The sequence below is a fragment of the Erpetoichthys calabaricus genome, chromosome 4, assembly GCF_900747795.2.
Source record: "Erpetoichthys calabaricus chromosome 4, fErpCal1.3, whole genome shotgun sequence".
In the NCBI taxonomy this organism is placed as follows: Eukaryota; Metazoa; Chordata; class Cladistia; order Polypteriformes; family Polypteridae; genus Erpetoichthys; species Erpetoichthys calabaricus.
The window spans coordinates 123,500,997-123,645,175 of NC_041397.2; the positions used below are offsets into that span (position 1 = coordinate 123,500,997).

Genomic DNA, 144,179 nt, shown 5'->3' on the forward strand with positions numbered 1-144,179 from the left:
GTCCCTGATAGTAATCCCTCCAGATACCTAGCCCCAGTTGATTAATAAATGCTTCCGTCTGCTGGCCACTACATTTGTATCTCAATTCCTATAGTTTCTAAACCACTAATTATGATGGGAATCATGGATTGATATTGTTAAAATATAATTTTTAATAAGCTTTCAAATTTCCATATGCAGAGCTAAAAATTTTTTTTACTGATTTCAGCAAAGTTTCAGCTCGTCGATCAAATTTTTGTTCTCAATTTCTCTAACATAGTGTTGCATTGAGGTAGAACTTATTCTGAAAATGACGAACACAAGACAAAAACCAAAGGATTTAAATCTATCATAGGACTCAATGATGTACACATATAGCCGAACACTCACTTAACCAGGTCCAAATAGAAATGCCATTCAACCTATCATAGTGTTTGTGGATTGAAGGAGGGAATCAGGCTCCCTGGAGTAAATTAGCATGAGCAGGGGAGAAACTGCCTGACTAACCATCAGGTTGATCTCAGTTAAAAATCTAAGAGGAATACAAGGTTACACGTGTACCTGAGTATGTAGTAAATTTAGCAGTGTTTGACCCAGGGCCTTAGATTGTTATCATAAAAGTGATTTATCTCCTTATAAACATTATGGTTCTATTGTATGTTTGAGGGATGTCCAAAAAGGTCAGCAACACTGTAGTGATAGTAATTTATTACTGAATTATTTGAGCATAATGATAGAATAACTGGCTGTATTTGCCACCCTTCTCATTTTCTGTGTAGCAGAGCTCAAGTGGAATGAGTCCACTACAAACAAGAGACCTGTTCCCAGTTAAAAGCCTGGTTAGTCATTTGAGTAGTTTCCTGCTTTCTGTATTCTATGTGGAGTGCTAAACCGTACTTGTGTCATGGAAAATTAGTGGAGATGCTTTATTAAGGGATTGGAAACTGGTTACATCTAAAGTGGCTCCGTCAACTTCATAAGCATTGTGTACCTGAGAAGCAACAAGATAATTCCCTTTAAATCTTCCACTTGCAGGCTTTTCTTCTTTTCTTCAGCAACCTTGTCATCACTCATTAACCTTCTCCCACATATGGCATCTTTGTAGGCTCCAAAGAGTTGGAAATCTGAGAAGGCAAGATATGGGCAATAGGATAAAAGATGAGCAACAGCTTAGCTGAAGTTCATGATGATTTATGGGGTTTTCAAACTTGTGTGCGGTAGAGTATTGCCATATTGATGGAGGATTTCAGCAACATTTTTGTAAGGCTGTGCTCTCCTTAAATAGTTCTGTAATTTTTTAAGAGTTTGAATGGATAAATATGACCCCTTACCAAATGTTTACCAAAATCACCACTTCCACTCCTAAAAAAAAAGGTGGCCATGATTTTTGCAATGGAAGGGGTAACCTTAAACTTCTACTTCCAAGGTGAAGTTGGATGATATCATTCCATCAACTGTCTTTTGGTCTCAATTCAAACTGACAGATTCATATTTTACCCCCTATTATGATCCATTAAACAAAGCTTTCAGTCACAGCTGTATAATGGGTGATTCAGAACATAAATCGTTGTGCACATTTTTGTGATTGACAGTTAGGCCTTGTGGAACCCAGTCTCCATACACTTTTGACTATACTAAGGCATCAATAGTGTTGTTTCACATTTCCTTGGGTTAATGAAAACTCAATTGCAATGTTTCTAGTCATAACCTATTAGTCCTCTTGGAAGAGTTCATCAGCACATTGAAGCAATGCTTAGTTTTTTCAGAATCAATAATTTGTGAAACCCAACAACTTACAGTATTTTTCTCATCAGCATTTTAACCACCTCTTGTATATTCATGACTCTTTTTTTTACAGAAATTCTATAGTAGTCTATTATACATTGCAGCACAGTGCCATTTTTAAGGGCCAATTGTGCATACACTTGAATATGGATTGTTTTGTGCCACTGCAGTAGCAATAGGACATTTCAAATTAACAAAAGAATAAATTGTAGATAGTTCTGAAGGAAGTATAGAAAGTGCTGCTAAATGTTTTCTTTGATTCTCTTTTTAATTACAGAGCCAAGGATTCCTTATTTATTTCAATTACTTTTTTCCATAGTGAACTGACATCACTGGACTCCATTTCTATGCTGTTTACTAAAATGAGACTCATTACAACCTTACAATCCTTTTCTGAAAAATAAGTACAGGCTACTTGACCCTATCATCTCTTTTGTGTTCAATAACTTACCTTCTTATATTTAATCTGCACTTTTTAAAGTAACTGATTTCCTCCATCTTTGGTGTTATGTATTGTTCAAGTTAATTAGTGTATCCTACACTGGACTAGTGTTTCAGTGCTCATACTACAAAGGTGGATTACTCATCCATCTATCTACTATCGCCTGGAAAAAGAGATTCAGAAAATAATTGGTTGATAAAAAAAAATTTTACTAAGAGCAGGCGCCATATATAATACTAGCCATCGGAGTAGTGAAACAGGACAGTGAGGAGGGCCCCACTCAGCTCTCTATTCCTGATGTCACTCTTCCCCTTCCTCTAGGCCTGCAGCTTCAGTCTCGGATTACTGTGAATATATCACTCCTGCAAGCAAACTATGATTTTTAGTGCAATGAGAGAAGTGGCAAAATTAACCAAAATGTTCAAGCAAATTATAGAAAAACAAAGATCTAAATCCGTTAAGTAATTCTCTCGTTCACTAACTAAGTGGAGTTAAGGTTACGCCTCGAGGCAGACACGTGAGTGAGGAGGGCCCTGTCCCTCTCCCCGCAGCCCGATGAGTCTCTCTCAGATTTGCGCTAATAAATCGGTACCGCAAGCAAACTATGATACTTAGCGCGATGAGAAAGTCACAAAATCAGCGGAATGTTCAAGCAAATTATAGAAAAAAACCCGATCTAAATTCGTTAAGTAGATCTCTCGTGAAAAGCGGAAAGACATACAAACAGGTCTAAAAAACTATAAGAAATTTCGCGCTTGGACCACGAAAGTTTTAAAACTATTTCTTAGCAAGCACCTATGGGCCAAGGGTAACCTGCATTCCAAATTTCAAGTCTCAAGTCCTCATAGTTCGGGAGATTTCGTGATGAGTGAGTCAATGGTATTTAGCTTTTACTGTATATATATATAGATAAAGAAAGTATAGTTCACAGAAGCATCTTGTCCCTTATGTTTGGAGTGAATAACCTCTTTGTGTTTGGGGGGGGGGGGGGGGGGGGTAATATAACCTTAACTATAACTGGTAGTTTTGGATAATCAGTCATTTAATACAGAAAACAGAATAGTGAAGGAATTAATCGCAGCCTCTGAAGTTTTTGCAGTACCTTCTGGTTATAAATGATCTCACACCACATTATATATGGTAGCTCCCACAGAATATTTAAGACCATAGAGGTAAGATATGTTAGTCAATAACTGACTGTTTAGAAATAGTTTGACTAGCTTTGCAAAGAGAGCTTTGTTTTATGATTTGATGTATAAATTGGCAAAGAAACATATATGTATGAACATTGTATTTATTTATTGATAAGGTCCAAAAAAGATTATTAGAACATTATTTTATCATTTTTTATTATTTGTTATATATTAGTGAAAAACCACTTTGTTCCATGTCAAGATTAATTAATTGTGCCTTTAATAAGAAGTGTTTAAAAGAAAATGTTACCTTAACTTTTATTTATTGTCTGGACCTTTGCCTACATATGATAGTTGCTATACTTAAGTAACTAATATACAGTAACTAATAACTAATAGTGCTTACTAACAATAGCAGCAGTTTATTAAGTTTAGAAGGTAGTCATTTTCTAGTGCTTTGCTTATACATAACTTCCATTAATATTTCTTCACTTCTTATATCAAGTAAAAAAATATAGCTGTAAAAATAAAAGCTGACACAAACCACTGATATTTTATAGATAAACAGTGGGGAACATTAATTTATTAAGGGTGTAATTTACCATGCATTGATATACTGAAAGTTCATCATGTAATTCACAAGAATTAGGTACTTCTAAAGTAATTCCTGGTAAGAGCGTATAAGTTAAAATTAACTCAACATTCAGTGAGTAATTGTTACAGGAAATGGCAAAAATATCAAGAATTTTTTATGTCCAGTTCTATTTACAAGAAATAAATATTCTTTTAGCCTGGACTGTGGAGGACAAAGTACTGATAAGGGAAAAAATTTTAAAAGTATTTTTAGATTTAGATTCTTATTTTTTAAGATTTACTTGTATTATTTCAAACAAAAACTGAAACATTATGCCAATCATTGTCTTCTATGTGCCTCCTCAAGCTCCATTTCAGATCTTTGCCTGACTTCTAGGGGGTTTCTTTGAAAGTTGTTCCTGTGCATCCTTACATGTCCAAGGATATAGACAGGTTAGGTTGACTGACTGATTGATTGATTGATTGACTGATTGGTTGCCTCATTGTAAATGAGTGCCTCCTGAAATTAATGGCAGTTCATCCTGGTCTTGCACCCACTTAGACTGTGGCTACCTGATGGTCTGAATGAATGAGGAAAATGAAAGGGCAGATGGATGGATGTTACAGTTTAGATTTTATAAAGGAAAACCAAAATGCATTAGTACAATTTAAATGTTAGCCTGCTAATTTGTCAAAGAAAGGATTACAAAATAAAACTAATACAAATCATCTGTTTTGTCAGTGTTAGCAAAAACACAATACATCTACATTTTTGAAAAACTATTTTTTCACATTCTGGAAATTTCTGCAGATATAAAGAAGTCACACCCACTAACTTACTTTTTCCTCCAATTTCCCAACAATTACACTTCATGTCTCATCTGAGATAAACTCAGTAAAAGCATTCACATCAAGACTGTTGCTTAGGTAAACTCCAGTGGTAATCATTTCCTGCCATTGACTTTAAAGTGGTGAAACCCCAAGAACTACTGTAAAATTCACCATGCTATGTCTTCACATATTTTGATGTGTTTTGTTTTTCCCCTAAGTATAGAAATATTTGTATTAATAAATATTGAAATGATAGAAATGAGTCACTTTTTTAATTCATATATTCACAATTCCAGGTACTAGAGAGGAGGCTAAAGCTGAATGTCTGACACTTTTTCTCAGATGTCTCTTAAACCAAATGCATGAAAGGAGGTCATATCTAGTGTACAGTATTCCAGATTTTGCATCCTTAAGGTAAGATGTTCATAAATTAACACCTTTAGTGATAAAAATAATATGCTTTTGTTTACATTTTTGATATGTTTAATATTGTTTCAAATATAAAATATATGCATAATATAAAACATTATTTTTCCTCTGTCTCAATCAAATCATATCACATTCTTTGATAACACAAAGTTTATCTTATATGTTAACAGCAAATACATCTATACCTGGCTGTAGATTTTAGGAATTTGTGCAGAAAAAAATAATGTTGCTTTTTCTGTTATGTAAGTAATGTAGAATATGGCCTAAAAAACTGAATGCCTAGGCACACTAAAAAGAAGAGCAGAACATTTTTTTTCATCTAGTCTTTATATTACACATTACCTTTTAGAGTTTATAGAACTCACTTTAAAATCAATTTATATTACAAAGCTACAAGAAACAATGACATGCAGAGCATACCTAACTGAAAGCATGCCTGTGTAGGTAAGCTAGTACAATTATTTACATTAGGGTTCAGTAATTTGTCTTTTTGTTACTATTACAATTACCACTGCATCAACTGTAAGTATAACAGGAACACTTTAAACCTAAAATAAAATATTACTATTCAAAATGTTTTCATGGCTAGATAAAACATGTTACTTTGCCATATGTACCTGTCTATCAACACATCATTAGCAGTTGAATAAAACACATCATTAGAGTACCTGAATAAAACTTTCTTAAGAACAAACCTCTGAATGTCAGCTTAGCCTGACTAAGCATTGTTTGCCAAAAATTAACCCCCTCAAATATTGTCTGAAGTTTATTATATTTTGTTTTAAAGTAGGCTTTAATACTTTATCTAGTGTGCAATACAGTATAGTTTTGTAAAACTGCATTAATTTCAGTTTATATACTTAGCCATTTAGAAAAGGTCACTCTATCTATCTATCTATCTATCTATCTATCTATCTATCTATCTATCTATCTATCTATCTATCTATCTATCTATCTATCTATCTTTAAATGTTAATTATTATTTTAATGATGTATTAAAAACAAATTTTTACTCTAATAAAGGACGAAACCTAAATATAATCCCTTAGCTAACCAGTCTCAAAATCCAGGGTAAATAAAAAGCAATGTTGTAATCAGCAATGAAGTGTCATGCAGTTTTAAATAATGTTCTTTCATTGTGGAGGAAGTAATTTCAACAATGTCAAAATGTGTTTCCTTTAACATTTTAAACATCAGTTCATCAGTCTCCTACAGTTATTACCTGACATACTGAGAAGGTAAAGCAGTGAATGATGGCCTTGACAAATTTTAATAATATCACAGGGTGAACAATTTAGAAAAATCATGACCAAGGATACAGGTAAAAATATGCAAGCCTATTGTAGGAATCCTAAAGAATAGTTTAAGTATGTATAAAGTTTGTACTTCCACAAATAGAATTGCCATGCTGACCATAAAATATGAAACAAGGACATTTTGATAAGTCAGGATAACACCATCTATCTATCTATCTATCTATCTATCTATCTATCTATCTATCTATCTATCTATCTATCTATCTATCTATCTATCTATCTATCTATCTATCTATCTATCTATCTATCTATCCTGTGTATATAAAGGTGTGAATGTGGGAGGGGCTTAATTAACCTAAGAACTACTGGATGTAACTATAATTTGTCAAAGTCATGCAGAAAAGGAAACATTATGTTTCCTTTATCCCAACTATAGACACACAATTACATTTTGGTAAAGCAGGTTCCAATCATTATAATCCATTCATTTATGATCAGGGTGCAACATAAATAAATTCAGAAAAAAATTAAAAGGGATTTTAATGTCTCATTTTTCTCACACTGTAAAACTTCCACTAACACGCCTTGCTATTATCCACTGTGCCTTATATTATAATTAACTGAGACCCTGACATTACTATTGTTAACCTGATGCTTTCATCGACCCTCTCGTGGTCTGCAAAGAGTAACCCTGTTTTCCTTTCTGGTGCTTGTTTTATTGTATTCATGTTTTTCTTTTTCTGTGTTGTACTAAATTACACTTCATTTCTGCTATATGTGACACAACTAGACTCAGTACTGTGTCTTTCTAAAGGTGGAATTTCACATCATAATTTAAAGTCGGCACCTAGTTCCCATACTGTGAAGACATCACCCCCTTTTTTTATGTCTCTGCATCATATTACCAGTTCTACGACATCACCATTGTGAAGCTGATTTTAATACTAGAGTTTCTCTGCTCTTTGCCTTAGCATCCAGATCTAACTAATACAAAATACTTATGTAGAACACCACTGCTAAAATACTACAGTAATCTTAGATAGATAGATAGATAGATAGATAGATAGATAGATAGATAGATAGATAGATAGATAGATAGATAGATAGATAGATAGATAGATAGGTAATTTTTCTGTTGTGTCTTTGGCAAACAATTACAATGAAACTGGCAGAAAGTAGCCAGGGTGGTATTTAAACATGTACATTTTAAGAGGTACATAACATTACAACATTTTCTGAGTGTTTGAAATTAATAGCTATGATACACAGAATACACTCTGAAATGTGAAAGTGAAAATGCTTAATAAGACAATGTTAATAAAAGTACCTGAAAGTCAGCAAAGTGCCTGGATCCACATGTGCTCCAAACCACCCATAACCTCATTCACTGCCCTGATCAACAAATACAAAACAATTGCCTAATGTAGTAATACTTTGTACTACCCACTGGTCAGTGAGATATCAGATGAGAGATTAGAAAGTGAAACACAACCTAAACATCAACTGCAGCAACCAAAAAATATATGCCTAATACAAATTATGAAATTAAAATAAAATATTCACAATCCCTACCAAGCATGGTTAGATGCTTGTAGTTATGAAATTTTAGCAAACACACAGTATAATGGGCTCAAACAGATCTCGGAAATAGGCATTTAAGAATGAACTGCCAAGTAAAAAACATTTGCAATATAAAGAATATTTGGCTTACTGTACTGGCAGTAGAGGAGTACTGTAAATCACAAATTGACAGAAGCAGTGTCAGCCTCTGGTGGATTTGTGTAATTACAGCATATGGCCAGGACAGTGCAGGCTCTTTGAGGGCTGTTTACTCTCAACAAGTGTGGTAGAGTCACAATATAAAAAGCTGCACTCAATAACCACAGAAAATATAGTGAACTGGAAATATTTCAAGGTATTTTAATTTAAGAAAAGAAAAAAAAACAGATATAATATGTTTGCCTAATGATATAGGTTGATAGGATAATTATTGTCACAGAGTAAAGTGAAATTCTTACTTGCATGTGCCAATCAACATGCAACACTTTGCCACACTCTGGTGCCATGATTAATGAGTAGGACAACCTTGCCTTGAAACTTCTGTCTATAAGATGCATAGATTGAGAAAACAATAATCAGTCAATCAGTATTTACCACTGACAGCACCTTCCACAGAGCATTATCATAACATACCATATTAATGCTTTATAATAATGCTTTATAATAATGCTTTATAATACAAACGTAAAAGCAAATAAGAATGAATTCAGACTGAAACCCAAATCAAAGTGAGGAAGTCTTGCTGTAACTTGTAAATTTTAGGAGACTATGAGGGTTTGTCTGCAGAATTAAAAAACTTAACAGCGTTGGATCACATCCCACTTTTGTCACACTATAGGCTTTATCTATTGTCGTTTTTCCACTTCCACTGTAACTATTACACAAAGAGGAGAAAATCAATAAAGCAGAGTATTATAGTATTTTCATCATGATGTGTCATTGATACTCTGATGACAGGTATTAGGATTTTTTTTTCACTTATGGGAATTTAGAAGCCTTGTATTCTGTTTATACATAACAAACCATTTTTCTGGTTTGTTTGCTTGTGAAGTGTAAATCTGCTAGTATTTTAGAACAAAGCAGTTTCAACACATGTTTATGTAAGAAATTTTAATATATAATTTAGTAATAACCTATAATAAATATAAACTAATACTATGTACCACATTTAGAAATGTACATGTATTCAGCCCTCAGAATTTGAAGTGTATACTGTATAGTATATTTATTTAAATTATATATTTTAAACAAGAAAACATTATATTGCCAATTATTGCCTGACAACCCTTCCACAAGCTTGAGGGTTCATCTCACAAAGAATCACCCAGAGCTAAGGCTAGACAATAGACTGATATGTGTTGTGTACCATGACTGATTGCTCACTGATCTTAACATGGAGACAGCTAAAATGTTTCAAATACATCTCCAGAATTAAAAAAATAAATAACTGGGATGAATTGAGTCAAGGGTTTATCTTATTAGCTGAAACGTGTTTACCTATAAGGATTTGATTTCACCTTCATTCCAGACAAATCACAATATTACTGTACAGTGGCCAAAGCACATTATATCATGATAATATCATATTGAGGTGTCCTTGGAAATTCCCATACCTCGTATGCACTCAGAAGGGAGCATCTCTGTTTTTTTTATATTTTCTTGGGTAGATCAACACACTTTTTTGCAATTGCTGGCTTCAACCGGTAGCATACGTGAGGTGAGGCAAGTTGATAAATGGAGATTTGTACTCCCATTGTAGCATTGGTAACTTGTGTTCATAACTTGAACCTATTTAATTTAAATTTCACTTTTCATTTATATGGTATCTTATTTATTTCTGCAATTAAAACCTGTTCTGTTCAGAAGCTGGTAAAGAACTAGCAACCATTATGGGCTTAATGAATTTATTACTACACTGTTAATGCTGTGACTAAAGAGGACAATGAGTAGAAGTAACTATTAAAGTGATTTTGAATTATAAATCTTCTTACAGGGCTCCTTTAAAGGCAAACATCTTAGTAAAACACTTGGAATGTGCATTGATTCTGTACAAGTGTCTACTTAGACAGTGTACAGTTCATTCTGCAGCATAGCAGAAGGCTGTACACCTGCAATTATTGTGGTTTCCAGATCCCCATCATTGCCTACTGCTATCAGTACTCAAACAGTTCATCAGGTGGTGCTTAGATTAAACTATATAGTCTAAAGAGGATGTCTAACAAGATGTCAAAGGTCTAAGCTAGTCATCTGTAAAGAGCATTATATAAAAATAATTTGTTGTTGCTGTGCTACTTCTGTACGGCTTCAGAAAAATGTACTATATAAAGCGTGCTCTTGGTATGTTAACTGCATCTTTAAATGTTAAGGAGGCATGACAAAAGAAAATAAATTGTTCCCTTTATGATTATCATTGTCTTGAAATAAAATAGCTTCTTGTCATATTTAACTTAATTGGAAATTTGACAGCATTGTGGTTTCTTTTGTATTGATAAAATTACTTAGCAATTATATAATCAGATGACATATTTCTGTAGACAGCCATTATGATAATAGCCAAGCAAATAATGATCAGAGCCTGGAAGTCAATCTCCTTGTCCCATATACTTTTAACACTTGAATTAATATGATGGTGGTTTTCATCTCTTACTTTGCCACAGTAATCACTGCAATAAAAAGATAAAATATTTCATTATTTATTTAAAATATGCTAAAATAACAGCTGCAGGCAAAAATTATACATACTGAGAAACTGGAATATTGGTTAAGGTTTGCTTGAATGCCTGCCTGCTCAAAAAAGAGACACCAATCTCCCTTTTTCTTCTCAAAACAGTTACAAAGGTGATAATTTGGGGTTGCAATGGGGGGACAAAATGATAAGCTGCTCATCAGTTTATGCAGAGGCTTGCGTGTGTGTAGGATATTTTTTGTTCTTAAAAAATCCCCTTTAGGTTTATAGACACATTTATTACACTGTTAATGCTGTGATTAGAAAAAAAAAAGAAAGTTCCGGTGCAGCTGTGCAGAGAACTTACAGCATCCTTGCGTCCACCCAGATGATCTGTTATTGAAAGTTTGAGTCTGAATGCTAAAAGCTGGATATCCTAATACCAAGTGCGGAGGTTTGATTATTGATTGTAATGTACAGTTTGGCTCAGATCCACTGCAATGATAGACACACTTATCCTTTCAGATCAGAATGAAACCCATTGATAGGTCATTACCATTACTTAGCACATTAGGAATGGGAATAAAATACTTTATATCTTCCAGAGAAGCTGACAATTGTCAGTAAACCTTGCGTCACTAAAGGGGCTAACTTAATTTTTGCATAATGTTCTTGGCCAGTCAATTCGTTACAAATGCTATAATGATCTTATGCTAAAATAATGGCCAATATCCTATCACAGTGAATAGATCATTAAATTGAAATTAAGCACATTCTTTTCAAAATAACTTGGGGTTTTAGTTCCAGGGACTTGTGGCTTCCTAGTAAGGACACACTGTGGGGTCGTTCTGTAAATTCCTTTAGTTTGCTTATACCCTGTTTTTGGGTTGGTGTGTTACATACAACTGATTCCTTGGAGTATTTGTTGCTGGGATAAGGTCTAGCTGAAGACAATCCAGGAAAATTAGAAGACAGATGATGACCAAAAATATTTCACTACTATTGATATGATAATGCTCAATTTTCTCGCAATTATTAAACACAACTGCATTTCTGGTGGAATTCTTTTTTCAGCACACAATTGATACAGATTTTTCAGCTACATTATAATGTATTGACTTTGTACCTCTTCATAATTTGAGCATTTATTTCAGTCTCTAAGTACCTATTAGCATTAAAATGATGCCTTAATGTTCAGTTGCTTGTTTTTCACCTAACTGAGGTAACTGCTAAGATGTATTTTAATGGATATGCTGTTTACTGTTCATATTTGATGAAGATGTGTTTACTGCAGTGCTGAAACCAAGAAGGTGCATCTGATGGGAACAAATGACACACAGCTGTGGCATTTAGCTATTTATGGAGATCATATTAAACATGTACTGAAAAACATTCTCCACACGCCAAGAATGGAAACCAGGCCTGAGAAACAGCATTACTGGATAACAGAAAGTTATAGGATATGTACTAGAAGCGCGCATTTATTGTATTGGTGGCAAAGGAAGCTTCATTAAAGTCCTTTCTGAAATATCCGTTTTCTTCAGCATCCCTTACTCAGACTTCCTAGAATACCCCTGGAATTTCAAGCCCTCATCCTTCCCACTACCCCCTGAAATAAATCCTTGACAGACAAATGAACAGCCATGATAGCGTATTATATATAAAAATATGCCAAAATATCTGTACAGTGGTCTACCATTTCATCTTAGAAAAAGTGTATCTAATCTATAAGAGATGTTCAGACCAAATGCATCCACATATCACTGCACCCTTACCACTTTATTCATGACTAGACTTTTCTGACATAGTATATTATTTTTATTTCAGGTTCCTAGAAATATTTGACATGTCAACCATAATAAATGTTTGTTTTGAAGCTGAAGGGAATTTTTGCAGGATTTGGAATTCCAGATTAGGTTATCACAGAATGGGGTGGTTTTGATTATGTTTCATTTGGAATTTTTTTCTATCTTATTCTTTACTCTTTTTTGTCTTTGTTGTGCATTCCATGTGGGGTTTTCATATTATAAAATTAATTCTGTCAATTATTTTCACTTTCTGTCTAATTTTAAACAAGGTTTTCTTTTTTTCACATCTTAACCCCGTACCATTGTGTTTTCTATCAGTGCTGTGGTTCTGAAATTTGATTGTTCGTGTTTGCTACCACGATGTCACTGTGTAAAGGTATAAACGTCATTGCTGTGCACTTCCTGGTTTTCCAAACCTTCTTACATGCTTTTTGTGATTTTGAGTTCAAGTTCTCGATTTATCTGTTTTTGACTGTTCACAATAATTTAGTTTAGTGTTTTAGACTTGGTGTCTTGATCAATTGATTTCCTGTTTATACTGTTGTCTCATTTCTTATTTTTCATCTCCTGGTTCCTTATTCTTTAATTGTGCCATGTTACCCTGATTTGGCAGAATAGCAGTCAACAACTTACAAGATCAGAGTTACAAAAGTTTGTGATTCCATATGACTTTAAACATAATACTTGAAAACCTTACAGTGTATGGAAAAAGTGCATGAAAATGAATTATGGCTCAAGCTAACAATGAGCAGACACAGTCAAACAGTCATCAGAATGAAAGAAGTTCATTTTGGCTCAGTTGGGTAAGAGGGTTGATTTTTGCTTTTGGTTGTTTATGTCAAGGAAGTGAAGCAAATCCTGGATGAAGCCATATCAAATGACCCCGATACAAAGAAAAATAAGTCCAAAGGGCAAAGAGAATCTAAAAACAAAAAGATTCAATATCTTGCTCTAATTTGTTTCAAATGAAAGCAAGTCTCAACTTCTAATGGAACCCAAAATCAATCCAACGGTTTCAACAAGTATTCATTTCTCATTCTTCAGCCTGGAATCTGAAAGTAATCACATGAAACAATGGAGTAAAGTTATGGTTCATATCATAAACAAGTTAAAGTTGCTTTAGCTTTCCAAAGCAAACAACTTTGAAAGCGGTAGATACTGGGATAGATGTACGTAGATACTCCTTATTCGCTTGGTCTTATAGCATGCTGATGAAGGAAGATCGATATGTATGTCAAGTTCTACAGTGTGTCCAAAGTTTGGTTTTGGCCTCAGTCCAGGAGAGGAAACAGATGAAATTTCAGGGGACGAGAATGGCCACTACAAAATACAGGTAATGTGATCTTTATGAATTTAGAGTGAGCAATAAATTTTATTAAAAAATATGACTAAATTATTTTGTTTATTATGGAAGATAAGAGCATCATTTTAAAAATCAAATGAAGTCCTTAGGAAAAAGTTGTTTTTGTGATCTCCAAAATTAGAAAGCTCATTCATATTTTATCCTGCTCTTCTTTTCTACTTTTCCAGTAGTTTATTCAGACCTCTGTAAGCATAAATTGTCTGAGGTACCTCATGGCTTCTGCCAAATGCGGCATTGTTATTGACTTTACTTTTGTATTAATTTGGTTGAATTCGACAGGTGATCTCACTTCTCAATTACCATCTAAAGTCCCTTCTACAATATCCCACTTGATCAACTAATGTACAAGGGGCATTCAAATATAAACAGGAATTTATGAGCTACACTTTATTTATTTAATACAATGAAATAACCTACACGCTATTTTTCTGTGTAGTCTCCTGCAATACACTTGTCCCAGTGCTCAGGAAGCTTCTTAATCCCAGAAGAGTAGAAGTTTTTTGACAGCCTGTTGACCCATTCTTGCACAGTGTCAATAACCTCCTCATTCGACTTGAATTTCTTCCCTCCTAAAAATTCCTTAAGTGGACCGAGGAGATGATAGCCCCTCTCTGAATGACTTGCATCAATCATACACTCTAGATTGAGAGAGACACTCATCCCCAAACTGATTTTTAAGTCTTGAATAAATCTGGGATGGAATGACTTCATTTGTCAAAAATTTAATAATAATTTTCTGAGCAACACTACTGTGTACCTCCTGCTCTGACATGTTGATTACAACTGACACTACTAATGACAAATTCAAACATGCATGTGTTTGTCCAAAGAGTCATGTATACCTTGCACTCTATATAAGAATATTGTATGAAAATTCCCGTTTATAACTGAACGGCCTTCGTAATTCAATTTGACTTTTATGGAAGAATCCAAAAGGGTATGACACCATTATTTCGGGTTGCCATAAAATTATTTTACAAAGAACAGTCTTTCACATTTTATTTAATGGCATTGATGTTCTGCTTTTTGTCAAGATTGGAGTTCTTTTAGGGAAGAAAATAGTAAATGTCAGTATTCTAAAATTATGGCTTTATTGCATGGTAAGTAAGGGGAAAAAAAACATGGTTTTAGATAACAGCACGTTTACTTGTGCTTCAATAACCTGATTATTCAGAAAACTGATTTCTAAAGTGCCATGTAAACCCTTATACACAATAATTGTTGAAAAATTGGGTTATTGGCCTTTGAAATTCCTCATTAACAGAGATAGATTTCTCAGTGAATGATCTGATTATGTGGCCATGTAAACCAATAACCGAATACTCTTTTTTTAAACATTTTATTAATTTTATTAAAATCAAATAACATTCCATACAAGCAAGTCAAGTTTAACAAAACTAGGTTCTAAACAAATCAACCCACCCATGAGAAAGAGAGCTAGGCCAGCAGAGTAAAACTTTAATAATAGTAAAAATATATAAATAAATAAATGAATCAAAATAAATAGAATAAAAAAGAGAGGAGAGAATCTGCTTCCTCAATTTAAATGCTTAATCCAAGATGTTATTGATTAGATCCTGCCAAGTTATGAAAACATTTTGTACAGATCCTATAAGTGAAATTTTGATTTTTTTCAATTTTAGATAATATATAACGTCAGTTACCCATTGACTTAAAAGAGGTGAGTTAGGATTCTTCCAGATGACCAAGATAAGTCTCTGTGCCAATATTGTAGTAAAGGCAATTACAGTTTGTTTGTCTTTCTCCACTTTAAGCCCATCTGGAAGTACATCAAACACAGCTTTTAATAGATTAGGAGGGATCGTGACACCAAGGCTGTCTGAAAGGCATTTAAAGATTTTGGTCCAGAATGATGTTAATTTGGTGCAGTCCCAAAACATGTGGTCCAATGAGGCTGGAACTTGATTGCAACGTTCACAGGTTGGATCTTGCCCTGGAAACATTCTGGAGAATTTTAAACTGGAGGGAGATGTGCTCGATAAATAATTTTAAGTTGAATAATTATAAGCTTTTCGCATATGGAGCTCGAGTAAATTCTGTGCATTGCTACCTTCCACTCCTTTTCTGAGATGTTGAGTGAGAGATCCTTTTCCCACTGTACTCTTGGATCTTTGAAAGGGAGGGACTGTAAAATGTTTTTATATATTATGAATATGCTCTCTGAGTCCTCAAGACGGATCAATATTTTTTTCCAAATAGAGGTAGTTGGGAGGTGAGGAAAACTGGGCAGATTTTGTTTTACAAAGTTTCTAATTTGAAGGTAGTGAAAGAAATGTGTTGCTGGAAAGTTAAGTTTAGAGTGTAATTATTCCCACAATGCAAAGATGTTGTCTATGTAAAGATTTCTAAGTGATTTAATCCCAAATGTTTTCCAGGCATTAAAAACTGCATACGTTTGAGAGGGCAGAAAAAGGTGTGTAGTTTGATCACTAACATATTTGGATTTCATTTTTAAATACATGATATTGCAAAAGCCATTAAAAATATACATTTTATATTCTCTGCTAATACATATAATGGCATTCTGTTATCTCTATTATTGCTAAATATGACTTATTGATAACATAATTGAATACACAAAAATGTGTTGTCTTTGTCTCAGATGACGTAAATAAACAAAAATGAAAAGGCTCCATATTTCAAAACAGTTAACCATGCACTTGAATGTTATACCATGTGTATATCTTCTAACTTGTCTAAATATTGTGATGTTAGTATTACCTCTGTGTTGAGAAACTGTATGTCTGTAAGCTGCATGGAGATGTGTGATATGTTTGATGGCTGTTCTGAGTTAAAATTTGCTAAAATTCTGCATGTTAGTTTAACTGCAGATCATAAATTTGAACATAAAACTTTGAAATTTCTAATACAATATACCATTTATGAGCTTTTTATTTCTTCACCTTTTGGAGTAAACTGGGAATGAAGACTATTTAGTAGCTTTAGCTTTGATTTCAGGCATTTGCTATGTTTTTGTTTTGGGGAGTATGCACTTTTAATTTTTTTGGGTCCATTTCCTGTTTCAGACAAATATTAAAAAGTAGCTGTGCTAACTATCTAAGATGGGTTGAAATTTAAGCAACCAGTGTTAATGTTTGCAGTGCACCATCAATTGGAATATATTTTGTAATGTGTGTAGTTATTATATATATTATTGTGACTCTTCAATTCCACCGGGGATGGGGGGGTAAAAGGTAACATTATACAATGTTATTGACTGTTATACCTACCTCGCACTCTCCACCTTGCACTTTTTAACTTGCACTGCGTTTTTATCACTCTTTAATTAATATTGTTTTTATTAGTATGCTGCTGCCGGAGTATGTGAATTTCCCCTTGGGGATTAATAAAGTATCTATCTATCTATCTATCTATCTATCTATCTATCTATCTATCTATCTATCTATCTATCTAGTAATAAAATACATTACTACAAATGTTTGTGATGCACCATCTGTTAGAATGACAAATGCAATACATTTTATTACTGAAAATGTTTGTGATGCACCATCTTTTGGAATGACAGAGACTTTGCAGCTGGAGAGACATTTAGAAAGACATACAGACACTTATTCTTTTATTAAGGTGAATGGGTATCAGTCAGTCTGTAGTTTTTACCAAATTATTTTTCTAACAAGTTTCTTGTGTCCCTTATTTTTCTCCTTGCACACACCAGAAATTAACTACATGCTTTTATTGTGCTGTTCACAAAATGATGTTTCATAAAATCATCTTAAACAAAATTTACATGCCAGACACTGCAATGATAATTATACCTGCAGTTATTGTTGGAAAACCTTTATTGACCAGCTGTGAGATTGCAACATAAGACAATCATATATAACTTGATATACAGTATAAATAACTATCCATTTACACATATGGATGGCAACATTACTCTAAAGAAATTATGTTAGATCAGTTGTGCCTCTAAATTGCCTAAATGGAAATATGAATGTATTATGCACAGTACTAGGATGGCTGTTGCTCCAGCCCCAGCTTATGACCATGAACTGGAAGAAGCATTCAAAAAATGTATGGATGACGACTAGATGGCTGCACATATATGGCTCCCAAAATCCTAATGAGCTGAAATATTGCAAAGACTTGGGTGGATAATTATATTTGCATATCTCCAGTTAAAAATGTCAATATGTGAGCTAATGACTGTTTAGTTACATAACAATATTTTAGCTAACTATGCCACAGTAATCTACAAACTCATTTCATAAAACTCATAAAACATAATATATGTCAATACTTAGACCTCTATTCTATTAACAATATGTAAACATTACAGCAATCATTAAAAATGTGGCATATATCAATTGTATGAATATTGAAATTAAATACCTTAGATATTTAACTCCTTTCTCTGATAACAACTTTAGCCTTAGTATGGGGAGTTACAAACACCAGAGATCATCAGGGTAATATTGTTAGGAGCCTCATGCTCCTGAGAAGCTTACAATAGTCATTTCTTTTTAATGGGTGAGGGCAAGAAATTGTTCAAACAGCAATCTAAAGAATCACTCAAATGGTGGTTCAGCAAAACATCACGAGTATGCAGGGATCAGGGATATTGCGACCCACTCTTAAATGCAAATCAAGTAGTGTTCTCCAGCAAACCCCTTTAGACAAGATGACATTTCAGACCAACCCAAGCTCAGTATGAAGAAACTGAATGGAGCAGAAGCCTAATGCATTACACAAGTTGATTATAATAATTGATTATTTTACGGAGGCAACGATCTCAGTCTCGGTCAATATGACAGTCTTATGATAGTCTTATGAAAATTTTACTTTACTCAACGTATTCAATCTGATGTTTTGTTATAATTTTGAACAATATATAAAATGGTTTGTAATTGTATACAGTATGTTGCAAATAACAATATATGTTATTTATCTTATCTAAAATGTTTGGTAAGAAAGAATGGGTCACATTATACAAGCTATTTTTCAGCAAAAAAAAATTAAATGACTATTATGTAGCTAACCTTTCCAGGACAAAAAAAAAAGGGTATAGATCTGTGTGTACAGGTGCTCTGCGATGGGCTGGTGTGATGTTGATGATGGTTGCTTCCTGCCTTATGTACTGAGGTTGCCAGGGCAGGTACTGGCTCCTATGTTCGAAAAAGCATTTTTGATAATAGATGGATGGATGGTAATTACTGATTTGACACATATCCTTATTTGCCGTACAAAGTGCCTTATGATGTTGTATTCTATGAATGGCACAATTAAACACTTGATGTTAATTTTGTAGTCTTCAATTCGTAGATGGATGGGCATGATTCTTGAAGTTACTTGCAAGAAGTACTGTAAACGCTTAGGTGGACAACTGATACTGTACCCTGAGAACTGCACAAGAGAATAAGGAAACTGCTGTATAGATAGATAGATAGATAGATAGATAGATAGATAGATAGATAGATAGATAGATAGATAGATAGATTAGTTATTGGCATGTGATGTAACTCCTGAGTCTCCCGTTTTTTTTAAAAAAAACCCGACCCTTCACCTCTGTGAAGAAAGGGTATCTGCGTTCCTGCATAGACACGCCTGGTGTCCGGCTGTGAAACTCAAACTCCAGATCTACCGCTCCATCTCCAGGTGACAGTGGAAATTGACTTCAACGAATCAACAATACATTACTGAAACAATACACGCGTTGCCGAATGTGGATATATTTTAAACGTTATATCGACGCGATTGCACACATCTTCATTGTATTCTTTAAAGAGGATGCAACTGCAGCATCTGAACCAGTCTCCGACATGAACCACATCCCGCTAAAGTCGAGCGCAGAGTTCGGACTTCATTCAAAGGCGCTGCTGCTTCGCTGCTACAGACGGTTGTGACCAGATGCACAATTGTGGTTAAACTGAACAAACCGGTAGGCTTGTTGAAACCGCAAATCACACAGAATTTGGTTTTACTTTAATGCAGGCATTTGTCTTTGTTCACTGTTTTAATAAGCTTTTCCATAAAGGTTTTATTTAGTTGTATTTTCCTGCCTTGAATGTTAGTATACAGCTTTCTTTCTTTTCTGCCTGCCTGTCTAGTTCCTATGCTTTGTGTCGCACGCTGCACGCACGTCGCTCTTTTGCTATCTGAATCAGTAGGGACGGTCCCCAAGCTAGTGGGGATTTCAGCGGCTCGGGGGCTGAGCTTCGCTCGTTTTGAATGGACAGCAGTGAGCTGAGGCTTTCTCAGAGAGCATTAAAAAGAGTGGCATTTCCTACTGAGATGGTATGCGCACCGTGTAAATGCCTTGAGGCAGCAGATAAGGGGAAAGGGAAATGACAAGCAGATGAATGAATGATGAGATCATTAAGATTAAGCGCCTATGCAATTGATTTTTTTTCTTCTTCTTCCACTTTCCCTTCGTGAACAACTTGTTCACTGCGGCTTTTTTGTACACTTTTTGCTCTTCTTTGCTGATCCTGAAAGAAATTGCACATGGGAAATGAAAAGTGTGAAGAATACCGGAGTCCTGTTGCTTCTGTAGCGATAGAAGAGCGAGAGCACAAGGTTAGCGGTGGTCTTCATGGGACATTCAGAAGAGTAGCGCTGTTCTTGAAGCGGTAATTCAGGGTGGGGTATTAAATACAGTTCCGATTTGGCTAACATACGTTGTCGCATTTGTTCCACTTTAATTAGGGATGGTTCTGTTAACATTGATGGTTTTAATTGCACGAGCATCTGCATGGTGTTTTCCTTTCTATTTTTACTGTTAATGAAAACTTCGATGTGCTTCGCAGAGGGTCTCTCACCGGGTGACCTGAACCATTCCGAATCGCGTCTCCCAGGGAAGTGTCCTCGCGCCGCGAAGTGTGTGGTCTAGAGCTCGCCTGCTGGAAATGTCTCATAGGCTGGCAAAGTTGTATGAAACCTGTGGAATGCGGTGCCTTCTTCTTTGCATTCCCTTTAGACAGAGGCAAAAAAGGATCGGAAATGGAATAGTGGGGCGAAGGTCCGCAATTATGATCTAGCGTGTTTAGCAATCGGTACGATCTGGCTGCCGTTGTCGCACCACCGAGCTGCATTTTTCATTATATCCCCTTCCCCCCTCTTTTCGGCTTCCCCCTCTCCCTCTCTCTTTCTCAACTCGAAAAATTCAGCGCAAGGGGAGGAAATTCTTGTGTGTTTTGGAATGCGATTACCCCTCGGAGACCTCAGCAGTCTGGCAGACAGGGGAAGAATGGGCGAGGGGAAAGCACGGCGTAGGGGCCCGTTTCCCTTCTTTTTTTCTTTCTTTCTTTCTTTCTTCTTTTTTTTTGACTTTTTTTAATGACAGCTGGTGCTATCCTGACTCACATGAAACAGCGCTATGGAAACAAGCTGTTTAGCTGAAGCCAGCCAAGGAGGCAGGTCAGCTGATAGTTGAGGCATTTAGTCAGGTGATCAGCTGATGTTGACTAATTACACACACACACACACATACATACATACATACAGATGGGCAAGTAAGCCAGGGTACTGCTACTTCACATCTACAGGTAGGAGGCGTTAATCATTATCTAGCATGGCTCTCTGCACGTTCTAACACGTATTCCGTGCACTGTGTCATAAACCTGCCGTTCATGTGTCGAGCGTACGTGCATACAGGCTATTGATCGCTCACCAGCTGCGTGGAATCTGACGATTGCTGCTGGATTACTCGTACCTCAGTCTCTTCTGTAACGCAAGTGATGCGCTGCATTTCAAATCGCCGAAGCTTTGGCGCATCCCCGCGGAATTCCCCGTGTCAAGTTACCAGCTTTTCATGCAGAGCCGCCAGCTTCTCGCAAAGCTCAGGGCGTGATGACAATCAAACTGCGACCACGGTGTTCTCCCTTGCAAATTAAAATTCTCCCGAAGTGGACAGTCGACCCCAAAACCTTTTCCACCGCAAACATTTAAAGTAATCCCCAAACAGGTGTCAGGAACTCCAGATGCAATTTTTGCTTAGAGATTCCAGAAGGCAGCGCAGCGCCGGCTTCGTTTTAAGACAGATTTGAGATTTTCACGCGTTACACGTCGCTGATTGCCTTTCAGCACATTTTCTCCGGGGTTTTATTGGTATGCTTGGCATCAGACGCGATTAAATAAAAAAAAATCTTTAGTAAATTTCAAATTAAAAAATGTAATGGCAGCGGTACGATTGCAAGACTTGGGTGTTGCAACATTGTACCAAAAGTTTAAAAACAGGAGAGATCATTAATTCAACTTTGAACGTTACCCATTAACCGGCGTGGCTGCCCGCAAGCCTTTCTTGACAGGACCAGAAACTAAATAACCCTAAAGCACAATAAGTTTGGCTACGCAAACTATTTCGCTCGCTTACGCTAATATGCAATTTCATAATGTACCCATTTTGGGGCACTTTTCCAAATGCACTAAAAACGAACAGGCTTGTCTGTTTGCGAGGGTGGCTTTGGGGCTCTCTTGTGATGGTGTGAATCAGCCATCTCATTTCACTTTTACATGCTGAAGAGCGCAATCTGCTAATAAGGTGACTCACTGAAATATGTAATGCACTGAGTCATTGTTCTTGTGGAGTGTGCCCGAGCTGCTCATGGAGCTTAACCTCGGTAGTTCTGACCCAGAAAGCACTGGCATAGCTTCCGGCTACACCTGCAGTGTCTGTTACTGTCAAGGCTCCCCTTTCTGGACATCTGATGTGTAAGTAATCTCTTCTCCAACTGTATTTTCATCCCTGTTGCATTTTAACTGGCATTCATCATTGTTTTCAGTATAAGCAAACTTTATTTTCTGTAGTTTTGTTTGAAGTAACTTTGTTCTTTTTTATCTATTGACATGTTTTATTAATGAAAAAATCAAGTAAGCAACGTACTTTTAAAATTCTGCACAATACAATTTTAAATATTATGTAAGATGGCAATGGTAAAGCATACCCAGAGTTTCAGCAGCGTTCAGGTATTACAATTTTAATCAGAATAATTTAAAAGCTGATACCAGTTTATCATGGATTATCACTGTAGAAACGAAGTGTCTCTTCCTTGTACCTAAAGTGGCACAAATACTCCCAGCTGGCATTAAATCCACTGTTTTAGGTATGCACACGTGTGCCATCTGTGAAATTCTGCAGAGATGTTCATTTTGCATTTTTTTGGAGTTTCCCAGACTCCTTTTTAACCCGTGGTATTAACTTGGCACATGCTTATCGAAGAGAATTTGGCTCGGCATGCTGACTAAATTGTTGCGTGTGTGTGCTGCTTTCATTTTGATTTTGAGAAAAAAAAAAACTTGATTTAGCTTATTATTTTAAACACTTTCACCAACCTGCTTGTTTTATTTTCTGCTGCTGGAAAATTAATACAGCATCAAAGTTACCTGCAATATGCTGTCTGTGTTACTAGTTGGTTTGATAGTGCCAGTCACAACTGGAAAAAAGGCACACATACCTCACATTTTTAAAATTAAAACTAAAATAAGTGAGGAATACTTCCCAGTATTATGGAAATATTTAAGAATAAATACAGATTGTCTCTGTATATTATTGTATTATTTATGGATATATGAATGCAATTCTTGATTTTCATTCATGTATCCACCTTACAGTATACGTATACCAATTCAATGTATATTCTTGCCAGTTTCCCATACTGAAGATTTTTCTTACACATATAAAAATGAAAACTGTCATACAATACATTTTCTATCATTAGGCTGCAAAGCCATTCAAGATGTTTTAAATTTACTGTATTCATTTTAATTAATACATTTAGGTGGTGTAACCCAAAAGATTGTGCTCCATAATGTGTACGATAAAGTCAAGCACAACTAACCTTGTTTTGTATATTCTCACACAAATTAGTGTGAAAGATGAAACAATTCTTGGTTTAGCTTCTGAAATTATTTACAGATATTGCTGGTAACATTTTTCTGTAAAAGGCAAGCATATACAGTAGAACAGAAATGACAGATTTCACAGTTTGGCCTTTCCTTCGAAAGAATCTAAAACAATTCGGCAGTTTTAAATACATCTTTTTGTTTATTTTAAATATAAATGAGAATTTATTATATTTTGACATAGTTGTAAAATAGGAGTGAATTTCCCCAGTGAGGTTACATTTCCTAAAATTGTAGTTTGTTGTAATTCCCCTCTTGTAGTGAAACGGAAAGTCAACAATTAAAACATCTTGTATTTAAGAAACTGCAAGTACTGTGCATTGATTTGTCATTTTTATTTAGCTTGTATTTGGGATGAGCAAATCCATCCATAACTTTTCTAAACCAGTTTTAATGGAATCATGGTGTTTGAGAGCCAGAAGCTGTGAATCTGATCCCAAGCTCCAGTCCATTATTGAAAACACTCAATTTAAAGACGCCAGCTAGCCTAACAGCCCTTGGGGGCTATGAGAGAAAACCAGTAAGACGTGCTAACATAACACAAGAGTGATGAATCCAGCAAGACTGAAGTGTGTGAGGCAGCAGTGCACCACCATGCTGCTGCTTGAATTAGAAGGAGTGACTCAAAAATGGCAAGACAGTAGGTAGTCTCCAGGACCAGAAGAGTGTTACTCCCACAGGATTTCTGTTCCAGAAGAGAATTCATTTTGCTTACATTTCTATTGTATTTAGGAAAGTTGCATATTTTATACATCCATTAATTCAATTACACCAATTAAAACTGTAAAGAATACTTTCAACATTTTAAGTTCTAGTCAAAAGTGCTAAATAAATGTAGCCGATCCAGAAGCAAAACAATAAAGATGACAAAATATTCTGAGAAAATATACTGAGAAATATTTTAAATTTTTCAGGTGCAGTATTGATAAAAGCACCATAGCTAGTAGAGGCAAGTCATCCTAACTGTCAAAAGGTGAGGGGTCATACATGCTCAGGGAATATTCACTACTCTTTTTGTAACAAGTTCTAGATCATGTCACTAAAAATGGAGCAAAAAGATTGAGTGCTTTATATGTTCTAGATTAAAACAAAATTGCAAATACTTGGCTAGCATCATCATTGGATATATCCACAAACAAGCAATCAACTGTATTTTATATAAGCTGGATTGATCCACTATTAGTCTAAATGCAAAAGCATCAGGTAAACTTTCTTTAATTGTAACCAAGTTACTTTCACTCAGATACAAGTTTTGTTTAATTTTAGCCACGGGACAGACAGAAATCATCTTATATTCTATAGAGAGTGACTTTCGATAGTGAAAGACCATCCTTTTACAAATACAGAGGCAGAGTACAGTTGTTTACATCTAGCAAGTGGGTTTTAACTCTTATGTTCATGGCCATGCAGTGAGGAGAAAGACAGAACTGACCCTGCAATCCTGGTCTTTAAAGTTCAATGCCCTAGACCATCCTGCTTAACCTCGACCCACCCATTTAATCCAATTTCAGTGTTCAGTATCAGCTGAAACTACTACTGGATGCGACACTAGTATTGCTGTATATAAGAACTGTTAATTTCACTCATATGTGAAGTGTACACGTATGTTTAGTGTGTATCGGCCGCAATACTGAATACTTCAGAGCATAGAAAAGGGCTGAATGTAAAAACTGCTAATGGCATTTCAGTTCTTTAAAATAATGTAAATTTGGTTACACGGTACATACAATGTGGTTCAAGGACAAAATTCAAAAGAGATGACTTCTGCTTATTCCAGTAGGCTGATGCCATTCATCACAGTTATGTAAACTCCTCCTAATTTTAAATCCCACACTCTTAAAAATTATGGTTCTTTAATGGCACTACAAGAATCTCTACTGGGTTTTGTGGTCCCTCATAGAACTATTGCTTGTCAAAGCACTATTTAATTCTGGGAATGGTTTTTTGTGCTTTCAAAAAACTCCTAATATGTTGAAAAAAACAAAATGGTAGGCCAACTTGCTGGACAGTACAGATTAAGAAAAGCTGTAGCCTGTGTAACTGTATATATGAAGCCAGAGCAGTTTTCAAATCATGACCCATTGGTATTTCACAAATCTGTTACCATTTATTCATGGTCATTTACTGCGTGGAGCCTGCTACAGATCTCAATATGCAATGGTTCTTTCTGGAACCTTCATTTGGATGGGTCTTTTGGGGACCAAACATTGTTCTCTTGTGGCATTGCTCTGAAGAACCACTCTGACACCTTTATTTTTAAGAGTGGTGCACTCACTCCATTATCAACTTCAAGGACTGGACTGATAGTCTTGTTTTACTTTATTTTATCCATTTTGGGGACATCCCCTAATTTTAGACTTTAAAATGTATACCATACATAAAACTTCAAAGTTGTCTGTTCTGTAGTTTTTGAGATTAATTACACTGAAAGTAAAGAGGTTTTCTGCAATCTGAATGTACAATGAGAAACTGCTTACTGCATTCTGTTTCTTTCAATTACTATCTTGGAAATGACCCACAGTAAAATCATCCAGCTTTCTCACTAACTCATCTCTTACAGTCCTTTGCGATTTCCTCCAAACATTCATGTGGTCATAACACCCATCCATCTACCCATTCTTCCATTCATTTTGTAGAACAGGTATCCAGTCAGATTGAGCTGGAGTCTATAGAGGCAGCAAAGGGAACCAGGCTTGGATAAAGTACCAGCCCATCACAAAAGTGTAATGGACATGCTTAGTCATTTGCATATCTAGGCTTGCTGATCTCACATGTTGCTTTTCATGCAATGGGGACAAATATTCCTGGTTGCAATCATTTTTTGTTACAGTGTTTATATTTACCTTTTGCTGATACAAGCTAAGGCATGAGAAGTTTGTTCTGATATGTATTAAATGGGCATAATGTACCCTTTCTGACCTGAAAATAGGCTTTCTTGAAAAATTAAGAATACTGTGTAGTTTTAAAAATCAAGAAAAAATAAATTCTGCAGCACTTTTAGTTTGCACACTGCAACAGCCTGGAATCCCTTCAGGTATGGGCCAAGGTTTGCACCAATACAGCACTGGTTCCTAGCATTCTTAACACTGCATTGAGGGAGTTCAGTGAGTGAATGAATGGATTGTAATTGGCAGAGTTGCACAGAATCCTAGCAGGAACTGATTATACGGTCGATAAGTGTTGCAGTCAGACATGCTTTATTTATTGAGTTTCTGTTTAATTCTGTTGTATTGCTGACCTTATTATATTGCTTCAAAGTTCCTGAAGTGTAGATGCAAAATTCAGTCCAGTCACCGTCTGTGTCGGATTTCTCTGAGTACTCTAGTTTTCATTTACACTCAAATGTGCTGTAGATTATTATTATTAACCAGCCACATTACCTATGAAAGACACATGATAGAATAAATGCAAAAATGTTTGATATCTTTTATCCTATGTGTACCTTCAGTGCACTCTGTATCCTTGTGTGTGTAAACCTCTCTTTGACCAGGGTTCCCTCTCTTAAGCTCATTCCTGTCTACTTCTCAGACTCTGTCATTTAATGGCATCATTCTTGCCCTCTGTCTGCTTTTATACTTTCCATTTTGATGGTGACTCTCAGCATTACTCTTACACATTTACTACACTCTCATCTTCTCTGTTTTAATTGCGTCACCAAAGCCAAACTGACTAATGACCCCAAAGCCAGATTTACCAATCGGATGGCTTGGAGAGACTGGACAGAGACCTTAGCGTTTTATTTTATAGTAGATTGTTACTCTTATTATTTAGCAGACACGTTTATCCAAGATTACTTACAAAATCCAGCCATAATACTTACAAGTTAAATAATGAATCTAAATCGAGAGTGCCTAATGATGGATCATGTCCTCAAAAAAGGATTATCTGGAAATATCTCAATGTGCTCGTGGGTCTATAGTGTATACTGATTATACAATTGCACGTATCTATCTATCTATCTATCTATCTATCTATCTATCTATCTATCTATCTATCTATCTATCTATCTATCTATCTGAGTATTTTTGTGTCTTTATGTATATTTAAACACTGTACGTGTCAATAGATGTATACTAGAGGGTTATGTAGAGGTGCCCAACTGTGATTCTGGAGGGCCACTGTGGCTGCAGGTTTTCCTTCCTGTGATTTTTTTTTATCAGTGACCAGTTTCTGCTGTTACTTAAATTTTATTTCCGTTCATTTTAATCAACATGGTTTTTAAGTCTCAATCCTCTGAATTATTTCTTTTTTCCTTAAATGGCAGCCAATGAAAAATGAGATGTGAAGTGAGCCAACAGGTAACCAGATAATGTGAGGCTTTAAACTCCAACCAATTCCACTTAGTCAGAAGCCAATTCTTGTTGTTAATTAAACCTGTTATTTAATTCCATTGCTTGCATGTTGGTGCTCTCATTCAACCACACCAGACATTTCCAGAACTGTTGGTTTTCTGGACCACTGTCAGGGTGGTTTGTGGGAATGAACAGATCAGCATTACTGAGCCCTTCACCTTTCTTTATTTTAAAATATTGTATGATGGACAGTGGTTAGCTGGTCACATGTTGGCTTATTTTGTATCTCATTATTGCTGGCTGCTAATCAAGGAAAAAATAAATAATTAAGGAGTCTAAGTTTTAAATAGCAAGTCAATTAAACAAAGGCAAGAGAGTTAGCTGTCAAAACTGTCCACTGTTTAAGAAAAGGGTTAGAATGAAAACCTACAACCACTTAGCCCTCAAGGATTAAAGTTGGACACCCGTAGTTTGTAGGTTGTTATTGATATGCTGTATGTACAGGGAATGTGTGTATAAAAAAATAAAGGTTTAAGTCAGGTTATTCTTATAATTTATACATCTTCTTAGAAGGGCACAGAACACCCTGCATATTTATAAAACACTTAGTTATACATTTTAAAATACATCTGTTTAAACTGACTATGTAAACAGAGATGGTTTATTTTAAGTTTTGCAGTCTTTCTGGTTTTTACGCCCCTCGTGGTGGTAATGTCAGTAAATGGCAATGTAAAGGAAAATAAATTAAGGTAAGCAAAGCTAAAGCCATTTGGTGGAGACAGAGGCAGAGCGAAACTCTAGCTGATTAAAAAAAAAGCTGGAGGAAATGAACATTTAGGAGCCCACTGTCCATAGGAAAAAGTTGACGTCTTCTTGCTCTTGATCAAGTGGCCATCCATTTATATATACATATATATATATATATATATATATAATATATATATATAATGTGTGTGTGTGTGCTCTCTTAGCACTGCTGATTTTATGTCATTCATGTACTGCTGCATATCTGCTATGCCAACAATGTTCACATGACAAGGGAATTTAATGGAAGTAAATGGTGTATAAAATCCATTAGGAAAAGGGTTGCCTTTGTAAAGAATTTGTCTTAATTGTGGGCATTATCACATGAGAGATTCAACAGAACAAAAGTGCCTGCTTTAATGCTTCCAATTTCCCTGACATAAAAGATGATTGTATGATTTTATCTTACAGTAAATGTGTAGAGAACTAAATTGTGTTCCTTGATGCCAAGGCTGCCATGGGCTGTTGTGTAGAACAAGAGATTTTAACTGTTACCAGTAAAAATGATAGAATATAGAAATGTCAAGTATTAGAAGTGTAGAGAAACATATCATCTGAAACATCAGAAGGTGGATTTCTTTAGTAGTCCTTATCATTTTATACTTGCTACTTTTGCTTGTTAAAAGATAAGGGAATAATAGCAAAATAGGAGCTTGCTTATTCTTTAGTACTTTTAAGCATAATGCTTTTTATTTTCTGTTCATCTTAATATAATAAATGATATAATACTCCATTGTACTGTATGAAGACTGGTGCCCAGCCCGGGGTTTGCTCCTGTTTTGCGTCCATTACTGTCCAGAGAGGCTCCCACCCCCTTCCCATACTCTACAGTTGGATTATGTCGGTTCTAATAGTAAATGTCAAGGTGGTATGATGCATTATTTAACAGGGACACCAGCCTCCACAGTTCAGCTGCTTAGAGTGTTAGCTTGCAAATCGACATTATTTTTCCATTCTAAATTTGTGTTAACCACTATAAAGCTTTATTATAGCATAAACATGTAAATGTGTGACACATGAAAAGTGACTAAATTAATTAGTCTTTTATTATCATATTTGAAACTGAAAGGTTTTTCCCCTTCTTTCCACTTTTCTGCTTTATTGGCATTTCTGGTGAAAATCGACATACTTTTAGAATCAGTGCCCTCTAGAGCAAGATCAATGTAATTACATCTAGTTTAAGCGCAGGATCAACTTCTTTATTTTCTAAGTTTGATGTGAGGTAGTAGGTCAGCAATGAATGCTGCAAAAAAATAAATAGTTGGCATTTTAACATTTCCGAAGTAACACACAGAGTTACTTTAATGTCAAATCACTTAAGCAATTTAGTTATTTAATGTCAAATTACTTTTTCTAAGAACATAGTGGGAATGTCTTTAGTAAGCAATTTGATCTAGGCATCCATTGTTAATGTTCCCCAGTCTATTTACTGAATTTGATCATCCAATTTAAGATCACAGGGAGGCACAGCTTATGAGGGCATCACTGCTTGCACAGGGCACTCTCAGGCACACATTCACGCTCTTTTATATCAAATCCATAGAGCAAAATAATATGGTCCCTTTGTAGGAAGGGACTGAAAAAGTTTGAGAAGATAGTTGAACACTTTTTAAGCAGTTAAAATAGTTGTTGCATTGTCACGTGTACAGAGTACAGCGAAATTCTTACTTGCGTGTATGACCAGTGTGCATTAGGTTGCAACTTTCATTCATCCTCACTAGAACGCAATCATGGCAATTCCACTTCTAGCAAAGGAATATAAATAAATGCGACTATTCACTAGGAAGCATCCCTCTAATTGTAAATAAACAAAGGCTAAGTGCACACACATGTCAGCCATTGCTTCTTCCAGTCAATGTCTTTCTGATCAGTGGCTGCAGAATGCCTTTTAGAAATTGAATGGAAGCATTTCTCTGCTCCAGTTATGTCTGCACCCAGGGAGCCCCTGCATATAAGTATTAATTTGCAGTAGGGATGTCAAATTCAGTGATACATATTATGAGAAAGGAAAAAAAGAATCTCTTTATAAAATGCCATAGCCTGTACTCCGTGGGCTGTCAGCCAGCGGCTCATGAGAGGAAGCTGTATACATTTTTTCTTTCAAATTACTCTTGATTACATGCTTACCATTTGTAAAGTCAGAAATCTTTTCATCTTTCCCAGTGAAGCTTTAAAAGGCTTACAATTTGTCTTCAGTGAAATACAGAGTATTAAGTGGCCTTGATTTAATTCCAGGTCATAACATTTTTTGCATGTATGTATGTGATTGTCCACATGAAAGCTTGTGGTCTTCACCTTTATACCTTCAGCAGGCAATAATATCACAGACCCTTCTATTTCAGAGATATCATATATGCTATATTTTTGCACCTAAACCAAAATAGAGTACATTATGCAAAAAGGTGCAGATAATTCAGTTTGCATAATGCTCTTTCCTTGGTGTTTATTTAATTGGAATGTCTAGGTCCCAGTGCCTGGGCTTCAGGGTTAATCTTGAGCAGGGGTGGTGTACTTGTAGAGCCTGTCTTCATGTGTGAACTTAGGAAACCTCTGGAGAATCCAATTTCCTCCTGCTGGGGAGGAATTAGTTCACTTTTTTTTTTTTTTTTTTTTTTAGTAAGCTGACATTACAGTAGATGTGTGTGTACGTGTGAGACAGGCTGTGGCTGAATTTACAATACCTGAAAAGGATTTGTACAGCCAATGGTGCTATTAGGCAGTGCATTAATTGGCTGTGAAAATAAACTGAGTTTGCGATGCTTTGGAAATTTCAGCCAGTATCATCCTACAAAATTTCGAGTCACAGAGTGTGTTACATTTAATCTCTGAAGGTTTTGGATCTTGTTGAATTACGGATGTTCAATTATACAACTAAGAGGTGCAGAGAATGATGATTTACCTGACTCCCTCATAACTTTTCAGTACAGTTTCAAATTTTCTACTGTGCCACAAAAGCATTGCAAGCTTACGTTGTTTTGATAACTTCTGATCAAACCTGTTTGTTGTGGCTTATTGCTATGGATATCACACTACACACGTAGCCTTCACAAGAGTGGGTCACAATTGTCCAGAAATTTTTATGACTATCTAAATGAAGCCTACAACTGAAAATCGCCAGAAAAATCATGTAGTGTGACGTCAGCCTTAGCTCTCCATATGAGCAAGATGGGGTGAATTGTCTTCTCTCAACCTTCTGTCAACCTTCTTATGTTCTAAAACGCATCACATCTTTGGTCAGAATTTAATGGAGTATGACTTTATTTCCCACCTTGGAAGCAAATGTCTAGTTAGCTTCACTAAACAAGTTGCTCACCCATATATCCGTTCAATTTCTGCATCTGCGTTTTATTTTGTAGGATCAGATGAAGTTGGGCCTGTTCTGTTCGGCAGACCAGTTCACCGATTGGTGTATTGATGCACTTACAATTACGTGACTGTGCAACAGATTCCATTAAATGACAAAAATCTGCTAAGTTGTTGTTGGCTAGCAGCAGTGTAGCAGTGGCTTGAAGCTGACTAATAGTGGTTTAATTAGAATTGCAAATGATTCATTCACATATTCTAGTCACTCGCTTCCACAGACTTTACATGTTGTATAAATATCTACATATATTCTCATGCCCACTTAATCCAATTCAAGGTAATGGGGAAGCCATATATTATCCAGCAGCATTTAATACAATGCACAAGACAACACTAGATTTGATTGTCAATCATCAGAGCACCCACTCTCATGTTTAATTTTTTTTCCTTTTTATTCTGTATTTATTGTAAAATCAGGCTCAAGAATGCTATTAACTAATGAGTGTCTGTGTAGTCCTCAGGTATAAAACATGTTCAGTTCCAATTCAGTTCTTATAAAAGTGAAGCAAGCTGTGCAGAAAATTACACAATTGAGAGCCTGAGTTCAGAAAGGCAGTAGCTATTAAAATTATTGGCACACATTTGTTTTTAAATTAAAAGAACTACAGCAGTTTCAGAAAGTGTTCAGACCCCTTCACTTTTTTCAGATTTTGTTATCCATCCATTATCCAACCCGCTGAATCCGAACACAGGGTCACGGGGGTCTGCTGGAGCCAATCCCAGCCAACACAGGGCACAAGGCAGGGAACCAATCCTGGGCAGGGTGCCAACCCACCGCAGGACACACACAAACACACCCACACACCAAGCACACACTAGGGCCAATTTAGAATCGCCAATCCACCTAACCTGCATGTCTTTGGACTGTGGGAGGAAACCGGAGCGCCCGGAGGAAACCCACGCAGACACGGGGAGAACATGCAAACTCCACGCAGGGAGGACCCGGGAAGCGAACCCGGGTCCCCAGGTCTCCCAACTGCGAGGCAGCAGCGCTACCCACTGCGCCACCGTGCCGCCCCAGATTTTGTTATGTTGCAGCTTTATGCTAGAATCACTTAAATTATTTTTCCCCCACAATAAAGCAATATTCAATATTATTGAATGACTAAACCAAAACAGGATTTTAGAAATTTTTGCAAGTGTATGAAAAATTAAAAACTGAAATATCATATTGACACAAGCTTTCAGACCCTTTGCTATAATACTTGAAAGCTGGCTCAGGTACATCCCATTGTATTGATTATCATTGAGATGTTTCTACACCTGACCAAACTGAACAATTGTGGAAGATGGGTCATAAGCACTTTCAGCATGGAAAATGTGCTAAATAAATAAAATGTATTAATATTATGGTAAGTGAGGTAATCAAGAACCTAATGGTCACTCTGGCTGACCTCCAGAGAACATGTGTGGAGATTGAAGGACAACCTTCACTGCAACACTACACAAATCTGCCCTTTATTACAGAGTGGCCGGACATAAGTCTCTCCTCAGTAAATGACACCTGAAAGCCCACTTGGAGTTTGTAAAATGGCATCTACAAGACTCTCAAACTCTGAGAATCAAGATTATCTGGACTGATGAAAAAGATTAGCATCATCTCTAGAGGAAATCAGGCACTGCTTATCACCTGCACAATAATATTCCAACAGTGAAGCATGGCATTGGCTTCATCATGTTTGGGGTTGTGTTTCAGTGACAGGGACTGGGAGACTGGACAGGATTGGGGGAAAACTGAACAGAGAGAAGTACAGAGATATCTATAGTGAAAAACAGATCCTTAGCATTCTGTACCTCAGAATGAACTGAAGGTTCACCTTCCTACAGGATGATGACCCTAAACACAAAGCTAAGATAATTCATGAATAGTTAAGGGAAGACTCTGGGAATGTCCTTTAATGTCACAGTTACAGCCCACTGAAACATCTCTGGAAAGACCTAAAAATAGTTGTCCACCAGTGTTCTCTATCCAACCTCACAGAGCTTGAGACGATCTGTAGAGAAGAATGGCCCAAAAATGGCCCAATCTAAGAAGACTGTAGACTATAATCGCTTCTAAAGTATAGAGCAATTTGATATTTCAGTTTTTTTTTTATTTTTAATAAATTTGCAAAAAATTCTTAAATCCTTTTTTGGCTTTGTCATTCTTGTATATTGAGTGTTGCTTTATCAGGGAAAAATTAAAGCAAATGATTTTAGCACAAAGCTGGAACATAACAAAATGTAAAAAAAAAAGTGCATGGGTCTGACTACTTTCTGAACCCATTATAGATGCAATTTCAACAACAACAACATTTATTTACAGTATATAGCACATTTTCATACAAACAATGTAGCTCAAAGTGCTTTACATGATGAAGAAAGAGAAAAAAGACAAAATAAGTAATTAAAATTAGGGAACACTAATTAACTTAGAATAAAAGTAAGGTCCGAAGGCCAGGGAGGACAGAAAAACAACAAAAAAAAAAACTCTAGTCAGCTGGAGAAAAAAATAAAATCTGCAGGGGTTCCAGGCCACGAGACCGCCCAGGCATTCTACCTGACATAAATGATCAGCCATCATTGTATTCAAGGTTCTCATGGAAGAATTTGATAATAATGGTCATGTGTACTTCGAGCCTTTAATCCATCAATGTAAGGACATAACAGTGCTTTGATTAGGTGGTGATGGTGCAGATCACCATCACAGAAAACTAGAAAAAGAACAGAAGAGAAAGTGGGGGTTAGTACGGATTTTGGAGCCACCATGAATAATAATGATAATTAATTGAATATACAGAGCATCAGGATTAAACTAAGACAAAGCTATGAGAAAGCCATGTTAAAGTAATGTGTTTTCAGCAGTGTTTTAAAGTGCTCCACTGTATTAGCCTGGCGAATTCCTATTGGCAAGCTATTCCAGATTTTAGGTGCATAACAGCGGAAGGCCGCCTCACCACTTCTTTTAAGTTTAGCTGTTGGAATTCTAAGTAAGACAATCAATTGAAGATCTAAGGTTACGATTTGGAGTGTAAGGTGTAAGACATTCTGAAATATAAGATGGAGCGAGATTATTTAAGGCTTTGTAAACCATAAGCAGTATTTTAAAGTCAATTCTAAATTACACAGGTAACCAGTGTAGTGACATCAAAACTGGGGTGATGTGCTCGGATTTTCGTTTCCAAGTTAAGATTCTAGCAGCTGCATTCTGCACTAGTTGCAATTGATTGATGTCTTTTTTGGGTAGTCCTTAGAGGAGTGTGTTACAGTAATCTAGCTGACTGAAAACAAAAGCATGAACTAATTTTTCAGCATCTTGCAATGTTATAAGTCTAACTTTTGCTATATTTCTTAAGTGAAAAAATGCTGTCCTAGTAATCTGATTAATATGTGATTTAAAATTCAGGTCAGTCAATAGTTACCCCTAAGTTCTTTACCTCCGTCTTGACTTTTAATCCTAATACATCGTTTATTTCTAATAACCTCATTATATCCATTATTGCCAATCACTAAAATTTCTGTTTTCTCTTTATTTAGTTTGAGAAAATTACTACTCATCCATTCGGAAACACAAGTGAGACATTGTGTCAATGAATCAAGAGTGTCGGGGTCATCAGGTGCTATTGATAAATACAGCTGTGTGTCACTGGCATAGCTGTGGTAGCTCACGTTATGCCCAGTGATAATCTGACCTAATGGAAGCATGTAAATCGAAAAGAGCAACGAACCCAGGATAGAGCCTTGTGGAACACCATCTAGAATATCATGTGTCTTTGAAGTATAATTACCACAGCTGCCAAAGAATTTTCTACCTGTCGAGTAGGATTCAAACCAATTTAAGACACTGCCAGAAAGGTCCACCCATTGACTAAGGCGATTTCTAAGAATATTGTGATCAATGGTGTCAAATGTGGCACTCAGATCTAAGAGGATGAGAACAGATAAATGGCCTCTGTCTGCATTTACCTGCAAGTCATTTACTACTTTAACGAGTACAGTTTCTCATTTCAACAAGCAGAACACAATTTTCTTCTCTGACTGAGTTTAAAATCCATAGTTTCTTGTTAAATTAGTATAAAATTAAGCACAATACTAAAAGCTGTCACCACCCAAAACAATGAGATGGTTTCCTTATAGGTATCTCACAAAGCAGCCATTCAGCCTGGTTCAGGCCTATTCATGCTCAGTGAGGCCATTTGTGTAAGTGTAGTATATAAAAGCTAGAGTGTGCTACACAGGTCTTGAGATTTAGCAGGTTTTGGGAAGTCACATGGTTTGTATGTATGCTGTAATAACTGCTTTCATGTTAGTCTACTTGTTACGTGTCCAGGGTGTAGTACAGATTACTTTAAATTACATTACATTTTTCAGTGGCCTCTATGGTTAAACAGCCGAGAAAGCAAAATTTGAAGTCAGTCAGACAGACACACATCCTGAGTTTTTCTTTATTGTAATTGCTTGCTAGAAGACTCAAGAATCATGAAGCTTGAAATGTGAAAGTGACAGAGAAGCCACATCACCCGCTGCTGTGTTAGAGGGAGGTGGAGCTGGCCATGGTTTATTTCATATATGTACAAGGTGAGACACAAAAAGAACTGGACTGGGCTTGGGGCTTCCTTGGAAAACCGTCTGGAGGTTGGCCGGATGTGAATCATAAAACTATATCCCCTCCTACACGCTCTCTCAAACCGCTGACTGGCTAGGTGTATCCTGTGAATAGCCCAGTCAGTATTTGCACAACAATCACTACATAAGTTGCCGTGACAATGTCGGGTGAAAAAATCGAACAGCGATTCAAAATCAAATTTCTAGTGAATTTTCTCATATTCCGTAAAGCAGTTTTTAACTGACAAAAACATTCCTTGATTATCCTCCCTATTCACCTGATTTAGCTTCCTGTTATTTTTTCTTGTTCCTGAAAATCAAAAGTGACCTGAAGGGAACAGATTTTTCTTCAATGGATGAAGTGAAGACAGAAACGACAAGCCTGTTGAAGCGCCTCAAGCAAGAAGATTTCCAGCACTGTTTCAATCAATGGAAGATACATATGGATCGGTGTAGAGATCGGGAGGGGGATTATATAGAAAATGACAATGTTTAGAATGCTGTAATTCATCAATAAATATTTTTTTTTTACCAATCCGGTTATTTTTGTGTCTCACCTCGTATCTATACTGTACATCTGTGGCAGCTATTAATTCCCCATTATGGAGATAGAGAGAGAGTGATCCAGTGGCAAACCCACACAAAGCAAAGACTGTATACTCTGTTATGAAATCAAATCCTGGATAAAGTAAACCAGCTCATGTTAACTGGATAAGATGAGCAAGCTAACCTGTTCTAGTTAACGGAAAAACAGTTAAGTGCAGAATCTCAAAATGTAAGTTACAACAGAAAAAAAATGAAGGAGAGATCAAGCTGTCTCACAACTGTATTTGTGACTAAAAGCAACACAACAACTAAAGTGAGAGAAGAAGCTTGCCAAAAGATCTCCCCAAGAATAAATATTTAATATATTAGATAGACTTGGATAGACTTGAGGGGTTCCGTGATTCTTTGTTGTACTTTACTGATTAAATAAGGAAACAATCATATTATCAAAGAAGAAACCCATCAATCCACAGAGAATTTTGGATTACGTGAATTGCAGATTAGGAAGTGTGATGAAACGCTTCAACCTAAAATGCTTAATTTTGTTTCAGCATTTTTCAGCACTTGACTCAGAAATGATACTTGAGTAAAAGTCAAAGTACTTTGTCACATTTTTGCTTTCACTGAAGTGAGAAGTATTTCAGTTTAAAAATACTTTAGTAAAAGGAAAAAAGTATCTGCTTCCAAAAGTATTTAAGCACCACAAGTAAAAGTGCATTTTATAATACTGAGAAGGTGCAAGGCTTTCTCCAGAGAACACAATACATTTGTTTTATTTTTAAACAGCACTCATCCAATATTTTTTCTATAGAAATGCACTACAGAATAATGAATCATGCAAATGCAATCATGCCTTTGATCACCACATAACTGCAGTCAGGGTCATGGTGATGACCTGAAGTGTGATGGTAGTGAGTGTGGATAAGACTTACACTGTGCCTCCCCTATTGGGATACTCGGCAGAAGTAGATGAGGCATCCCTACTCCAGACAGAAGAATAATAAAATAAAATGCAAATATAAGAAAAAAAAAAAAGATTTAAGTGAACAACTCATAACCTTTTCATTTTAATAGATAAACAATATAAAAAACTGAGTAAACATCAAGACAAATTGGGTTTATTACACTTCACTGAAGTAAAGATTCATTTTGGAAGGGTAATTATTACATTAAATAGTAATACAACAATTCAGGAGTTATCTTTAACAAGAATTTTCTTAAGAAAGCTGTGGTTTCCTTTGCTCGGTTTTGTACCCATTTTTATCTTTAAATTACTGAGCACTCGTATAACTCAAGGCATACTAATAACTTTCCAACATTACCCAATGTATACCAGTTGGTTGCGTTATAGTGTATATATATATTATTAAATTTTCCCAGATGTATAAGCATTAAACCAATCTGAATTAATATTATACTACAATAACTCAACTTCATGAAATACAGCATAATAAAATGGCAATTACAAATCTGAGAGTCAGTGTTTACTGAAGAATGTTCTGGACTTGAGTCAGTACTGTAAAATTGAACTGCTTTCTTCTGAACTGTGTAAAGGACTATTAAAAGGGACAGCTCAGAGAAAATATAAGTTACATACTTTGCAGTTCAGTGTAAGAGAGAATAACAGATGTGCAGCAATTATCCAATAATTTACCAAGACAAAACATATTGCTCAAAGTTCACCCTTACACACAAAACTAGAATATTCACTTAATAAGCCAACCTTTTTTTCCTTAGTCATTGTGGCTCGGGTAGATTCTAGTTGGTAGGGTAGTGTTCTGTTAGCTTTCCCTAAGGTCAAATACCATAAGGTAGCAACAAAAAATACTTCTCTCTGTTTAAAGGAAAGCTGAAACCCCTTTTATTAGCTCTCACATAACAAGAGACAGCAAGTCCTTGGCATCACTCCATTCATTCCTTGCAGTCCATGAGATCTTGCTTCAACCCCAAGTCTGTCTTCTCAAGTTAACCAGCGACATTACGGCTAGGCTCACTGTAGCATTTCAGAAATTGGGCTCTCTGTCTTTTGCATGCACCATATGGATATTGTTTGGACAATATATAACTTGTGGTCTCAAGATGTTGCTCATGCTCATTAAATCTTGATTGCACAAGATTAAAATGACACTGCTTTTTGGGACTTCAGGGGTTTCAGATAAGATATCTTAAGAAGAAGGAAAAAGTTTCACTTCAACATTAGGGTTAGGGTTCAACAAATTGTTGAAAGCAGAGATTTCTTTAGGTGCTGTTTTCAAATGCGTTCATGAGGAAAGCGCCCATTCAGTTTCCACGTCTCAATAGTGAGTAGGAAGCATGGGAACATTCTACCAAATGAGCAGTGGAAGGCGCTTTATTGCACCATTTTAAATGATGTTCGGCATTCTATCAGCTGTGTCTGAGCAACGCTGAACTATAACCTAAGTTGACAACACACCTCATAGGTCTCTTTTATGAATGTATACTTTGGATCTGTGTAACAAGAGGACTTGCTAGAAAATGTAATGGAGTACAAAGTAATCTATTTGACCTAAAATGTAGTGAGGTAACAGTAAAAGTAGCTATACATGAAATTTACATTGTTATTTTACATCTGTCTTTGGCTTTGACATAAAATGTAAAGATGTACATTTATAAAGTAAAGCAGTCATCTCAACAGGACATCAAAAGGGTAGCTAGGAAGTAGAAGGAAAACACTAAAGACACTATAAAAAAATGAAGCTTGATACATAGTAGTTTGACTAACTATAGTTGTTCAGAATGAATTTAATATATATACAATATGTGTTTATACTCTGATTTACTGGAATTATTTTCTAGCTCCAGTGGGCTTTTAATGATGCTCTGTGTGCAGACCAAAGCAGTTAGACATTAGGAAATTTGGGAGAAACTGTACAACAGAATTCAAAGTTCCCTTTATGGCAATCCATAAAACTAGTTTTAGTGAGTAGAACTACCAACAGGATATTGCCAGTGATGTGTTAACATATTTTCAGAAATTGATCTCTTGGTCCAGATGGAACCAACTAATGGGAGCAGCCGAAAGAAGAAGTAGAAGATCTCTTAATCCAGAAAATTGATGGATGAGTGGACAAAGAGATCTGTAGATGTGCTTCACAATTAATAAAATTAAGGTCGAGGTTACACACCGAAATTTTTTATTGTAGTGTGGGCTTTCACCATTTGGAAAAACAAAGTATGGAAAACATTAGTTTCCCACAAATGCATTTCTACATGCATTTTTTGTGTCTTTGCCATAAAAGAAAATGCCCAGTAGCTGTGAGGTGTAGTAAGTAGTATTCTTAGGCTGTTGCTATAGTCTCGCCATGAACTGTTCACTGATCAGTGTTTCATGTTGATACAATTTAGCATTACAGTGTTCATGTAGGTTTTATTTGAACAGTTTTGTTTTCTTTGTCATTCCAAAATCCTGCACATTAGATTGACTAAGGGCTCTAAATTTCATAGGTGAAGGTGCTCTGTAATGGGCTGACATCTCATTCTAGCCAGGTTCTGATGTTGCCAGGTTAATCACAGGCACTCCTTAACGCTGTATTAAAATCAGTGAGCTTTGAACATGGATAGCTAAATGCACAATGTTTAAATTATAATATGCAAAATAATAGACCAACATTTCACATAACAGCAGCTTCTTTTATATAAACGTCTACGCGTGGAAGTGTTTGTGTGTCTGTCTGGCCTGGAAGTGAGAAGTGGAGTCTGGGTAAGGGCTCCACCTCCAAGGAAACAGAAAACTTGCTTAGCTGCTATAAACACAAGCAAGGCCAGCACGTCAGCAAAATGAAACCTCAGAAGAAAGACAAAGTCGCTTAGCCACTAACATCGGCAAAACGGTATCTCTTTTACTTTTCCTCCCGCTGCTAATACACAAGCGAGGCGATCATGTCTGCAAAATGAAACCTCTGAAGAAAGACAAAGTTGCTTAGCTGCTAACATTGGCAAAAGCGATACGAGCACATAGACAAAATAAATCCTCCTAGGAGAGAAATACCCAGAGTAGTTCCTTTCAATTACCTGACATCTCTACATTTCAATTTTTTTTCTGACGATTTCAACAGTTTCTAGGACCCCGGGATTTTTACAGCACGGGCTTACACAGCTAGTTAGATATATTTTTGAAATGTTCCCACATTCACAAAACTCTGTCTTACTTGTTTAGCCACCATCCCTGCGTTAGTTTTTTGTGGACATGAATATGAATGCACTTTGTGGCTTACTGTAGGTACTGAGAGGCATCACAGGAAGAAACTAGTAGTGTGCAAGTGTACAAAGGACATGTGGGATGTGGTGCATAATGGTGCCATGCTCTGTTCAAAAAAGAATTCAAAACTATAATACCATAATGCAATGTTTATTAAACGTGGCATCAACCTTCCATACAATGCAGCCAAAGAGTGTAAATTAGCAGAAAACTTTCTATTTTTGTTTCTTTCCTCAATTTCCTCAATTTTTTAAAATTTAGATGTAGAAACACTCATGTCAAAGATGTGATGATGAATTTTAAACATACAGTACATCATCAATCCATCCATCCATCCATTTTCCAACCCGCTGAATCCGAACACAGGGTCACGGGGGTCTGCTGGAGCCAATCCCAGCCAACATAGGGCACAAGGCAGGAACCAATCCTGGGCAGGGTGCCAACCCACCGCAGGACACACACACAAACACACCAAGCACACACTAGGGCCAATTTAGAATCGCCAATCCACCTAACCTGCATGTCTTTGGACTGTGGGAGGAAACCGGAGCGCCCGGAGGAAACCCACGCAGACACGGGGAGAACATGCAAACTCCACGCAGGGAGAACCCGGGAATCGAACCCAGGTCCCCAGGTGTCCCAACTGCGAGGCAGCAGTGCTCAGTACATCATCAGTCAGTATATTCAGAGTTAATTTTTTAATGAAAATACTCTCTGTGTAGTAGCTGCCTTGAATCTGTGTTTCCTTAATTTCACTGTTGTGTAGTAGTTGTAGTAGTATTATCATATGCACAGGTTACACCGAAACTCTTACTTGCATATCCAACCAACATGCAACATGTTGCCACATTTACTTTTTCATGTTACTGTAACTGTGGTGGGCTGGCGCCCTGCCCGGAGTTTGTTTCCTGCCTTGTGCCCTGTGTTGGCTGGGATTGGCTCCAGCAGACCCCCGTGACCCTGTAGTTAGGATATAGCGGGTTGGATAATGGATGGATGTTACTGTAATTTACATATTGGTGGAGTAGCGATAGTACTACCACTTTACTACCCATAATTTGCACTGTTTCTTCCCTGAGATGTGATAGGTGACAGGTGATTCTCATCCGTCTCCATATAGGGGAGTGTTCCCTTCTCGTTTGGAAGTCTCAGTCTCAGTACATGGCGACATGTTGCATGTTGGTCAGTCACGCACTTAAGTTAGAATTTCAAGTCTGTATGTATGATAATACTGTACTACAAGAACTAGATCTGCTACTGTCAGAATAGGTTCCAGTCCCCCATAACACTGAATTGCTTGACGTAGTTTCAGGAAATGGATAGATGTATTTACATGACAGAATGACATACATGTTGTGTTTTAGTGTGCTTTAACAGATGCTTAATAAGATAAACTGAAATGTCTGCTGTAGATAAGAATCAGAAGCACAGGCAGTTTTCTTACAATATCTCCATAATCGATTTTTTTTTCTGCAAAATCTCCATATCAACTGATACAAATTTGCCACTGCAAGATCTTTTTTTTTTAAAAATATTCTCTCTTAGTTAACATCCACATCATCTTTCATCTTGTCATCAATGGTTTGTGTTATAACTGTTTCAACACAAGAAAAAGCAAATGAGCTGGGACTGTGAGCGCTGTGCTCCAGGATTGCCCATTTAATTATTTTCTTAAACCTTTCATGTGTTATTTCCTACTGATTGTCCAGTGAACCTGCTCAAAGAACACTGGGAAGTATGTATCTGAATACAGTTCAGTCTTCCGTTCAATTCAATTTATTGTTGTGATGCCCAACACTACACTGAAATGTTCTGTATTTGTTGGTAGTACTGCTGATGCAAACACATAAAATATAAGTGACAATATGCCAAATGGTGCAACAAAATAGTGCATCAGACATAGATCATTAAACAAAGAAATGACAATAAACATTAGCATTGACCGATATACATTAATATCAAGTAAAAATATCAGACATAATCATACAACTTTTACCAGACAGGTCAAGTAACTAATTAGTAAATGATTAGTAGCACTGAATCAGTAGCAGTTTGTTAAAATTAAAATCCTGACTTCTATCATCATGGATATTAACTTATTAAAATGGAGTGTGTTTGCGTTATGATATGGTCTACCTGTAAATGATTTTCAGTCCATTGACTTGTGATCTAGAGAAGTGTTCATGTGGGAAGCTAATATGAAAGGCTTTATTAAGTGTAACATCCGTCCATTCGTTTTCTTAACCACCTTATCCAAGGTAGGGTCGGGGGGGCTGCTGTAGCTTATTCCAGCAGTCATTGGGCATAAGGCAGGATGGTAATATTAATGTACTGTATTTCACAGTCAATCACTTAATCTATATCATTTAGCAAATTAATATTAAAGAAAATGTTTAATAGCACAGAATCTATACTTATATACTTACTTATTAAAATATACTTAGAAGTCCTTAAAATACAACTAACTATGTTAAGAATAGTTTCAAACTCCATGTCGGAAAATGAATGTGTGCATAACTTGGCATGACTAAAATGTTTCATTTCATAAAATGGATACCTGAGCTTTGCGCTGTTAATTCCATGCTGTGTATTTATGTTTTGTCTTCTATAGTCTTCTGTATTACTGTTTCATCATCATTTCATGCATTTGTCACATATTCTTCCATCCACATTCCAATTGCACTAAAAACATGATCTCTGTAATGTGTTCATTGTCTTTATAACGGCTCTTCACTACATCCATATTGAAAGTTTTAATGTAATACTTTTAGGTCCAAAAGTCATCCAACCTCACAAACAGGTGGGAATTATTGTAATTTAGATTATGCACTCAAACATCCCTGAGCATCCATCTACACTGTTCCCTCTGCTTAGACCTGAAGATAAGTGAGACTTTCTAACATTTTTGCCCTCTCATTATGTCACATTGTCTTTTGGCAAATGCTCATTCATCACTGTGACATCTGCTATGTGGAATCCTTTGTGTTTCTTTATGACAGCCCTCCAGATTAAAGGCCTACTTTATCTCTTTTGCTTGCTTTCTAAAGTCTTTGATTTTTATTTCTGGTAATGCCTGCTTTTAGAGGAGCTACATGGTATTGAGAGTGGTTAAATGTATACTGGAATGAATTTAATTTGAGGGTGGTATTGCTAGTAAAAGGCAGTATAAAAAATAAATATTGGTTGACTGGTGACATGCTAGGTGGTTACTTGGCCCAGTCGTGCTGCCTCTCAGCTCCACAACCTTGGGTTTAAATCCTGGTTTGATCACTGTCTTAGTGAAATATACATTTTCTTCCCATCTATGCATGGGTTTTCTCAGTGTGCTCAAGTTTTCCTCTCACATCCTATAAACTTACATGATTGGTTAATTGACAAATTTAAATTGGGTCAATATGTGATTGTGGGTGAATGAATCAGTGAGTGTGGTCTGTGATGGATTGACACCACTCTCAGGTTTGGTTCTGGCCTTGCTACTGTAATAGACCCATCATGCTCCTATATCTGACTGAACAAGATTGAACTGAATTGTATTGAAGGGTGAATGATTGCTTTTTTGGGTGGCAAGGTGGCACAGTTGTGCTAACACTTTAAGAGACAGCTTTTTAATCTGGGCCCAGTCACTATTTGGGCTAAAAATCTTTGTATGTATGTGGTGTTTCTCTGTTTCCATGTTCTAAAGATATGCAAGGTAAATTATTTTGTGACTCAAAATGGAAATAGAATGAGTGAGTGTAGATGTGTGAGTGATCGAGTGTACCTTATAATGGATTTTTGGTATTGAACCTTGCTCAATGCCCCCACAAGCCTGTTCTGGAGTAAGCATACTGATGATGATTTCAAGGTAATGTTAAGTACACCTGATAGAACTTTGGCACAGGGAACTGAGTTTAAACATCTGACTCAGTCACTGTCCATGTATGGTTTGTGGGTTCTGCCTGTTTTTTGATAGGGTTTCTGTAACATGGCCCACTGCTGGTGAGCATGGCTGTGTGTGTATGTGTCCTGTGGTCATTTGGCACCCTAAATAGATGTGTAATGTCTGGTGCTGCCATGCTAGGCTATGGTCCTGACACTGAACTGGATGAAGGAAATCCCATAACAGTTGACTGGAAGAAACGGACTATGAACCAGCAATTATAGCCTGGGAATAAATTACAAAGAATGGAACTGGCACCCTATCCAGGGAATTTTCCTGCCTTGCACCATGAGCCTGCTGGGGTAGGCTTCAAACTTCCCCACTATCCTGCTCTGATTAAAGTGGGTATAGAAGATGGATGGAACTGTGGTGTGCTTCGTAGCTTACTTTTATTTTCAGTCATGGAAAATAAAATGCCGTATAGCAATTTAAAAATTGATGAATGGATTAGGATTTCTGTCTGGTATTGTTATACAGCATCCTGGTTTGAACTCAACTTTGTCACTATGTAGTTCTTGTGGCTTTGTTCAGCATACTCTGGTTTCCTCCCACATCCCAAAGAGGTGCGTGTCCCTAAATCGCCTAAGTATGATGGGTGACAGACGTCACATCCAGGGTTGGTTTCTACCTTGAAACCATTACTGCCAGGATAGACTTCATCTCCCTGTGGCCTTGAAAGAATTATCAAAATATCACTGAAAAGTCCAGATGTTTGATGCCACTTTGCACTTAAATAATCCCATTTTAATTTTCTTCACCTAAAAATGAATCTGAATGTCTCTCCTGTTGACTATACAGCATATTGTATTTGGCATAAAAGAAAAAAGATTTGTATTTGATGAAGAGAAGCCAGAGTTTATTATTGCAGGGTTCAACGGAGTACAAGGATAACCAAACAAATAAAAACAAAGCCTGCAGTGGGTGAATGCGAAACAACTCCATTGGAGAATGATGGCGTAAAATAAAGTGTGGCTTACTGTATGTATTTAGTTTCCTACCTCCAAAGTAGGTGCTAAAATGATTTCTGTGGTTTTGTTTTTTTTTTTTCTTCTAGTGAGCACTGATGGAAACCTTTTAATGACCAAACAAATTAAGAAATGATAGTAACTGTTTCTTTCTCTTCAATATTAGAGGTTTTATTTTTTTGTAGTTGTGTAAATGCTAACAGCAGGCATTTGCAAATGAACCTCTTGAGTAAAACAAAACAGACGGTGATTCACAAAGAAGGCCGGGACTGTGAAGTGGCACCCTCATCCCCAGCCCTCCATAAGAGCAGGACACATGACATCATACAAGAACACTCATTCCGTGTAGGCTGCCCCGCATGTGGGAAGGGAGGGTGCGTGGGCGCTTTCAAATGAGAATGGGCGTCCTCCCATGAGCTTGTGGTTTTAATGTGCAGAACACAGCAGCGGGATGTCAAGTTTCAATGTCTGGCCGCGCCGGCAGAATGAACGGCCCTCCTACCTGATTAGACAGGCGAGTGAATGGGGGCGGAGTGGGGGGCCTGGTTGAGACAGGAGGTCCAAACTGGGGAGGGCTTCTGTAAAATCCTTCAACTAAGGCACAAGTGTTGTATTTCATGTCGCAATACTGTGAAACTGATTTTTTTTTTTTGCTTCTAGCTAGAGGCACTCTTTTTTTTTCTCTGTCTTGTATCATGGACATTACAGGCCATGAGGCAATATGTTGCCTCTTAGAATGTGTTTTTTATTTCACTAAAATGTGATATCTATTATAAATATCCAAATGATGAATTATTTGACTATATGCATGCTGAAACTTGGAGAAAAGGGGAAGTAAAAGACAGATATTTGAAATGCCACGCTAGTCGGTTGACATCTGTATACCCAATAAGTGTAGAACATGCAGTTAATGAGCTAGAGCACCTTCATTTCCATCCTCATCAGAACGACAAAGGCTGCCAGTAAGGTCATTGGTGTGAAGTTTATATTGCCTACCCAGAGATGTCGTATAAGGTCAATACTTCCTTTTTCTGCAATACAGTCACAGGGAGAATGGTTTGCAAAAGTAGACACGCTTGTTAAAGTAAGACACTTTTTCAACTTTTCTAAAATATGGCCATAGTCTCATGGGGTTTTAACACAACTCTCTCTGGAATCCAGGGGAAAACTAAGCGTGCCTACCTCAACGTTCATTTGAGAGTTTGATCTTGCACACTTCCACTTCCTGTTCACCTTTACACATCCTTCTGCTTTTTGCTTACTGCATCCCTGTCAAGTGTTTAGTCATACACTAGAAGCGATATGACCTGAAATGAAAGAATCCCTCTTTGTGCACAACTGTAGCCAATTAGTGGCAGAAAGTGCCTGCTTATTACTACTAAAGGTTAGCTTCTGCCTTTAGAAGATAGAGGGCCCCAAAGCTATGCAGAAGCCTGCTCCTTTAGAGTATTGTGGGTAAAAAACTGAAAAATGTTCAGCAGGAGAACCCTCGCCAATGCCTTTGATTCTTGGACTGGTGTGCCGACCTGGATCTCCCTGAACGTTTTGTGTGCCTTTCCTTTCATCCCCTTCTTTGCTTTGTTATAAAAGCGAGTGCTACTCAGAGCATTACCTGTTCTGCAATTTAATGATATATTTGTCTCCATATCTCACTAGATTTGGACTGCAACTTCAGATATTCCCATTGGGTTCAGCATTTATTCAGTAAAATGTTTAACTGATGCTTATTATATCACTAAAATGGCTACATGTCATGCCATTTTTAATGATGTTAATCATAAATTAACAGGTGTGGATATTCCTATGGCAGCTTAACACACATCATATACAAAATTTATAAATGTGTGCTGTCTATACTCCTAAATGATTTTGATTTTAATAAATAATAAAGTTACTGTTATTATTGTATAATAAACAATATTGTTATTCAAGGACACGTGAAGGCAAACTACAATTGTTTGAATACATTGTTGTACAACTGAAGCACACAGTGACTCACAAGCAGAAAGTGAAAGGACTGGCTTGTGGTTAGAAGCCCAATGAGTTATCCGCAACTACACTGCCTGCTTATGGCTTATCTCTGAACTACTTATTATTGTGGGGTCACGGCACTCTCCATTTTCATGGTGTATGTTATTTACATAGCACATATGACCACAGGGAGGATGCTTATCCAGTCAGAACACAACTTCTTTAGTTTTCCTTCCTCCTGTATAAAATACCTTTATTAAAGGCAATAAAGTAATAATCAACCGTTAAACGCAGGTTTTCAAGCAGCATACACCAAAGTTTCCCATTGCTCCTCCCATTTATCACAGCTGAATTCTTGAGCAGCACAACGGTACACATTGGTCAGACATGCAGGTAAGAATTTCACTATAATGTGTACACTTGACAATACCACAACTACTGCAGTACAAATGCGGTTCCACCCTTATTTGTTATCAGGCTCTAAAGTAGGCTGTGTGCCGGTTGACAGAGTAAGGTTTCTCTTTGCTTCCGTTCATACATTTTGGACTTTTCTCTTACCAATGAGAAGTAAACCATCTTCTCGATTCTCATCATCCTTCTAACCTGACCGGAAGGGTTTAATCTCCAATTCCCGTAGTAGACCTCACTAGGTTGGGTAAACTTTTTTGAAGTCCACAAAACATTCAAGGATGTCTGCCCTTCTCCAAATGTTTCCAGTTATTCCTCGAAAACATGTTAAAACATACTGTGGGGTTTCTGGAGTTCCCCATCTTTTCCCCTTAGGGTTTTCCCAGTGCAGTGTAGAATAGAAATAAATTTAAAAAATGTTCATCTTAACTCTAGTCCACTCCTGGTTTGTGTATTAGTAGGGTCTTTCCAAGCCTAAGGTAGCTAGACATTGTTTACTGACCCTGTCAGACAGCAGAACACCTTTTAATGAAAGGCCTGCCTTTCAAAATCTAGAAGGTGGGATTTGTGTTTTTTATTTTCTGCAGTGTTGCTTTTCCTGCACCACTTACCCTATACTGTATTTAGTGTGCTGACTTTTTAATCCGCTTCTGCAGGTCCCTTTTTAAAGAAAAAGAGGTCAACCCAAACCACTGTGAGTTTTACCCAAGCACATTAAGAATAATTGAAATGATTTAGGCCATTTAAAAAGCTAAGGTGCAGAGTAACCCTTATGTTTCTCATCTCCTGACAGAATATTCAAGGCCGAGTACTTCAAGAGTGAGCCTCACTCTAAATGCCAACCTAAACCTGACTGCTTTCTGTATTTACCATTGCCTGTAACCCTAATAGGGCATCTTTAACAACATTTTACATTTTTCCAGCAACTCACCTGTTTTCTCCCTCTTCTCTTATTTCTCCTCCTCCCCCTATTCTGTTTTTCTTATGCATTCCTCTACTGAAAGATTATCATCATCAGAGTTTTTAAAGGTAATGCCATATTGACATGCTATGGTGGCCACAGGTGCATTTTTTGTAGGTCCTCCAGTCATAAAGTAACCCGTGGCTGTGTAATTCCAATCAAGGACCTGCAGTAAAGTTTGACTTGGTGTTTGCGATGCTGTTTCTTAAGTGTGTCCATAGAGGGTGGAATGACAAAAGTTCTTGTATAAGTAATAGTGTACACATGTATGTCATCTTTCAAAAGTGGGTTATGAAACGTACATTTTACCATGTGCAATTATTGTAAAATCTATTACAAGCTCAATGATATCACAATTTGATGGGAGAATCGGGAAGGATCTAGAAGATCTCAAGGCATAACATTGTGAGAAAACCAGTTGTTTGCACAAGTGTCTTAGAGGATTGTGGCCTAATGCTTCAAACCATGGGCCTTCAACTCACATAGGCGGTACTCCATTCACACCATTGACCACTGACAGCTCGCCCCCAAAAACTGTGTCTGGGCTGATATTGAGCTCCTTGAGGTGTGACTGTCAGTATTCAGTAAGTACTCCCCACTATTCCTATGAGGCAGATGATCTCCAGATTCGAAACATGGAGATGATATGCAATGCAGTTAACATTCCTGAGTAGTACACCAGTAAAGTGGGCATCCTGGTAGTGGCGCCATCTCCTGTTATAACCATATAGCAAGGAGCAGTTTGGCTACGAGATTATATATTGAAAATATCTTTCTTTCATGACATTTTTAAATTAGATGTTATCTAGCCATGCATGACTGACGCTTCCAGGGAATGCCTACATGCCTTTAGTACCCTCTCTCAGTTCTCCAATAGAGCATATGTGTGGCATGTCAGGGATGCTATAACAATCCTTGGTAGAACTGCCAGTCGCATCTTGAGGAGTAATCTAGCAGGTTTTTTTATGCCTCCGAGGACACCATTCAGCACCTATATGATCCCATACCTGAAGATCCAAGTGTTTTTGCCCAATACCTACCACCCCAACATGTAATTCTGGGTTCTTTCTTAACCTTGCATCAAATATTTCTTACCCTGGCTGTCATACAAATGAGATTACTGTTTATGGATTGAAACAAATTTTTTTGCTGCAAACTATGTGAAAGAGCTTGTTATTTTAATGTGCACCTGGGTATGTATGAACTGTTCAGTGTGTTTATTTTATGAAATTTTGTGTAGTGCGGCAGTTTCTTGATATATCTGTCCATGTGTTTAATAATATTAATTCAGTCATTTTTGCAAATTGGCCCTATGTGTGAATATGGGTATGAACGTGAATGGGCACTGCGTTGGACTGGCTTGGATGTCCAGGCCTTGAGTTCAAGCTCCAGTCTTCACGACCCTGGTTTTAAATTAGTGAGTTGTTAGAATGTTATGTCATGTCAATATGTAATTAAGGCCTAAAATGTCATATGTTTCTGACGTATTGTGGTATAATGATAGGTGGGTTGTCAGGACTGCTGGTGGCACAATTCCGCAAATCTCCAGAAGGCTGGCTTGGGCACAACATGAGCAAATATTACATGTTCTCCCCATATTTGTCTTCATGTAGGTTTTGCTAGTTAGTGTCTCTAAAGTGGCCTGCTGCCAGGCCATAACTTTACATCAGTCTCATTTCCTCCGGTTTGATGATTTATTATATTAAGTATATTTTCTGGCTTTACATCTCTAAGTAAAAAAAAAAAAAGCAACAAAAGATTCAATCAGTGTTCTGAACTATGGGGACATTATTTATGAATGTATCAGGGTCAGAGCAGGTTATATCTCATATAACATGGTCCTTTGAGTGTTATACGTAGTGATGGGTTGAGTGTTTATTACTACTAGCTAACAGGAGGGAAATGCTTGGGCTCACCTCTATACACAGAACAATCTTTGGCAACCTGTAAATCTACTGTAGCTCAGTACTTTAGATATTATATAATTCGTGAACCCTTCATTTGCAGTCACTTTTCTTGTCCCTTCTTTGACATCCAGCTTAGAAAACATTTTTTGGATGAATCCTAACAACAACTTTAAATTGCAGTAACTGCAGTTCAGTAAATGAAAGAAAGCATCTGAAACATTATTTTTAAACTGATTTCAGATGATTACAGAATTAGTCTATTATTTTGCTTACTATTTATAGTGCCAAGCTTATGTGTACATTGTGTGTTATAACAGGTCTTCATCTGAATGAGGTCCCGGCATCACTGTGACATTCCTTTTAAATAGCATTCTTTTTAGTGAGAAGATGGGCAACACACTAGTGATGTGGTTAGTGCTGCTTCACCAGGGTATGAGTCCTGTGGCCCATCATTATCTATCTCTGCACATTCCCCCAAGGCTATATGAGTTTTAATAATATAATAATCATGATAATTCCTTACATTTATATAGTGCTTTTCTCACTACTCAAAGCGCTTTACATAGTGAATGGGAAGCTGTTTCAACCACCATCAATGTGATGCATCCGTATGGATGATGTAATGGCAGCCATTTTGCGCCAGTACAGTCACCACACATTAGCTATTAGGTGGTTAAGGGGTGAGAGAGATAGCAAACTAGACACGGGATTATTAGGGGGCCATAATCACTAGGCCTTGTAGGGCAATTTAGCCTGGTCATCGGGATACACCTTACTGTTTACGAAGGATGCCCATGGATCTTTAATGACCACGGAGAGTCAGGCCCTCCATTGACCATTCCATTTTTACAGCTCATTGTCCCTGTCACTGCACTGAGGGGGCATAATGACTAGGCTTTGTACGACAATTTAGCCTGATCATCGGAATACAGCTTATTGTTTACGAAAGATGCCTAGGGATCTTTAATGACCACGGAGAGTCAGGACCTCCGTTGACCATTCCATTTTTACAGCTCAGTGTCCCTGTCATTACACTGAGGCATTGGGATCCACTCATAGAGCATAGGGTAAGTGCCCCCTATTAGTCTATCCAACACTTCTTCCAGCAGCAACCCAATCTTTTCCTAGATGATCTCCTATGCAAGTACTGGCCAGGCCCAGACATGCTTATTAGCTTCAAGTGGATGACCTGTTCTAAAATGTATTCCTCCTAAAGATGTGCAGGATAGGTGAATCGACAACTCCAAATTGGCACCAGTGTAGTTGTGATAATGAGCGGCTTCTGTGATGAACTGACAGCCTCTCCAAGGCTGTTTCCTCTATCCAGTGCTGCTGGGATAGGCTCTGGCATTCTGCAATTCAGTTTTGAGAAGGTTCTGTTTAGTGTAAAAATAACCTTCCAGGGGGTAGCCACACTTGGCGACACAATCAACTGTTATGCGTAAATGCAAATCCAGGGTTTGTCCATTGTGCTGGTGGCATTGCCCTGGGTGTGTAGTTCATCTTCATGTCTTATTAACACAAAACTATTACCATGAATGGAACAGGTAGAGGAAATTTTACATTATTTAGGAAAACTATTGACATAACATTTGTATTCCACCGTTTTTTGTTAACAAGTAAATTAAGTAATCTTTGTTGTAAGAAAAAAAACAAAACAAAAACATTCACTGTTAATTTTAGGAATGGCTTTGGTTATTACATCATAACTTGCTAAAATATTTACCACAAACAGATTAAAACATGTATTAGATGTTACACCTTTGAACTGTTCCACTTGTGCTGTATGAGTAAATGACGACTGCATTGAAATGGCTGTTCAGCAGTCACTTTCACTATCCAGGCTGAGTGCACACTGAGCTCAGCATGTGAGGCAGGACTTTAATAGAGCCACAGTGATGTCATTAGTTTTCATACAAGGGGAAAGTATTTATTTATTTATTTTTTTGGGAGGCCTTATCTCTAGTTGAAAAGCACTCATTCGCAGATATCCAAGATAATGAAAGGTGGTACCCTAGGAAGACTGAAAGAGACCCCTTGTTCAGCAGTGTAGTGGGGTGGGGGGCTGGTGAGGGGTGGAGGGGGATGACGAGGGCCGGGCGTGAACAGGAAACCTTGGTGGTGTTGGAGGAGAATGGAATGTTTAAAAAGAACAGGCTTGGAACTTCCAGGATAAGGGTGGCGGCGGCTGTCGCTGCTGCTGCAGTCAGTCTGGTGGAGCACTGGGAAGCTGTGACTCTAGCAGGCGGCCCACTCACAGGATATGCAAAGGGGAAATATGACCAAGTGGGCAGAGGTCAGAGAATTGCTGCGTGGTAGGATGGTCAGGGGCTTCTCAGGGGCTGGTGTGGTTGTGCATCCCAAGTTTCCGTGCCCAGAAGCGTGTGGGCTGCCGCTGCCGAGGGGAGGGCGGCTCACAGGATGCTGGGTGTGTGTGGAGTGTGTAGGCCAAAGAAGAAAGCTAAACAGCTGTGGGTGGAGATTGCCGCATTTTCATCTGCTTTTCCTCCGACACCTTTTAAAGACACAGCCCACAGGCAGACTAGCTGTCTCTGGCTCTGAAGTAACGCTCCTTTAATAGTATTACAATGCTGATGATTTACTTCTCAGGCTTTTGGGTGGAGGAGCAAACAAAAATGCAGGAGGTACACAAACAGGGCATCTAAATATTTTTTTTATTACAATCGCCTGTGTTATGAAGGTTAAAGCTGTACATAAGCTTATTTGTTTATTATGTTATAGTGCAAAATACTAACTGAAGTAAAAAATAAAAATTTTTATTGTAATCACCTATTAAATGTGATTTTTAAAATAAATTCATTACCAATATCTTCATTTTATTTAAACTAGAGAAGAAATTTGAATTTAATTAAGAAAAAAGACGCAATGCACTGAAATAGAAGAATGTAACAGTCTCAAACCAGTAGAGTTTGGGCTTTTTTTTGGCCAGTACCCATTCTTTCCACATGGATGCAAGACAAGAACCAGCACTGGCTGCGAGGGTGCCCTTCTATTGCAGGACCCACTTACACTGACATATAGAATCAGTTTAGACGTGCATGGCCCAACTGGACTCTGGATCTGCGGGGCAGCACGTTGAGACCCTGTCTGGAAATAATGTAAGGACATTTAGTTATGATCAGTTTAAATCAAGTGTTTCTTGAATAATTATTTAAACCTTCTTTATCTGAAAACAAAGTAATATGGTAAGGCGTTTTCAAAATCAAGTAAAAATGGTGTGGTTTGCACTGTATGTGAATCCTTTAATCTTTAGATTGACAACACCAGTCCTCATTTTTTAGGGTTGTGTCTCATTTTAACTGCCAGATTACAACATCAAGATCCATAACTTGTTTGATTAGTCTTTCTTTAATGACAGCATCTGTCAAGAAGACCAGACATTGTTTGAATATCTAGGCAGCACCATTCACTAACAGTTCCAAGAGGTCTGTCTTGAACTTTGGGCATGTTAGTACCTCTCAGTAAGCATTTTCATATTCCTCAAGTAGGTCTTTGACACTAGTGTCACATGCTCTAGACTATGCTACATCAGCGGGAAATCAACAGACTTTAAGCTTTTGGTTTTCAGTCTAAAAAACTCAATAATAATTTCCTAAGCAGTTCAGATCCTAAGAAAAATCAGTGAGGTTGCAGGTTATTCACTCTATTTCTCTTTGCCTATTGATCAGAACCCTAACCTAACTTTAGATTTCTACAGTTTGTTTGTTAATGTCTTTATATAGACATAGAAATCAACATATAATTCTGTGGCATTTGGGCAAGAGTACACTGAAATGTTGTTTAATCTGTCAGGGAAATTATTGTTAGAGTTAAAAGAAAATGACATGCAGTATACATAGAGCTACACATGCAGTTATGGCTTTTCAAAATGTTACGCCTTGTTAAATAGAAAATGTATACAAAAAGCTTAAAATATAATGCATGCCTAGTTATAGGAGCAAGTTTGTGGCAGAGTAGCTACAGGCGTTGTCCTTAGTTTGAGTTTGCAGTAATTGTCCATGTGATGTTTGAACAGCTTCCCTGTGTCCATGTGGGACTTATTTCAAGGTACGCCTTTTTTTTTTCCCACCTCCCAAAGACCTGGATGTTAGTTAGCCATTCAGTTCTAAACTGACCCCATATATAGTAAATGTGAATGTCTGTGTCAGTAGGCTTACAGTTGGTTAAGCAGATCTGATAATGTTATGTTGTAATATCAAGATTTGGCCATTTGTATCTCTGAAAGCAGTCAACTAAAGCTGCACAATATATCTGTGTGTTAGTGTATGGTAAATATAGGTGTATGTATATGAAGTATATAAACACTATATATACAGTGTATATCGTATTTATATATATATATATATATATATATATATATACATATATATATATTTAGATAGTCATAGATGATGCGGGTTGGCTGGCATCCTGGTCAGAATGGTTGCTGACACCTTTCCTGGTCATGGAGCTTTTATAATGAAAAGATCATGGAAGAAGTCCTCACATGAATTCCACCTATATACTGGGTGGCAGCATCCTTATGGTGCACCTCCTATTTCTACACCCACAGGGCAGCATAAGAACTATAGTTCCAATGGGCAGTCCTGTTGGGTTACTGGGGTGCCACCAAGGGGAGCTGACTAAAGGACACATCGCTATCCAAGAGAGGTTCCCTCTGACCCATTATGTGCTTCTCAGTGGCAATACTGGTGCACCAGAAATACTCCCAGGTCCAGGCTAGTAAGGAGACGCTCCTCCTTCACCAGGGATGTCAGAGTTGGGACAAAACTCACCTGGGAGGAGTGAAGGAAATAGTGTCGAAAGAATTAATAAAGAAGGAGAAATGTGAAAAGGGAAAGCCTGGGAGAAGGTATTTTGATTTTTTGATTAAATTAATTCACTTTGTCTTAACCTGGGATTTGTAAGTATGGTTGTGTCTGGCTGTTTGGGGCTCTGTCATGTCCCCAACAGCTAACACACACACATATGTATATATAATGGAAGGTACTACTGTACTAAAAGAATGACTCTCCTGGCAGTCCAAATTGACCTAGGATGCCTTAGCTGTAAATGCTGAGAACTGTTTACCAAATAATAGTTTAGTGCATACATCTTGAACAAGATGCATGTCACACAGAAAAACACAAACAGTGTGTCAGTAGATGATGGTAAAAACACATTTCATGAAGTAGAATAGCATGACAAATTTAGTAAAACTGTTGTTTTTTTTTAGAACTCTTCTCATAGTCAAGTGATTATCCGTTCATATTTTGCTGTCACAGGTAGCCCTGGGTGCCATGATATACCCCACCACACTTATAGGGCTTACATGCCCCACATGGTTAAAAGTTCCAGTAAAGGCTTTCCAACATTTTGTACAAAAATGAATGTTTACTCCCTTCTCACAGTCTTGCCAATGATCAACTGGCAAATGTGAACCGTGTTCTGTGCATTTTATTTGTGGTGGCATACTAAAATGCTCTTTGGTAAACAATTCAAAACATTTCAACCAGCATCCCACAAGCATTCTCATCGTCACGGTTTGGCTGTGTAATTCGGTTTATTTTTTACTATACCTCATATTTAAACAGCATGTATTGCAGACTTGGCATGGAATGAATATCCGCACATACATGGAGTTTATTCTTACAAAGCACTCATCACGGAGTACAGGCTCAAAGCTACTTATACAGCTTTCCAGATACTAAGCAGTAACACCAACAAGCATCACCATTCAACAGACATAGGATCACCAGTTTATTTAATGAATAGCAATAGAAAGGTCCAGAAACAATGCCCAAAACTTTGGCACAAAGGATTTGGCTTATAGACATATGGCCTGTTATCAATTGAGAATGTTTTACTGAAACTGGAGTGCTTGGATGAAAACTCACATGAACTTAGGAAGAAGCTGACAACAATCTGAGCTAAGATTTGAGTCGCCTGGGACCCTGAAACAGTGGGACAGCTCTGGTGAATGGCAATGTGTTTCATGGCAAGTAAGAAGTTTGCTGTACTCTGTACTGCTACTATTGCTAAAAGAGAGAAAAATGAGAGTTCCAGTTACTGTAATACTAGGGTGTTGTACCGTATTAGCCATTATGAATGTAGAGGAAAGCCAAGCAAAATTACACCTTTTATTGGCTAACTAAAAAGATTACAATTTGCAAGCTTTCAAGGCAACTCAGGCCCCTTCTTCAGGCAAGATGTAGTCAATCAGTTACTGTAATGAAATTTTTTGAAAAAAATCAACCTCTGGGAAGGTTCACAGGTCATGGCTGCTCCAATGCACCAATAAGTGCATCCTATAAAATCATGAGCCACATGCAATCTCTTATTTCTTTTTTTATATTAATATTGTTAACTCACCCCAGTCCTCCTCTGTCCCTCCGCCAGGATCAGGCACCTCAAACAAAATGATCAGATAGTCCTTAGATAAGGGGGTGTAGTGCTTTGCATTTCCATGGTACGGCTCTTGTGTCAAGGTATTGAATCCTTAGTTCGGTTACCGAGTCTGTGGAGGTTGCATGTTTTTCCTGTTGATATGTGGATTTTTCATCTGCATCTCAAATACGTGATAATCATGTTAATTGACCTCTTAAGTATAAATAAATAACAATAAGAAGAAATGTGGCTGTGTGTAAGCTTGCTCTGCAGTGGACTGCCACTCACAACAGGTTTGCTCTAAGATAAGCAAAAGCTTCCTGAAACACTGAACTGGATGATCAGGTTAGAAAATGGTTGGATGAATGGCTGTTTGTTATGTTTTCTTCATTTCACGCCATATTATGAGAAGTTACACCTGGTCTTGACTTTTGAAGGTACACCTCTATCATTGTTTTCTTTGTTTTAACTATTAATGAAGTATAAATTACTGTGACACATAAAGTACATTTATACATATGTGTTATGTCATTTTATTAGTTTCTTATGGATGCCCTAATTTTTCCTACTTGGTGTCCTCATAGATGGAGCTACTTAGCTGGTTGCGACTCAATGCTTTTTCTGGAAGGGTTTACTTTATGGGAGCATAATGAAGAGTTCAAAAGAGCACCGGCCTGCTATTTGCAACCTACTGTGTCTTTAATAGTAGAGGAAGTCAAGCTTTCCCTGTTTGGGAATGCCATTAAAAGGAATGTGAAACAGAGCTATCTTGACAACGCAGGACACTCAGTCATGCATGAGCGACATGACTGTGACATCATGGGTCTCTGTACTGTACTGTACACCCCCCATATATAGCCATTATAATGTCAATTATTTCAGCTCAGCCCAGTTTGCTGCCTCGAGCTTGGCATCTGACTAACGGCACTGACATGTACGGCTGCTTCATGGAAACTGATTTGTGTTAGGTTAGGTACTGGCTCCTGTAAACTGTGACAAATTCATAATGTGTCAGACTCCAGATATATAAACATTTTGTTAGTGTATGTCAACAATTATTTATTTTAATATACAGAGAAAAAGAAACATTTGATCAAATGTAAAATCAAAGGAATGATCATCCCCAAATGTGGATATGTCATAGATCAAATATTAGTTTACCGCATATGTCAGAGGCACATCTGAAAAGAGATGGAAGAATTTTAAGTGTTCCTAGTCATGTGTGTTTCTAGTCATGTGAGTTTCCCTTTATAGCACACAAATTCTGCATCTACTGTTGGTCTTTAAAATTGCATACCCTAGCCTTATGAGATCTGCAAGTATGTGTTACCAGTATTTTCTCCTCTGACCACCCCTTATCAAGTCTACTGAACCAAGACAGCTGGAACCTACCCAGACAGCATCCGCCAAAAGATAAGAATCAACCCAGAACAGTGTAGTTGTTCTTTGTAACTTTCTGATGTCCTGCAAAATCAAGCTGTCTGCTGATTTCTTCCCAGTTAGCTATATAATACTGCATGTAGGGCAGAAATTGACACTAGATGGACTGCAATTTTCCAGTCACACATATTCATACAGGGGCAATACAGAGACACCAGCTAACATATGCATTAGTTTGTGGAATTAATTCAAGAACACCCATGTGAGCACCAGCAGAGCATTCAAATTCTACACAGAAGTCACTGTGGCACAGAATCAGCTTGGGCCCAAAGTGTGACAAGCCAGAGATCCCTATATCATGTCGGATTTTAGTACAAGAGAATGTTGGTTTTGTCTGTCGTTGTTAATTATTTGTCTATCAGTACAGTTTGAATCGTATTTGTGGCCAGTCCTAGAAGCAATTGTTGCAAAACCTCTGTGGAATGTCAACATACAGTATTGTCGGCTTATGGGCCATGTAGAACACATGACAATCCCATTTGGGAGAGGGAATGTAAGTTCTGTGCTGGAAATGTAATGTGTTGCAGGGTATGGGTGTACTTTTTATAAGTAATTTTTACTTCTTTCACAAACAATATAAAAAATAAAATCGACTTGTCAACCTTGCAATGGATGTCTGCATTCCATTCAGAAAGACTTTTCCTGCAGTGATTTACTTGAAATTTTCATAGGGGAAAAAACAGTGAGAGAAAGCTGTGACAATTAAAAAGCAGGAAAATTTGGGCAGGCAGAATATGGACCAAATGCTAATAGATAAAAAATACTGCTTGCTTGATGCAAGGAATTAAATGTTTCTGTGTAGGCGTGCCATTTGTTGGTGTCTCTCACAAAATAAGATCGAAGGCAAGCCACACATCTGTGCATTTCTGCTTTACACACGTTAATTGCCAGACTCATCCCATTGCTGTTAGGATTGATTTAAGAGTTACTATGACCCTGATTTGAATTAAGTAACTGAGGCACGTAAATGATTATGAAAAACGAAGAATTAATCTTAATACAGGATGAGCCTGTAAATGGCCTCTCCTGACTTTAGTTTTATTAGGAATTTCTGCCCTATTTGTTATATGATTCTGTAGCATCAATAAAGGATCAATTTATATTAGAAGATATATCAGTTAATTGGCCAGTTCAAAACTTTTTACTGCCCTAAGCAAAGCTTATTTATTCTCATCTACTCAAAGTAAACCTCAGCATTGCATGTTTGTAAAAATAAATTTAAAAGATTTTGTCCCAATGGTTTCTTTGTGATTATTCTGGTTTTCTTCCCATACCCCAAGGATACGCTTATTTGGTAAATAGGTGACTCTTACTTGGCCAGCCCCGCATCCCTTAACCGGACAAAGCATGTATAATAAGTCAATGAATGTGATTTATTCCAAAATGAAGAAAATGTTTTATTTAATTGGCCCATTCTAAAGCATACAAAAGTTATTTTTTGGTATACTTCTTAAATGACATAATATTCACAGATCTGTTTAATTCAGTTCTGGGTTGTGCAGTGCCAGAGCCTATCCCAGCAGCACAGTGCACATGGCAGGAACCAGCCCTGGACAATATGCCAGTCCATCAAGATGCCCCCTCAAACACATGAACACTGAAGCCATATGGAACTACCAAGTTACTTAATATGCACATCTTTTGGGTATGAAAACCCACATGAAGACACAGGAAAACTGTCCAGACTCTACATGGGATTGGGAAGTGGGTAATGTTCTAGTTGTAAGACTATTTCTTAAATGTTCAGTTTAAATTGCATATATTTTTAGTTCTCCCACAATTTTAGAAAATGGATGGATGAATCAATGTAAGATCAAAGGAAATGCAGTCTGATTTTAGACTCATTATAACACTGCTAAGTATTTGCCTTTAGCTCACATCTAGCATCAAAAGGCATTGTTTGGTATCACTTCTGGGGTTACGGTTAGGCCCTTAATGGCAGCCTTTTGTCATTTTACTCTTGGGCAGCCCAGTTCCAGGCATTTTATCTGTGCTGCCACATGCCAGCCTGGTAATATTTGCCTAGCCTCTTGCTAGTTTCCCATGTGTGCCTTGATCAATAGGTAGCAAAATCCCTGTAACTTCTGTCCAAATTAAGAGACTAAACTACTGGACCAGGCAGGCTTATTTTCAACAGCTCAGATTACAAAGATGCTTGCCTTTTGTTTGTCTTATGTTTATACTTACCAATGTGATTTCTCCAAATCTAGCAAAATTCATTTTTTTACCATTACTTTTCAATCATGCAGCCTTCTGGGTAAATGCTATATTATTTATGTTATTATACTGAAGAAGTGAATCTTTATAATTTCTATAGAATTGGCTTTGTCAAAGTTCATCCCATGAAAGTTATATATAACAGTTATATGTAACATATTGCTTATCAGTAACCCTGTAGAAGTACCTTTTTCTCTGGTGGGGGCAAGTTTGATATCAAATACAATATGAATATGCTGAGATACAACCTCATCTCAGCAACTAGCAACTTGAGTGGCTTAGAGAAACTTAAGTTAAACTAAAAATAAAAGGGGGCTTAGGCTAGACTTTACGTAATGCAAACTGGTGTTTATGTTCAGCATGCTCAAACTGTGATTATCCCTTCAAGTTATCTGTATGTGCGATCAAATGCAAGTGTCCTACCTTGAAGTGGGAGAGCATCCTGAAGAGTGCCGTCATTTGGCTTCTTCGGCATATTCGGTGACAAAATTGTAACCACAAATGTTATGACGGGTCTTGGGAAGCAGAGGGTGAGCAAGTCACACTTACTGTGTACTACCAAGCCCAGGCCTGATAGCAGTAGCAGCAGCTGTAAGACCTGAGGCTGCAATACTACTCCAGTTTGGGCTATTTTGAATTTAAAAATGAAATATTTGAATGCACTGCTGCCTCAGAGATGCATAGTCCTTGTTTTGTTTTCTGGCCTACCCACCTCATATGTGGGGTTTTTACAGAGTCTCCCTGTGTCAATACTTTGCAGATACTTTGATTTTTCTTCTACATTCCAAATACATGCAGGTTAAGTAATCAGTGAAATTGTCTCTGTGGGCACAAGTATAGTAACAGAACCCTGCTTAGAGTTGTTTATCTTCTTGCATCAAGAGTGAGTCCCAGATCTGGATAAGCAAGTGGGAAAGTGGATAGATGGATGGTTCTTGCATAGCACCCACTAATACAAAGCATGGATTAGACAGATAATATACTCTTTACGAAAGCAATGTTATTAGAGCACATGACAATAGATATAGATAATAAAGCTGAAAAAATCAAATGATACGGGTGAAGAGTTAAAACAGTGTCACAAATTAAGTACTTTTAACATTTAGTAGAAAAATGGTGACTCTTTGACCTGAGCTAAACACACTTAATACAGGTGCTGCAGCTGATTGAGGCGTAACTGAGAGCTTTGTTGTAAGACATTACAAGAGAGTGTCGTCTGGTATCCAAAGATCCCATACCCTGTAGGCAGCTACACAATTTTTAACATTAAACCTAAAGAGGGTTAGTAGAAAGATTCTTAACTATTTTTTGCAGATAGAGATATCGCAAATTATATTGACTTATGCTTGTGAGCAAGATTTAATAATAATGATGATAATACACAATTAAAGCAGATTAAACAGAATCACAAAGAAAATAAGATAAAAAAATACTGCAGTTCAAGAGAGTACCTGCTAATAAATGTATAGGGTAGGTTGAATCAAAAGTGGACAAGCATTTCTCATAACATCCTCGACCGGTTCACACCAATTCAGGATCACAGGGGATGATAAGGGTTTCTTCCAGTTTTAAATTTAGTAAGTGCATCAGATTCTCTAAGTGAGGTAGCTCAGTCAGTACTTGATACAGTTACTATTAAATATTCCCAAGCATTAGCATGGTGGGAAAGGGGAAAATCAGTCCGACAAAGACAAAACCATAGATACCCTAAGAAAAAATACAAGCATATTAGATAAAAATTGTGTGATTAGTAAGTGTTTAATATAGTTCTGCCCCTTCATTGCAAGATTCATACCATTGCAGGCTTGCAAAATGGTCAAATGTACAAGATTTCGAAACATCTCATTATCAGCGTGCACATATTTGCTGTACAGAAAGTAAATTTAAGATTCGCTTCGCTAAAATCTTCAGGAGTCACTTGTATAAATGCCCTGGCAACAGTTATAATTACTCGTCACCGGGTGTTGCAGCTTGTTCTAATTTGAGCTTAATTTTAGGCAACACTTTTTTAAACACAACTTAACTCTATGGAATGTGAAGAATGTCCTTGTCTTGTAAGGGAAACCTCTGAATTTTCTGAGGAGGCTCTCTCTGTGTATGTGTGTGTGTGTGTGTGTGTGTGTGTGTGTTGCGGGAACAGACACTACAGCCACCCCCATACACAAACTGTAGCACACTCACACATAGGTAATGAGCACTAAGGGACCTTTTTATGTCACAAAACTGCAGGCTTGTAATTCCTGCATTGAAAAGCCTACCAGCTGCCGTGAAATAGTTAAAAAAAGCAAGCAAGCTGTACGATGCTGACAACTGTTTAGCTTACTATTTCTCACATTTTGGAAAATAAATATTCAAATGAGGCAAGCCTGTTGGAACTGTCTCCACATCACCCACTCCTCCCACTTAGCAAACAAATACTGTTTCCCTTAACTGTGTAATTATATAATGACAGGATGTGCGGCATGGTATTTGACCATATGTCTGACAGATTGATGTTTTTTACTTTATATTGTGCAAGTCTGACATGCATATTAATTTTTAAAATGCAGATTTGGTTTATGTGGATATATTTTCAGGGTCAAGGTATCAATAACTTAACAGTAGGATTTTTTTTCACTTTCCATAAAATTAGAGACCGGTAAAGGTGTCCCTGGTTTTGGTGCCACCATACTTGTGTCGGCTTTGATCGAATGGCTGGTCAGTAATCAGTCCTTTGCTTGACAGGCATGTGAAAGAATCGAGGCAGTCGATGTCTGGCAAGGATGTAATGCTGTTTGCAAAAGTAGGTCTTGTGGAAAAAATGTTAGAAACACTACAGATGGGAAGTACATCAAGACTGCAGACTTGTGCTCTCTTTATCTGATTACATTTTTTTACATTTTTTCCTTTTCTTGTTGTGTAGTTTTGGAATGCTTGAGGGTGTAATTTGACTGTTCTAATATTTTAAATATGTATTTTTTGAAGCATTATTATCTTATGCATTATTCTCATTGATGCCTTGTCCATTCTTAATTGTTGCCTTGCAGCCGGTAGTACTAGCCACCATATACATCAGATTGAGCAGATTCAGCAAATGATGGACCACAGACTTTTAGAGTTCGATATCAATGGACTGCTTTGTGTCTTTTTGTGTCTGAAGTTCACTTAATGTGAATTCTCTATTTTGTTAAAGGCTATCCAAGTACAGCTTGTCTTAAGATTTCAGCACATCCTATAAAGACATTATATGTTTTAAATTTCACTTGTTCAGGATTATATGATGACATAGTGAGTAGGGTCTCGAACATGTGATTCTGCCATTTCAAGACTGCTTTCCTTCTCACTAGGCTTCATCACCTGACTATTGTTTTAAGAAATTAAAGCAAATTACGCAGCAGTTTTGGCTACCTTACTTGCTAAATCAAAACCATAGTTTCTCATTTGCGAATTTCCTGTTGCAAGTTAAATTTTTCATATTGAACAGTGACAGGGCAGTGAACGACTGGTGTCTCACTCAATGCGTCCATTATTGATGACTGAGTTTGGATACCAGCATCACCTTGAGAGTGAGTTAGCACATATTTTAAAAAAATGGACCTATAATGAAGGTTGAGGAGAAGGCGCAGAGTTTGCAGGTTTAGCGAAATGTAATGAGTTTTAAGGAGAGAGGGTGAGAAGAGCAGGTACTGGTGGCATTAAAGGCACAACGCACTTACTATAGTTTTCTTGCATCTGATGTGATTAGACCTTCACAGAGTTACCTGATAGCTAGTCTTTGAACTTGGATGCAGTTAAGTCATTCTTCATTTTAGTGCGGTACACAAATATTTATAAAAACAGACATGTTAGTTTTACTAAATTAAGTACAATCTTGTGTGCATTTTCTTCAATATTCCAACCCTATTTGCGTAAAAAACAAAGATGGTATTTAACTTGGACTGTTGTGAATCATCAGTGTAGCAAACCACATCTTGCTTCTTTTATACACTGGAGGGGGAAAAGAAAATATTCATCCATTAAAAGAACCTCAGAATTGCTCTGTGACACATTCAAAATATGATTCAGCTCCCAGCCCAAATTTATCCACCTCCATCACTTTGTGCTCTGTGTCAGACTTTGTTAAAGTAATGATTCCTAAGTGGCTGGCCAAAAATGTGTGCTTTTTACAGCCGCTAAGAATCGGCAGCAGAGTGGCTGACTATGAAGATCTCATCTAGCTTCTTGTTGTGGTGCTGTTTCCAGCAACAAAAGAAGATGGACAGAAAAATCAAAAATAAAATAATAAAAAGAAATGCAACTGAAGAGATTAACACAGTGTTGCCAGTTCAGGACTCTTCATCTGATTTATGGTCCAGTCACTGTCAATGTGAAGCTTATACGTTGTCCTCAGGTTTTTGGGATAGTCCATCTTCTTCCTGCATCCTAATACAGCAAATATTCATATTACTATACCTACACTTATTTTGAATAATTTTTTTTTCCATCATGTTATGTTGAGTGTTTGCTGTGTATTGATGAAATGTCACAGCCGAACCTATAACATTTATTTGTTTCTACTAAGAATGCTCTATGGAAGTTCTTTAGCCTGCTACAGGTATGATCCTTACAGTAATTTCTCAGTGGTTAGACTCCCAAGCAGACTGCACAGTGTTCTGCCTTTAATAAGCTGTTTGTTAAGGTTCACACACACAATAGTCTTACTTGAGTTGCATGGAAAAATTCAAAGATATCCAAAAGGCAAACCACGAAAAATATAAAGGACAGAAATCAAAGTGTGGAGCCACTGCCACAAAGAACTTACAAGAGGTAGTTCATTGCTAAAGAATAGCAGGTGCACAAACATGCCTCAGAAAACAAATGAAGTCTATGTGCAACAAAAGAGTTTATTTAACAAAATGTTACAAATGTCATGCCAGAGCTGTTGGCACATTCAATAGTGTTTTCTTTTCCTCAATGAACCTAACATATATATCTTTGGAATATGGAGGCTGAATTTGTGGTTTTGGGAATGTTTTGCTGTTTTTTTTTTCAGAAACAGATTCACTGTATCTACCAAATTAATGACTTGTGCAGTATATTACATAACTAATTATTAATGTAAAAACAGGCATAATCTTCATCTATCCATCCATCATCCAACCCACTATATCCCAGGCTACAGGCTCTGCTGGAGCAAATCCCAGCCAACACAAACCCCGGGCAGGGCGCCAGCCCACCACAGGGCACACACACACCAAGCATACACTAGGGACAATTTTAGGATCGCCAGTGCACCTAACCTGTATGCCTTTGGACTATGGGAGGAAACCGGAGTACCCGGAGGAAACCCACGCAGACACGGGGAGAACATGCAAACTCCACACAGGGAGGACCTGGGAAGCGAACCCAGGTCTCCTAAGTGCTACCACCTGCGGCCCACCCGTGCCTGCCCACATAATCTTCATACACAAGAAATTCAATACAGAACAATAGCATTTGAACTACAAGGTTCATTCTTTTTCTACGCTTGATCCAATAGGTGTGCTGCAGTCTTCACCAAAAAGAAAGTAAAGAAAAGCTGTCCAGTTATTCTACTGTATGCTATCAGTTACTTTTTAAATCATTCCGATATTCCCACTCAATGACTGGGTCCCAGCAGTACATTTCAGAGCTTAACAGTCCACAAGTGTTTAAAGACATTTACCTTTTCTTTGCCATAAATGTGTTTTTCCTTCATGCTTATCCCATTACTCTTGGTGCTGCTCCAAGCCTTCTGAAAGACAAACTTTCCTAATGGAATCTACATGCTTCTCTTATGTTTTCCTTCATCTTGTTTTTTCAGGCTGTCCAAATTTAGCATGTCCGTTCATATAGTTCTTTTCTAAAACCTTTTAGGACTATAAGAGGCTGCACCAGTGCATCTATTGCTGTAGGTGACCCTTCTGGTGCATCGCCTTGAGACGGCTTAACATTTAACCATCAAAACATCTGTGATTTTAAAAATTGTCGATATTGTCTGTGGCATGACCCATCTCTGGAGATCATCAGTCTCATTCCTGTATTGTGGTGATCCAAAATGTAACCTGTTATCTTGGGGAAATCTAATGTTAAGTAAAATTAAGTAAAGTGTTAAGTAAAATTTAAAACATGTATTTAGCCCACTAGCACCCTGTCTACCGGAGATAACAATCAGATCACAGTAATTGCTAAGGCATTGTCATATTGTTTATGGAAGATTATCAGCCCTTTGATACCCTGAGAAAATCTTTTATGATGGATGCTTTATATTATGCATATAAATGTCAGATTTAATCAGCCAGTCTCCACAAGTGTATATATACAGTGTCCAAATAACTGGAAATGTAAACAATGCACCCACTAAACCACCAAACGTTGTATCTTCTGTACATGTTAGCATATTTAGTGTAACACTTCAGTATAATATAGAGAACAACAGAGATAGATTAATATTAAGGCAGAAGCAGATAAAGTGTGCAATGACAGGTAACTAGATAAGTAATGATTGTTAGTAGATTAAGGGGAATTGTCTATTAATAGACAGAGATAAAAGAGATCGAGTGATTAATGAGAAAGAGATATATAGGAAGGCGAGTATAAATAGATGAATAGTAGATCTGTAGGAAGATAAGTATTAAATATCTATCTATCTATCTATCTATCTATCTATCTATCTATCTATCTATCTATCTATCTATCTATCTATCTATCTATCTATCTATCTATCTATCTTATCTATCTAAGAGTTAAATTATTAAAAGTGTATTAATAGGTGTTAGTTTAATTCAGCATTTATTGTCCCATGAAGGAAATTAAAATAAGACATAATATGATATAAACTCAGTAATCAAAACACTCTTCCGCATAATAAATAACAGCACATATAGTAGATAGGTGAGCATTAGAGAATACACAGACTACTAGACTTAGCATATTTATAATGTAGAGCCATCGAATATAACATAATTTAACAATCTCGAACACACTTCAGGGTTGTTGCAGCAATAATATGTAACTCACTTTAACCCATTATTTAAGCTGCTTTGAAACCATAAAAATGATCTCCTTGGTTACTTTGAATCATCAGAAGTTTGTGTTTAATTGCGGTGTGAAGTACAATTTCATAATATTAAAAGGAATTACCTGAGTATAGGAGTGAGTGTCTTATTTCCAGCCTAATGTGATGTACTATGAGAACATAAGTAAATTTACAGAAATGAAGAGTCTATTGCGGTTAGATGGCTTATTTGGCTAGCCAGTACCTAATTTGTTCTGGTGTCTTCCCCAGTGCTGTTAACCTCTGAAGTGTAATCTGTTGAACTACACAACTGAGAAGTCTGTTTGTGACCTTCACTACCCACATATATGTAACTTTTCATGATTTTGTTGTTTTAACTCCTGATATAACAGCTACTGCCTTATTCTTTTCAGAGCAAGTAGAATATCGGGTAAAAAAAATTAAAAATTGTGTCTGCCTAGAAAGAAAACACCTGATATAATGGTCAGATGCTTAGCAGTTCAATCACAATATAAACCGTTTATTTTGTAATTAATTGACTGAGTAACTCATGATAGTAGACACTTTATTCTGTGTGCCATTCTCAGGAGAAGAAAGAAATTCTGAGGGGCCCTCCTGTGTTGGAGAAACCCCCATTTAAAATCGTCTCTTTCATTTCCCTTTCGTTTTCTCATTACTCGCCGTAAAGCCTCTAAGACGTAAACCTGTGTTTACTTGTCTGAAATGCCAAGCTGTGCTAATCATGTTTTAACATATCTGTATGGATACCATAAATGCCTAAAAAAAAAAAAAAAAAAAAACAAACTCCTAATTTTCAGAATTTTTTAATTCTGCTCAGTGAAATGTTGTAACTGTGTTATAATAATTTTTTCCATTTTATATTTCACTATTTGTATAGTTTCTTTGTTTTTTACTTTTCAATTAGAAAATATGACAATATTGAAGGGCACATGCTTTACGTGGCTGATGCTTGTTTCCCCTTTCTTTGGAGACACTGTTCGTCAGATTTTAAGGCAGGGGAGTTTCCTGCTTTTAAGGAGACTAAAGGCACGGCCTAGGCGTTTTCATATGTGTTGCATGCTTTTTTTTTTGAATGGATGGCCTTTCTCTAACCTCTCAATTCAGAAGTAATAAGAGCCAGCCCCCCTCATGTGACAAGCAGCGTGCAATTGGCCAGCCCCTTGGCGGGCTCTCTTATAAGAACTCCCGGTATCTGTCTCCTGTGTGACTTGCCTGGAGCTTTTACTCCTTAAGCTGAGCTAGGACCAGTCTCAGTCGAGCACAGCTCACTGGCTTGTGATAACGTTATCTGTGGGCTCGGCCTCCTCTCGCAGAAAGACAATGAATGAGCTGTGAAAAAGAAACTGACTTGGGCATGGACTATTGATTGACTGAACTGCAAACTGGTACTGTAACTGCCACTTTAAGATTGTTTACTGATTAAACAGCGAAGAATGCAGCTCACAGCTCTCTGCCAGAAACTTGTATGGACTGATTTTTCTTGTCTTTGTCTTACAGCACAGGAATGAAATGCTGACAACTGCTCAGATCCTTCTCAGATGGGACTGGTCTATGGATGTGTGGGGGAAAAAGGGGAGGAGGAGCAGGCATGAAAAGAGAGAGACACACAGACAGAGAGCGAGAGAGAGAGAAAGAGAGAGAGAGAGACTTTAATTCCAATTTCTGCTGCAGATAGAAAGAAGGAACTACCAAGTCTCACACTCGGCGGCAAGCATCAGGAAGAACTGCTCAGCTCAGACAGAGTAAGTGAAAAAAGGCCATTGGCTACTAATGGATATCATCTGTTGCATGCTGAAATTGTTTGCAGATTGGCAATAAGTTTAGCGGCAGCACACCTCTATATAGGCTTGCTTCCACGAAAATGATAGAGGCGACCTCTGCTGCTAACGTCATTTTTTTTTTCTTGTGAATGATGAAATGCAAGACACTAATCTGAATGAAATTATAGGGTGTATTTTGTAAGTTTCTATTCTAGCTGCATTGTAAGAGCCTAAGCCAAAAAGTCCAGTATATTATGCACAGTGGACAGGTAACAGGTTTGCCTCACCTCCATTCATTGATTGTGAAAGGCCATTGAGTTGGTGTGCGCAGCTGCAGTCTACTCGATGGTCAGTTTGTATGACGCTCACCCGTCATGCCAATCTCATTGGATGGGCATTGTGAATGGGCCCGCGATTGGCTGAGCCATTGAGTAAATGCACACACGTTGGTTTATCATCCTGTTGAGGCTTGCCAATGTGATGAATCACCAGCATGTGGTTTCACCTACTTTCAGAAGTATAAATGCAGCCACATGTCATTCATTTCCCTGAGTTTAAGCTATGCAGAGTGACTGAATAATGACTCAGGGGCACTCGTAATGTAGATTAGGGGGTATCTGTGTATCTTCTGTTTCCCTTTTTTTTTCCTTTAAACGGTGGCTTAGTCACCAAATATATAAACATCAACATCTTGTAAAGTGAGACCTGCTGGCCAGCTGTTGCCTTTCAGAGAACATCAATAAATAAAATTTCAACAGACATTACGCAGCATTGGCTCTGAGGGAGTGAGTATATATATAACACCTGTATGCCTGATAGAACTGCAGTAGCAGGACACATAAGAAAAGTGAATTATAAAAACTGCAATTATTCCAGCTAGTCCTTAAGAAAGGTTTATAAGTCAGAGTAAGGGAATTTTTACTTAATACCAACAGCATTGTGGGCCATTTTTCCGCACATTCAGGTTTATACCCACAGTGTCCTACCAGGTTTAAAGTCTGGTTTTTCCACAGTCCTGGCTTGAGGCAAAAATGCTTCGTTCAGGATTTGAATAAATTGGGGCTCTGGCATCTCGTCTAGGGGTTCATTCCTTGTGTCCATTGCTGCCAGGATACACAAACATTGCTAGAGCATTTGAAATCTGAGCAATCTCTTTAAGATCCATTAATGGTGGACTACTGGTGACAAACACAGAAAAAGTTTCTAAAGTCAAGTTAAACCAGTGCAGTGTGTTTGCTCACTGTTGGCCAGGTGTGATCATGTGGGTGCAGGGCAAAATATCTGATTCTGAGGCGGTAAGCAGTTCAAACTGTCACATATGCTAACCTAATCATTTTATTGCTGTTTAAATATAGCTTTCGGAAACTTGTCAGAACTCTGACTTCCCTAAAAATAGCTTTCAAGGCTACCTGTCTTTTATCTTTAGTGAATGAACAGGGAAGCAGAGGAAAAAAAAAAACGTGTAAAAAACTGAGCGTGACAGTTGAAAGGGTAGTTTGAGATAAGTCTGTCCCATTGAGGAACTGACTTTCCCGCCAAGCCCAGAGGGACGGAAGCGGGCCTTGGCACGGAAGAAGTTGGCCTTGTTTCACGAAAGGTGTGGCATGTCTCAGCCTCAGGCGAAAAAGGTGATTGTAGCCATTCAAACACGTGCCACTTAGGGGAACTCAAGTGCTCTTGCCACACTAAACAGGAATCTTTCCCCATGTCTGTCTGAGCTGCTAATGTAGAGTACTAACATAAAGTCAAAAAAGAAAATCAGTGGAGTCTGGGGACTCTCAGAAGCAAGTTACAAGTCTGAACAACTTTGTAAGTAGGAACTGAAATAAATGCTATGGGCTCTGGCATATGGCACATGTGGAGAAGAAAACGTCTAGGGAATCATGTTTCAACAAAGCAAATGGTTTCCCCTGACCTCAGCACGTGGTTTTTTAGAACTGAACTGTGACATTTGCACGTTGCTCTTTGCTTTTGAGAAATGTGTGATAATCTTTTCAGTTTGTGTAGAAAATGTGGAAACTTTAGCAATGTTGTTTTCATACATTTTAGCTGTGTAACGTGATTTTCAGTTTGATTTGAAACAGGGGTAGTGTTCAGTTGTACCAGGTTGTTTGGCAAGTGCAACATGTTTCAGAGGAATGCTCATCTTTAAAAAAAAAAATAGGCTCTGCTCATTAGAAAGAGTGCATGTAGAGATATGCATTGAGCAGCAATGACTGGAGGAGAGTGGCCAGCCCATTGTAGTGCTGCACTTATCAGGGTATCAAGAGATAAGTTCTCACTTTTTTTTCCAATCAGTAGGCACTTCAAGGTTTTAAGTATCCAAATTTTCTTCACTTTCAAGATAAAAAAAAGCCTACTAAATGTTTTTGGGTTGAAATTGTCCAATAATGAAAACAGCAAAAAAATCAGGCCTGCTTTATCATTTCAGTTCCTTTCCACCTGCTACAGAAAGCCTTTTTTTCTGCCATTTTGCTGCCATCTGCCACTATCTGCTCTCACGCTGGCACTCCCTTTGCCTTCAACAGTTCCGTTTATGCACTGCCGTACTCTCTCGCTCTTTCCCATTCATCTAGTGCCAAGTCACTGTTAAAGTTTTTAGAGTCGCACATCCCAGCCCTTCACCTTCACGTCTCGTTTACCCAGTTTGGAAGACAGTGGGAGGTGCCACTCCTAACACCCACGTGTACAGTCCAAATGTGTCATCGCTCAGAAACGCTGCTCCCAGACACATTTACTCACTGCTTCACCAACACCCACGCTATAGGCATGCATTTAAACCACATGTTGCCATTTCAGCAGGACAATTGATTATCAGGTGGTATGTGTGGATATGCTTTTGCTCGATAAATACTATGTGCTTGCTGGATAAATATCAGGTTATGTAAAATTTTCAGGTATGGTCTGTAATTTTCTCCTAATAATATGTAACATACATGACACATGTTAAGTGTTTTGTAAGTGCTGAGTAGTGAGGAACGATTGAAGGAGAGCAATCTTTTCACTTAAAGCATAATCTGAATGGAGACGTGAGGGAAAAAATAGTAAACTACAAGGGGAATATGTAAGGTTTAGTAGATGCCAGCTGTTTCTTTAAATAAGTTAATAAACAAGGAGAAAAAGGCAAAGATGGAAGCTGGGCAAAAGTAAATTCCATTCAAAAAGTTTGAACACATTTCTTTAGATCAGTGGCTCTCAAATTCAGATGAAGGTGGATTTGCTTGTTCATTCCAGGCAGTTCCTGATTTTTACTGAATGATATCAGAATTTAACAAGCTTATTTGCCAGTTTTCAACTTTATTGTGTCAGGCAAGACATTTCCAACAGGATTTGTGAACTTCTTAGGGACCTTAACTAGTATTTGTTATTTATACACAACAAGAAATGAATTTCCCCCAATCTTATGAGTTACAGTTTTGCTATCATATTTATTTGTTTCTCCCGTCTTATAAATTTCAATTTCTGTTTCATAATAATGTTTTGGTTATTTAAACATTGCTTGCAAAAGACCACACAGATGGGTGTGACACTCAAACTGTTGCTCCTCATTAGTATTCTTTGTTATAGGGTTTTGTCTTTAATTGTCACAGTTGAAATAGAATTAATAAACCAATAGTGTGACTCAAGTTATTAGAGCTGACAAAAATGCAAATCTTTCTAAGTTTCTTATGAAAGAAATTGCACAGTGTGACATCTTTCCATCTACAAAATACAGTAAGAAGAAAAATGGCTATCTGATTAAACACTTGAAAACCATAATCAACACCAATTATGAAACCTGTTAGGATGAAACCAGTGGCCATTAAGGTCCACCAAGACTGAGCTTGGTGTACATGAAAACAGCTCATCAAGAACCTTCACACCCACATTCTACATTGTAGAAGTATTAGGTAAGCAGGAGTTGATGAGCTACATCCTATTGAATGGTGTGTTCCACCATAACATCTTTTTGGATTTCTATAGTGCAGCATGGTGTACCTAAAATGACTAGTGCAAAATAAAATACTGATTGATTTATTAATAAATGAACTACTTGTTTTTATGATATTACTAAATACAACAATAGTAGCTGTTTAGAAATGTACTGCATTTTGAATTAAATTTTCCACTAGTGAAATATTTAGCATCTGCATGCAGTCATTATGATGCTGCCTTGCAGCTTCAATTGTATCCTGAGCTGATCACTGCACACATTAGTCTTCATATGAAGAAAGCTATAAGAAAAATAATATACTAAGTAAAAATAATCATGACTATCTGTCAGTTAGGGTTGCTTGGTATACTGGTACTGGAAAAAAACAATATTTTAAATAATATGGTATTAGCATTTTGGAATTTTCAGGACTGGAAGGAAATGTCATCTTTCCACTCAAATCCTGTTCCCTGCGACGGGAGGCTTCATGAAACCACATGGTTTTACATGATCTTGACTTCATTGGGTGGCCAATAGCTTTAAAGTAATCAAGAAATGCCTCCTCTACTTTGATGCAATCAAGACTTCACAGGGAACACTACGCTGCCATCCCTATTGCCGACACACACTTCAGGCTGTGCTATCAGGAGGGAAGTAATGTGTAGTGCAGTGCAATAGAGTAAGATGGAGGGTTTGGGATTATCTGTTATTTGCTTCTGAATTATTTTGGTATCAGTACTGAGGTTCAAAAGCTGGCACTGATACGGAAGTTAAAATTTTATTACAAATCCAACACCACTACTAGTAGGTTACAGAATGTACAATGACTGCATGGCTCCATATTAATGGGGCAAAGACGTCTAGAATTGACTCTAGTGTTTATAACATTAAATAAACCACAAGAAAGGGAACAATTGGCTTTTCACAAACCACTCTCACATTACCTGTTTTGTTGAAGGGAAAGTGCTGTTTGTATGACATTCATGCTAATCAGGGTTAAACTTCAACTGACTGCCTGACTGGGTACTCAGAATCATGCAATATGAAGGAACTCATTCCCCAAGTCAGTAAGGGATGTAAGGCGGGTGCACTGATAGTTATGAACTGTACCTCTATGTTTCTAACGCTTCATACTGATTCAATTAAGTGCAGTGTTGTAGATAACTTCTTTGACATAAGCGATAAGTTTTTATCAGAATATCTAGCATTCTTAAATGTTTATCATTGAGACTGTTAAAACTTGGGCAGTACTGTCCCAAAGTTATTATCCAGTAGAGGAAGTCCCATAGAGGTCTGATTCTAGGACATTTTAATTTCGTCATATTGCTAGGTGATAGCAGTGAGCCATATACAAAAGTTTAGGGCCCTACTAATAACACCAATGGTCACAAATTTCTTATGAGTACCTCTCAAAAGGCTTTGGAGTGAGTTGGAGCTAGGGTCAGCCAGTGAACGTTTTAATCTAGAGGCCCTTTTGGCATATCCCCTGACCTTGGAAGTGATTTTGTGGGTGGTGCAGAAGAAATTCCCAGGAGAGGAGAGTGGAGTGGGATGCGAAACGTCTCAGTATTCACTGAGTGTACATTAAGGAAGCAAGCTGTGTGAAGGCTCACCATGCATTATATGGATATCTGGAAAAGTTCTTGTTGTATTTTGGTCTTGTTTGTTTATCTATCTATCTATCTATCTATCTATCTATCTATCTATCTATCTATCTATCTATCTATCTATCTATCTATCTATCTATCTATCTATCTATCTATCTATCTATCTATCTATCTATCTATCTATCTATCTATCTATCTATCTATCTATCTATCTATCTATCTATCTATCTATCTATCTATCTATCTATCTATCTCTGATGTTTGTGCTACTGTGTGGGAGCTTCCTTTAAGATACAGGCTCATGAAGATATAGGCATTACTTTACAAAATAGAAACACAAAAGACCAAAAACATTTTTTACACTTTGTTAGTTATATTCAATATGGAGAGTGGTGACGTGTTGCATGTTGATTAGCATGTAAGATTTTCACTGTACTGTGTACACATGACAGTACATAGAAATAAAATGGTGGTGGTGTTTCAATGCCTGAAGGTTTCTTCATAAAAACTATGTAATTGGTTCAAAAGGTGTATTCAAAATGAAAATGAAAGTCAGGATTGAGTTACTGAATTTATTTAAAGTACAATTGAAATAATTCCAAGAAAATCAATTGGTTGTGTTGTACAATCAGCTTTTTGTTTTCAGAAGATGGTCTCTCTTCAATTTACTTTCATTCTAGCCAATTCATATCAGATATTACCTGTTAAAATAGTATGAAAGTTTTTACTATTTTGCAAACTGAAAAGTAGAAGTCATTCCAATGTGGAGATCACACTGAGATTTAATGTATCATTATTATTGTTATTATTAGTAGTAGTACCGGTAGTAGTAGTAAAATGCAAGACTGATATGGGGAGAGATCGTTTCAAAAATCAGTAGGCAACTGTGATTCAGGGGTTCAGGTCCAGGGCCAGTAGCAATGTGAATTAAAATGTTAGCATTATTTCAAGAATGAGATTAGGATGTGACTCAACATTTTTGAACACTTGCAAAGAATTTAAAGCAAAACACAAACAGTACCAAATCTGCTAATTTTTCAAGTTTTTAAAAAAATTGTATAAACAAGTGACATTAACAAAACAATATGTGGCAAAGTGTCACATCAGTAATCCAAGCACTGTTGAATATTCCTCCTGCCTTGTTTAAATGAATATATTTCAGGCACAGTTCAGCAGTTCCCAAAATTCAACTCAGATGCTCTATGTGAAAAGTTTAAAAAATTCTACCATTTCCCCAAGAATTGCAGATTGCATCGAGTTGTGTCTTTTAATTGCCTGAGTGGGAGTTAACATGAACATACCTTATGGGTATCCACTTCAGAGTTGATGCCTACTCAAGTGCTGCCAACATAGGTTTTGGCTTCTTGTGAAGCAGGAGAGAACAATAAACTTTAAATTTCCTTAGGAGGAGACTATTAAATTGTTTTCTTTTTCTTTTTTGTTAATGGATATAATTTTATTGTTTTAATTGTGTTAATGTGGTTGTAGTTCATTCAAACTACTGGCACTGTCAAGTTAATTTATATCTTATGCTGTCAGTATGGACTTTCCTTTATGTAACCTTGAATTGGTTTAATGATTCAACAATGGATGGATGGATGGATGGATTGGTGGGAGGAATAGTTCAGGAGTACAATGGTTAATTCTGAAAAAATCTACAGACATTTATGAATTGTAAAGAGAGCCATGTTTATTGGCACATTTGGCAATGTTTGTTCAACATGGCCGAGGCTTGCCATCAGACACCATGGCCAGTGTAGCAGGTCTTTGCACAACAGTGTTACAAAGCAGCCTGAATCTTAATCTGGGCAACAATATCTTTATACAGTATACTATACAGTTGTTATTCTTTGTCCCTGCATTGCTGTTTCAAATTTCTTTTTGCTAGGATATTTTTACAGGACTCCATATCTTGTTATAGAACTCACCATAACATGCCTGTGACATGAAGACCCTAAGTGTTTTTATACTACATATTTGAATTTACTGTATATATGGCACAGTTTATAGAGAGCATCCTAAAGACTTTGTGAAAGTTTGGGTGTGGTATATAGTTAAGTAGATGTTCAAGATTTCAAGATTTCCTTGGACTGGTAATTGATTACAAATTTACTTTCTATTTCCAATCAACTGATGGGATTACTACCTACTCTTCCTTTAGCTAGCACTTAATGGGTTCTTTCCAAACCATCCCCATTCTTTCTTTGGTTATTTCTTCTTTCATAGCTTCCATTTCATCAGATGCCATTTTCTTCGCAAAGCTCACTTCTACACAGTTCACTCGAAATACTCCTGTTCCAATGTGTGATCCTCAAAACAGAGCCAAGAGAATGACAAAAGAGAGAGCTGAGATAATGCAAAATTGTCTAGTGCCACACTGAAACATATTACTGAAACACCATTGTTGTATATAATGTGTAAATATAGTTTTATCTGTCTGTGTTACCTGCTCATATTGGTCATGACTGTGTTCAGTGAAAGCCTTTCCTCCAATAAGACAAAGACTTGCCCTGAGGGGTACTCCAGACCACATTCTGACAAGTGGGCATTCCTGAGTAAGCAGCCAGCCCGAAATCTCTGGACTATGGGAAGAAACCCATACGAACACACAGTCAGATGAGGATGACCCACTAGAAGTAATTACTGTGAGGAGGCAATGCTTTATGCTTCTCCTCCAGCTGTCTCTTACTAGCTCTCCTTTCTGTTTCATTTATAATGTATTGTACGTGTGTGGTCTGCTTTGTCAGTATTGTGTGGGAATGGTCATATGCTGAAAGCTAGTTCAATAGCGTATGTTATATATAAACATGTACGCATGGAAGTGTATGTGTCTGTCCGGCCCGAAGTGAGTCGGCATAAGGGCTCCACCTCCGAGGAAACAGAAACTCGCTTAGCTGCTAATAACACAAGCGGGGCCAGCATGTCAGCAAAACGAAACGTCCGAAGAAATACAAAGTCACTTAGCTGCTAACATCGGCAAAACGGTATCCCTTTTACTTTTCCTCCAGCCGCTAATACACAAAGGAGGTGAGCACGTCGGCAAAAGAAAACCTCCTATGAGAGTGATGCCCAGACTAGTTCCTTTCAATTACCTGAGATCTCTACATTTCAATTTTTTTGCTGATGATTTCAATAGTTTCTAGGATGGCATGGGCATACACAGCTAGTTTCTCCATAAATGTTCATTGTAATGCAACTGTCTCTTAACACATCTAATTCCCATTCTAAATTCACTGACCAAAGACAACAAATGAACAGTGATGTTTGACTGATGAATGAGTTTCACATGCTAGACAACTTTTTTTTTAAGCCTACTTAAAATCATTTTCTTTTCTGTGACATTAAACTTCAATCATATAATTCAAAGCCCCTTTTTTCACAGTGCTGGGTGGCAGGAAGGGTGGCATTATGGGCAGTTAGCATCCAGGCCCAGGGCACTCACTGTGTGCGGAATGGCACATTCTTCTCCATGTCCATGCATCCCCAATTTTCCAAAGATGTCTGGGTTAGGTTGATTTTTGACTGTAACTTGGCAAGCTATTAATGAGTTCACTATAATTAAACTGCATAAGGGTGGTATGGTGGGACAGTGGCTACTGTAGCCGCCACATTAATCCAGGAGACAGGGTTTCACTGCTTTATCACACATTGCAAAGAAATGGACAATAGGCTGGTGATTTTAAATTGACACGGCAAGTGAATGGTGAGTGTGCTTAGTGATAGACAGACGGCTCACCCAGCGTTATCGTTCTCGACATTAACAGCATTTACTCTGGCTACGTTAATCACTGTAGAGGGAGAAGCTGGGTCAATAAATTGACAGCTTTTACCAAGGCACTCTAATTTATAGCACTAAACATGAAAACCAAGCTGGACAGAACAAAAAATCTGTGTGACTAAACCAAAATACACTTAATTCAGCTCGCTTTAGACTGGCTTGTCGTCTAGTGGTTAAGATGCCAGGACCATACACCACAAAGTTGGCAGTTCCATCATCAGCAGTAACTCATTCTGTGACCCTGAGCTAGTCTCATAAGTTGTCATTGCCACCACCTTGGAACAATAAAAGCATTCAGGCCCCAATCTGTAGAGGAAATTCACTGAATACATCAACTGCAATCTAAAATGTTTTAAAATTCAATTTAAAATGTTAGGTCACTATTAAGTTATATTTTTCTGGAAGTAATTAATGCATTGCACTTCAGGAGTTGTATTATATTGTTCTCTCATCGTAGAGTTCGGTCTAAGTAAAACACCCTAATGTGACCACGTTATGAGAGGCTACCCTGTGGCTACTGTTGCTTACCAAATGAAAGCAGGAAACAAGCTGTGTTTCTACACAGCATAACTACCAAAAGGTTAATGCATATTGCTTTAGTGAACTATGCTTTTTAAGATGATTAGGTATGTCGAATTAAACTAAATATGTGACCTTACATTTGAGCATTGACTAAATTAAATGATCTCCCCCTCTGTCGATTTACACTCAGTTCCTGTTTCAAATTGTGGCTCAAGAAATGACTGTGTCTGTTAAAGTGGCACTCCATTCAGGGATAATTTCTACCGTTTGGCCCCACCATCCATGATTCTATATTTGGTTGAGTGTGTTGGGAAAAGAAATTTATTGATTTCTACTTCATTAAAGCATGTTTTATACAGAAGTGCAATAGCTTACAAGTGATTTCCTTAGAGTCACATGGAGAGGAAACATGGAGGGGACTGTTGACGCCACCCCTTTTTTTTTAACCAACACCTCATTGTTTGATTTTACTGCATTTCCTGGATAGTGTAGGTGCAGAAATCTGTTTGTAAATGTTTTGTTTTAATCCAAAATGTAGACTTGTCACTGTGCATAGTAAAAATAAGCTGAATTAATTTATTATCAGTCCCTTTCTATCTATCTATCTATCTATCTATCTATCTATCTATCTATCTATCTATCTATCTATCTATCTATCTATCTATCTATCTATCTATCTATCTATCTATCTATCTATCTATCTATCTATCTATCTATCTATCTATCTATCTATCTATCGTAGGACTCACATGGAATGAGCCCAAAGGTTCAACTAGCTAAGACTGTCCAGCAGAAGTAACCAGTGAAGGGAATGCCACCCAAGTGAAAAGAACCCAGTTACATATAAAAAAGGTTTATCTACTTATATTGTATGTAGCACTGTAAAGTAAACAATCACAAGGAGCTTTACAAATAAACCTACATATTCATTGACATACAGTAACACACATGTATACGAGCTAAATTGACATTATTTTACATTTATTAGAAGTATGTTTGCTTCCACATGATTGTATGAATAGATTATTGAAATGAGAAATTACCAAGGACAGCTACAGAAATATAGTTATTCCTTTTATTATTTCCAAAGTCATTGATAATATGAGGCATGAGGCACAAACCAGTGTTACAGAATCACAGGGAGGACACTTGTGCATACACCTGGTCTCATTTATAGCCCAAAAAATGTTGTCCCCAAGAGTTACCAAGAAACAATGGAACAGTCAGAGCACATTGTTCTTCCCCTGTTCATCCCTGCCTTGTATCTTCAACTTAGTAAATGTGCAGTATTCTGATCACAGGTGGTGGCACGTCCATGTTATTCCCAATGTGTTAACAGGTTCCCTCTCATTCTCTACAGACATGGCCACTAAGATGATTAATACAGTAGCTCTAAATTTCCAAGGTGGGTGGCTTGTTTTATATGCTCATCTCGCGAACATTTTGACCCCATATTTTCATAATGCACGACAAAGTAAAAATATTGTACTATGGTTGTGATTCCATCTTTTCTGAGAAGTCATTGAAAATAATAAATTAATCAAGGAATCAATCACTTGCTACAAGGAGACAAAACTCAGAGTCATTTAAACAGACAGAAGCTTAGTTAAAGGTGGCGCTGCTTTGCAACACTTAGACTGCCAGCTCACATTTCTTGAGAATTGTCAGAATTGCCAGTTCACCCCAGGTTTGCAAGCATTTCCCCTAAATTATCTCCACAGTTCTATGCTGGTACCTTTTTACTATTACATTAGTCTCTGTCTTCTAAGAGGTTCATCAAGAAAGGATGAACATGCAATACATTTGTGCTGGTATCAAGTTTTCTTTTTTCCTGTAGATTGAAAAACATACAAACTGACATCTAATATTTGCAGTGTCAAAGGTACTAAAGCCTCACCTGAGGAAAGTTCAAGGCAAATGTGCTTTTATTACCACCACCCCCATCCCCCCCCCCCCCCATCTAGGTTGAGCTGAACCTTTAGGTTTTGAACTTTAACTTTAAAGAAGTTAAAGTTAAAAACTGGTAATATGAAATGCTTCTCACACATGTCACAAATGAGCTCTCTTGTGACCCATCCTGATATGAAAAACTATCATTGAGGCCCAGTCTAGATGTGCAAATGTGAATTGTAGATGAATATGACACTTGGTTTATTTAAAAACAACTTAAGTGGCATAGCAGAACTGGTGTGGCTCACAGATTTGCTTCAGCTGATGTACTCTATGTCCTTGCAGAATAGGGGCAGCACAGTACTTTGTGTGGATTCTACAAAGTTCTCTGTTGAGACCTTGGCCTGCTTACCATCTGCCTAGTGTTTGGATGTTCTCGCTAGGCCCATGTGGCCTTTCTCAGGGTACTCCAGTCTTCATCATCCCAAAAGCGTGCAAGTTGTCTGGACTGGCGAGTTGATTTGACCAGGTTTTAGTGAGCAAGTGCAGGAGTGTGCCCTGTGATTTAGTGATGTTCCCATTCTGGGTTTTGCTCCACTACCACCCTTGAATAAGCTAAATGAGACAGTAAATGGGTGTGTTTTGGAAAACATAAATAATGATATAAACATTATTATTAAGACTATTTATTAATACTACTGTTACTACTATACTAATAGAAATAATAAGCCCTCACCGATTTACCCAGTTGCTAGGATTCAGTGTCTTCCTTGAATAAGAATAGTAATAAGCTAGCATAAATCATCATACTAAGTTAATAAATTTATATGCAACCCTCAGGCTTCTGAAGGCATTTCTGGAATCTCGCTGAGCTGGACAGGATAGGGTGTTAGGTAGGTGGCAAAACTCTTGTCCACCTCCTTGCACATTCACTTACATATTATTCACACTTATTAATGTGGGCCAATTTAAAGTCATCAATTGATTTAAACTGCAAATTTTGGGATTTGAAAGAAAACCAAAGAACCTAGAGAAAAACAATAAATAAAAAAACATGAGAGACACACAAACGGCAAACTGCAAGCTCCAAACATACACTAATCAAGCAATATCTAACTATTAGCTCTGAAAGCAAGCTTCCCATGAAATGCATGCCCCTTAGCACTTTGGGCTTTGTGGCCAAGGCATTGGACTTCTAACTGCAAGGTTGCTGGCTTAGCTGTGGGATGTGAGGTAGGTGAGGCTCAGGCACACCCAATTTTAGATACTGTATGCCATAATGGCAATAAGTCCCCATTTTCTGGTAAAAATAACCTAGGGGAGAATGACTTGTCTTTCCACTGGAATTGTCTTATTATCTCAACTCGCTGCTGGTTTTGTTCATACTTGCGTGACTTTGTGGGCGTCATTTAACCTGCCTGAGCTACAGTTGTAAAATATATGTAAACAATTGTATTGTAGGTCTGTGCCTGTTAAACACCTAGAGTTGACACTATATGATTAAGATGATTGTTCTCAGTGTTCTAGTATTGTAGTCTTATTGCAGATACTTCTGCTTGTTCCTTTTGGGATTGTCAGTTAGCTGCGTGATGCTATCACATAACAATGGGCTAAAATATGTTTCCCCTTTATTCAGCGAGTGCTGCCATAGCTGTGAGCATGCAGACTGAAAAACTGCAGACCTCACCTTTGTTACACTTATGCTACAGAAACATAAAGAGTAGGATTTCTGTTTTTGGAAAGAGCCCTGGTGTGATAGATCCACCCTATTTCTAAGAAAACAGTAGACGTGTTAAGAACTGGCAGTTGAAATTAGGGTGGCCTCCTTTATTGCCTTAAAAAAAAAAGTGACCTTTAAACTCCACTAACTACCTTCCCCCTCCTCACCAACCCTGTTCCTGAAATCATTAAGCCAGTCTTCGAACAAGCCCATATTGTACGGCTTCCTTCAAAGAGGAAGTAGGGTCGTGGGGTGTGACAGAGTTAATGATACATTTTAGAATTGAAATATTCCTTTTAGTGAAAATTCTTCAGTTTGGAACTTTACAGCCGGTCATACCTGTGTATTTGCGCCACTCTGATGCCTGTTTCACAGGCCCCTTCAGTGTTGCCTTTTAGTTATATCAGCCCGACTGGAGTGAGGAATCCATTTATACTGTACATGCTGTATGAGCATGTGTGCGCCTATGTAAAGACTGCACATTTTTCCTATGCCTCTGGTGGGTCTCAGGCTAGGCTGATTTACAACTGTAATGGACCCAGAAAATAAGCTTTTTTTTACAGCATAATTCTTATAGTCTTACTAACAGGAAACTTTTAAATGTCAGCTTAAGCAAATTGCCAATGTCCTAGTACCTAAATTTTTGGACTATAGTACACAAGATCAGTAATTAAGTCCCCATTATCTCACTCTGAATCTGACTCTGTGACTGGTAAGTCACATAACCTACCAGGACCCCAAATATTGTAAACACATTTTTTTGGTCATAACGGTTCTTGACTCAAACTGTAGAAGTCATTTAGGATCATCACTATAGCAGAGGTGCCTAATCAAATATTGTGGAAATGTGTTCCCCATTTGTAGTCTCTAATTTTCATTTCTTGGTGTCTTCGTGATTAGTCATCCACTTGATTTCTGTCATTGTGCAAAGAGATTTTGCTGGATTAATACATGTTTGTAATTGTGAGTATATTGTGTGTGTTCTTCATTGTAATACCTTATGATGGATAGTGGTTCGATCTGGGTCTGGTTTCAGGCCTGTGCCCATCTTCAGCTCCCTGCTATATTTTAAGACAAAGTGGATCAGTGAATGGATTGGTAAACTTTCATATCTTAATGTCTGGCCAGTTCTAAACATGTTGGAATGAACAGGAGAGAAAATATGATTTAAATTGGAGACAACACCAAGAATATGATAACGTAGTATAGTACAGTATGTCCATCCAACTTGATCAACAGAACAACTTAATCTCATTCAGATACCTTCAGAATCTTGACAGTGGCTTTCTCAAAATGCCGTACTGTAGATACTTGCCCAGGACCTTTTAACAATGTCAAACCACTACATTTCAAGGATCAAAAATGTGAACTAATAAATCTATGGCACAAAGATTCACAAAATACACTTCTGATAATGAAAGTCTAAACCCTCAAAACATTGACATCTTGCATAACTAGACATCAAGATAGACAGAACCGTATATCATATGTGGAAGTTTGCTCGTACCTGTGAATCAGGAGGCACTGGACAATGAAACTGAAGTCATTTTCAAAGTGTTTATAAGTAATACAGCTCTCCAGATTCTGGATGTCTGTTGCCAAGTGATGCTGATGACCTGTTTCTTCCTCAATGTCATCTTATCCCCAGGCCTCACTCATTCTAAACCAAGATTCTGGGAATCTACTATTCATTCTCAGATTGTTGCTTTAACTCAGAGTGTGGTATGGAGTTGGATGTGGGTGGCACTGGAGAGAAGCAAGTGCTGAGTTGGTGTCTTTCATTCTTAACCCAGTTGGTTAGGAGCATTATGAACCTATACTGAAACCTAAAATTTTAATAAGCAGTTAGTAAAAAAAAGGATTATAATCCATCCATGTTTACAACCAGCTTAGTGAGAATTATTAGTGGAGTCAAAGTCTAATCTGGGCTCATAACTTGTATGACAGCAACTTACCCTGGACGGGACACCAGTTAATCAAATGAGCTTGTTAATCTTGACATTGCAAGTTCATATCATCAAATACAGTTGGTAAATATTGAATGGTGCTTGGTTTGAGATATGCGTAGAATACTTTTAGAATGCCTAGATATGCGTAGGATACATATCCTTGTATACTTCATAAAAGTTAGATTTGTTGTATAGGTGGTAGAGAGGCTCCAAGAAACTGGGTCTAGTCACTGTCAGTGTTTAGTTTGTATGTGGTCTCTGTGCCCAAGCACTCCAGTATTCCTTGTAAATGATGACAATGTTATGTAATTGGTTAATGTACATTGGTGACCTTCAAAGAACTAGGACCTTAACCTGTCATTCAGTGCAATTTAATCTTTACCACATTTAGGCTCGTAGGTACTAAACCTTGCAAAATTTACATCAATAAATGAATTTCAGTGTTTAAACATAACAGAATCATGCCAATATAAAATCCTATTAACATAAAAATTGAAAGATGGCCAATTGACAAAGTAATGGAGGACAACAAAGACTCTAGTGGACAGGATCCCTGGAGAAAATAAATCTCAGGGGATCCATGCTTGGTTACCTATGGCACAATCTGACAATTTAGGCTAACTGGCTGACTATTCTAATATATCATAAACAAATCCTGAAATCTGCTCCAGTCTAAATTAGGTTTTTGTCCAAAGCCACATAAATAAGTTCTAGTAACTAAAACTAGATGAACAGATGCACAAAAGCAATGGAGGGATGTATAGTGTGATATCCCATCCACAGCAAGGAACAGCCACCTTTAAACCCCCAGTTGTTTTGATAAATTTGTGATCAGGTCATGATGAGAAAAAATTGTGGGATTTATGTTACGATAGTAATGTAATTCGTAATCATAGGTTAGCTACGTAGAAATATATACACAATCATCAAAAGGTGGTATTATTCCTCCTGTTATTTCCCAGTCCTTTAAGTGGGCATTAAAATAATTCCCCTCTCACTCGCTCTGTCTTGGCTATCACAACAGTAATAACGGTCACCTGCAAGCGGGCACCACACGTTAAAAGTTGCACTAAAAGCATTATGAGAAAGCAGCAGAACTTCCTGATTAAATATAAGCTCTTCAAAGCAAAGCAGGGTGGTCCCGAGAGTGAATACAGTCAGCAGAGTATGGCATGAACTGTTCAGTGATTAGCCCCAGTATCCATTATGTGGCCATGAGTGTGGTTACTCATCTACTATAATGTGAAATAACTGATGTACTCTTCCCAGCCTACCTGTTAAGAAAGAGATTGTATTTTCTCAATTAGCACTGGCTGCAGGCAACAGTGATTCAGCATAAGGTCCTGGCATGAGAACGCTTTTGCCATATTATCTGCAACAGTGCCTACCTCCCTAACGACGGCTCAGGCGGTGTAAATGATTCAGTTCCTGCTGGGCTAACCATGTTGACAGCAATTTAGTTTGGGGTTCGACAAAAAAAAAGGTTTCAGATGGTGGATGTGGTCAGCCTAGTCATCCTTGAGGCATCTTGGAGGAAACCCACATCAACTGTAGAAAAATTTACTTTGAACCACGTGTACTCCAATTATAACTTTTGGCATAACTTGGTTGGGAAGAATATCACTATTTCATTTTTTTAAACTATACCCCTCAATTTAATGATAAACTCAAATACAAACTTTTCTCCTTTTTGAGTACCTGCACCTGAAATGTAATATGTGATATTTATTATGTTAACAAGTGCCCACTGTATTTTTATTTTTCATCTATGGTTTGCTGCCATTCACTTTAGTCAGGTTTTTGAATTCTGTGCTTAATTCAACACAAGCAAATGTGTGGTGGAGTCCAGCAGAGCAAATGTCACTCAATTAAAGCCAGCAGTGATCAAAATGATCTAGGATAAGAACCCTTGGCATTCTAACATCATGTCTGCCAGGTGAAAACTGGCAGGGATATTTCATAAGAACAGCCTGCCAACCACACTGGCCAGGATTATGTTGGATTACCCCCAATTAGTTAAATGATGTAAAATGTATAATTTTCCTGTTCTCTTTTGTAACTTTCTGGGGTTGTCTTTGGGCTTGCTTCCAATGTTCCTACCAGTTCATTGCACTATGAACCTGATATATGATATAGCAAGGGCCGAAAATCAACAACACAATGGACACTTACTTTCTTTATAATCGTCTATTCATTTTAGGAGTGTGCTATAAGAGCCACAGGCAGGCTGGAGCTAAAAGATGACCCACTTCAATTGGAGATGCTTTTTGATCAGACGGCATCCATATTCATCTCCCAGAGACTTGTACTTGGGCAGTTTAGTGTGACCAATGTGGCAAGAAAAACAGTTTGGTGTAAATATAATCCAGGAACTTAAGACATGAATTTCATCTGTTCATTTTCTTTTCCCGTTTTTTCATTTTTGCATTGCAGAAGGATAGATCTTATTTCTGAAACATTATATGCAAGAAAACCACCATCCATGGGTGGTACTACAGTAGAACTCAGTCCATTGGGCGACACACAGTAATTTAGGGAATACAAAGTTGAGCTTTTATGATGAGATGATTTACTAGAAATGTCAAATTGTGACTGCTAATATTTAAGAAGCTTTTTAGTTGTTTTTTTTTATATATGTTACTAGCATGTGTGAAGAGGAGGTATTGTACAGAATGCCTAGGAAATCTATAGAATGCATGACATTTTTAGGCAAAGTATAAAATGTCTGTGTTACTTTAATATGCTATATACTTTCCCTTGGCATTGTACATAATACCTAGGCATTATACAATATTGCTTCTTGGCATTGCATAGAATGCCTAGGAAATGTTTGACATTTTAACCGTTTCATACTTTGATGATGTCTTTGATTTTCGGCATTCTATAGATTTCATAGGCATTCCATACAATGCCTGATTTCACATACTGACGGTAACATTTACACCTAAACGGTGATACGGTAAATATTTTTCAATGCTGTCCTCTTTCAGATGATCATTCAATGACTCTTTATATTATACTAGTAATTCTTAATGGGAACAGTTTAGAATTAAAGGAATATGAATTCAAATAAACAGACCTCTGTTTCACAAGTCATCACAAAACTCAAGGAAAATCCCAAATCGGAGTGTATTTCTGACAAATTGAGATGATAAATGAGACTTCAGGTTAACTAAGAGGTTTGAAGAAAGGCAGGATTCAGAATGAAATTTGAAAATGGTCAATATCAAAGCCAGTAGCCACAGTGACCAGACAAAAGTTGTATAGCATCTAACTATAGTGAATCTTATTTATCTGCTGATACTTTACAGGTTCAGAACTACATTAAATATATCTTTAAGAATCAGAGTAGTAAGAGGCTGTCTTAGGATTGTGTGTCTGAGGCATGAACAGTCAATCTTGTCTTTAGTTTCTGAACTGGCCCTGACTAAGCATGAGTGAGGTTGTGCATGTGAGCTTTTCCTGCACCCTGTTCATGGCTGGATCCGGCCTTGTGCTTCTTGTTCTGTGACTCTGACTACAACTCAGCAGATGTGACAACATTATGTTATGTTCTGTTATATTAGTCATCTAGCCATACTGTCGAAAGACAACACTAAATTTGCTTCCGATTTGTAGCAGTGCATGATCTCATCATAGGGTGCATTAAAACCAATCTTCTACAATAACATGTTCAAGAAGAGGCAAACTTAAAGATACACACTGTGACCTTGGATTTATAAACACTATCCCTAATCTTCTATAGACATTGTCTTCTACATATTATGTACTCATCAAAGGCTTTTCCATACTTGTTGAGTCTTAAATCAGCAGAGGTTAATCAGCCATCTAAGGTCACCTAGAAAATATTAACAGGCAGTTTTGTCACTGTGGTGGCTGATGATGACATTGGTCAGGATCAATGTATCATTCATTAAATGTCTAGTGCGCAGAAGCCACCGAGAGATATGATAGCACTGAAATAATTAAACAGATCTGTACAACTATAAATCCACTAAGTATTTTTTTTTAAGTTTTGCATATTCCACATGGCTGCAATTCAAAATCATACATATATCAAATTATTGTAGACTACATATATCAAATTATTCTAGACAAACAAAGCTGGTGTGCATGGTAGGCTTCTTAAAAACTTACACATATTTACAATCCACTGTGAATGAATACATTAAAAACAATTTTCTATCTTCAAATGTGATAAGCATTTTAGAAATACATGGAAATGTGCAGCAATATAGAAATGTATTGTAACTAGGAGTATGAAAAATAACATCACTGGTTCATAGATCAGAGCATAAAAATGGCTGACAGGAAAATATTGTTTCAATGATGTGCAGTAACTTGCTTTTCTATGATGGCTTAGCACTCTCTTTCAATTTCTGCTGCCATTTCTCTCATATATTGATTCTCTCCAATGAGGTGAACTTTTTTTTTTTCGTGTTTCTCTTGGTCGAGGCAATTCACACACAACTATTACACAGCTGATTGGAGATGTCTTGTGTCTTGTGTTCCCATCTTTAAAGAACGTCACCCATTGTTTTGCACGACTAGGACCCATGTTGCTTTCTTCCTAATATGTATGGAAGTACTGCAGGAACATAAGTCACATAACTTTTTATTTTGCAAGAAATTCAGTCCCCCAAACTTAAAACATCATGTCCTTGTCTCCGCTCTGGTGACATCTTCCGTCTTCATTTTTTCTCCAGATGCTTTAGCGTCTGTCTCAGGGATGTGTTTGTTCAGCTCAATGGCCGCTATCAGCTGTTCCAGTTTGAGAGTGTGTACCCTGCAATGGACAAGTGAGGTTGGCATCAGCTTATGCCCATTTCTGCCAAGATAGATTCTGGCTCTCAGTTCCACTGAATTTTGAAAATGCACAGTGTTTTGTAAAGATGTCTGCTAAACAGAGAATAATAAGGAGCGCTAGTCACTCACTCCTTAAAGATGTTTAGTTATATTGTCTTTGGCTGTTGACTGACCTTGTAATAGTAACCCAGGTAATCTTTTTGAAATTACAGTGAAAGAAGGCTTAAATGTGGCACAAAAGAAACCTTTTTGATGTGCAGAATGAAATGTCTATGGCAGGGAACAATAAAAGGCCATTTCAGTTTGGGTTTACTACTATATGGGTAAATTAAAAATAATAATTGCCAAAAGCATTGTACACAGAGATAATTTATACAGAAAAAACAAGTTTAGCTTTTGTCAAATCTGTTAAAAATATGAATATTTTCTTTCTATTGCAGCTGATCATTATGGCCCAAGCACAGAACTATGGAGGAGAATGCCTACCTTTCTTTATTCACGTAAGTTCATTTTTGTTAAGTTTGACAAAGAGAGGAAATGGAAGAAGGGAGGCAGAACCCATGAAACAATTTTCTTGTTTCAGAACAAGTTTGTTGTACAGGACTGAGGATCTATTAGGTGATACTGATGTAGACTGCCACTAATCCTGTCGAAGAGAGAGTAAAGTAAGTGACCAGTCATGACAGTCATTGGAGTGTTAAAGAATCCAAGGAATTAGTGTCATATGGCACAGCATTAAGCAGTGGTGATGAACGATTTAGGGATAAATTGGAGTCTTGAGACCTTTAAATGCCAGATCAATTTTGTAATTCATTGCAAATACACCTAACTGCATGTCACAAAGGCCACCGCCTATACAGTGGCACTGGCAACTTCCAGAAACCTGTTCCTGTTTCATCTTCCCATCTGTGGCATTGGCAGGCCTGTTCATACTAGAATTCTCCAGCAAAACTGCTCCAAGAGGCCTTGGCAAGGCATTCTCTGGAGCGTTTACCAGCAGCCAGCTCAATTACTAATCTGACTTGGAGGGAGCAATTTACTTAATAGGGGAATATGAGAGTCAAGTGACCCTCAGCTGGCCTGAGTGTGTTTGATCAATGCAGCAGTCACAAGGCAGGAGCACACAGGTACACTAAGTAGAACTGCTACAAGGGGACACCCTTTGTGGAGGCTAATCATTTCACCTATCAAGTGCTTTTGTTCTGCATTTCACCTGATAATGACATGCATTATTCCACAAAGAGATGTGCCAAGGAGCTCTCAGCTGTATCTATTCAGTCCCCCTTTGTAGACAATGTGCCTTATTAATGTCTGAACCTGAAATATTCAAGCTTTGGTATCTCTCCTACTAAGAATATTATCCAAGCGATAAATGGTCTTGCTATTCCAGTTATTGTCTAGCTAATGAACTGGAGATTTAGAAGCACTGGGCATATGCGTGCCATTCTAACACAGAGCATACTCACTTGCTCTGGGTCAATTTAGAGACATCTTTTCTTACAAGTCAAGTGCCTTTGGACTCTAAGAATAAAAACAAGGTACCCTGAGTTAGCCTATTTAGTCTCCTGTAGCTGTGAGGCAGCAGTGCTATCCACAAAAAAAGTTGTGGTGATTCAAATTGAAATATCTTTATAAAAGCAATAACACAGATATTGCAACATTTGTAGAAATTTAATGTATACACTGCAAAAAATGCATATGCAAAAACTAGACAAAAAAACTTCAAAAGGGATTTGCTTTGATTTTATTTAGCATAAAAATCTGCTAATGGGGTAAGCAAAATTTACTTCACAAGATTTCTTAACGTAAGCTAAATAATCGTAAATACAAATTTTTTGATAAGTCAATAATTCTTACGATGAGGAAAACAAGATTTAATGTCATGATATAAATGCTTTTCGCTTGCTTAGATTTCATTTTTTGCAGTGTAATTCCTAAATCATAGCAATATGGTTGAAAAAAATTTGAGAAGAAGTGAATCTTATAATCTCATTGACTTTTCTTTTCATGATTTACCATATCCTGCTAAATTTTGGCTGTCCAATAATCCTGAAAGTTCAATTCATTTTTTATAGCATGGGCAAAATATAATTACATACAGTACTTTACAAATTAAACTGATCTGTGCTTTTATATGTGTGTATGTAAATACACAGTAAAACAAAGCAAGACTCTTTGATGTCAAAGGATCCCAACAATGTATGTCCATTAATATTATAATTGAACTATGGCCAGTAGACAGTGGAAGAGAGGAAATCAAAAACTCCAATCAGCTAAGGATCTGGGCATCTCTGATGTCTTTCACAGCTTGGAGGTAGAGTAGTGTCATGCGCCACAGAAGGATACCAAGAAGACAAACAGAACAGAGTTGGGTCAGTAATTATTTATAGTCATTTTAAAACTTAGATTTTTGTACAGTTGTCTAAATATCAGAGATGCAACATGCACAATTAATCAGCTTCTCTAATCAGGGTATGCTAAACTAAAGTAGTAATATTAATCTTCATGCTGAGACCAAGGGGGGATTTCTCATACAAGCTGGCAGACTTTGTGCTTTGTGATCCTGTACCTGAAAGTCTGGCCTTCTACTGTAATTTAATAATCCTTGAAATCTTTAGTAGACCAGTATCTTAAATTGTTATGAACACTCTGGTTTGTAAGTAATGATAACTTCAGATAATTAAGCAGGGTCTTGACCATTTAAAGTCTTGTATATAAGTAGGAGAATTTTGAAGTCAGCCTTTCACTTAATTGGAAGTTATTGTATCGAGTTCAGAACAGGAGTGTAGTGGTTGTACTTTCTAGTTCTTGTAATGATTATTGGAGCAGCATTTTGATTTAACTTAAAGCATGTAAATGTTAAATGTGTTAGGATTTAGTTGTTCACCCATGCTCATAGTGTGTGTCTTATCTGTCTGCTGTTCACCTATACTGAGGAAGAGCAACATGCTTGCTCTAAGTCATTTTTGATAGGATTGTAGTCAGGGTGAATGTCAAGGGTGAGTCTAACCTTGTCTACAATAGTGTCAAAAGTGAGATACCCTCTGCCAAAGGTGACATATTTAGAATAGTGGTAGAATGCACCCTGTGAGTTTTTTAATGGTGCAGTGACATCACCAGCCTTGGAGAATAGCTTTAAGTCTAGCCACCTTGTAGTTACAGAAGGCCACCATTAGCCCTATAAGCTAGGGTCAGGGTCCAGCCTCAGAAAGGTATTGCATTTAGCAACCCAGATGTCATTCTCTCATATGAGACATCCTCTATCTAAATTGTTCTTTGTACCACAAAGACGTGCATTTTGTTAAATAGTGTACAGAAATTAGTTCAGCATGGTTATTTGTGTGTCTTTCTGCATCAATATCCCCTGCAATGGACTAGTTTTCCTCCCTCCCCTACTGCTCATGCAGTATAGGCACCAGGTCTCTGCTATACTGAAATGAACTAAGTGGGTTCAAATAATTAGATAGATGTACATGAAGTCGGTAAAAACTGAAAACTTACTTAATTCTTGAGTATTGTGTTAATAGATTTTATTGGTGTGATTTCAATTTTTTTTTTGTGGAAGTCACGTTTTGGCAGTATCTAACAATGACCCCAGATTTCCCAAGAATGCAAGAAACAGAGGCTAACAGTGAATAAGAAGCAGTGATGATGCTTCAGGCCATTGAAAGAAGAATGACAAAAATCTGGGCGTGCAAATGAAAAAAATGCCTTTGAGCTGTCACTTGATCCATAAGTAGAGAAACATCATCTGCTGCTTTACTATTTTTGGGTTTGTGCCTTGCATGTGTGCATGAATTTTGTATTTTCTTTTTGTAAAATTATTCTTGTCTTTCCACAGCTGCTGACGGAGGTGCCAGCTCTTATGGTGCCCATGAGGTGCTCAGTAGTCAGTGTAGATTCTGTAATATTAATCAGCAGCTACATCTGGCTACTGGGTCTCTTATGGCATTTCACACTTCATGTTGGCACATTCCTGCCATGCTGTATATCACATAATCGCAATGTGGGCTCTATCCTGTCATCTGTGCAAACTTGATTTTCTGAATGAAGCAAGCATTAAGTATGCTGTATTTTTTTAACAATTTATTGGCTTCATGTTAAAGCTTCCTAATGTTAATGTTATCTTTTTCCATTAATATGCTCTATTCCCGTAAAACTCCACCACCAGCCGAAACTAGTGTGCAGAAAACTAACCAATTGCAGGAAAATGTAATGACCTTAATGGTTATAAAAATAAACTTGCTGTGTTTTTTAAATGGCAAATTATCTAAAATAGTTTTATCCTACTAATAATTTTATCCTGCAATGTTTACTAATACAAATGTATTTCTCCTGCAATACATAATGCAACAGCTTGGAAAAATAGCAGAATAAAACTAAGCATGATATTTAAATTGATGCATTATGAACACATGTTAAACATAATTGCAAAAATGTAGAAATCATTAAAGTAACCAGTTACTATTAGAGGACTACAAAATGAATTTTACTATTACTACTACTAATATTATATTTTATTGATATAGCACCTTTCCCATCAAGAGTTAACTGACGAATAGCCTGTAACCTTTTTTTTGAGGATACCATATGAGTGAAGAGAAAGGGTATAGCCATAAGATGAAGCCATTTGTAACAGGTTGAGTAATGATAAACTTGGGCAGATGTAATGAAGAAAGGTTTGGTGTTTATGCCAGGCTTTATTCCTATCTTGTACCTTACAGGGCCTGAAGAGTCTTGTTAAATTCCACTGATTTCAGTCACTGTTTTAATTAACAGCACCATGCTTTCTTAGAGTGAATGCTTTTAGCCAGTGTCACAATATCATAACCAGGATTAATGGGTTAGCAATAAAAATATGGATACATTTTAACTCTACCTTTATACAGAAAGTTTTGAAAGGAAGGACACTGCTTAGTCAATCAATTACGTATCAGCCATTTATTCCTAGAAACATCCACACCCTCCACATCCTTTTACCCTTGTTATCCCTACAGGATACAATGCCTACAATGTTTCATGACAAACTAAAGACATACAAACTGTACATATTTCAAAAATACATAGTCAAATTACTGAAAATTATAGTTTGAAGCAAAGAACCAATGCGACAAGAAAGTTGTCCTTCCTTAAAGAACAAAATACATATTTGGTTAAAGACTATCGTGGTTAGTGCATTTAGAGTATTTTGCCTTATTTTCTTGAAATTAATTTTGGTTATGTTTTAGGATAACATCATTTATGTTGGTGTTGTGCATACTTCTAAGTACATTTTGCTTTTTTTTTGATGCTGCCACAGCTGCTTCTGTTTCCTAACATGGTAGTCTCCATTATCCAAGGTCAATAGGATGCAGGTGCTCCCCATCTCAAGTTTATGATGAGTTAAGGGAACTGTCTTCACGGTTCCTTCATGAAACAATAAAAATTAAGAATTTCAGGTTTTGATCTCTCTATTTCCCTCCCCTTGAGTTTAGATTTACCATTTCAGGAGTGTTCGCTTGATTGTATGACATCTGCCTCTTCAACGTTACTGATTCTTGACTTTCCAATCTGACACTTGACTTTCAAGACAGCAAATATCATTTAAGTGTTTTAAAACGAGTTCATTGATCGCAGTATCCCAATGGACTGAATATTTATAAAAACAGTAAGAATTAAGGAAAAATGCAAGATCGAATCATAGGTGTGTGTTAAATGTACTGTATGTTGATTTGTTTATGCACTTGGGACTGTAAGGAACAAAATTTCGTTCAACTATATACTTACTATAGATGTGGATGAATGTCAATAAAGTAAAGTTGAGTCAAGTTAGGAGCAGTAACGTCCATAATAGACAATCCGTCTAGTGTCAACAGTAGAAAGGCAAGGCAAGAAACCAAACTGAGGTTCTTATTTACCATATTATTTTATTTATTATTCTTTATGTAAAGCTGTCACAAAACCGGTGCACTTCTTTATGAAACTTTGCAGCGATAGACGTATCACTGCAGACAACAATTGTAGCTGAACGTCTGGACAACTAAAATATGTCCAAAATAATTGCTCTTACACAGAAAAGGTGAAAAGAATAAAATAGTGAAGTAAATTAATAAGAAAAACCATACCACAGTAAAAGGAAAAAAACAACAACATCACACATATCCAGAATCTGACAAAAATTGCTTATAGTAACCACCAACATTATTCAGTGGAATCTTATTAAACGAATTAGTCCCACCATGGGTTCAAACACCGGACAGGTTCTGTAAAAGTCATGTAAAAGGAGGGGTAACATGGAGCTTAAGTGTGACATCTCTTGCAAATTTTGTATTTAGATGTATAAAAAAAAATCAAAACTCAGTACTTGACAGACCTTTTCATACATTAAAAAGAAAATGTTACTGAAAGGTTGTGGGCTTATATTAAACACCAAAAGGTCATTCATTATTTTGTACATCATATTGGTTTTTTTTTTTGCTTGTTTAATTTAACTGTTTCAAAAATGTGTAAAAATATATGATATACACCTTGTTTTTAAAATTAGCTGGATTATTGCTTGATTCTTTACAACAAAATGTAATACACTGTGTATTGTTTATATTACAATGGATGATTTATGAGTACAATCTTACCCTACTGATCTCATTATTGATATTTTAACATACAGTGTGAAATTGTAATTCAGCTAATCATTTCTGAAAATGTTGACCTTTTTCTTTCTTTTCATACTCATGTATTTTAGCATGTTCTTGTTGTGTTTTTATCATTACTATGTCATTGTTGGTATTTTTTCAACTGTTGCAAAATGCTGTATCGTTTAAATGGATGTAATTGGATTTATTTTGCAAAGTTTGGTGGCTTCATTGCCCTTTTTCTCAATAATTAGCACTTAGTGTGAGGCAAACACCATCTAAAAGACGTAAATTAAAACTATAAAATGCCTTTTTTTGCTCATTTTACATTTTCTCCTCATTTTATTGCCCAGCTGATAAATCACGCATAATGTATTAAACAGAGTATATTTAAAAGGTTGATGTTAATTCACACATCCTCATAGCCCTCAGATTTGCAGTAAGCAAAGGATGCAAAAGGAGTTCATTAACAAATATAATTGAATAAATGACTGAAACATAATTATAGTAATTTTTACATTAAAGAACATTGCAACAAAATTAAAACCAGAAGCTTGATTGACAGTTTTTGTTGACCTTCATCTGTGTAAAAAAAAAAAAAAAAAATTGCTTTGCAAAAAAAAAAAAAATGACTATATGGCATAGGAGATGATAACAAACTAAATAATGCAGGGCAAACACTGTCCCACTGTGACAGTAAAGAATGACAGTAAAGAAGCTAACTGAGTTTGCAAAGTGCGCATCCAGGACTTTTGCTGCTATCACTCTGCTGCATTTGATGGATGGATGGAAGCCTAGAAGATGTTCATTGTGCCTCTGGGTTTGGCGTGCACCTGGCATACAATGTAGATTTCTGTGTTATTCTACTAACAGCTACATTGTCTGCTGGGTTTCACGCTTCCTAGTTCAAAACAAGGGACTACTTCACACAAGGGTCGTGCTGATATTCAAATGGTAAGCCATAAAAAATCAGTCATAATTGTATGTTGAATATTTTAAATAAAAGGTTTTTATTATATTTTCTGTTTCCATTTTTATTGACACTCTATACTTATACTCTATTTTAATGTTTTTTATGTTTATCAGATGCCAATGAGACAGTGCCATTTCTAGAAAACAAGTTCAACTAACCTCATTTATATGTAGCAAACACCATTCTAGAACACATACAGAGCTATAGGGCAAATGTGATGATATTTTTCTTACTGAAACACATTCACATAATAACTCTGAGGCAGGCATAGAAGTGACTCCTCTTACAGGTAGTTTGAAGTCCAGTGCTGAGCTAGTAGGCCACATTGAGTCTTGAAGCTTTCACGTTCCAATCCTGTTTAATTTGACATTTTTATACCATTCATTCAAGATCTAACACCATTTCCAAAAGAAAACTGACAGCTGAGGAAAACATCCCAGCCCCTTACCTTACTCTTTATTTAGGCCCCACGCACAGTATAGCCCCCTTTTTTTTTTAGTTTGGAGTGATTTGTATTCTATATTTTTTGCATTTGGCATACCTGTTCGACTCCTTCAATTGTCAGATTTCAATCATTTAAATGTCTTATTCTACAGCAAATAAAGATACCACTGAAAAACCTTTTTTGATCTGATCATTGGATATTCATCCTTACATGTAAAAAGCAGCACCATAGACATAAAGGTGGAAATGTACTAGGGTTAGTTTTCTCTAGCTTTTTGTGTAAAATGTTGCCTAGATTATACAAATAAATATAATGCACATGTTTGCAGTGTCACAAGTTATCTTTCTAAAATGGATGATTTTAAAATCCCACTCTAACAAGTTGAAATGCCGAGGGATAGATCAGCACAGCACTTCAAGGTGTATTAATGCATTGATTTCGAATGTGATTGTCTAAAAATAGTTCCTATACAGTCCCTAACACAGAGCTTGTGGCCACCTCAATTGGAGAAGGTTGTGGCCACCTCAACTTTGTATGTGTGTGTGTGTGGGTTCACCCTGCAATGGGCTGGCATCCTGTCCAAGGTTTGCTCCTGCCTTGCAAGCCCCGTGCTAGCTAGGATAGGCTGCAGCACCCTGTTCAGAACTAAGCGGGTTAAACAATGACCGACTGACTGAAACTAATAAAAAGATCCACGTAATTCAGATTGACTGTCCCCAATGGAACAATTTTCAAAAGCATCCATTTAGTGATCAGAAGCAAAAACCTGCACTTTAACAGAAATTAAGCTGACAGAAGGTATGGCCTATTGTCAGGTGAATAGAGGAAGACAAAAATGTGATTTGACAACATTAATGGATAATGGAATTTTCTGTACGCTTAAGCCGTAAAGCACACTGTGGTGCTTTCATCTGTAACACCTTGTGCAGGAGACAGTATATTTAAAAAGCTCTACCTTTGTCTTGATTGTAAACTCAGGAGGTGCACAGTTTTTTAAGACATATGGATGGATGCAAATGGCTCACTGATGAAGAGGACTTGCAAAAGCCTGAGAATAGTTAAAGGCTGTTTTAAAATCCTAAACTAAGAAAAGACAAAAGGCTCTTCTATGGCAGCTCCAATGTCTCTGGCTAGGTTTCTACAAGAACAATAAAATGCCCCTTGCTGTGTCAAATTGCCATATCACTCATTCTGCTGCTGTGTGTTACATCAGACGTATTAAGTAATTGCTGGATTAGCCAGTGCTGTGCAATATTTCGTAAGAGTTACAGTTTCTTAAAATGCTGGCTCAACTCTTTCATGCACACTGCATTTAATCTTGGAGAGTTGCATCAGAGCTTTGAGAGTTACTGTAACAACTAAATACAATTCCATTTAACATGTCCTTGCATTCCCAAAGGGCATCTGCGGGGAAATTGTGCACTTGGAGTTTTCTTTACAGGCTTAAATACAACAAACAGGACTATGATGCTTAGCACTTGATGGGTGTGAGCAATAATACTAAGCAAGTCTTCATCCATTTCCCTAGCATGTTTAGGTATACTGTAAGTCTGAGTTGGCCAACAGCCTGATAGGTGTAAGGCTGTGACCCACCATAGATGGGACACCAGCCTCTTGCAGAACACAAACACACTGTTTTAAGTTAGTGCAGCCAATAAAAAACTTGATGGGCAGAGGGACAAAACAGGAGGCTTGAGAGAAGTAAATATGGGGCAAATCTGCAAGTTCCGGTGCTTATGGAATTAAACCAGGATGCACAAATATTTTGTGCTGGACAATCATTTTATCCCCAGAATACAATCCTTCAAATGCATTTCCAAGAAGCATATGTCAGTAGCAGGCGGACCAGTGGATAGTCCTGGTTCTATATTCTGTAGCTCTGTGTGTTTGCTTTTCCAACATGGACACACTTTCTGCTTATTCTCCCTATGTTTCCAAGGATTTTTTGTGTACTCTACTTACATCCTACTGTATATCCTAAAGAGTTTGTTGAATTGATTTTATAAATGAATATATAAATGCTTGCTGTTTGCATTAAAAATGTGGAGCCCATTGAATTTCACACAATTGCAATGTGCAATTTCTTCCAGCACTCTTTAAAATTCTGTATCTATGGGTTTAAGGGTGCACTCACACTAGGCACATTTGTTCTGTACTATGCCCAAGCATGATTGTCCCTATTCCCTACTCCCTCGTTGGCCTGCACTCACACTGTGCTTAACGTTCTGGGCCCGGACACATTTTCGTTATGACCATGTGACAAAACATGATCCGATCATTGTGTGAGAACATGCATATCAAAATGATTTTACTTATTTTGTGGTTGTTTTGGACTCGTGTAGGGCAGGATAACGCTCTACCCTCTCACAGGTTTATTGAGTATGCAGCACAGCATTTTTCTGTTAATCGTGCTGCAAGTACAAGAAGGTTCTTATGCAGACAAATGATGTTAAGGGAGGAATTTGCAGCTTTTTTTGCCAACTACAATTCACGTTCATGTGTAAGGTGAAAATAAAACCCTTTTTTTAACTCAAATAGTATTGAATGAAATGAGAATTGCACTATCTGTCTTGTCGCATCTTTGATGCCATGTCTGTTTTCCATGCTTGGGCACATTTAACGATCACACTGTTCCTGAATGCTACTGAACCATGCTTGGGCCCATCTCTTCCAAGCGGGCCAGGGCACAGTATGGTTGACCCAGCATAGAGCAATCACACTAGTCAAACGAGCTAGACTTTGCAGGGACAAACGTGCTCGGGCATGGAACAAATTGCCAGTGTGAGTACACCCATAAACTTATTAATCAACTGGTTTCTTTTATACAAACCCTTTTTATAGTGAGCAATGCATTGTGAAAAGCAACTAACATATCCATATCCAGTATATCAAAGAGTGCATTTTATGAACATTGGAGCAGTATGGTTACCAAGAGCAAATAAAAACAGATGCACGGGTTAGATACTGTAGCTGAGTTTAGAAGATGTTCTTGTAGAGCTTGTAAGTTTTACAAGTCAGACAACATTTGTTCTCTCTTTGAATCTCCCGAATGTTGAACTTGGAAGGCATGGGTGTAAAAAATGTATAGGCGGATCATGAACACCATCTCACCTCCCATTATACTGAATCTCTAGCTATTAAAAAATCTAGATGCAAAATACAGTATAAAGTACACTTTAACTGTCCATATACATAACACTACGTAAACTGGCATTATGTGCCTACCTGGGCAGGAAACCACAAATCCTTAAATGACTTCACCCTTTGCCACTCAGTGATTCAAATCTTTTAAAGTGAAGAGAGAGATACATCTGTTAAAAAGTATGTGTTGTAGTACTGTACATGTGAAAGGAGTTTACTATGTATGGAAGCAGATAAAGTTTTGAAATATTAAAAAGATTGAAATTGGAAAAAAAAACTTTTCCATGGTAAAAAAAATAAATGGGATAATAAAGCTGTTTATCAAAGTTGTCTATAAAGAATGTGGCTAAAAAAAACATGAATAAGATGTGTACACATAAAGTATTAACTACTTTTGAATTATGTTAAAGAAGAAAGCACCATCATCATTATGAAACACTTCAATTTGCCTGATCACCTCCGTAAAATTCTTCATCATATCTCAGCTGTCTGTGGCATAGGCAGTCAGGCATGTGTTGGCCAGGCCAATCAAACTCATGAACACTTCAGGAACATATAGATAAGGGTGAAAGAGGTGAAGGTCAGTTCCAAATTGAAAATTTAAATAGAATGGCAGCAGAATACTTAATCAATTAACTCCTGCTCATATATATATATATACATGGTACTGCTCCTAAAAGTTCACACCTAACTAACAGAAAATTCTGTCACCATGTTTAATCTCTAAATCCAGAGTGTATTCCTCTCTGCAGCTATATGCATACACACACACATGTATATATTTGAGAAAGAATGTATGCACGCATACATACTTTCTCAAACCCACTTGGTTCATTTCATAATTTCAGAGGCCATGGCCTATATCGGCAGCACTGGGCACAAGGCAAGATTCATTGTAAGAATGGATGGTAGCCATCACAAGACAGATACATGCACACACCCATAATCACACTCATGCTGGGTCCTATTTAGAACTGCCAATTAACTTAACATGCACATCTATGGGAATGTTTGGGAAACCTGCACAGGCCTGGAGAGAATATGCAACACAGATAACCGCCTGACATGGAATCTGAACTCAGGATGCTTTATCTTTGAGGAAGCAATGCTAATAACTGTGCCACCTTGTAATAGATGGAAGAGTGAGTGGTGTACAGACACTGTTGGTGTTTCAAGGACCCTCTACAGAACTGCTTTTTTAGATCTTGTGCTTCCTGAACCCAAACCAACTTCCCAGCCCTAGGATATGGCAACTTTCTACCCCAGTATTGCCATTGTAGCCTCAGAAAATATTAACTGTATATACAGCTCTCATTGTTGTTGTCCCAAATTGTTCCCTCCTGACACTTTCAGTGGTACTGGTCTTATGCTTATGTCTCACTCCATCTCTCAAGCGCACTCCAGTTCAAATGTGTCTCATTGTTCCATGGAGATCCTTTTATGTCACTCAGTCTCTGACTCTCCATGACTTAGCAGTCTGTTGACGTTCCCCCGTATTGTTTTCACTCGGTTCCAGTCAACCAAATAACATTAAATTCCATCTGTGGGCACTATATGTGCAGATCATTGTTGTAATTTGCCTTGGATAAAGGCATCAGACAAATAAGTAATTGTAAATGTAAATGTAAATGAAGAATCGTGAGGTTACAATACAGTATATTAGGCCTGGCTGTTCCCATGAGTATATTTGAGTTCACTCTGCTTTATTTTATGGAGAAGTTTCTTAAACTGAATAATAGGAAAATTACATTTCAACTCTTTGCTCTCTTTCTCATGGGTGGGGGTTGATTTGAACTTAGTTTTGTGAAGTTTGACTTGCTTGTATGGAATGTTTTTAATAAATTCAATAAAAACTGTTTGCATTTTAAATGCAGGAATTATATATGCTGTAGGTCCTCATGATCCTAAAATTAGACTAAGCATGTGCTATTAATAGGTTTAATGGATGAAGATGAATGAATGAATACACCTTGTGTACAAGCTGGTGAAATAACTTACTTACCATTTAGACTGAATAAACATTTACAACCCAATGGCAAAAGCTGCAGTTGTCCAACCTCTTCGTTTAAGTAATGTTATAAGCTAAGTCTAAGTGCATGTTTTTATATTATCAGCCGGCGATGCTATATTGGTCTGGTCCGAGCATGTTTATGAGTGTGCCCTGTCATGGACAGACATAGTATCCACAGATAGTTCCTTCCTTGCATCCAATGGTGTTCCCTCAACTCTTCGTTTTGAATAAGCAGGTTCAGGAAGGTGATGGTTGAAGGTACGCTTATTAGGCAATTCATTTTTAATACTCTGCAAGAGGAGTCAAGCCTTCAACTCATTAATGATTAGGGATAGAAATGTCCAAAAAGTCAACAAACTGTGGAGAGAAATGTTAATAACCTACTCCCAACTGCAAAGCAGAAAAAAGTCCCTAATTTACATTTTCTTAAGCTGACTGTCCAAGTTGATTGAGGAGTGATTTGATCGCTATCAGAGCTTCTGCTCCTCCACTAACAAGCCTACCTGTCCCATCGGGGTATGCTGACTGATGCACTGATAATGAGTATTCATTCAGGCATGCTCGGCGGTCCGCCTCTCAGATAGCACCTTAGAAAACAAAGACAAAGGAACTGCAGCCTTTCTTCCTTCTATTATCCTTTGCAAACCCAGCTTTTAGGATTTTGGGTCAGAGTACACGGGAAAATCCCCCATTCATGGTGCTGTATTTGAATTTCAAAGGGACTTTAACAAAAGAAAAGCTGTTTCCCAGTCCCAAGAGCACCAGGAAACTGCCCATCTAAAGGCCAATTTACACTTAAGGCTGTTTCGGATTTGGAGCAATTTAACAAAGATTTTTTTCTCCCTAGATTTTGATGTTGAACACAGCTTTCATGGCAGTCTATGCTTAAAGTTTTGTACAATAGAGTTTTTTTTTTTGCTTTGAAGATTAGCTACTGTGTGAGTGAATAAATTTTGTATGTACTGTACGAATAGCTAAGCCACATATTGAATGTTTTTTCTCTATAGTACGGAGGTCATCATTACAGTTTAATACAGTGTAAAGTGCACAAAAGAGGTGCAGATAAAAATTTTGGAATGCACGCATGATCAAATATATCTTTCTCCAATTCGAAAGCAAGGCAGAGGGGGAAAAAAAGGATGTCAAGTCTTTGTGCAATCCGAACATGACAACTCAAGCATCTGTATAAACCAGGGGGTTGCCATGGTGACAACAAAATAACAAAGATACATGCACCCAACCAGGATGAATTCTTAAGAGACAGCACTGACATAATAATTCTAACGTTGATAAAAGAGTGAATAAGCTTTTAAAACACTTAAATGGACCCTCAAGAGTTTTAAAACAAATGCTGTGCATGCTTTCAACTATAAATGAGCAATCATGGAGCTATCTGTCAACCAGGACACTTGATTTTTTTTTTTCATTGCTTTTTCAAAAAACTAGCTTTCAAATGAATGATGAGGTAAATAAATAATGACGAAGTTGGCTTTAGCCAGGTATCTGATTGTTTTTACTGACTTTAGGAATTCATTTTTATCAGAATTGCTTTGCACAAACTGGTATTCTTCAGTAGTGGTCACCTTCTGATTTATGGTACGTCAAACCATAAAAGCAGTCCTCGATCTTTCAATTGGTGTTCAAAACAACTGTTTTCCTTTTAATGCATTGGAAGGCAGTACAATCAACGGAGTAATGCTGTGCAGTGCAGTGGCTATCATTGCTACTACTCGGCTCCAGAACACTAGACTCAAATTTCAGCCGGGTCAGCATCGGTGTGGAGTTTGCTTGGGTTTTCTCCAGGTTTTCTGGTTTTCCCTCTAAAGATGTTCACTTTGAGTTAATGGGTGACTGAGAATGGGCCTGGTGTTTGTGAGTGTGGGTGCGTGCATAAGGCTCTCCGTCAAAAATTGGTTTGTGCATTGCTGGGATAGGTTAGGGGATGAAGGTAATGGACACTGAATTAACTTTACCTTTACACTACCACCTAATGTATTTTTTGCAATTGCACATGCGTGTAATTTTCAGTAGAATTATAATAAAATATAATAAAAGGAAAATTTAGGGAGGTGTTTCTGTTGTAATCCTTGCATTCAGTTGAATTCTTTTCATTTGTGAAATCGCCTATTAGCGCTTTCTCCCAACCTTAAGAGTAAAGTCACAGCAATTAAAGCTGGCAGTATATTACATGAATTCTAGTTGGAGAGCACGTCAAACTTAATAACTACCCTTGCTGGATCTCATCACATTGAGGATATCAGATTACATGACTTGTTATCATAATGAATGACAGATTACGTGACTTCTCAGAACAGTTTCAAGCTTGCAAAGAATCACGGTTTGTCGCATTTTGACAGCCAGTTGACACACTCTGTCTGACAGCTCCAATGGCTGTGTAAATGTTTTCCCATGTATGTTGAGCTCAGACTCAGTTGTTTTTTTCCTGTTTTCACTCCATCATGTTATGAAAAATTTGACGCATCAGATAGACAAGACTCTCTTCTGTTTCCAAGATGCAAATCACCAATTTCCCTTCTTCCTTTGCAGCCTGATTTTTTGGTTGATACTTACAAATGAGTTCTCATTGGTTCTTAGCTCTCTCAAGTGCCGCCTTTATGACGTAAGTGTTTGATTTTGTCTTATTAAGTCACAAACTGATCAGACTGAGTCTCTGGAGATGACTGCACAATTGTAGTTAGATTTTCTAAGTTACAGGTTCTGTGTTGCACTGGAAGACAGCTAAGGGTAATGTAGACATCATTTTAGACTCAACTCTAAAAGCTATAAGTGTAACATCATACAATATTTTAATAGTTTGTGTTAAAATAACATTTAAAACTGAGGAGCTCTAATTCAAAGGAGTAAAAGAGTCATTTAAAATGGTCAGACATTAATTTAATTTTCTTGATTAAAGATGTCTGCTTTGACTGGTGCAAATCAATGCCAATTTGATTGAATATGTTAGCAAAATCTCTAGTTCAGTAAGAAAAAGTGAAACTAGTTCAATTGAATATGAGATCCTGCAAGAAACAGTTCTGTTTTATTAGAGGACAAATCTATGTTTGCAGTTGGGTGAACATTGGTTTATTTTCACAAGTTTTCCCATCATTAACAAATTGGCATTGATTAGAAATTGACCAATTATATTTGTCATTAACAGAGACAGACGGCACAAACATGAGTGAAGGAGCAGATCAGGTGGTAGCTGGTACATAATAGTTTCAGGGGTTTCAGGGGTTTCAACCGTGTGGTTTGATCAAAAGAGCCAACTGTAGTAGGGATATCAAAGTGAATTAGCATCACTGGAGACGCAGCAACAGCATTATATGGGTGAAGGTATACAAATGGGAAAGGTTATAGAATAAACCAAAATCATTCAGAGGTTCTAGGCAAAAAGGATTAATTTATAATTAAAGAAATGTTAATTGGTTTCTTAATTTACAATCTTCAAGGAAGCAGGAATCAATACGGAACAGCATAAACATAATGTGTCACATTTAGGCAACATTTGTAGATATCCGATTACAGACAGGAGACATTGAAATCACAAAGGCTGTGTATAAATGGGACTTGAGCCCATTGGCTCGATTATATTGATAAATACCAAACAATAATTGAGATGTTTATGTGCCCACTTTATTTTTGACATAACAAAGACCTCCTAACTATCATAGAAGGATAAGATCTGCACATGCAAAAACAAGAGCAGAAGTATAAATAAGTTAAAAGCAGGAGAAAAATATTTTACTGAGATAAATAACTGCAGCAGAGAGTATAAAATGTATTTGCTCTTTTGCAGTATAATTCATAGGGAATCAGGCAGTAACAAAAATAGCAATAAATAGTCAGACTGTTGACCCTGTTGAACCAGTTGTATTACTCTTTAACTATTTTCTCAAGCTACTTTATGTGTTTTGGCTGTCACTTCCATAAAGGAGTGGTACATTGGTACTATAATGAGCACCTAGACTGAGGAGTTACAGAGACTTCTTTTGGGATGAGTCCTTAGACAAAAGGAGATATTTATTGTTTTACACGGAACAGGGAAATGGTTGAACTCACTATTAGAAGCCATAGAAAGTACTTCCAAAAGAACAATGCACCCAGACACAAAGGACAAGTCACAGCTCATTTGGCCTTGACACCTCTCCCCATGCACTTGTGGTGGTTATGGTGCACAATCCATCTCAGATCTTCAGGCTTTTGGCTAACTTTCATTATTCCTTCTTCCACCATCTGAATTTGCAGGGCTCCTCCATTACTTCACTGCAAGGGTGGCCAACTCCGATCCTGGAGAGTCACAGTGGCTGTTGGTTTTTGATCCAAACCAGTTGTTTAATTTGAAGCCAATCCTCACTAAGAACAGATCTAATTTCATTTCATGGCTTGCTAGTGTTTTAACTCTACCATGTCAGTTCATTCTTAAATCATAGATTTGTTTTTACTTTCTAATGATACATGTATCATTCGAGTGATTTGAAGCCTAAAATGGATGAGTAATTTTCAGTCCTTCACTTTCTTTTCAGTTTCCTTCTGAGTATTTAATTAAACCAAACAGTGAATGGTGAATACACACAGGTAGAAATGGAGAAAAGCTAGATGTAGAACTGCTGGTTCTTTTATCACTTGCTAATAAGGAACAATGAATACAGCAATTTAAGATGAAAATAAGCAATTAAGGGTTCAAAATCTTAACAAGCGAGACAACTAAAATAAACCATAAAAATGTCACTTGAGCAATAAGTGTTTCATCACCAATGAATGATTTGTCATGAAGCAATTGGGTTGGAACAAAAACCTGAAGCCACTGCAGCCCTCCAGAACCGACATTGATTAGCCCTGATTTAAAGGGTCTGAGTCTTAAATAGCAAATAAATTAAATATAGTTATTAAGTAGCAAAAACTAGACACTAATTAAGAAAATAGAGTGAAAACCTATAGTCACTGTGGCTCTCCAGGATTGGAGTTGGCCACCCCTGGTGTATAGTTTCTCTCAAATCACATCACATGTGCTGGCTCTCCTGATTCTCCACTCCAGTATTTCAGGTCATCACATAGGCTCTCCTCCTCATCTCCTGCCGTTTCAAATGCTAGGCCACCTGATAATCACGTCACTTCAACCTCCAGACAGTATTTCCTAAAAAGATGTGGAACAGACTGGATGCTTCTAGACAATGTACACTCAGTCAGGTAGCTGTATCCACTTTGGCTGTGAGTTCTAAGTCCTATTCAGTAAGTCAATATGTGCTCTTGACTGCTGGCCACTAAAGTAATGCATTAGAAATGGTCCACAGAGAACAGGAATTATGCAAATAAAGAAGGTCTGCTTTTTCTCTCACCCAAATTTTCTCCTCCAGATTACTAAAGAAAAGTATGATTCAGTCTTGTTAAATAGATCACGTAGCTAGTAAGTTATTAAAATTTCCTACAGTACCTACCACTTGCCTAGCTACATTTGTTTTGATGATTTTCAGCCTATACCATTTAAAACATCATTTTAATCTGTATAATTGTGCACATCAAAAACTTTACAGCCTCATTACTGAGAAATTTGAAATTTAATTGATTCTTCTCACCAGGATAAAATGGAATCAAACTTTTTATTACTCAAATATTTGCAAACGTCTCAACATTGCCTGTACTTTGTCAGGCGCCTCCTGTGAATGTGGAAGGTCAGCATGCCCCCTTCATAAAGGCCAACTGCACTTTAAAAATGTTTTAGAAATTTATAAAACAACTGTTTTACACAGTGCACAGAATAACTGTAGATCCGTGTCTGCATGTGAGGAAAACAGACAGACCAACCTCAGGTTTTGGTTTCAGATTGGACAGTACCATTTGAGCTCATTTGGCTCAGGTTTACTAACAGAACTCGATATTTCATTCTGCATACATCTGCCAAAGCAATGCGCAGCATATTTAGAGTGTTTCTGACACTGTTTCAGTTGCTGAAAATATATGCCACATTTGCCTGCATCAACACTAATAGATGAATGAAGTTTTCCAAGCTCAATCTGGTTAAGTCCAGGCACTGAAATCTATGTGAACAATGACAGTTCTCCGAAAAAGATATCACCATTAGCAAAGATGAAGTCATTGAAATCTATCAAAAAATGGAATATTAAAGGAAGAATTGGCTGTAAGACACAAAACATGTTGTATATATGGTATAGTTGTTTCACACATTGCACAAACTAACTGGTCATATCATCAGTTATTATACCTGTGGTTATAAGGTGTTCCAGGTCAATAAATATGCACTCTCTCCCAGGTGACCAACCTGGGGTGGATCAGGCGCCCACTTGTGACCAACCAGCACCTCTTGTCCACAGATCCCCTCTCTTGATCCACAACCATCTTGAGGCTTTCTTTGCAACTGCTCCAATATCCCTGATAGCTTTCCAATAGAGTGATTGCACTGCAAAGATTCTTGGCAGACACTCTGCATGCTACTGTTTTTACTAACGCAAAACAAAACAGTATAGTTTTAATGGTAACTGCATTCATGGATGCACGTCTTGTCAAGTTTGTCTATACTGCAATGACCCTGAAATTATGTTCTAATTTCCAGTGAAATTAAAAGACACATAACTATAAAAGTAACTTTATTTTTAAAATTCTTCTCCCATAAAGGGTACACTCTTCCCTTTTAAGCCATTGCGTACCAAAAGGTCTGTATATATCACTGCACGGAGCCATTTAGAGTGAAGTGCACCGGTACAATGGTACAATAAGAAAAGATATCAGTACGGTAAAAATCCGAATGTTGGGATACACTGACAGTTGGTTGAAGACTTCTTCAACTTCAATCATCATGAGTGTGAGGTGATCAAAGATTATTTAGGGGTCTCTATGAAGTTGAAAAGGTGGTGGTACTCACCAGTACACTAAGGAAAGGTGCCAGTACTCTATGTTGAAATTGAAAGAGGCGCTAGTACTGCATACTGGTGAGTACTGGCCCACTTCAAGCACTGGTAGAAATGAAAAATGAACAGTATAAGGATCAAGGGATTAGAAATAAATCAGAGGGTCAGAGACATCTGATGAAGATATGGGTGACAAAATGGGAGCAGTGTAGGGGAAAGAGTCAAGGTGACCCAAACATTTTATTAAACCTTTCTCTGTATATTTTATTATAAAGCAATATATCACTAAAATGTTTTTTCCTATCCATTATATAGATTTGTATGTTTCAGCATGTTTGCTGTTTATTTGGCACTGGTAATCCAGGCTATGCAGCTTTAATCTGATCTAATGGTCACTCTGCATCTCAAGTGCATCAAAGCATAGAACAGCGCAGTCACTTGATCTAAGGGCAGCATGGTAGTGCAGTGATTAGAGCTGTTTCACCTTGTGTCTGTGTGGATTTTTATGTGCTTTCCTGTAACATACACGAAGGCATTGATCAGTGACTCTACATCAGCACCATAAGACCAATGGGGGTGTGTATGAGTCAGCCTTGTTCCCTATATTGTTCGGTTAGGTACTAGCTCCACCATGAAGTGAACCCGTCTAACCCAACTGGTTAGGAAATGGATAAAGCAATTTATTTAAATACTATGCAGGTTTGTGAAATTGGAAGCGGTGTAAAATTATTGTAAACTGTGACTGCATTATGTACTGTACGTCTTGGGTTTATTAAAGAAGAGAAGAAATGAAGTCAAGAAAGATCGTGTTTTAAAAATGATTCCTATTGTCTTCTATTCACATCCTTCCTTAGTCTTGTCTTCTTCTCCTGTCACCTTGATCATGTATTGTTACAACGATTCTCTTCTGATTCTGAGCTTCAGTGACAATGTTTTTCCCAGTCTAAAAGGCAGCTTTCCTGCAGTCAAGAATAAAATATTCCCAGTGTGGCAGGGGATAACATTTCAGCTGAGGTGGCTGAAGCATGACTATGCCACATGGTTGTGTCAAGATGGAGAGTGGTTAGCCTGTCCAACCCCACTGACCTGTAGTAAATAATACAGCATCATTCTGTTGTTGGATAAATGAAGAATGTTGTCTTCAATTAGCCAATCAAAAAATCAGATTTCCTGGTATAAAGTGAATCACATAAAAAGCACTTTTACAAAGTGTTTTACAACATAATGCTGACCAGTATTGTTCAAGTAGAGCAAAATAAAAGAGCAGTCAGGGTTAGCAATCGTCTGCATACTAAAGTCGTAAGAATATTTAACAGAGTTTGTAGGCAAAACCAAAGCTAAAAAGTCATAATATTTTTCATTGTTAGCTTGCTTGCTCACTTTTAGTGTTTCACAGGGTCTTCCTTTAAATTGCTCAAAGTTTGGACACAATTAAATGCAGGCAGCCATGTTTTATATCATGGCTGTCATCATGTCATCACACAATGGCAATGTGAAGACGTCAAAAGAAAAAAAAAAGAAAAATAATTAAGTATGAAGTTTTGACAATTTCTGGAGTGTTGTGGGGGGGTGAGTGAATAAAGTAGAAGTGTACAGTATAGTGGTGGGGCACTCTTGTTCGCCAAATGCGGTTTTCAGTGGCCATGGACAACTGGGTAGGGCATCACTGCTCGTTTGCCATTACGGCATTCATTAAATCCAAATCTCTATCAGAGGTGCAAGGAGTAATGAAGTTTAATGTGCTTTGCATTATGACCAGTGTTCATTATTAACGTTTTGTTCACTTTCCTAAACATATTCTGGGTTACTTTATATGCAAATACAGGATTTTTTGGTTGCAGGAGCAAATTCTGACATTGTCTTTTAGCTAGGGTTATGTTTTCAGATAGTTACTAAATGTGTGCATCTTTCCTCTCTGATATCTTGGTTGTAATGTGTCCCACCATTTTGAGCAGCAGTTGCCTGTGACATTGCAATGCAATCATGCAGAGGTCTGCAGTGCTGATCATCGTGACAACATGAAAAGTCAGTACCAAGCACTTCCTGATCATCTGAGTCTGTAGAAATTCTAAAGAAATCTCTCATGTTAGTGAAATTATTACTAGTTTTCAAGACCTCTTCAACTTTTTTGGTTTTTATTTTGACAAAAGATAGCATTGACCTTTGGTAACAATTTTCTCAGCTTGTAGTTTTGACATTTCTTCTCCTGGTCATCTTCATATTGCAAGTCTGCCTTATCGAGAAAGAATTCTATCTCATTACACTATTTCAAACTGTTTTTATAGGTTGCAGTCTATTGGTAATATGAATAACATGTTTTTTGGACCATCAAGTACTGAAAGAACTTCAGAAATACCAAAAGGGTTAATCAAGCTGTAGAGCAGAGAATTGGCATTCTGTACAGTACTATGATGTTGCATTGTATATTTTAGTCTAGGAAATAAGAAAAAGTAAATAAACTGTATTGATTCATCGCATTTTTAACTACTTTATTTCCTCTGAAATTCAATCCAGCCGTTCATACTATCCTTTTTAATAATTACATCCTTGCATCACACCCATTATAAAAAAAGGCACTTTAAATTGATTAATGACACATTTCTAACAATATCAATGTTAGAAAAAAACAATGTGCATAGAGACAGATACTTCCTGACCCAAGCTGTGGAGAACTCCACTCTACTTCTAAAAAATAGATCAATTGACAATTTTCTGTTCATTCTTTAAGTATGAGGCTCAATTATGTCTCGCTACAGTAACTAATGCTGCTACAGTTTGGTTTCTTTATAACTTAAATGTGTCAAATTAAAGAATTGCTTGTGTCCAAGCCACTTGGAAATTTGATGATAACCCAAAGGTCTTGTATTTCTCTCTATTATAAAAAAAAATCTTGGAAGGGAAACTAGGGAGACGAGACATGATGTTCTTGGAAAACAGTTTGACGTCCTGCGAAAAACAGTTTAACGTCACGCGAGACAAGGCAGTGAGACAACATTTAAAACAAGTTCACGGACATCTGACCTAGCAGTTGTTGGAATGATTTTGGCAGACACGCTTCATGTGCTCCCAGCTCTTAAAACAACGACAAGCGACAAGCCGAACATGCAGCTCGCCAGCAGCAGCAAGCCAAGAAATGACCTGACTGCTTTTCCTTAGCATGCGTTCAGCCGCTCCCCCTTTCACAACTCAAGCAACGTTATACGTCCTGCGAGAAAGAGATCTAACCATGTCCGGGGCTGGAAATAAAGGGAAAGTACAGTATTGTTTTTACAAAAGTTTTAAAGTAAAAGTGAAAATAATGCATATGTAACAATTCCCATGAAAATAACAATCTCTTTAAATTGTATATCCAGTAAACCAAACCCAGGAGTGTGCGAGCGAAGCGAGCAGGGGGCGGAGCCCCTTGGTTTTATATATTTGATTCCAGTTCTGTTAATTCGTACTTCTTTGGGTAAATGTACAGGTCCCTGACAAGATGATGGGAACTCCTCTGCACAGCAATAAAAGCAATAAAAATATCTGGGCAGACAGAGTATATTTGCTGTCATTGCTCAAAGAAGAGGTCTCGATGGCTTAAGACAGCATTTGGGGATATTTCTCAGGAGAGTCAGTGATAAAGATTCCAATTCCTACTGATTTGTCACAAGAAATAACAGCTAATGTGACACTGGATGGTTAATCGAAGGGAAAGGCACTATTAGATTGTTGAATAAAGTGCTTTGGTTTAAAATGTACTGAAAAACACGTAACAATTTGGCTGTACTGGTGCCGATTTTTAAGAATAAAGGGGATGTGCAGAGCTGTAGTAACTACAGGGGGATAAAATTCTTGAGCCACAGCATGAAGTTATGGGAAAGAGTAGTGGAAGCGAGTGGCAGGGAGGTGATGATTAGTGAGCAGCAGTATGGTTTCATGCCAAGAAAGAGCACCACAGATGCGATGTCTGCCTTATAGGATGTTGATGGAGAAGTTTAGAGAAGGCCAGAAGGAGTTGCATTGCATCTTTGTGGACTTGGAGAAAGCATATAACAGGGTGCCTCGAGAGGAGCTGTGGTATTGTATGAGGAAGTCGGGAGTGGCAGAGAAGTATGTAAGAGTTGTATAGGATATGCATGTATGTATGATAAGTGTGACAGTGGTGAGGTCTGCGGTAGAAGTGACATACGCATTCAAGTTGGAGGTGGGATTACATCAGGGATCGGCTCTGAGCCCTTTCTTATTCGCAATGGTGATGGACAGTTTGACAGACGAGATTAGACAGGAGTCCCCGTGGACTATGATGTTTGCTGATGACATTGTGATCTGTAGCGATAGTAGGGAGCAGGCTGAGGAGACCCTGGAGAGGTGGAGATATGCTCTAGAGAGGAGTGGAATGAAGGTCAGTAGGAACAAGACAGAATACATGTGTGTAAATGAGAGGGAGGTCAGTGGAATGGTGAGGATGCAGGGAGTAGAGTTAGCGAAGGTGGATGAGTTTAAATACTTGGGATCAACAGTACAGAGTAATGGGGATTGTGGAAGAGAGGTGAAAAAGAGAGTGCAGGCAGGGTGGAATGGGTGGAGAAGAGTGTCAGGAGTAATTTGTGACAGACTGGTATCAGCAAGAGTGAAAGGGAAGGTTTACAGGATGGTAGTGAGACCAGCTATGCTATATGGGTTGGAGATGGTGGCATTGACCATAAAGCAGGAGACAGAGCTGGAGGTAGCAGAGTTAAAGGTGCTAAGATTTGCACTGGGTGTGACGAGGATGGATAGGTTCAAAAATGAGTACATTAGAGGGTCAGCTCAAGTTGGATGGATGGGAGACAAAGTCAGAGAGGCGAGATTGCGCTGGTTTGGACATGTGCAGAGGAGAGATGCTGGGTATATTTGGAGAAGGATGCTAAGAATAGAGCTGCCAGGTAAGAGGAAAAGAGGAAGGCCTAAGAGGAGGTTTATGGATGTGGTGAGAGAGGACATGCAGGTGATGGGTGTAACAGAACAAGATACATAGGACAGGAAGATATGGAAGAAGATGATCCACTGTGGCAACCCCTAATGGGAGCAGCCAAAAGAAGAAGAAGAAGCAGAAGAAAAAGAAGAAGGTACTACTACAATCAAGTTGCGCTTCTTTAATACTTAAAAACTGAACTTTGAAATACAGAAATCACCAGCAGTTTTCTACTGAACCCTGGTCCAATAAGTGATTAACAACTTCCACTGAACCAGCAGACAAGTGCATGTGTGACCCAAATTTTTGTTTCACATTATTCTGGCAGGTCTGGTATGGTGTACGGTGCATTTTCTTTCATGGCTTATGTGTACCGATTCCCATAGAGGATAAGTTAATTGACAATGCATATAAAGCAATTCTTAGGAATCACGTTCACTTTATGGTGACACATTTTGATTCTGGTTATAATGCAATCTACCAGGATGGCAACCCATTGGCAACAAGTTGTCAATCAATGATGTAAACCAGGCATCACAGGTATGTCTGTTCCAAAACTTTGATCCATTTGAACACTTATGGAAGACTGTGGTGCAATACCTACAACAAGTTTTTAAGCCACCCTCGTGAAGAAACGAAATGCTGAAAAATCATCATGAAAGATTAAAGTTTCTTCCCCCCAAAACAGTTATGGACACTTGCAGAACCTTTGCCAGAGAGCACTGAAGTTATTATAGTGCTCTGTGTTGGCCTATAACCCTATTAAGACCATAAATGTAAGTGTTTCCTTAGTTTTGTCAGTTCCTCATAGAGAAACAAAAGAAACAGTTTTGATGAGAACATGTAGTTTAGCCCACCTATAATCTAGATGCATATTTTAAAGACTCTTATTTCCAAACGATAAATTGTTTTACAGGTTAGCATGTGCCAGCAAATCATCAAAAGTGTACAAATACATGTCTGAAGGCTGAGGGAGTGTTTTTTTCTGGGTTATTAATCTTAATCTATTACTGCTATATGGTATCACAAGACTGTAGAACAAGAATCTCCTCAAGGTTCAGCTGCTTTTTTTTTTCTTCTTTTTTTTTCTCAAAGGTCAGCCAAAATAGAGCTGCCAAGACTAGCTTTACAAACATGCCCGTCAGCAATAATCTGGCAGGTTGGTTGTGTAGACGGCAGCTGAAGTAGTAGAATTCTTTGGCCTTGTTGAAGACAATCTAATACAGTCAGTCCCAATATATAGAAGAAATTATAGAGTTTACGTCACCTCAATCAATCCTACTTGTATATAGTGCCCTGTATAGTGAATGGCTTTACAAAGAAATCCACAATAATATGCAAAAAAAGAAAATAATAATCTATTGTATAAAAGAAATTATACAGGTAAACAAAGCTAAAGTTAAGTGTTAAAAAACACTGCTTTAAAAATGAAAATGAGTATGAGTGGATGTCCAACCTGTACTTTAGCAAAGAGTAAAAAATATACTCTGGGCAAATATGAGAAAAGAAGTCATTTACAAGAGCATAAGATCTTTGGGTCAAGTACTGTAGATCATGTGTTGGGCTTTAAACCTACAAGCTACTCACTTCAATGCAAAACCCTTGACCTAATACAGTATATGACACTAAGGAAGTCATACCACCTGCACTTCAGAACAGGTAGTCCACCTGAAGCAACGCAGGTATAGCCTGGAAAGCTTGGGTGGCTGCTGGAAAAAGTGCTGGTAGGCCATCAGGAGGGCTTTGTGACCTGTGTGTGGATCCCAATGCCCCAGCGCAAGTGACAGGGACACTGTGCAGTAAAAACTCTCGATTTGCTAAGGTCTGACTGTCTGTGGCCATAAAAGATTTTTGAGCATCTTTTGAAAAGAATAGGGTAGACTGCCATGTCTTGGCTAAATTGCCCACCATGGCCTTATTCATTCTGACTCCTAATCACCTCCAGTTTGTAATTGGCTAACTATGTCTCTCACCCTTTCATCACCTAATAGCTAACATCCAGGTGGAATGGCTACCCTTGGTGGTGGCTGAAGTGGCTCACCACTATTTAAGTAAAGCACTTTGAGTAGCTGGAAAAGTGCTATATAAATGTAATTCATTAATTATAATTTTAATTATTTACTGTGTTCTGACTACGTCTCAACTGAATTTAATACACACACATACATGTACACATTTATAAACTAGTAGTACACTTACAATGTGCCTTGAGATCAGGTCATTATAAAAAGGCACTATGTAGAATTAAGTTATTTGTGTTATTCAGACCCAACACTGTGAGCTGGATATGCTGGTTTCAAACTGGTTTGATATCGCATTTGTTCAGGGCCTGACTGGTAAGGTTTTCACTTTGCCAGTTTCACACTGAGTGACACAGTGGGTAGCTCTCATGTCCCAAAGCTCCATAATACTGGGATGAAATCATTGCTTGGCCACTGTTTGTGTGGAATTTGCTTGCACTCCTTGTTTCAATGTGAGTTTTCTTCACTGTAATCAATTTTCCTCTTACATATTCAAATCAATGCAGGCTAGCTTAAGTGGTAACTGTATATTGGCCTAGTATCGGTGAGTGTGCCCTGCAGTGAACTGACCTAGACTTCATGATTGTTATTTGCCCTGGGTCCAGCTCTTCCTGAATATGTTCTGATCTCCAGCTTGATGAATGGATACATTTCTGTTCAGTTTCTTGTCCATTTTATAAGGGAAAAGGGGTTAAGCTGTCTATTTTGGGGTGTTCTGAGTTCAGAGACTATTGGTTAATCTACTGTATCTTGGTCAAATAGATAGATAGATAGATAGATAGATAGATAGATAGATAGATAGATAGATAGATAGATAGATAGATAGATAGATAGATAGATAGATAGATAGATAGATAGATAGATAGATAGATAGATAGATGTTACATGATTGCAGAACAGACAGGATAGGCCAAATGGGCTTTGTATTAATTCATTGTATTGAAGTTAGAGATGAAGCACGTTCAGCCATGACTTTTAAAGAAAAGTTTAAAAGTGACAAGTGAAGCTTAGTGGGTGGTACTATGAGGGTTAACTCCAAATACTAAATGTGAAAATCTGTCTTATCTGTAAATTGATTGAGCTGAATGCCTGTATCGGTGTTTCTGTTGCTCCTGGTACTCTGGTTTTCCCCCAGCTTAACTAAAGATGTGCATGACACAACTTCTACTTCTAGATATGACTTCTGGTTTTCAGTGGAATAAAAAATTAATTTTAAAATTCAAGCATTCACCCTTAGAGTGAGTGCTGCACAGTTTAGCTCTGAAGTATATTGTTGATTTTGTGCATCACCATTCTTCCAATCAAGCTCTAAGGTCATCTTCCCAAGGTCTTTTAGTTGTTCCATGTGTAAGACTAAAGACACACAGTTATCAAGCTTTTCAGTCTGTTGCAAGCGGATGTTTCTATTAGAGTATTTAAAAAGTAGTTAAAAACTCATCTATTTAGGCAAGCATTTAATCTAATAGAGTGATTTAAGTTGAGTCATATGTCAATTTTCATGTTTATTGTTAACATTTAGTGGAGTTGTCTTTATTTTTGATACTGTGTTCGTGCAATATGTTATTGCTTTGTACAATGCTCTAGGAGTGCTGTCTAAGATGGGTGCTTTATAAATAAATAAATAGTTGAAGGGAATATCAGACTTGGCAGCTACAGTTGCTCATCTCATTGTCTGAGGATGTCAGATTACAAGACTAAATTTCATAATATTGTCCATGACAAATTTCACAGATCTGAGATTTTCTGAGACTTTCCAACACATTTTCACATTTCCAAAGTATCACAAGCTTGTGCCCTTTTCTGACAGCCAATAACGTGCTACCTGCCAGAGTGGGTGCTTATGAATGAGTTCATCCTCAATCTCAGCCCTATTCATTTTTTTCTTTCTGTCCAAAACACCTGCATTCCTTTTTTCCTCATAATATGCATTTATTTTTCAGGTGAGTGCTCATTGGTTCTTAGCTGTCACATGCACATAAACCCACCCACTATGTCTTAAGACAAAACTAAATAGGTTGGATTGACTTGTAGACTGTTATAACTCAGTCACTAGGGATGTCAGACTACATGAATTCCTGTAACTTTCTAAGATTAATTAAATAAAATCCGAAACTGTAAATTGTTGGAAAAGTCGTGTAATGCGACAGAGCCTTTAGGTTAATGGGTAACTCTGTGAGCTTGTCTGTGAGTAGGCACTGTGATAAACTGGTGACCCTTTTCTATGTGTTCTGGATAGTCTTCAGCACTCCACAATACTGTTTTGCACTAAGAATGCTGGTGAATGGTATATTTTATCATTTAAAAAAATGATTTGATTCTGAAGCATGGGGAGTTGCGTGCAGTAAACTAACCAGCCTGATTGCTAGATGCATTGCTTCTCACTAATATCGCTGCTTTCACATTAGGGCTGTGGGACAAAACTTAAACAAAAAAAAAAAATGGTGTGGTTCTAGGAAAATTACAAAAAAACCTGTCCTGCCAAGATAGGCTCCAGTCTTTGGCAACTCTGAAATGACTTAAGCAGGATGAAAGTCGTCTAACCTAAGCAATTCCTGCCATACACCAAACAGATAAATCAGTTGCTTTTCTGAAATTGAATAAGAGCCTTTTACTGGTTAACTTATCGAATTAACAAAATTGGCTGATAAAGTAAATATGGCACAAGTCTTTATTTTTTTAACATAGCAGTGATTGCCTTTAAGAGAATGCCACTGTATTTTAGGAGTGTAAACAGCAATTACATGGATTCCTAATGGATGAGACTGGCATTTGACTGTAGTTAAAAAGCAGGTTTGGCTCCCACAACCACAGGAAGAGGAAGGCACCAAGAAAAGATGAGAGAGTGCAGGAGCCGCCCTGCATTATATCACCTCCAGAAAGGAGTGGTGAGAATGTAGTGTGCCTGTTACACAATTAGTGTACGTTCATTTCACCTCACAAGGATCTGCCAGTTTTATGAGTTCTTCTTAGCAGGTCCCATCCTGCTCTGGTTGGGTGTTAAAGCTCAGGTTAGCAGTAAGTGTATTAAGTGTATACAGTTACTGTTGCCTAAAGGTGGGTTTCTATTAACACCCAACCAGAAACAAGCAGCATCGCTCTGTTTAGTATACACAATTGGAATCCCGGTATGCGCAAGGTGATCACAGTCAGCTGACTCCAGCCATTCACTGCATGCCTGAGCCAAGGTGAGTCAACATTTCCTTAGTAGGCAGCCAAGCAATTCCTTCAAAGTGCTGACATCAGCTGGGAAAAAAAAGCCACTTTTCCTTTTGACGTTACTCCGTGTAGTTTTTGGATGATCTGTTGATGGCTTGAGTTATTTATGCCAGCTGTCTTCCATAGTTTATTCTTGTAACATGTGCCTGTTGCTTTACATAAATTACTTTACTTGCAGATATTTAACTGCAGCATTTAAATAAACGTTTGATCTCCTGGTAAGTAGGACCAAATCTAATATGGTTTCCACTTACCCTTGCTGCCTCTAAGTTGTCTTCTTCTTCTTGCTACTACTGTCCAACTTCCTAAAAGAATAGGCCTGGTGTCTTCCAGAGGAATGGTGATATTCCTTTTGAAGGAATATGGGTCTCAAAACTACACCCACCCACAACAGCCTATCTACACACTGATTCTTAAAAACTTAAATCAGAACTGGGGCGAGGAGGCCAACACCTGACTTGATCTCATCAGCAACAGTCAGGAGTCTATATTTAGGGTGGAGATTGAACAGATAACCAATACACCAAGAAAGCAATCTGATTGTTAACAAAAAACAAAATTGTGATTGACGTCAGGAAACATGAGGTGTATAATTCTCCCATGACCATTGCCAGTAGCGGCTCTTCAGAGATCCCTACCCTCATAATCTTTTGCAGGAATGCAGCATTGGTCACATTCTAAAGAAGGCATGGCAATGACTGTACATTGGTTCTGCAAATTTGATTTGAGTCCCAGTATCTTGGTTAACTTTTACCATTCTATTTGTAAAAGTATACTTAGTGCCAGTCAAAGCCCATATGGAGCCCATGGGAAGGGGGCTCCCCCTCGGTGTCTGAAGTGTGCACCCATTTGAGTTACTAAAATGGCACCCCTCGCTGTCCATAGTGCTGACAGGGAGTTTTCTTTTGAGTCCAATGCATAAACAGTAGACCTTGGTATCCATTGTGAGCATTCAGTATTATAAGGCTTTGAGGACCATGTATGGGGGGGTTTTGGGGGTCTGCCCCTTGGTGTCCAAAATCCATACCCATTAACTTTCATAACTGCCATCCCATGGGTGAGGGCACCTTAGGCAATCGCCTCTTTCACCTAATGCATTGACTGGCTCTGAGTATACTTATTGGGTGCATTGAAGTTTGTTATGGTCACCCATCAGCCGATAATCACAACATCATTCATATCTCTGTCTCTATAGTAAATCAAATTATTGAAGTAGATGTGTCTTCCCATAAAGACTTTCATGTAATACCAAACATCTCATTATGATCTTACCTCATTACTTGTATAGATGGGACCATCACATTAGAGAATGAATCAGATGATTCAAAGACAGTTTCTACTCTTAGTAAATATTTTTAAAAAGTAATTACACTAATAACATTGTTTTTCTGTTTACCTAACTAATGTATCCTCTTTTTGTATTGTCTTAATGTTTCTTATAGCATCCATCCTTTCATACACCCATCCATTTATTAACCAGGAAATCCAGGGCATGGTCGCAGGGAAGCTGAAGCCAGTCCCAGCAAGCACAGGATGCAGAGCAGGAACAACCCCTGGACAAGCTGCCAACCCATCACAGATTTTTTTATTTTTATAGTTTTATATAAATTAGCATTGTTATAATTGTTTTATGTGTGCCATCAAGAATTTTGAGTATTGAAGAATTTAGTAATACTGTATATTTCATCTTCAGCTTCTTAGCTTCCATTGCCTTACACTGAGGGGATAAGCACCATTGATCTGTAGTCATTAGGCTATCTTTGGACCAGGAACAATGCAGGATGTTTTCCACAGCAGTGGCACTTTTTGACAAATTGAACAGGTGACAGAGAACACCACAAAATTGGTCAACACAGGCCTTAAGAACTTGATCACTGACTTCATCTGGTACCATTGCTTTCCTATCAGTTGTTTCCTCACTTGTTCATCTGTTATGAACAGCCCATACTTCTGGACAGAGGTGGACCCATCATGGGCCATTTCAGTTGAACTGGTAAGAGCTGTTGATGTGGTAGGGATAATGTGGGTGTTTGGTCATTGAAAGAAAGTAGCAGTGGGAAGATAAATCTATTAGTAAATTGGTTGAGGGTGTTAACTTTGTCCACATTCCCTTCTAGCACCCCAGCCCTAGATTCCAGTAATTATATCCAGTCCATTCCAGACATCTTCCAGTTATTCTGAGTGATATTGTTTGTCTATTTGGCTTTGTAAGCTTCCTTTCATTCACTCAGCTCTTTTTAAGCACTTGTTGGGCATCCTTCAGAGTCTTTTTGTCCCCAGATATGAATGCCCTCTTTTTCACTTTTAGGAGACATTTTAGCTTCTTAGTAAACCAGGGCTTACTGTTTGGAAAGCCACATACTTCCTTTGTAAGGACCACAGTGTCAACACAAAAGTTAATATTGCCTGTGATACAGTGGCTGAGTCTCTCAATGTCACCCCCATGTGATTTGTACATCACTTCCCAGTTTGACAAATGGAAGTGATGATACTATGATTCCCCCCACATCTCAGTGACAGGCAGATTAGTCAACTTTAAATTGACCAGCATGGACATGTGGATGGATTGGCACCCCATTGACCTCACTCAAGACCCTGTATTGAAATGAGTGGTTATAGAAACTGATATCCCATTTAAAAAATGGAGTTCAAGTCTGAAAGATTATGTGTACGGTGTCTGATGACAGTATTGGCTTTTGCTCCGAAGCTAGTCCTTGAATAATCAGGATGTCTTATTATTGAGGGGATTTATAAGTTGTGGACCAAAAGTGACAGGACCAGAAGAATAGAGAAAGGATCTATCTGCACTAGAAGACATTTGAACCCACTAATGTTTTTGTTCTATTTTCCATCATTTAGCTGTCTGGCTAATAATCAAGATATCGTTTTATCTTTATTTTTTCTGCATTTACAATCTATCTATCTATCTATCTATCTATCTATCTATCTATCTATCTATCTATCTATCTATCTATCTATCTATCTATCTATCTATCTATCTATCTATTGTGGACCACCAGGGGGCGAACTACTGCCCAAACCCGACACATACCGCTTCCCAGGTATACAACACAGTCACAAGCACAACACAAAACACACTCTTCTTGTCTTCTCCGTCCACCTCCACTCCTCCTGGGAAGCTTTGTTCTTTTCCACCCATCTATCTATCTATCTATCTATCTATCTATCTATCTATCTATCTATCTATCTATCTATCTATCTATCTATCTATCTATCTATCTATCTATCTATCTATCTATCTATCTATCTATCTATCGCAGAGGTGTCAAACTCAGGTCCTGGAGGGCTACAGTGTCTTCAGGTTTTAATTCCAGCCACTTTATCTTGTAACCAGTTACTGCTGTTAATGTAACATACTCTTTTGACATAAATAAAATTCCTTAATTTTTTTTAAAATTCTTTAACTGGCACTCAAGCAATAAGGAAACACTAAGCAATTCCAAGAGGTGAACAGCTAACTCTGGGGTCTCAAACAGTTCAGAAGGGCCATCATTTTCACTCTAGGCTTTCTTAATTGAATGGGTTGTTAGAGTTTTCATTCTGCCACAGTAGACTTTTCCAGAACTGATTTTTTTTTCTGTGATTACCATCCAGTCCAGATTATTTGTGGACCACAGCAGGTTACTATTTCTCAGAGTTTTATTTTTTTTTTCCTTTCAAATATTTTGCTAAGGAAAGTATTGTATGAAAGTCACAGGTGCAAATGGTATTTGTTTATCTGTTTGGCTTGCTTAACATCTCAGTATGTGCCATTAGCATTAGTAGTTGGTTAATAATGAGGAAAGTGGCTGGATTGAAAACCTGCTGCTACTCTTCCCCCCCTGGAACTGAGTTTGACACTGCTGATCTATAGCACAACATACATTTAAAAAAATCTGAACATTATCAGACTCAGTCTTGGGTCATGAAGATGCCAGAAACCATCCCGGATGCAGTGTCAGTTCATTCACATACCCACACTGGGTCAATTTGGAATGACCTGTTAACTCCACAGGCACGTCTTTGGGGATGTGCAAGGAAAACAGAATTATGTAGTGAAAATCCCAAGCAGACACTCAAGAGAACACGTAAATTTCACACAGACAATGACAGGATGAAACAGTAGTTCAATGCTGAGCATGTTCAAACATGGACACATGGTTGCATACCAAAAAATTCCAAAAACCCAATCAACCTGACAAAACGTCATTGAACTGTGGGTGTAAACCACATTCTCCAGGGGAAAACAAGCAATCATCACAAGTCAAACATCCTCATCATTCTGAATACAGACATGCCAAGAACCAAACCTGGAATTACAATGTGTGGTATTCCGGATAAGTGTACTATAAGCTTATAATAGTTGAATAACCTTGTCATAGTTCGATTGATCCATACATTAATCTTGTCTTCTTCCCATTCATTTAGCATGTGTTCATTTTTACGTCTCACCAAAAAGTAACCCACTGCACTAAAGGACTGTAAGAGAATGCTGGGAATATGCATGAAAAGAATATGGATGAAAAATATCTCCTGACCTGTTTCGTTTTTCTCCCTTTGACTCCCTGGGAAGCCTGGAGATGTCATTCAGATAGTGAAACATAATTTGTGAGGATATTAGGGATATTTTACGTTTAAGTTTGAATATGTATACCATTATTTTTGGTCCTACCACATCTGCAGTTGAAATCGGCATGCACTTAGGACCTTTGGCAGCAATGATTCAAAATGATGTCAGAAACCTAGGTATCATCTTTGAGTCATCACTAAGTTTTGAAAAATAAATCTCCATGGTAGTAAAGTCCAGTTTTTACCAACTGAGGCAAATTTCTAAACTAAAATCCTTTCTATCAAAGAAGGACTTAGAAACAGTCATTCATGCCTTTATTACATCTCGACTAGATTATTGTAATTCCTTATATGTGGGTCTGCCAAAATCTGCTCTGTCGCGCCTTCAGCTGGTTCAGAATGCGGCAGGTAGATTTTTGATTGGGTCGAGAAAAAGAGATCACATCTCCACCATTTTAGCCTCTCTCCACTGGCTACCGGTGAAGTGCTGCATTGATTTTAAAATCTTGTTGTTTGTTTTTAAAGCCATGCATGGTCTCGCTCCAAAATATATCTGTGACCTCCTTCACCCCTATGTGCCACCAAGAGCACTGAGGTCATCTGGACGAATGCTCCTTGTAGTGCCAAGATCTCGGCTGAAGTCAAGGGGAGACCAAGCTTTTTCAGTTGTTGCTTCTAGGGTTTGGAGTGACTTGCCTCTGCACATCAGGTCTTCATCCTCTACCAAGGTTTTTAAAAGTCGGCTTTAAGACCTACTTGTTTTTTTCTGTCTTTCACTGTATATGATGGGATTGTGGTGGATGTTATAATTGGTTGTTTTATTAATCTGCTTTTGCATGATTGTTTGTATTGTGTTTATTTTAGTGCTTTTTTGTACAGCACTTTGGCGCAATCTCTGTTGTTTTAAATGTGCTTTTATAAATAAATAATCTAATCTAATCTAATTTTTTCAATGCATCATAATCAAACTGCAGCATTGTAGTATTAGTTATTGTATACAACAATACGACACAGAATGTTAGACCCTTTACACTATATCTCATGCACTGTATTATCTTCCTTGTATTATAGTACAAAACCACTTTTCAAAATTTAGGAAAACACCAACTGAAGAGCAAATAAGTCACCTTCAGCTTGTGAAATTCAGTTGATCGTATAGACTTGAATAATGCAAGCCATATCACTGTCCACACTTTGCATGCGCAATAAGGTATTTGAAAATGGTACTTATCAGATTACCCCATAACATAGGAACACTGAGTGAAAAACTAATCCTCTTTTCATTCCCAAAATATGTATTCAATTTTTAAATAATAACTTCTTCTCTCAAAGTGTATGGTAACTATGAAATGGAGCAGTTTAGAGCCTTCATTTCACAATGTGTACCTTGTCAAAAGCAATTCGAAAGTTTAGAAGAAGGAAATTCTAGTTCTTTAACGTAATGCTGGTATGCATACTTTACTGATTAACCAACATCAGATAATCTCTGTTTCATCAAACTGCTGATTAAGAAATAGATGTTGACTGTTTAAATTGTTCAAACAAGATTCTTTTGATCAGACTTGTATTATCATTAGAAAGCAAGTGATATCATAATTGTAAAGGTTATACTAATAGAGGTCTTAGTATTTTGTGCGTATGAAAGTGTTGCATAACAAGTGCTGATATATTTTCATCTTCGTCATACTACATGCATGTGATGCTTTTGCCTTTATTTTTTCCAGGTTTGAATGTGGTATTCTCAGTCTATCACACACTTTATTTGACCATATTTTATTCCCAGAAAGACAGATACATTAAATGGCCTTATTCCCCTTATTTGTTATTTACTTTGCCTTACTTATTCATAATTTTTAATACATACATTTTGTCAGTCTCCCACCTTCCCATTTAATCTAGACAGCTACTCTGGCATTTGAACACACTTACATTTTACAAATTGCACTGGCATGTACAGAATGGCTCATAAAGGACCTACAGCAACATATCTATAAAAGTATATAATTTTAAAAGCAGGGCATATCTTTATGCTTCATTGAGTTCAAGAGCATCATGCAAAAGAGAGGTACTTTCCAAGAAGGCAGTGGGTTCACATCACAGGATGCCAACAGCATCTTTCAGTTATTGTCAGTTAAAGTAACGCCAGAATTGCTGCAGTGAAAACACGTTTTTAGAGATAATTACCAAAGCATACAAGTCGTCTTTTGCAAGCTTCTCATTGGTGCGTGACAAAAAATTACAAATGGACCTCCGCTGCCATGAACTGACACATTTTATGCTTTTTAAAAACTGATTGTAGAACAAAAAGAAATCAGCATTTCCATGAATCTGTTAAATAACAAGGAGCAGGAGTCATGCTGGCAAACCTGGCTTAGAAGAAATGTGTCATGCAACATCCAGTTAGCTCTATGACGTCAGCGACATCAACATCAAAGAAAATAAATGTACTCTATTCACCAGCAATTACTTTTTTATAAGAAGTGTTTTTTTTTTCTAGGAACCTATAGAAGCAAATTTGTGTTTTGTTAAATGCTCCAGTATGGTAACTAATTTTCTAATAAGCCAAATCTAGTTTGCTAAGTGTGTTGACATTAAAAGGTCTACTCCACTTCTCAGATTCTTGTTGTGTCAAGATATTCTATTGTCTTTGGTTTTACATCAAAACTGCTGCAATTTCATTTTAGGGTTCCATCACTCTGTTCAATCAAGTAACACTGTAGCATTGTCACGTGTACAGAGCATGGTGAACATTTCACTGCCATATTCATAGGCATAGTTGGGAACAGATTTCAGGTTTGGACACCACTCCAAAATAGTTTATGACAGTTCCAACTGATTGATCACTTATGATACATTTGCTTCCTTATCACCCCCAAAAATTAATTCCTGGCTATGGCCCTGGGCATATTTGACCATCACTTGGTGCATGTTGCCACTTTCTGGCACAAAGATAGACAAGAATTTTTTAATATACATCATTTAATGTTATTGTGACAGTATACATCGGCTGGTATTCTGCTGCTTGACCATTTCTCTGGCCAGCAAAGAAATGTGGGACTATGGTGGTTTGGAGTATTTATTGTGAAGACAATTCCAAATGTGGAAATGAGGGCTTGAGCCCCATTTGTAGGTAGTTCGCCCCTATCTACACCATCTGTTGCTGTGCAGCATTGATCAAGGCACTCATGTGAAGGACAAGAGACATAAAAGAGGGAGCTTGGTAGAAGCTCTCCCCCTCACAGCATTGAGCCTCTTGCCTCTACAAATGCTTCCCAAACCCTTTGAACAGAAGATGATGCCGCTAGGCAAAGGTTTCCTCTTGCGTCTGAAATGAGGGACTACATTAAATGCAGAAGTCCTTGACCTCTAACTGTGCTTTGAAAATATCCATGCACATTTTTGCCAGGTTTATACAACATTTAACATGAACAGTCAAATATTATTCATGTGAGTTCCATATTCTACACTACGTTATTTCACCTTGTGAAAGAAAAATTAACTGCTTGCATGCTGCTTAGGGTTAATAGACTGACAAAGACATTTTGCTCTAAAGGCAGGTTATTCATACAGGCGTCTGTCATATGACAGGGTGCAGTAAGCTGATCTAGGACAATTTCCAGTTTCTTTAGGAACGCGTCTATTTGACACAGGAAAGATCACCTTTCCTTCTTTGGGTTCTATCTGATAAGTAAAAAAAAAGAACAGATGGCCCATTAGTGTAATAAAATAAAATGCTTAAGTAAACAATATGCTTTTTGATAAATAAGGGGAAGGGGGACGAAGAACAAAATATAAAAAGCCGATCGTAAAATGGAACTTTGCTCTTCTGCCTTGCAACGTAGAATCCATGTAGTCATCTGTGACTGAATAAAAATCTAATTGATTGGACTATTCCTGTCTTCCTCGTGGGGGTTTCTTCCACAACCTGTAAATATTTGGTAGTCCTTATAGTCATCATTTTGATTCCTTTGATCCTTCACTGCTGAGGAGAATTGGAGGCTTACTTTGAAAGAAAACATCTTCTGTACCATTTGTGCTATCAATAATGCTTAACACTAGACAAGAAATGCTCATTTTGGAGAAATGCCTATCTCATCATCCCTGAGGAATCAGGGAAGGGGAAAAAAACACTTTCACAAATGAGTACAAATGATTCCACACAGTACTTGAAGTGGGAAAAAATAAACGGCAGTAATATCTATTTTGGTGTGCTCCTTGGTCGTTCTTGTGATGCTGTTCAAATTTAATACAAGTTCTTAAGCTTTTCCAGTCAGAGTTTGCACTACTCTATTACACGTATCTTACTGGGAGCTGGGGTATGAAAGGGTCATACATGAAGATTTGTACACGCTCTTTCTCAATATATTTTGAAAATATTCATATTGGCAGAGCAATGTTTTATTAGGTAGGCAGCCTGTTATTCTGAATTTTGATATTCTTCAATCATTTATCAGAATGCATGGTCTAAAATCTGGTCTGTCTCCATCACGTGGACGTCTGGCCACCCTAGTAAATTATAGTGACAGTGAATAAGCAGATAAATTAGCTGTGAGCTTGGTTTTGTGTAAGTTAAACAGTACTAACTAAATGTTTATTTGCTCTGTGTACAATGGCTTAAATGCTACAGGGCACTAGATAATCATTTGTCATTTGTTCTCCTTGCTTGCATTTTATACTTTTACAGTTAGTAAGATCATTTAACTTACCTATTACAACTTAAAGCATCAGGAGGAGGAAGATGCATGCAGAGGTTTCTGTGCGTAATCAGACAGTGACAGTGTCTTCCTACTCCATGCACACAGCCTGCTGATTTTTCATTAACTTGTATTGGGGATCTGTTTGTTCTCAGTAGCATCTATTAGAGGCAAAAAGAGGAATATCTATAAAATATACATGCTAGTGTAACTGCTGTCAAGGTAGAATTGAAATAGTAAAGTAATTAATTGTTGAAGTTGCACAATTCTCTGTCTTAAGTTAGTTGAGTTCACAAATTTGTAAATTTCAATGTGAGATTATAGTAGTTTGAAACTGTATACAGCGTGATCTGTTTAAGATATCTCAATGAAAATTGAACTGTCTCAACACATTTCCTTTAACTATAAGTGTTTCACACTTTAACAAAACTGGTCCATGAGGAGGCCAAGTTGTTTCATGCAGATAGACAGACAGACAATCAGACAGACAGACATGGCTATCCCAATAGTGACTGGCTATACTCTATAGACAAACTAGGCAGTCACCTAGGGCGGCAAAGTTTTTGTGCATCAGCATTAAGGTTAACTGTAATCAGATCTACTATCAGGGTGTTTTGGGTGAGTGCCCAGGGTCCAGTGATGGCCGTTTGACCAAACCTCCTTGATGAAATGAGTGCTTGTGCACTAAACTAACCAAGGGGGTCACCCCCATCCTGGTCTTTGATATTACATCCATGTATGACTTGTGCAAAACCCAAAGTGGATTATCATGCCCCACATTTCTGCACTTGCAATTATGTGTACAGCAGTTGACTTCGTGGTTTGGGCATGACATTTTCACTTATGACTAGAGCCACAAAAATGCTAGAGCCAGCCCTGGGTGGTCTGTGCAATATGTAAGAACACACCTAAAAAATAAGGCCAAAACAAGGACCTAGGAACTTTATCACAGGCTATGGATAAGTTTCAAATATATGTTATATTGCTATTTTTGTTTGTGTTATTTTATTGCCTTGAAATTAATTTTATTATATTGTGATTATTATAGGCTATCAGTGCCATTTCTTGACTTTATTTAGTTATTACACTACCCATTAAGCAAAATGTGTGAGCATGTCTTTTGCTGTTGTGATATGCGTGCTCTGCAAATGCACAGCGTTTCAAAGCTACATCTCTTTCATCCTAGTCCAAAATTTCCCATGTCTGCAAGGGGCTGATTTTATGGCACTGACCTTCCCAATATGTACATTGGTTGCTGTGAAATATGCTATAGAAGTTATTGAGGATATTTAAAGTTAACAGTTTTGGACACAAGCTTCCGATTTTCCTAAAGTTTTGTAAGCCTACCATAAGCACATTTTGTGTTTTATTTTGGTAACAAGTGATAGTTATGATGTACTGCATGGATAATGTGCTCTAATGATAGTTCTACAGCAGATGATTAATTTCCCTAGTCTCACAATTATTACTTACAGTTTCTTGCCTCTCCCCTTATCTGTACATTTTCGAAATTGCTTCTTCAACAAACTTTAAAATTCATACTGAAAAGAGTCAGCAGTGTTTCTGTTGGCATCAGCAAGAGCTATGTTCAAAATTTAAAAATATTACTACAGTGGGCTAGTCATTCTCTGTTTATGGGTGTGTAATTTTTACCTAAAGTAATCTTTTGAAGGGTGCATTCATGGCTAAAGCAAGCTAGTGGTTGTGATAACTGTGTAATTTAGTCATACCTAAAATATGAAATAATCAAAAGATTTTGTTAAGTGTACTTCTGGATACTTAAATTGGGGTGGATATACAGGACTACCTTGAGAGAGACACACAAATATACTGTTATATATTATAACAGCGTAATACAATAACATAACATAATAACATGACAGCAAAAGGTTGTTCTATTATATAAAACTAGAAAATATTGATTTTTTCATTTTTTAATTTAGGGAAATATACATAGCATCTTCAGAACTTGATCGATATTTATTATGTTGATTTTAAGTAATATGTTAATATGTTTTATATGTTGATCTTAAATGAGTGTTCTGGGCCTCCATCTAAATGTTTTTATGTATCTGAGGGCGAACAGAGCGGGTTTTCTGAGTTCACTTCATCCAGATAAGTAGGGTATGGTGTTGAATTTGAATTTGACATGAAATATTGAATCACTTATTCTATTCCATGCTGCATTGTTCTGTACCATGCTTATTGTAATGTAATCTTATAAAACTAATAAAAGGGGAATAAGAAATAACAGAAAATATTGTAATGGAACAATTAATGAATTTTGCATAACAGCTGCAACTCGCTTATCAAACTGTTATCTGTGGAATTCAAAGCCCTACTCATGCTTCCTTATCAGTTAACAAAATTCCATTCATAATTTCAAGCCAAAATTTAACATGTAAAGTGGAAATTCAGAAGCTTATGGATTATGTGTAATCTTCTTAGGTTAATTTTCTCCTCTAGATTGGCTGAGTGTGAATGTATATATAGGTGTTTGCCTCAACAGGCTCTACAATGAACCTGCTTTGCACTCAGCGCTCTGTTTAGGTGGGTTTGAAAATGACTTTTGTCAAAAATTTTGTTTAATTTTTGTGATATACACCATGTGTATTTGTACAAAAAGAGTAAAACTTGTGTTTAGTATTTCATTACTAATGGAAAAGGCTTTAAAAAGGACTAGCACTATGTTTGATATTTGTCACTCTTTTTGCATTTATTTGCAAAAATTCCTGAGGAAATTTAGAGCTGTGCTCCAATGCCAGAAAGAAAGTCTGTTGTCACAAATATATTAAATCCAGCCTTAGCATGCTAGCATATCATGACAAAGACCATACATTAAATTAAGTATTTTTGTTGGCTCAGAGAAAGAAAAGGTGGAAGAATATTCATTGAAATTTAGTCTAATTAAAAATCTGACTCACTTTGGTTAAAAGAGTAATACTGAGGAATCTATGCAACAAACAGAATATAAGTTAATACTCAAAAATATTTGACAATAAAACATCCATTCATTTTCAAACCTGCTCATCCTGAGCAGGGTTATGGGAAGCAGAAGCATGGTAGGATGAAACTCTGAACAGGGTGCTAGTCCATCAGATGGTGAACAAACACACACATACACACACACATAAACACACAATGGGTCCAATTTTACCACAGCCAGTTCACAAAACTCACATGTCTTTGGACTGTGGGAGTAAACTGGAGTGCCAAAACAGACACAGACAGTTGGTATATTTTTACCTTTTATAATAGCTGGTCATTTTAACTGTAGTTGTCCTAAGTTTCTGTAGTCATTGGCCACTAAGGGAGTGAAAACAAGTGGAGTGCTAAGAGCTCCAAATCACCAAAACTATTTGCCCACTGGCATATTCTTTGAGGTTAATCATGGGCAAAGAGAGGAAAATCATAGTTGAGGGACAACTGGTAACTTTATATGTTCACAAATAAATCTCAGTACCTTAGCAGTTAAAATAATTGTGCATAAATTTCATATACTTAAGAAGCCCAATCAGAAGCTTTATTATTGACTGAGCAACCTATCTAAGCATTGCAACTGGAGTTTTCCAGAGAGAATTTATTCCTTCCCTGGTTGTAGGTTTCATCCAGCCATCAATTATCCAACTCACTATATCCTAACTACAGGGTCATGGGGGTTTGCTAGAGCCAATCCCAGCCAACACAGGGCGCAAGACAGGAACAAACCCCGGGCAGGGCGCCAGCCTACCACAGGGCACACACACACACACACACACACACACACACACACACACATCAAGCACACACTAGGGACAATTTAGAATCGCCAATGCACCTAACCTGCATGTCTTTGGACTGTGGGAGGAAACCAGAGCACCCGGAGGTAACCCACCCAGATGTGGGGAGAACATGCAAACTCCACACAGGGAGGACCTGGGAAGTGAACCCAGGTCTCCTAACTGTGAGGCAGCAGTGCTACCACTGCACTATTGTGCCGCCCTTGTAGGTTCCACTATACATCAAATATTATTTGGGAATTCCTGGATAGTAAACCATAAATCTAAAATTGATTTGTCTGAAAAAACAAATAGTCGAATTGAGTAATTTTTTCAATGGTAAGAAGAATTGTTCAAATAAGTTTATGAGGCTTTTAATTCATAAGTATAATTGCTGTACTGTTATGATGAACCTAATGATCTATTAGAGAAAATAAAAGCCTTAAGCCTTTTCCATGCATACCACATAGGAAATTTATGGGTTAATCATCCTAGTTGTTTAATGGGGTCCACTCTTTCGCACATCCCAAGGTGAACCTGCTACTTATCACAGAGACAGCATTTATTCATGAAACTCATTTACTCCCGATATACTGTAAGGATGGGAAAGGTGCACACCCTTGATTGACTGCTGGGTGTTCATTGTTTGTATTTATTTTTTTATTTTTTTGATAATTCACTTGAATGACATGGTAGCTCAGTTGTAGCACTGCTGCCTGATAGTAAGGAGACCAGGATTTGCATTCCAGTTCCTCCATGCATGGAGTTTGCATGTTCTCTATGTGTCTACATGGGTTTCCTTCCACTGTTCAAAGACATGCAGGTTAGGTGAATTGGCGACACTAAATTGGCACTAGTGTGGGTCTGGTGTGTGGGTGGGTGTGTGAATGTGTGTTCACCCTGCGATGGACTGGTGCCCTAGCTAGAGCCTGTGCCTGCTAGCTGGGATAGGCACCAGCGCCCCCATGACCCTGGTCTGGATTAAGTGGGTTAGAAAATGATATTTGGATGACGATTTAGACTTCATTATTGTTTCGAAACATAGAAAGTGTAGAATCACATACAAACCAGTAAGGATATGAAAGTAATGTTGCCAGATTTTTCCATCTACAGATATTTGTAGTAAGTTATGTTTACAAGAGATGTGCACCAAGCAACTTGCAACCACAGATTCACTGCTGGCACGCAGCCATTTCTTGTATTGTGGCAAATAGCAACTGTGAAGGAGATGCATGGCTGCATATGGTAAGTGGGTTTAGGAATTTTAGAATTATAGTTGATGGAGAGGAGCTCCCCAATTTCAAAATTTGTTTTACTTTTGTAGAATTAAAACCTGATCTTCTTCTAAACAATCAATAAAGACATTCTTTTCTCATTGTCTCTTATAATTAATTCTCTTGCACATCTTAAATAAGGGTGCCATGATGCTTTATCTGGTCATTCTCTGGCTTTGATCACAAATACTGTATACAAACCCAAGAAATTCCTTGGAATTACACTAAGTTGTGTTTGGCTTTGTTCATGAACTCGGGAATTACCAGCTATTGTGAAAGGAGTTTCTGACTCACTACAGTATACTTATCCTCCATATGTCAGTTTCATTCAATTGTTGTCTTCAGCTTCATTTCCCAAGGGAGAGTTACTTGCTTATTTACTCTAGAATCTGAGGACATGGATTAGTATACATGTTAACTGTTTAGTTCATTTTGTTTTGAACCAACCATTGATTTCCAAGAACTTAATAATAATTTAAAACCATGATCCTATTTGATTTATTTCTCAAATACTGAATAGATTTAAACAGCCCTGTTATCAAAATTCTGTGGTGGGTTGGTGCCCTGCCCGGGATTGGTTCCCTGCCTTGTGCCCTGTGTTGGCTGGGATTGGCTCTAGCAGACCCCCGTGACCCTGTCTTAGGATTCAGCGGGTTGGAAAATGGATGGATGGATGGATGTTATAAAAATTCTGTTTAAACAATTAAAACCACATTAAAGAGAAGGGTGAATGGAAAAGAAATACTGGTTACTGCCAATTTCTCGTCATGCTTTTTGAACTCAAAAGGTTTCAGTCCTTTCAACATTTATTTAACATTGTAAGGGTGTTACTGATAACATTCTGAATTGTTCCACAAATTAAAACCAATACTAAATATACAACAAATTAAACAGGGTGTATCACATCTCTAGATATTTGAAAAGTGTGAATTTCATGTATCACTGATTTCATTCGTAGATTATTGCTTTTCAGAACAGATTTTACAGGTGGATCCCAGTTAAATCAAGTAAAATCAAGGGTATCTTTGAAAATCATGAGAGTTCTGAAGTTTTCAAATTATCAGAGATTATTTTTTCTCCATTAATCTCACTAAAGAAAAATGCAAATGTATAAGACTATTTTTTTTTATTGGAGCTCCAAACCACATCGTTTCAAACAGAAACCAGAAGTGGATGGATATGATGTATTGTAGGTGTGGCGCTGTTTGGTTGTGAGGACTCCTAGATACTAACAAGATTCATCTCTATTCTTTTTTTTTCTATGTATCATAGTTTTAGCAAGAGTATCTTTTGGAATTAGTTATTGGGCATGGTTCTGTTCAATAAGGGCGTGCACAAAAAGGCGACCTTCAAAAGGGCGACCTCAATTGAGCGCGGAGAATAAAGGTGCACGTAAATAAAGGCGACCTTCAAAAGGGCGACCTCAATTGAGTGCCGAATAAAGGCGCCCGTAAATATAGGTGAGCTTCAAAAGGGCGACCTCAATTGAGCGCCGAATAAATGCTCTTAAGAAAGAGCAGAGCCTTACTGAGCTGCGTCTTGAACAGCTCGTTGCAGGTCAGCCTATTCCAAAGCCAAGGAAGACCTACAGAGACACTTCGGAGCGAATTAAATTAATTGTCCTTGATTATGCTAATAGACCGCATCTCGAATATCTACGTGGCATTGCACATAATCTACAGCTTCAAGTGTAATATAGAGAGCTTTAGAAATAGTTCGTTAGAAGTAGTTCGTTAGAAGTTCATGCATTAATTAATTGGATGTTTTAATATTCTTGCTTTCACCTTTTTATACGTTCAATCATTGCCTTTATCTAATAAATTTTCTGTAATAATTTTGTTGCGTTTGCCTTTATTCGCTGCGCCCAATTGATGTCACCCTTTTGAAGCACTCCTTTATTTATGCGTGCAGTTATTTGGCGCTCAATTGAGGTCGCCCTTTTGAAGCTCACCTTTATTTACGCGCGCCTTTATTCGGCGCTTAATTGAGGTCGCCATTTTGAAGATCGCTTTTATTTATGTGCGCTTTTATTCGCCGCGCCCAATTGAGGTCGCCCTTTTGAAGGTCGCCTTTTTGTGCGCGCCCTTATTGACGGATACCATTGGGCATAGCTTGTGATCAGATTAGTCTTGAAGCAATGAGTACACTTGCTAGAAAATGGCCAAATGATTAAATTACACACAAGCAAAATATAGATTATTTTCAGTTGTTTTCATTTCTTAATTACACATATACAAGGTGAAGTTATTAATCTTAGTTTTTTTTAGCAATGATCAATAAGAATAGCATTGAACATTTTATATCTTGGGATAGGAAATATTGAAACTACTCTGTTTCTTCCGATTAATAATAGTTTAATCAGACACAGGTTTGGGGTTTCCAAAGGGATTCATGGTTATTTCTGGCAACCGCATAATCAGAGGTTTTAATTCAGGCCATAATTTGCTAATTAGAGCATTTTTGATAACCAAGATATCAAATTCTAATTGAAAGCATGGAGTTAGCAACAAATTAAGAAACGTAAACCATTCTCCACCCAGTCAGCTGCTCATTCCAGGGCATCTATACATAAAGTTTTTCAAGTTGGACTTGATTCAGTCCAATGGTTTAATCTGTCATGTCTGTAGACCTTTAGCATCAAAAGCCAGATCATCATGATGTACATTTAAGGAACCCAAACACCCAACATAGGCCATATCATATTGCAGGGTGCCTAGGGACTGCTTCTGAGTGCTGGCTTATTTCAAAGCACAATTGACCCTCCAGACGTTTAGTTTTCACAAGAAAAACTGAGTTTTTTGTTTTTCTCTCCCCCTCTACTACCGTATATACTTGTGGCTAAGTTCTCCCGCAGAAAAGTCGGGACTTGACTTTACCGTATAATTTCTGGTATTTTATCATGTCGGTCATATAAATCGAATGCGGAAAACTCATGCTGTTGGTCCAAGAGATTATGATATGCTAACACCCACCTGAGAGAGTAACCACGGAGCACACTGCCTTTTTTTTCTATGTGGATGCAGCAATGCGCTGTATCAGTGTGTGCTCCTAACTTCCCTCTCTCTCTCTATTGTGACCACACGGAAATACCTGAATTATTCCGAAGCAACGTTTGCACTGTTTTGTGTTTTTTGTATCTCACACCCTCATACACCTTTATCGTAAGAGCATCTCTTATCTGCGATGGAGCGTTCAATCAGAAGAAAATATGAAGCTGGTTTTAAATTAAACGTCGTTGAAGTAGCGAAAGAAATTGGTAACTGCGGTGCTGCAACAAAATTCAATGCATCTGAGAAACTGATGTGAGATTGGAGGAGGAAAGAAGATGTAAAAAAACAAAATTAATTGTCGCATTTTTGAATGGGCATATACAATACAATACAAAACAATTTATTTTTGTATAGCCCAAAATCACACAAGAAGTGCCACAATGGGCTTTAACAGGCCCTGCCTCCTGACAGCCCCCCAGCCTTGACTCTCTAAGAAGACAAGAAAAAACTCCCAAAAAATACTTGTAGGGAAAAAATGGAAGAAACTTTGGGAAAGGCAGTTCAAAGAGAGACCCCTTTCCAGGTAGGTTGGGCGTACAGTGGGTGTCAAAAAGAAGGGAGTCAATACAATACAGTACAGTACATAGAACAAAACAAATCCTCAATACAGTATAAAAAAAAAATTTAGAAGTACGGAGTATAATTTAACGGTAGATGATATCACATAATATGATTTCGATTTGTTTAAATCCAAAGCATATAAGTCGGGTCTGATTTTATGATTGATTTTCAGGTTTCAAGACCGACTTATACGTGAGTATATACAGAAATTAGACCAGCTTTCACTTAGCTAGATCTTCTGTTTGCCAGACTCTGTCAAATTCTAGCTAAACTTACTGTACCTCTATCTTAGCATTGATGTAAATAGAGGTATACTTGTGAATGTAAATGTCACAATGTTCTGTATAATTCTGTATCTTTACTATCTACCTTTAGTGATGAGCACTCTCTAAGAAAAAGTGAATTGAATATAATTGTGTTTTATGAACCCTAGTTAATTTCTCATTTTTGGAAAGCATTCTGCTCTTATCAAGATATTTTTTGTCAATTTAATTTTTGGTTAAAACCTCAAATCAAACGGACAAATGGTAAAAATCAACCAAGCTTTATAATGTTATTTGCACTATATGTTTCAGAATATGAAATAACCAGAGAGTTAGTTGTCGCAGGCTGAATTCTCAATTAAAACATTATCTAGTGCATGGACAGGAAGGTTCATTTTAGTTGGGAAGTCACCCCACGATTCTGGTGTAGTTTCAGAGATTTTGCTAAGAGATCTGTAAATAGTGGAACCTACAGTACAGTACAGTCTGAAGTCATGTCATTTTCTAAACTGATTCGTCCAGACTAGGGTCACAGGAGCAGGGTGGTGAGCTTTTGCCTATCCCAGCTAGAATACACAGGAACACACACACACCCAGTCCAATTTAGCGTCTCCAATTCACCTAACCTGCATATCTTTTCATAGTGAGAGAAAACTGGAGCACCTAGTGGAAACCCGCACAGACATGGGAAGAACATGCAAACTCTGCACAGGGACTGTAAGGCAGCAGCACTGCCACTGAGCCACTGTGGCACCCTGTCATTCAAGTGAATTATCCAAAAAAAAAAAAGCTAAATAAATACAAACAATGAGCACTCAGAAATCAATGAAGGGTGTGCACCATTCCCATCCCTATATCTGGAATGTTTGTTTCATGAGTAAATGCTTTCTCTCCAGTGAGTGGCAGGTTCACCTTGGAATGTGTGGAAGGGTGAAGTTTAGTAACCACCTAGGATGACTAACCAATAAATTTCCATGGTGGCATGCACAGAAGAGGCTTAATGCTTTTATTTCATCTAATACAATAGATCACTAGGTTCAGCATAACAGTCCAGTAGATATACTGATTAACAAAAACCTACAACAATTATTTAAACAGTTCTTCTTGCCATTGCAAAGTTACTTGATTAGTGTTTCCAATTCACCTAATCTGAGTGTTTTTGGACAGTGGGAAGACCCCGGAGCAAATCCCCCACAGACACAGGAAGAACATACAAACTCCATGCAGGGAAGACCCAGGATACAATCCCTGGTCTGCTTACCCTGAAGCAGCAGCACTATCACTCTGCCACCATGCCAACTAAACTATAAGAAGTGCAGTTTTGCACCAGAAAAAGCAAATCAGAGATTATGGTGCTGTTTTGAAGGATAACTGTCTGGTTTATTAACTCTGGAAGTGGGGGATCAGTCAGTAATGGGTTGTTATTATCAAACCCATTATTCCATTCACCCTTTAATAACAGTAGTTAAGTAAGTAAGTATCTCTGTATCTCCCCATGTCCCCACTGACAGGTTTCTAGAAAACAAGGTGTACAAGGCTGATGGTTTCTTTTAGTGTTTGTATCATTGGAAGCCATAATATGCAGAGGGCTATTTGCATGCATCCATGTTAATGAGATATTTTCACTGTAAATAAATAAGTCAGATAGCTGTGTCTTAGAAGATGAGTTCTGTCACGATCTAGTTCACCAGTGTGTAGTGGCACAAAAGGAATTTCAATTATTGTGAATCGTTTATTGTATTTTGTTGTTCTTTACAGTTTAAATGTTTTAAATCATGAGTTAGAAATTAATGTTTTTCATCTGATTCTCATTCTCCAATAAACTTTTCCTACATGTATGAACTTTGCTTTCTATTCCATTTTGATTTTGCTTATTTAACCTCACGAATTTTTCATCTATCCACCAGTAATTTTCTGTTAAGTATATCAATCCATCTTTATGTCTCTTATTTTGATTTTCCAACCTCCATCCCATTCCTCTACTTCATCTTGATTAATAATAATCAGGTCAGGTCAGGTTGGGGAGCATGCACTGGTACAGAGCATTGACGCACCCACCACATGACAATACAGCTCGGGATCCTGGTTGGCAATTTCCAGGCAGACACGCGGTTCTGTCCCACCCTCCGGAAATGACCCTCTATCTGTCACAACAAGATGTTACAGGACATCCCCTTGGCCTGGTCGGGCCACTCAGGTGCTCAACAGTGAGGATCCTGTGAACAAGATCACCCTCGGGGAATCGCGCCACATGGCCATAGAGCCGTAACTGACGCTTCCTCACAATGCAGATAATGGGCCTCATTCAAGACTCCATAAGTAACCGCTCATTCGACACAAAGTTAAACCAGCGGTACCCAAGAATTCTCCTAAGAGACACAGTGCCAAAGGAGTCCAGTCTTCGTCTCAGGTCACTGGATAGTGTCCATGTCTCGCAACCATATAGCAGGACAGGAAGCACCAGGACTCTAAAAACTTGGACCTTCCTCCTTTTGCATAGATATCGGGAATGTCACATACCCTTTTCCAGCGACCTCATGACCCCCCATGCTCTCCCAATCCATCTGCTGATTTCATAGGAAGAGTCACCAGAGACACAAATGTCACTGTCAAGGGAAGTAAACCTCTCGATATTATTAATAATAAAAATGCAGTTTATTTAATTGCGTCTTTCTAGACACTCAAGGACACATTACAAGATAAAATTATATAACAGTAAAATTAAGTAAATAAATAAAACAAAATAAATAAATGAAGCAAAACACATATATAAATAAATAAATACAAAATAGCATAAAACAAGTAATCATAACAATTTAAAATCTATGGTACTGAGAAATCAATTTTGAAAAGACGAGTTTTAAGGTGTCCCATAAATTAAGAATTTAGATAGATAGATAGATAGATAGATAGATAGATAGATAGATAGATAGATAGATAGATAGATAGATAGATAGATAGATAGATAGATAGATAGATAGATAGATAGATAGATAGATTACTTTATTAATCCCAAGGGGAAATTCACATACTCCAGCAGCAGCATAGTGATACAAAAGCAATATTAAATTAAAGAGTAATAAAAATGCAGGTAAAAACAGACAATAACTTTGAATAATGTTAACGTTTATCCCCCCGGGTGGAATTGAAGAGTCGCATAGTGTGGGGGAGGAATGATCTCCTCAGTCTGTCGCTGAAGCTGCTCCTCTGTGTGGAGATGACACAGTTCAGTGGATGCAGTGGATTCTCCATAATTGACAGGAGCCTGCTGAGCACCCGTCGCTCTGTTACGGATGTCAAACTGTCCAGCTTCATGCCTACAATAAAGCCTGCCTTCCTCACCAGTTTGTCCAGGCGTGAGGCGTCCTTCTTCTTAATGCTGCCTTCCCAACACACCACTGCGTAGAAGAGGGCGCTCGCCACAACCATCTGATAGAACATCTGCAGCATCTTATTGCAGATGTTGAAGAATGTCAGTCTTCTAAGGAAGTATAACCAGCTCTGTCCTCTCTTGCACAGAGAATCAGTATTGGCAGTCCAGTCCAATTTATCATCCAGCTGCACTCCCAGGTATTTATAGGTTTGCACCCTCTGCACACAGTCTCCTCTGATAATCACGGGGTCCAGGAGGGGCCTGGGTCTCCTAAAATCCACCACCAGTTCCTTGGTTTTGCTGGTGTTCAGGTGTAAGTGGTTTGAGTCGCACCATTTTACAAAGTCCTTTATGAGGTTCCTATACTCCTCCTCCTGCCCCCTCCTGATGCAGCCCACAATAGCAGTGTCGTCAGCGAACTTTTGCACGTGGCAGGACTCCGAGTTGTATTGATAGTGGAAGTTCCAGAACTAATGAGCCACATAACTGAAAACCGAAACTGGAAGAAAGGCCAACAAGAAGGCCAGAAATTGAAGAGTGCTGTGAACTGGTTGTTGTATAATCTTTAAGATCTTAAAATAAATGGGAGCCAGATCATGGAGTGGTTTGTAGGTAAGAACAAAATTTGTAAAGTCAATACGACACTTACTGTAACTAGAAGCCAATGAAGCGTATTGGGAATAGGTGTAATGTGACAACATGCCTCAGTTTGACTCAATAAGTGTACAGCTGAATGTTGAACTAACTGTTTACAAGTTTAGATGGGATACAAGACAATAAAGCATTACAATAGTCTAGCCTTGATGTGACAAATGCATGAAGATTATAAAAGGCAGCTCCGGATATAGTGTTAATGTTGAGACTGAAAAGTGAGAGTGCTGTCAAAAACAACACCAAGGCTTTTGACTTGATGGCATAAAGAAATAGGGGTGTCATTGACACAGATATTAAAATTTCCAAATTTTGAGAGAGTAGCTTTTGAGCCCTCAAGGAGAATTTTAATAGCATGGAGGAAACCAATCAAAGAGGACAGAGAACAAACCCGTGATGACTCAGTAGAAATGTAAAGTTGGATGTCATCAGCAGCAATGAAATTGAATACCAAGATAAAATGCATAACTACACCAAGAAGGAGAAGGTATCAATGAAAATCATTGAACCCTGAACCGTGTGGCACACTATGGGTAACAGGTGAATTGTAAGAAATGTGGTTATTCAGTTAATATGGTATGTTGATTAAGCAGATTTTTTTTACTAACTCAGTCAATTGCTCCTCATTATTTATATATTTTTTTAAACATCCAAGCTTCATTCTGGAAGTCCAAATGCTGTGTCAAGCTCACATGTTCTCCCTGTATGTTTTTTTTTCTAGGCACTTTCACTTTCTGAAGACATGCCTGATTTTAATAGGTAGCCCCATTAAAAATATAGTTTTAACATTTTTAAAAAAATATCTAGTCTCAGTGAATGTTCCTTGTTAAGGTTGCTAAAACTTGGTTTTGCTTCTAAGTATTCTTCAAATATAGTCTGGATCTGCAACCTTTAATTGAGAAATTATTATTATTATTCTTATTTGCAAAAAAAGTAGCAATGAATGTAATCAGAATTACCAAGTCAGCTAGTAGCATCACGCCCTTTAGGATACAACAATATAGGTTTGAATCCCTTGCCCTGTCGTCTCCTATATAGAATATGCAGGTTCGCCCTGCTGTTCCCTCTTTTATCCATCCTACATTCCAAAGACATGTTTGTTGGCCCATTATGAGTGTGAGTG

The 144,179-nt window shown here is 37.5% G+C and overlaps 1 long non-coding RNA gene across 2 annotated transcripts; it reads left to right on the top strand.

The window, feature by feature from the left end:
- The first annotated feature begins 5,042 nt into the window (after positions 1-5,042).
- Positions 5,043-91,179, top strand: LOC114651370 (uncharacterized). Of its 2 annotated transcripts, none has more exons than XR_007934737.1 (3): positions 5,043-5,157; positions 70,202-70,446; positions 91,090-91,179. It is a non-coding gene; the product is annotated as an uncharacterized LOC114651370 (long non-coding RNA). The 2 variants fall into 2 exon arrangements; XR_003716125.2 differs by lacking the exon at positions 5,043-5,157 and adding an exon at positions 69,739-70,089.
- Positions 91,180-144,179: the final 53,000 nt, after the last annotated feature.